Here is a 116,053-nt window from a genome sequence, read left to right as displayed (position 1 = left end):
CAATATCCTCTTAGACACTGCAGTAAAGAACTGACTGAGGCTTAAGTTCATTGTTAGATCCCTCTGAACTGATAGTATGTCCTCCATCATGATTCATCTTCTCCACATTCAGATGTTTGGTCTGCCAGTGGGGTGAGTGTGCTCACATTGCCTCTTCACAGATCCCAGACAAAGACATTACTGGGACCACATCGATAGACTCCACCCTCTGCTTTTAATTTGGAGAGGTTTTTTCCGCCCCCTTCATCAAACTCCAATGTCCTCAACTAAAGATGGCCCTTTTTAATTGAGTTAGGAGTGCCAGTCTTCCTAAAAAGACTATTTATAGAGTCATGTGGCTGAAGAACTGCTTTAAGCACGAGCCAGTGAAAATATTGGCCGTAAGTGGAGGAGCATTCGACTTTGTATAGTAATATATTGAATCTGTGGTGGACTGGCGGCCTGTCCGGGGTGTCTCCCCACCTGGGCTTCAGCATCCCGCGACCCTACTGAGGATAAGCGGCTTTGATAATGGATGGCTATATTGAACCATCAGAAAGCTCTTGAGTTGTCAGAAGTTGTGTTGGCTGTACAGCTGCTTTAGGAGTGAGTGGGTGGAATGTACCCTCAGGTAATGCAACAAAAAAAAAAAGAGAGAGAGAGAGAGAGAGAGAGAGAGAGAGAGAGAGAGAGCGCCTGCTTGTTATGGCTTGCATTGCCCTAAAGAGGTACTGCAGCAAAAACATCATATGCAGACAAAGATGCAAGGACACACATGCACACACACACACACACACACACACACACACCCACGCACACCCCCACACACATGCGATACAAGCTTATCTTCGCATAGGTAATAATCAGCCAAACATTGTCCCTTTCCCTGAGCTTCAGGTGACAGAGAGGTTATTGGTTGAAGCAGGATTACATCCTTTAGAAGGATGATTGCTTGGTACAAACCTGTCATAGGATAAAATGCGTAGGTTTTAAACTGCCTTTGTAACACATTTTAATATCTTTTTTCTTTTTTTTCATGGTTGGCCCTGTCCCTTGAAAGTGTACTGGCCTTGGTCCACCACCAAATCCCTCCGTCACATCATTCTCAATCAGAATGATCCTAAGACAAACTTTGTATCTAAGTGGCCAACAGTGGAAAACCCCAGCTGTGTCCTTCCGAGAGCATAATATATCTCTGCTCTGCTTTTCTCGTATCGTTTATTACAGAGGTGCGACTTTGTGACAAGCCACAGATTTTATCACTGGTTTAAGGCCTGGTCCATTTTCAATGCGTTTTTGGCCTTTTGTCCACACGCAAGCTGCGTTTTAGGTCGCTGGAGACGGACCTTTTGGATACTCCTCCCAAGACGAAGATTTTCAGATAACCTGTTTTCAGTGTTGACGCGCAGAAAGGGAAAACAGTTTTTGGCTTGTTGACCCCCCCCCCCGAGGCTTCTGATTGGCCGACATGGCTTTAGGGTTAGGGTTATGTCGCCCCCTGTTGGTTTGGCATGCTCCTGACAACGCATTCATTGTGTTAAGTAGCATGTTTTTGCGTTTTCATTTGGACGGAGTTTTTTTCGTTCTAATCAGCGCTCGTGTGTGTAATGTCCACAAATACACGGGACGACTTTGCGAACGAATAACTGGGGCTTTATTTCATCACTCTCGTTCTGTCCTTCATACATCCACGCTGTGTGTCCTGCATACACGCTTGTTCTCCCTCCTACTTCCGTACTCGCCCCATAACCCATTGCTCCTCTTAAAGAGGTATTCTCTATTAAAGTCTGAACGTCACAGTGTGAACGGGATTTTTTTTTAAAGAAGGAATACCCGTGTATGTGTGGACAAGGCATCAATGACAACTTTTCTAAACAGACGAATCCAAACGCAAAGAGACATATCCCCGCTCTTAGCCTGTGAATTATAGATATCATCGACTGAAGAGGTCACTTAGATTAGTGATGAAACGAATCTGTCAATAAACAGGGTATCCGCTCTGACGGCCGAGGGGAATAACCGCGTTTCTTGCAACCCGCTCGTCATGTGGCTGGGAGGTTCGCAACCCAGACTAGCCGTATCCGGTCACGGCCAGAGCGTTCACGGGTTAAGGCATTCATTAGGCCACCCTTACCCGAGGGATAGTGGGTGTAGATCGGTATAGTGTTCAGGGACTCGTCGTTCTCCAGCGATCCCTCTGGCCCATCCGGGCGCCTGCAGTCAAGCAATCGAAAGCATTCTCCCTACGTCTCCTTCGCGGCCTGAAGGTAATGCAATCCATGCGTGGCTTCAGCGTGTAAATTAGCGAGAGCAGCCGAGACGAGTTTGAAGGAAGCTGGTGTAACGACTATCTCCTTCCTGTGGAAATGTGAGCCAGGAGAGTTATTATACAAGAGTTCCGGCCATATGCCATTGGGTTAATCGGGTGGGATAAGGGGAAAAACACTAGAAATAAATGTATTAAAAAAAAATAAAGGGGGTATCCACATGAACCGAGTCAACCTTATTTCTTTGAGTTTGTTACCTGGATTATTGAGCGTGCGTAAAGACATATGCAGTTATGTGGTATCTATTATTTTCACACGCATTCTGTTCGACCTGCGGCAGCTGGGAGGGTTCATTTGTTTCAATAGTGTAACATGATTCAAATTGTGGCAATGATATACTGAAGCCTGGGGGAGTTTGGAGCTTTCCTTTAAGCATTTTTGTTCTCTATCGATTAGAATGAGTTTTGGGGTTGTGCGTGGGAGTTGATCGTCATTTGAAACAGTTCGTCTATTTTCCAAATGTAGACCCTATCTGAAATGAGGTATGCGACGCGTATGAATAGCTTTTGTGACCTACAAGAAAACTCATTTGTTTAACAAACCAAGTCAGTACAGTGTGCAGAGCTGAGCAAAAAATCGGGCAGCAGAACAGACCCTTAAGTGAGTCCAGATGCTTTAAAAAATTGAACTCATGTGCTTGGAGAGAGCAAATACATGTCCCCCTTTTCCTTCAATTATCCACTCTTTCGGTCACCTCTGTGCCCCTTCCCTATCTGCACTCAATAGCATCTTGCTGGTTGTACCTGGCTGTCTCGCTGCCCCTGTGAGACGTCTCTGGGAGTCTTTCTCCTCACATCAAAAGGCTTGCGAAGAGCAGAAGCACTCCGCCAGGGCCGAGATATTAAATTTCATGAATATGAAATGGAAAGAGTTAGACATGCAGGCTTGCCGAAAACTCAGTAATCAAGAACAACCCATGGCTCGAACCAGATTCAGACTCGTCATTATTCAGTACTTTTCTTCCTCGGGCTTACATCTTTCTTCAGTGAAATCAAACACACCGTCAAAGCTACACAGGGATTGTTGCTCAAACAACAGCAGTAGCAACAAACACTTCAAAGTTAATCTGAGTCTATATTGCACTTGCTTATATATATATATATATATATATATATATATATATATATATATGCTCTCAAATAACCACTAAATTATACTGTCTGCTGAGAGATTGCATGATTTCACGGTATGGTATTTCTGTATCCATAGGGGAAAAAAAAAACCAAACTGCAGGGCAGTGTGAACCGAGGGTGAGGATGGGTGGGACTGGGCCGGGCTTGATAGGGGCGGGGCTAGACATGCTGGGTGGGAAAGGGTTGAGACTGATGAGGTTGTGAGCACATGGTATGCACCCCGAGCTGCTAACTAAGAGGATGCCCCGGGCTATGGACTTCTTCAAACCGGGCGCTTTCCCCTCCCACTGTCGAACAGTGCTGGAAGGGCAGCAGAAGAGCTTGAGAAATGCATGAGGCAGGTAGAGACAGGAGAAAGATTAGTGGAGAGAGAGAGAGAGAGAGAGAGAGAGAGAGAGAGAGAGAGAGAGAGAGAGAGAGAGAGAGAGAGAGAGAGAGAGAGAGAGAGAGAGAGAGAGAAATTGAATGATATGTGTTCACAGAGGTGGAGAATGAAGGTATGGCGCATAGATTAGGAGGACAGATGGAGAGAGAGAGGGCGTTATCAAGCATGAACACACCCAAAGTAAAAGTTTAGCTGTGCAACCATGTCGGTCTTAGCAAAAGTGGGTTCTCGAGTTTCACAGCTGGTGGATGTTTTTTGAATCCTTAGACAAAGACATGAACTCTCGTCATCTCTAAAATCTGTATTATGTGCAGTACACAACACTTAAAAAGGGGCTCCCCTTTTCATATTGCGATGGCAAACGTTAGCGAGAGTACAAGGCATTTGGCAGCAGCGTATCGCAAAGTCTCACCCTCCATGAAAGGTGTTTTCTCATCAGGAATGCAGTCTGTTCAGTGTCTTGACATGTTGAGCAAGAGGCGGATTTGAGAGGGGTCCAAGGCGTCACATCCTCAGTGAGCTCTGGGGTCAACAGCAAAGACCCCTGGCTTTAGCGACAGAGACCGCTCTGTCAGTGTGTAATAACCTGGTGTTATAACCTGATTTATATCAGTCGTTTGTATTTTTCTCCCATCTTAAATATTGCCAATTATTGAGGAGATACATAATTCGTTTTCAGTTGATGTTAATGTGCATTAGATAATTTACAGTTAATTTTTTTCCCAAAAGGTTTGAAGAATTGTTCAGTATCTTAAAAGGTTTAATAATTCATATTAGAATCGACTCTGTGCATAACTGCAGTCCACTGACTTCCGGTTTCTACTGCAGCGGTCATACCAGTTTCCTGTTTGTTGGCGTGCGCTATTGACAATGGCACATTTTTTGCGATGCCTGCAAGATTTACCATGGATAAATGTCAACGAGATGCACAGAATTGTCGACAAACTTTCCCCTGCACCTACCAGCAAACGGGTGAAAAGTTTCAAGTTGTTACACATCAAGTTACGTCCACAATTCCGTCCGTCCGCTCATCCTCATAATTGTGGACGTAACGTGATATGTAACAACTTGAAACTTTTCACCCGTTTGCTGGTAGGTGCAGGGGAAAGTTTGTCAACAATTCGTTGACATTTATCCATGGTAAATCTTGCAGGTATCGCGAAAAATACGCCATTGTCAATAGCGCACACCAACAAACAGGAAACTGGTATGACCACTGCAGTCGAAACCGGAAGTCAGTGGACTACAGTTATGCACAGAGCCAGGAAGAGTGGCTTCCGGTTGACCTGGGGTAATCGGATGAGAAGGAAATGAGTGGGAGAAGAAGAAATGGCGACCGAAAATGGGGTAGCGCAGCGAGTTAAACACAAGTGAGAATTGTAATTGACTGTATTGTTTATCGTGTAATTTAATTTAAGGTTGGACTGTGAGCTGTTGTTGGGACTGTTTAGTGTGTCGAAGTGCGGTTTTTTTCTGCCGTGAAACTAGACAGCTAGGCTAGTTAAGCTGTCGCCATCTTAAGGAGACGTTGGACAGTTTTTTTTCCCTGCACGGACGAGAGTGGAGACTGCGGTCAGGAGGAGATTCAGTAGTGGTTGCAGATGTTTGCCCAGTGCTGAGGGTGGTCTGCTGTCGTTGAGGATGTGGATCCTGCTCCTCATCGCTGCTGCAGATCGCGTGACGTAAAGGCTGCGTTGTAAACAAGATGCGCGCGCAGAACGTGTGGCAAAACAGGGCCGAGAAACAACGTGCGTACCGATGAAACTCACAGATGAAAGCGTATAAAACTTAAAATTAAACGGAGAAAAGTTAGGAAATGTAAGTCTCAGAGTATGTTGATCTAAGCAAGGAAGACAGAAAGCATTACGAGTCAAAACTTACGCTAAGCACTGGAGAAAAACTTCCCGATCCATTTATACTTGCTGAAGCTCAGCGGACAAGTGATATCATGACGTTGCCAAACATCGGCTGGAGGGATGTGACTGAACACCTCACAGACTCACCAAGTATATTTACAGAAGAATCAACGAAGGCATACAAGTCTTTAGAAGCATACAGTTACTTTGTTGGTGGACATGTCCAAGACTGCTATTACCATCTGTTATCGAAGGAAAATAAGTTTTGCTTCATCAAATCAAAGGTAAGCCCTCGTAGTTTAACCGGTCCTTTTAGGACACGTGTAAGTTTACACAAAGGAGAGAAATGTATCACCAATCGTCCTTAGAATATCTTAGCCAAACAAATTAATTTATATTGGGATAATCATGGTCTTCAATAAGAAACTCTTTTTGTAAGGAACCAAACTCAGACCCCAAAAATTAAGTACAGGGAAACTGAATGCAGAGAAGAAGCTTGAGTTCGGGGAATTTTTTTTTTTTTTTAGAAACTTGGATAAGCGGTTTGGATAATGGATGGATGGATGGATTTTATTTAGTTTAAGAAATCTGGAGCATAGTCTCACCTGTTCTTGTACTTTATTAGTCGGTATTTTTTCAGTATTGCCCCAACAGAGGTATGTTTTTCCTTAAACTTAGCAAAACCTTCATAAAGTGCCATATACTTATAAGGTTATCATTTTAGCCACTCCCAAGCCAAAGTCAAGGTCAGAAGACTACACTTTATGATGCATGGGTGTGTTTAAACAAGGAATATGGATGGGTCCTGAGAGGGAACTGTACCTGTAAACCTGGCCTAGGCTCATCATGTCGCAGCCCTTCTTTTCAAGTTAGAAGCAACTGTTAATTTTAAACTTAATGAGCCAACTGCATGCACCAGTCAGCTTTGCTCTTGGAAAGCCTCAAGAAAGTGTGTTCAGCCAGCACCAATCAGCGACATTAGCTTTTCAAGGCCAAAAAGACATGCACTCCCCAGGTCTGCTAAAGAGATACTGACCCCAAACCGCGTGAGTTATACATGTACTGATTCATCATCTGGTAGGGGTGGGATGATACTTGATCGAATTCCGAATCATTCGACACGGTCTTCACGGTTCAACACGCGCCCCATTTCGTGAGATCGTGTGTTATTAATTGGACGAAGTACTTCATGCTTTGGTGACATTACATAGCCTATTTTGTAGTGTCCTTGGCGAAAATGCAAAAATAAAACACCATAAATACAAATAGTAATTTTAAGTCTACCTGAATCATTGTAACATCACAGGGCCATAGCTAGCCTATTAGACAGGCCACTTCAACAAATTCGTTTGTGGGTGCGGAATCTTCTGACTGTTGGCACAATTGATGGATGCGTGTTTAAGTGTCGCATTAGCTAAATAGATGGTCCGCATAAAGCGAAAAATCACAAACGAAGGTAAAAACCTTAAGCTACAACTTGAGGATGTACCACCATCTTACAGGTCATGTGTTTGGGGGCATTATGGATTTAGTTTTATATTGGATAAAGACGGGGGAAAACAAGTGGATAGAAGGGAGACAGTGTGCAGGCATTGCTCGGCGCTATATAAAATGCAACTTGACTGACTGACTGATTGACATGCGCATCTTACACAGGCAGGAGCACGATGAACATGTTTGCCCATTTACGCCGGCATCATCCTTCGGTATCATTAACGTCAGGCTTATGCAGCAAAAACAAAAACAAAAAAAACAACGCAGCGATTTATTCTTGTTGCTTTGAAACAGCCGTTGCCCACCGATTCAGACAGAGCAAAATCAATCACTAAAGCAATAGGACAGTTCATAGCCAAAGACATGCAGCCACTTGCAATAGTGGAAGAGTCTTGATTTAAACACATGATTAAAATATTGGAGCCCTGCTACACTTTACCATCAAGGTGTCCCATCGCATGCAAAATAATTCCCGACCCCAGGCCTCAATCCCTTATGTAGTGGAAAGTCAGATGCCAAATTTACCAGTGTTCCAGTTGAGACCAGAAGATGGAAGCGGACGCATCAAAATCCTCCGTCGAAATCACCTTCTGCCTCTAGGACAGGAAGTACGCCTAGATCTTGTTCCTGATGCTGACCCTACACCTAGTAGGAGAGTCCTTCGAAAAAGAAGAAAGAAACTCCACAAAAATGAGTCAGAAAACGATAAGGCTTCACAGGAAACACTAGACGAGAAAGCTGAGAAAGAAGAGGAACCAGACTACTGTGATGGAAAAGAATACACAGAAAAGGAACAACATAGAGTGTGGTATGACCTATCTGTCAGAACTCCCAGGAACAGAGTGGATGGAGAGATGTCCAAACCATTTAGCCTGGATCTGGCTATTGTCTGGAATAAAATAACTGGAAGACTGGAGGTGATTGAATCAGATGTGATGCAAGATATTCAGGAATCAGGAAAATTTATTTGGCATTTCATTCCATTCACTTGTGCACGTGAAATGAAACCGAATATCTTTTCTCCCAGCCGACAGCAGTGCAACACAAAGACAAAAACACATTAAAAAACTACAAAAACACATATATCCAACATATTTAAAAAAAATAATTCACTGTCCTAGAGAGTGAATGCCAGGATAACCGTAGGAACTGCTGGTCTGCATGGGCTAGCAGTTAGCTTGGCCTGCCCCGTGTCCTGTCAGACCACCCTAAGTGTTTCCTCCTCGGGCACAACTCCAGCTAACAGCAGACCAGGCTCCTCCAGCTGATCCAACAGCTACTCTCCCAGCCAGACGCCTTCAACACACCTCCCCACACTCCACACGACGACACCAAAAACACAGTCACCGCTAGGCAAGGCCGCCGCCAGACTGCCCTCAGTGTTATCAGAACTGCTGGTCTGCATGGGCTAGCAGTTAGCTTAGTCTGCCCCCCTTCCGCGTCCTGTCAGATTGCCCTCAGTGTTTCCTCATTGTTTCCTCACAGCCGATCCAGTGCCAGTTCTCCCAGCCATCAAACGAAAACACAAACTTAGGTGCAGACATGGACAAAGACACTGCATGGACGGTACTGGGTGAGGCCACCACAAACGTAAGTTTACCACCAACTTCTCATACCGGTACTGGGTGAGGCCGCTGCAAATGTGAATTCGCGCAGCCATCTTCCCACACCTGAAGCGGTGAGGAGGAATATTGTGGAGGAAGCGGAAATGGATAAAGGAGGAAATGAACCAGAGCCTATTGAGACAACAGAGAGAGTGAGTCACCAGAGACAAGTGAGATACAAGAAAAGACTCAAAGAGATGAAACACTGGATGCAGAAAATCACTGCTACAAGAAGACACAGAAACTGGAACTGAGACCAGAAGAACTCAGAGAGTCAGAAGAGCGCCAACCAGATTTACATATGACACGCCAGGGTATCCACGTGTCATAGCAGCTCCCATAGTGAGATACGTATGTCTCTTGCCTTTATAAGTTGATAGGTGCCCCTGTGATCACTTAAACACACTCTACTGTATTTGTTTGCCTATTCCTGATCACTCACGTAATATGTTGTGCCATGTTTGTTTATGTCTTCAAAAGCACTAAGTCATGAGGGCATGTCTTATATTGGTGGGGGGGAGAGTGTAGTAAACTAGTGTAATAACCTGATTTATATCAGTTGTTTATATTTTTCACTCATCTTAAATATTGCCAATTTTTCTCCCCAGTTGTACCGGTCCAATTACCCCACTCTTCCAACCCATCCTGGTTGCTGCTCCACCCCCTCTGCTGATCTGGGGAGGGCTGCAGACTACCACGTGTCTCCTCTGATACATGGGGAGTCACCAGCCGCTTCTTTTCACCTGACAGTGAGGAGTTTCGCCTGGGGGACGTAGCACGTGGGAGGATGTGGATCCTGCTCTTCATTGCTGCTGTAGATTGAGAAAGGTCTGGTGACTGAGTGATTTCTACAGACACGGTAGGAGCTGTTTTTACGCTACACTAGGAGGTACTGATGTTCTGTTTCTTCATGAGCCCCAACATTAAGCCCGACAACAAACTTGCTTAAAGAACGAATTCAAACAAAAAGTGCACTCAGGTGCCCGGGTCTTTCTGTTTTATTTTAGATTTATTTTTCCATACTGGGGTTTCTGCATTTTGAATGTGGACGTTTTATGTTCAATCAATACAAAGTTGAAACTGAGGTACTGTGTTTGTGTTATTTTTGTATCACATGCTGTGCAACTGAAGAGATTAATTCATATATTTTGTCTAACCATCCATTATCCGAACTGCTTATCCTGCTGTCAGGGTCGCGGGGATGCTGGAGCCTATCCCAGCAGTCATTGGCGGCAGGCGGGGAGACATCCTGGACAGGCCAACAGGCCATCACACAGGGCTGACACACACACACACACACACACACACACACACACACACACACACACACACACACACACACACACACACACACATTCATACCTAGGGGCAATTTAGTATGGCCGATTCACCTGACCGACATGTCTTTGGACTGTGGGAGGAAACCGGAGCACCCGGAGGAAACCCACACAGACACGGGAGAACATGTAAACTCCACACAGAGGACAACCCAGGATGACCCCGCAAGGTTGGACTACCCCGGGGCTCGAACCCAGGACCTTCTTGCTGTGAGGCGACTGCGCTAACCACTACGTCACCATGCCGCCCATATATTTTGTACCATAACATTATCAAAATCGGTATTATCGGGAGTGAGAGTCATAGTTTACCCTAGACAGGATTATTTTTACAATGAGATGTCTCTTTCATCATCTTGTAATATATTTGGGTTTAAGGAGGTTTAGTACTTTGTTGGTTGCAGCATAAAGTGTTCCTCTTATCACGAGCCTATGGTGAAAGGGTTACAAGTGCATATCTAGGACATTTCAATTTATTTCATGAATGGCAACAAGATTTAGTTTTGAATTTGCGACTACATCAGTGATGTGGTCTCAAGGAGTTATGCACAGGTGTTAAGATGCATGTTAGAACTGAATGACTTGCTTCATTGTAAGGCAAATGAAAAAGCAATGTTGTGTTCATCATTGTAAATTCCGAGAAAAGCAACACTAATTTGAGTTCTGAACCAAATTATAACACAGATGACAGAGGTCCCTTGGTGCATTGCTTAATAGTAGTTATTAGGATCAGAGGGGGATGCGGGATTCAGGAAGCAGTTGATCCCTCCTTAAATGTGGGTGGCTACTGTCATTGACAGTAAGTATAACCATTATCCTTAATGAAAAGTCTCACCTCTGTTACTGGTATCTATTTCCATTCAGTTCAAGGTGATTCCCAAATAGCTATGTAAGAAGGTACCCCACTAAATATCCACAGTGAAGTACCCATAACTTTCCCATTGCCTTTTGTTTGTCATCCTATGCAAGCCTATATACACGTGGGTGCTCCCTCTATTGTTACAGATTAAGGGGTATTCACATCACATCTACTGCATCAGTAAAAGTCCACATGTATTTAATCTGTTGGGCTACACGGTAGCATAATGGTTAGCACTGTCAGTCCACAACAATAAAGTCCTGGATTTAATTCAAGCCCATCTGAGTTGATTTTGTAAGTTTTCGTTGTGTTTGTGTGGATTTTTTTAAGATGCTCCGTTATTCCTCTCACAGTCCAAAGACATGCATATTTGTTCCACTGGAATCTCTATAGGTGTGCATGGTGTATGATTGATTGTATTTTTCAGCCTTGTGATGGACTGGCATCATGTTCAGGGTGTCTCTCTAACTTCCACCCAAAGCATGCTGTGATAGACTCCACCCCCATGTGACCCTGAACTGGATAAAGCGGTTAACGAGGATGAATCAAATGATTTTTTCCCGCTTCTGGTGTGGGAAGATGGTGGCATGAACTCATGTTCGCAGTGGCCTTACCCAATACCAGTGTGGGTAGATGATGGCGCGAACTTAGGTTTGCGGCGGCCTCACCCAGTACCATTCATGCAGTGTCTTTGTCCACGTCTAAGTTTGTGTCTTCGTTTGATGGCTGGGAGAGCTGGTGCTGGATCAGCTGGGAGAGCTTGGTCTGCTTTGTCCTGTGGGCCTAGGGACCATGGCACTGCCTGGAGCTGCGCCCGAAGAGGAACACTGAGGGCGGCCTGACAGGACGGGGAAGTGGGGCAGGCTAAGCTAACTGCTAGCCCATGCAGCCCGGCAGTTCCGATAACACCAAGAGCAGTCTGGCGGCGGCCTCGCCTAGCGTTGACTGTGTTTTTGTGTCGTTGTGAGGAGTGTGGGGAGGTGTGTCAAGCATGTCTAACTGGGAGAGCTGGCGCTGGATCGGCTGGGAGAGCTTGGTCTGCTGCATCTGGTGGGCCCAAGGACCACGTTCCTTACTGGAGCTGCGGCCGAAGGGGAAACACTGAGGGCGGTGTGACAGGACGCGGGAGCGGGGCAGGCTAAGCTAACTGCTAGCCCATGCAGACTGGCTGTTCTGACAGTCATCCTGGCTGGCGTTCGTTTTCTTGGGACAGTGATTTTTTTTGTTGCTTAGTTTGGATATATATGTGTTCTGAGTTTGGATATATGTGTTCTCGTTATGATATGTGTGTTCTTGTAGTTTTTGGATCTGTGTTTTTGTCTTTGTGTTGCACTGCTGTGGGCTGGGGGAAGTGATATTTCGTTTCATTTCATTTACGCAAGTACATGAAGTGAAATGACAAAGTGTTCCTGATTCCCGATGGATGTAGTGTATATATGTATTGACGATTACAGTCTTTCGATTGACACATTAAGATTGGTTAAAGGACTTTCACATTTGCTCTAGGAGCTGGATAATGTGTTTTAAATGACAGTGCTGAATCTGTGTTGAATTAGCAGTTATCTTCAGCGTACCACTACGATGACTGTTCAGGGGGAAAAAAGAAGAGAATTAAGGCTTGCCTGACGGTAAAATGAAGAATGTACAGCAAAGCCAAATTAAGTTAATTACTAGAACTACAGTGTTGGTTTTATTCGTGTCTCTCCCTTTAAAGTTTTGATAAGTCCTTAGACATGGCGCGGTGGTATTTATTATATCAAGACAACAAAATCATAAAGTGTGATGTTCGATCAAAGAAAGGAGACAATGAATATATTACGTTTCATCTGGCCAAGTAACCAGCTTGTCTCCGTAAAAAGTCGTTCGTTGGTGTACGTTTGTGTTAAGGGCCAAAGTTTGATGGATCATCTTTCATCGAGAAATAAACAGTAAGAGAGAGAAACATTGTGCCAAACGTGTTTTCTCATCCGTCGCACACGGAGCGGTGCTGTAAACGTAGCATCAGTGACTCTGTCATACATTCAAAGTGGCTATTATTAGGGTGAGGATGTCACAGGGTACACGTATTTAGATTTAGCCATCAACGCTATACCAAAAAACAGTTTTGTTAAAACACTTCGCCACTCCCTTCTGTTCTCCGTGGTTGATTTTTTTTCCCTTCTCAAGTTCGAATTGAGGCCATTGTGTTTTCTTTTTTCTCTGCCTCTTTGCACCTCCGCCAAGTATACTCCCTCTGTGGATGTGGCAGGCCTGGGAAATGAAAAGTTTATGTTTAATGTCAGGCAAAGCCTCCAGGAGAGAGAACTGCCTCCTTTTTTTTTCTTCCTTTTTGTATGCAAACGTGGACGGATCTGTTTAAAAAAGAAAAAAAAAAGAGAGAAAAAAGTGATTCATTGGATGGGATGATAAAGTTTAAAGAACGGCGAGTGGTGGCCAGAAAACACAACATTTTTGGCTGGCTTCAACCTGATGAACACGACAAATGGATTTCTGTTATCGTCCTTATTATAAACATGTTTTTGTATGTTACTATGCATTTATTACACACTACAAAGTGGGATGGGATTAGATACAACGCAGATTATATGTTGAGTTTGAATCCACAATATCCCAGCAAGATATATGGTGTTCAGTTTAGTTTATAGCAAGAAGACAGTCTTCTTAGCTTGAGTCTCAGTGATGTGTTTGAACAAATTTTGAGCCGGGAGTTGTGAAACTTTCAATTTGATCTCAAATGTATCTTGAATTCAGACTCCACACCTCAACATTTAATTATTTGTGGCCACAGGAACATCCGGAATACTTCTGATATATTCTAATTTGCCTGTCATTTATCCATCGATGTTATGGCCGACAACTGCAAAATAAACCCCTATAACATGTAAAGCTGCTGAGTGCAGATGTACATTATAAATGGGTAAACGGGATGGAGGGTCGTAGGAGGCCTACTGAGAAGGCCTTAGTGACTTTCCGTATGATGTGGGGCGGAAGAAAGCAGCCAGACATCTTGCCTTCCATTCCAAAGCCCATCTGACTGTAAACCAGTGAAGGACAGACCAGTAATCTAAATATGGGCAACCACCCACAGCCAATCAGAATGTTAGCACCCGTAAGCCCGCCCCCTCCCAATTCACCCCACAATGTCAGCTGTTCCCGATATTGTAGTTAGACGTGTGACGTGGAGACCTCAAAAGCTGCTGTTCCTCTTTTGCCTTCCCTCTCCACCTTGGCTCTGTAGTCAGTGTTGCCTGTTCTCCCCTCCTCCTGTGTATCTTGCCTTGGTATTTCCTCTGAAGAGCTTTGCGACAGGCCCAGCTGAAACACTGACACTAATGTTGATAGGTTACAGAGTAGTGGGGATGTTTGCAGTGTAGCTGACAGCAGGCACAGACAGCTGAGACATCATACACGTACTGCGTGCAGTATTTAAAAGCCCGAATAAACATGTTATTCGCCATGTGCTATTAAACATGCCCATAAAAATTGAGCACTGAAATGGCTATCATTTTCATCTGAGCCCTGATCAGACTCTTATGTTTCGACATTTCCACGGTCACAAGTGAACTAACCTCTGCAGAAAGAGTGGGGAAAATCTGCAGGAGGTAACCTTCAAATGTCTCAGAGAGTGTACAGAGGCACACAGTACCACATTTCTCGAGACAGTTAAGCTCCAAAGTCCAAATTTGCCATCCCTGCTCAAACTTTAAGATGAAGGACCATGGAGAAAGGTTCAAACCGAAGCGAAAAAAAAGGAAAAAAATTATGTGATGATAAAAATTATGTAGAACCTAAAACCTGGTAATGGTTTGAGATTTCATTGTTTCAGCAACACCCCCCCCCAACCCCACCCAGTGTGACGCTAGCTGTGTTTCTCTTGCTCACCAACAGAAGGCGTTTCAACTTCCTCAAATGTTTATGAGGGTTGGATAAAACAATCTAGGGGGAGAGACCAAATAAAGACCTCTCTCTCACTCTTGCTCTCTCTCTCTCTCTCTCTCTCTCTCTCTCTCTCTCTCTCTCTCTCTCTCTCTCTCTCTCTCTCTCTCTCTCTCTCTCTCTCTCTCTCTCTCTCTCTCTCTCTCTCTCTCTCTCTCTCTCTCTCTCTCCCAACTACATGATCATCTTTGGATTGCTCAGCGCTGTCTGCTCTTGAAATAACTCTTGCAACTTGGGGAAGGTGATGCATCTGTATTTTCTATGGTAACTATCTGATGAGACCATATTGATCTAGCTACATCTTATTCATGTTTCTTCACACTCTCATCCTCAAGGACTGTTGCACTGTTCCCGTCCACATGCAAGTTACTGTGGTGGTTGAAACCACCATAGCACAGGCATAACGAGTCAGTGCCGGGCCCCAATGCAAGATGGTCAAAGTGGGCCCCGGTCTGCCCATCACAATCAGACGTAACACAACATCATGTCAGTAATGAATGAAAGAAGTGAAAGCATGCAGGTTTAAAATGACCAGCAACAGTGAAATACACTGCACAGTTGACGCCTAAATGAAATAATTACTTAGAGATCGCTGCGCTATAGAAGAGGAGTCATGATAGCAAGGCCAAGATAGTGATAGAGTAGCTTACTTAACAAAATCCAGTGTCGAAGACATATGTGCAGATATAAATAATTTTGTCAATGTGCGGGTGCGCTGTCACTGATTATGTTTTCATAATAGATGAAAACATAATCAGTGACAGCGCACCTTGATACAGATGAAAACATAATCAGTGACGGCACACCCGCACATTGACAAAATTATGTATGTCTGCACATAGGCCTTATAAATGCAAAAGACAAGCGTGTAGGTTGATTATTAGTCATATAAATAATAAATACATTCTACTTACATCATAGTTGCACTCTCCAGGCTTTTCACTGTGCAAAGTCTTAACACTTTGCTAGCTAGCTAACGCCCCTGTGTGGATTTTGCTACACTGTAGTATGCATGTCCATAATTACGCAAACTTTTCATATTTTTGAACAAACCGTAAACTGTACACTCAGTGCTTGAAATCTTTGATATGATAGTGACGAGATAAGGGGGGGGGATCATGTGTGTGGGCCCTGAACTGTTGTGGGCCCCAATGCAGTGGCATTACCTGCATATATGGTAGTTTCGCCTCTGCACCATAGTCAGTGGGTCAAACCACGCCACATACCCGGTTGTAAGTGTAGAGCCCTCCCAAGTTTGTTAAATTCATGTGTCAGTTTAAAACCATTGAAAATACATACAGAGCCGTTTGTGGTCGTTCAACAAGAATTTATTAACAGGGATTCATGTAAAAATTTGTGGATATGTACTTCTGTAATGTGGTTCAAAGAAGGTTGAATCAGTTCATCAAATGTTTATGAGGAAAATGGAGTGATATTTCGGCACAGTCAAGCCACAAATAAGCCAAAATGCAAGGAGTTGTTGTTGCCAAAGAAATTTCATCAGAGGGTACTTAGATCATTACACAATGACTCTGGACACTTAGGGTTTGAAAAGACCCATGCATTTGTCAGAGATCGGTTTTATTAGCCTCATATGAAGACTGATGTGGAGCAGTACTGTAGGACATGGGCCTAATGTGTAAAGAGGAAAACACCATCGAAGAGAGTTGCAGCATTGTCCCACTTGAGTAACAGTGGACCACTAGACTTGGTGTGCATGGATTTCTTGTCCACTGAGCCTCATTCAAGCAATACCTGCAATGTATTAGTCATTACAGACCATTACGCTAGATATGCCCAAGCATTCCTCACCAAGGATGAAAAGGCCACCACAGTTGCAAAAGTGTTGTGGGAAAAATATTTTGTTCACTACGGACTACCACGGCACATGCACTCCAATCAAAGCAGAGATTTAAAAGCCAGCTGATTCATGACCTGATGGAGATGCTGGGGGTGAAGAAATCTAAAACTACTCTTTAGTATCTCCAGGGGGACCCTCAGCCAGAATGGTGTAATCAGACCCCGCTGGACATGTTGGGAACCCTGGAACCAAAGCAGAAGAATCAGTGGAGTCGACATATTGGACATCTATTGCACGTTTATAATTGCAGCCAAAATGAAGTCACCGGTTATTCGCAATATTATTCAATGGAAGACTAGGCTGCCCATAGACCTGAGATTTGGCATTTCATGTGATGGCTCTTCAACAAAGTCTTACCAGTTATGTGAAAAACACGAGAAAAGAATTGAAAGCAGCCGGGAAAATAAAGTTTTCAAGAATTGAAAACAGCCTACAAACTGGCTGGAGCCACTTCTGAGAATAATAATGATGGAAACAAGTAAAAAGATATGACCAGAAGATCCATTACCAACATCCACGTGATAGAGTGCTAATCCGGAACTTGGGTTACAAGGACAGCATAAATTGGCTGATAGATGGAGCTCTGTGCCTTACGTCATTGAAAGCCAAATACCAAACCTACCTGTTTTCTGATTAAGGCCAGGAGATGGAGGTGGGACAGTCAAGATTCTTCATCACAATCATCTTCTTCCAGTTGGTCATAAGCTGCAATTACTGCCAGAGACTAAAGTTGTCAAAAAGACAGCAAAGGACTTTGAGGGGTGTCTGGGTAGCGTGGTGGTCTATTCCGCTGCCTACCAACAGCTGTTCAAATCCCCGTGTTACCCTCCGGCTTGGTCGGGCGTCCCTACAGACACAATTGGATGTGTCTGCAGGTGGGAAGCTGGATGTGGGTATGTGTCCTGATCGCTGCACTGGCGCCTCCTCTGGTCAGTCAGGGCGCCTGTTTGGGGGGAGGGGGAACTGGGGGGAATAGCTTGATCCTCTCACACGCTCTGTTCCTCTGGTAAAACTCCTCACTGTCAGGTGAAAAGCGGCTGGCGACTCCACATGTATCAGCGGAGGCATGTGGTAGTCTGCAGCCCTCCCCGGATCAGCGGAGATCAGGACAGCTTGGAAGAGTGGGGTAATTGGCCGGATACAATTGGGGAGAAAAAGGGGGAGAAAAATCCAAGAAAAAAAAAAGGACTTTGAGAAAATGAAAAGCTGAAGAGAGACAGGCTATGGGGCATAAGTTGAACGGTGCCACAGAGGGACATGTTGAAGTTGGAGATGTTCAGGGTTTTGGAGAGAATTCTGACAGAGAGGATGAAGAGTGTGGATGGATTTGTTTTTCCTCTCAAGATGAATGAGGTGAAGAGACAAGCGATGTTACACAACTACCGTGCCCAGATTTGGATGTGATTGACACTGACAAAACAGTGAATACGGACAACACTAAAGGTGTGAGCAGCACTCTGAGGACATGAGAGATTGTTCTGAACATTTTAATAACTATGAAGTAGAAAGCCTTTTTGAAGAAACTGCCAGTAGTGTCCACAAAAACTCAAAAAACCTTCTAGAGATTAGAGACTGTAGAAGATCTCAGAGAATTACACCAGCCCCAAAACACTTAACATATGATGAATTTCGTAAGCCCCATTTCCAGTCTGATTTACCAGTTAGATGCTGCTCGACACTGTTTATGTGGATTAGTAAACCCACACATAAAGGAACATGCACTGCACGATAGGGCGGTAATAAGGTTTGTTTGGTCTGGGCATTTATAATTGTTTTATGAATTAGAAATTATATGACCTGTTGAGAAGGTTTCCCATATCAATTTTATGCCTGTGAGCAGTATTGACAATGTGTGAATTTTGGGTTTTATTTCTGTTCATCTCATTTATTGTGTTATGAGGCCATAACCTTTTTTTTGGTGGGGAGAGAGTCTAAGGCCCTCCCAAGTTTATTGAATTCATGTGTGAGTTTAAAAACCATTGAAAATACAAACAAAGCCATGTGTGTTCATTCAAAGTTTATTTAATGGGGATTCGTGTGAATGTGTGGATATGTACTACTGTTACACAGGTTTCTGCCAATCAGAAGGGAGGTGCTGACATTAATGAGATTTTTTTTTTCTTTTGTAAAAGAGATTTCGAGAGCGAACTGCCCAAGATGGAGGAGGGTTAATAGAAAAAAAGTCGAATATCAAAGAAACGTAATATACTAACATTATAGAAAGGTTGGGGACATTGGTTCAATTTCTTATTTTCTCAGCGGGACGGCATGTTCTGCAAGGACTATTTACAAAAGCCCATTAAACTGGGCAATTCGTAGGAAGGCTAGCTGGCTAATGCTACAGGCTAGTTCTCGGCAGGAGCGTGTGTACATTCCCTGAGCCCAATGTTCCCTCAACCCTACTTCATTGAGCTTACCTAAACTTAACCTAACCTACCATAACCTCAACCTCTACCTAACCCTAACCTTAACCCAGCGCTTACCTTAACCTAACCTCAACCAATAGCTAACCTATTTGATGGCTAACCCACAGGGCTGAGGGAACATAGGGCTGACCCCATTCTCGGCGGCCACTTGATCACGCTAAGGTGGACTACTAGTGACCTATCTACGCAACATCCGTGGCTGTTCATTGCTCTAGAGAAGCCGGCATTAGAAGACTTTGCTGGGACTTCAGAAAACTTTGGATACTTTCCTCCGGGTCTCTACAGATGCCGCTAGTCTCCGGTTGTCGTGAGTGGAATATTTTAGATGCCATGCCGCCTGTGAATCTCTATCCTTCGATTTCAATGAGCGCCAACATGTTTACTAAGACTACATTAGTTATCCTTGCCAAGTAAGACATTTATGCTTGTTCCATCTGAAACGTGTGAGCTGTTTATTGCTAAAACATTCCATGTGTGGTGTTATTTTTCAGATGTGAAGAGCAGGTAAGAACAGTCTACATGTGAATTAATGTCCCATTCATTTTCAATTTAAAGTTTACAATAGCATCTGAGTGTAAGTGAATTGATAAGGAAATTGAGGGTGTCATTAATATTTAGTTTAAGTCTGATATCTTAGCCACAGAACCCGGGTAAATTTGTATTGCATAATACGGTTGATTTTGATGTGCATCCCACCAACTCTAAGTTATCCCCTAGACATGTAAACTTATGAGCCAGATCATAGGTGGGAGGGCGACATGAGGATGTAGTCATGTCAGCATGTCATAAAAACTAATTGCCTGAAAGGTTTTTGGCCCGGCTCTCTGTAGGTGTCGGGAATGGGGTCACCCTTCCTAATATGTTTTCTGCAGGCAGGGGGTTGGAGTTTACTGAGAAACGCGATGTCTTTGAAGCCATGTAAAACCTGCCATCACATCCCAGGTACCCTCTACCTTTTACCTGCCGTATGCTACACATTAGCCAGGGGGGAGCAGGTCTTTTTTATGTGCACTGTCACCGGGGGTCCAGATGCTGGTTAGATTTTTGGCTAACCAGCAAATGCCCATGGGCAGCAATCAGCACTTTTTGATCAGGCAGTAAAGATCTTTTTTTTTTTGTTCCAGGGTCTTTAGTATTCCATCCACTTTACCATGTTTTAAACCAGTAAGTGTTCATTCACATGGTGAATGAATGCTTACTGGTTTAGCACATTAAGCACATTCACCAGCACTTTTGGTGAACGTGCTTAATGCACCTGAAATCAGAAAAACGAGAAAAAATACAAATCATGTTAATTGCAAAGCACAAAAAGAATGTAAGGTATACATTAGATAGGACAGTATATACCCAGCTTCAGTCTATTTGGTTATAATATGTAACATTACATCTGACAAAAACGCTTATTTCAATGAAGTTATTTATTTTTTGTTTTGTTTTATTTTTCAACAATGTTTGGGAACATGTTTTGTTCTGACTTTCCCCCACAACAAGCGTGCATAAACATACAATACTAATATGCTGCATTCAGGACATTGTCCACACCGTTTCCGGTGTGGGAAGATGGCGGCGCAAATTCAAGTTTGCAGTGGGCTCACCCAGTACCGGTGTGGGAAGATGGCGGTGCGAATTCACATTAGTGGCAGCTTCACCCAGTACCGTCCGTGCAGTGTCTTTGTCCATGTCTGCATCTAAGTTTTGTCTTCACTTGATGGCTGGGAGAACTGGCACTAGATCAGCTGGGAGAGCTTGGTCTGCTGCATCCTGAGGGCCCGAGGACCACAGCCCTGCCCAGAGCTGCGCCCGAAGAGGAAACACCGAGGGCAGTCTGACAGGAGGCAGAAGTGGGGCAGGCTAGGCTAACTGCTAGCCCATGCAGACTGGCAGTTCTGATAACACCAAGGGCGGTCTGGTGACGGCCTCACTTGACGTTGACTATGGTATTTTTGGTGTCATTGTGTGGAGTGGAGGGAGGTGTGTCGAGGGTGTCTGGCTGGAAGAGCTGGCGCTGGATTGGCTGAGGGAGCCTGGTCTGCTGCGTCCGGTTTGCCCAAGGACCATAGCCCCTACCTGGAGCTGTGCTCGAAAAGGAAACACCGAGGGCGGTGGTCTGACAGGACACGGAAGTGGGGTAGGCTAAGCTAACTGCTAGCCCACACTGACCTGCAGTTCTGACAGTCATCCTGGTTGGCATTCGTTCCCTTGGACAGGGATTTTTTTGTGTAGTTTGGGTATATGTATTAGTTTGGATATATGAGTTAGTTTTGATATGTGTGTTCTTGTAGTTCTTCTAGTTTTTGGATCTGTGTTTTTGTCTTTGTGTTGCACTGTTGTGGTCTGGGGGAAACTATTACGTAAAGTGTTCCTGATTCCTGATGGTTGTCTTATTACTGAAATGATAAAGATTAGTTGCGGGGCAACTGCAATGAAAAGCCCTATTGTGTTTACACATTATTTTCCATGACCACAAAACAATAGGACGTAATCCTATTTATCCTTTCCTGGGACCCTTGAGAACCCCTGCCACCTACTGTACATTTTGCAAGGGCCCCAACCTGGTTCCTGCCCCACTATTAAAACACTGAAGTACCAACAGCTCCTATAAAAGACGCAGGGGATGCCAGCTACACCTTAAACAAAAAGTCCTTGATCTTCTGCATCAGGAAATAATGAAGGCAGTGAAACAACCTCCTTTATTGGCAGACGTGCTACTGCGAGGACCGTGGTGTATGAATCTCAACTTACTCTCATTAACACTCAAGTAAAAGTGTCTTTCTGCCTCAAACAAACAGGAGTCGGTCTTTGATCTGGTGTTATGATGGCAAGGGTGCCAGAATATACTTTTATGATAAAGAACAGCAGATGTCAAGCCCTCAGAGAATTTGGAGAATCAGCTCTTGCGCAGATTTGATAAGCATGTGTAGCATGTTGTACCCCAAACCAATGACTTTGGTTAACACGTTAATTAAAACTATCTACCAATACAAGATTTTTCCCCCCTCATGGCTGTTCTCTCTGAGAGTCATTGCGGCATCTTTCCAAAGTGTTTGTTTTTTTGTTTTTTTTTCATCTGAAACTAAGGGGAGTCGAAAACTGATGAGAATACATTGGATATCGTACCTTTCCAACACCTCTAAGGCAGTTATTGAGTAAGAGACTTTTTTCAGTCAGAGATGATGTTCAGGAACAGTGTTCGCTCAGGTTGCAGTAAGACCATCCAACAACAGCCATCTGGTTTTTTCACTGTTGGAAACTTTTAAGGGCTGAGTCAATAAAGCCATCTCGCTAGGAATGGAAAAGAAATTGGGCAGGAGAAGAGTATTTTTGGATTTCAGGCGTTTAGATTAGGTATTACACTGAGAAAGGATTTCCTTACCTCTGGCAAACCTCATCCAAGGTGAGACAGAACATATTTTACTGTTTTTTGGCACTATACCTTTGTGATCATAGAAAACAACCACTGGAGCTAATATCAGTTGCCTCATTTGTTTCTATGGGTTTCCAGTGTCCAAATGTCAACCAGTTTCACCGAAGAGAACTGCTCCCAAAGTTTACTCATCAGAATGACAAGTGTCTACGGGCCAAATCCTCTCAGAAAAATGAAAAAGCATTGGTATAAAAACCTCAGTATAGTCAAGGGAATTCCCATTGGCGTTTGCTTCCTATTTCATGAATTGGGATTTTACTCCCTAGCATCCTGCAAGCCAGACTGCAGATCCAGTGCTTTAAATATTAAAAGGGGATTCAGGTTTAATGGCCAGGGATTACCACTGCACACATGCGTGATATGAAAGGGATTCAAAACTGTGAACTTCTGTCAGGTTTGAGCACTAGCATAATCTGAAATGCTACTGATAACTAAATCTAGGAACACAAAATGGCTGTGCTTTTAACAAAGGGAGGACTGCACCTCCCAAATTTACGCTGACATCCAACTCCCTGTTAAAACATTGGCCAGATTAGACACAGGCAGAGACAGCCATAGTCAGATTGAGTGCTCTCTCTCTCTCTCTCTCTCTCTCTCTCTCTCTCTCTCTCTCTCTCTCTCTCTCTCTCTCTCTCTCTCTCTCTCTCTCTCTCTCTCTCTCTCTCTCTCTCTCTCTCTCTCTCTCTCTCTCTCTCTCTCTCTCTCTCTCTCTCTCTCTCTCTCTCTCTCTCTCTCTCTCTGTTGCTCCATTTCCCTTTCTGTTTCCCTTGTTTATCTCCCCCACCCCAAGTTTCTCTCGCTCCCGTCTTTTTCTGTCTGCCTGTCTTACCTCTCCTTTTTCTGTCTCTGTCTCCTCTTCACTTTCTCTGTTTCTCTCACTCACTCTCCTTTCCTGCTCCTCTCTCTGTGTTGGTCCCTACCCCCCTTTCTCTCTCTCCCTTTCTTTCACCTGGCAGAAGACCAGTAATAATAGGAGACGGCAAGGAGCTCCAACGCAGCAGTGTGTGTGTGTGTGTGTGCGCGCCCGTGTGAGAGGCCAAGAACCAAACCCAATGGCTTTTTTTCCTCATTCTCTAACCCTCTAATTTCACATTTATTTTAAGACGTTAGTTTTTATTGCGCACACTCTTGGTGCCATGTCAGAAGCATGGGAGTAAGTCGACAATTGCGTTGGGATATTCGCTTGATGCCCTCATTGCTCATCTGCGAATTACTCATCTTACAATAATGGGCTCTGTTACTTTTTTAATTTGGGCTGTTGCAGAGCTGATGTGCCAGGGTAGTGAAAAGGTCATAGTTCCTCATGAGCAGAGCCATGTGTCTGAGAAAATGAATGAGCAAGTTGGACAGCCACATGGAGTGGCTCAACTCGTCAAGAGGCCTTCGAGTGTATGGATCCCTCTCCTACATAATAACTGTAATAGTATTTCAGCAGCCTCTGGACTGTCAGATGGCTCCTAATAAAGTGAAGGAAGACCATCCTGGGAAAGCATGGTGCCAAACTATGGACCATTCTGTCTTTATGAGGTATTTTAATGGCTTTAGTTAACAGGAGAATTACGATTGGGTCGGGGGGGGTGGGGGCATCCCATGTTAAAATTCCACAGGCCACATGGCATGTGGTAAAAAGAACTTAGAGAGAAAAAAATGGGAAACTCTCTCAGGTGGAGATGAGTGCTGATGCTCACCTGGTTCTGGAGCTATCCAGGTGTCCATGCATCATAAGTACATTTACAGGTGCATGGATAATTGGGCAAGAATTACAGTTCTTTGCTTTTTATGACAGTATAGCGCTACGGTGTGCATGGCCAAAGTTTTTACTGTCACTGATGAAAAATTATGAGTAAGCATTTCACAAGTTTTCAGTATCATCAATTTTCTCAATAATTACAACTTTATTTTGACTCGCCTCCATACTAAACCTAGTTACTGATGGTAATATGTCGTCTATTTATGATATACTAGTAGCAAGAGTACATGGACTCATGACTGCGGGTTTAATACATCAAACCGAAAAAGTGCATTGACAAGCCAAGTATTGTTTCTTACTAAAACATATTTGGCAGTTGCAATTATAACACGGGTTACAAGCAATGTGATTTAAAAGCTCATCCTGAATCTGTAGAGCGAACAGGTAGGTGAAGACGCCACATAATTCACAATGCAACACCTGGGACCATGATCTCGCCCACACCCTCAGAGACACCGTACATTTCAGCCCCCAAAAAATATAAATGATAATTATATGGTCACAAAAGTGGAAGGCACAATAAAATGTTCCATTTTGTATCTTAAAAGATAGAAGACCAGAAGTTTTGTGTGATAGCATTTTTCCCCCCGCCAACGTCCCTCCATAGAGTATCTCAATGGAGTATCTCCATGGGAGATACCCGATCCAAGTCGGCCTAAGTTTCAGCCACACTCGTATCTAACGTTAAGAAGCAAAAGCATTTTTGTTCCTTTTATAAGGTAAAATACTGCAGATGCACTCTGGCAGCTAAGGACACTTGCTGATTATCATAAACATGTGTGGTGCAGTTTAGATAAAGTTAGTACAAACACTATCCACAAACAGAGAGTTGCTTAGGAGTTAATGCTGCGACTTCCTCAGACTGCTGTGTCTATAATAAACGATTTCTAAAGGCCCATTTCCATAAGTAAACTAGTCCGAGGTTCGGAAGAAAAACTAGGACTGGGAAGTCAATTAAAAGTGAGTGACGTCAACCAACTCCAGCCATCATCTCCTTACCAATTACGTCCAAGGAGCCCTTCCTTGAACGGGACAATTTGCCTTTTCTGGGAGTAAAGTCACACACACATGCACGCACACACACACATACACACATATGCTATACAGGCTTACCTTTGCGAAATTATGCAAAGGTAATAATCAGCCAAACATTGTCCCTTTGCCTGAAATTCAGGTGACAAACAGGTTATTGTAGGAAGCAGGATTACATCCTTTAGAAGAATGATCGCCCTGATACAAATCTGCCATAGGATAAAATGCGTAGGTTTTAAACTGCCTCTGTAGCATATTTTAATTTTTTTTTTCACGATTGGCCCTGTTCCTTGAAAGTGGACTTGGCTTGGTCCTTAACAAAACCCTTCTGCCGCAACATCTTCCCCAATCTCAGAATGATTCTAAGACCAACTTTGTATTTAATTTGCCAACAGTGGATAATGGTTGAACCCCAACTGTGTCTTTCTGATAATAAAACTGTCCTTCTAGACGACCTGGATGACTGGATGACTTGGGACGAGGATGACCGACATTATTGTCTGTGGTTTGAAGGTTAAACGGCAGTACGCCATGATACTGAGACCGGATCGATATGGCGGAGAACCCAACGATCAGGAAGTGATCTCCCTGGAGAACCAGGTGACCACTTCCCTGCGAGACAAGGGAATTGTGTAAGACAACAACAACATCGACGCATGTCACCCTCTCCCTAGGAAAAACAGTAAGGCTAAACCGGCCATAATAATCAAATCTGCGAACAGAAAACACAAGGTTGGGGTGTCCGGGTAGCATAGCGGTCTATTCCGTTGCTTATGCAACACGGGGATCTCCGGTTCGAATCCCCGTGCTACCGCCGGCTTGGTCGGGCGTCCCAACAGACACAATCGGCCGTGTCTGCGGGTGGGAAGCTGGATGTGGGTATGTGTTCTGGTCACTGCACTAGCGCCTCCTCTGGTTGATCGGGGCGCCTATTCGGGGGACTGGGGGGGAATAGCGTGATCCTCCCACACGCTACGTCCCCCTGGCGAAAAGACGCAGCTGGCGACTCCACATGTATCAGGGGAGGCAGAGGGGTTGGAGCAGCGACCGGGACAGCTCGGAGGAGTGGGGTAATTGGCCAGATACAATTGGGGAGAAAAAGGGAGAAAATATCCCAATAAATAAATAAATTAAATGAAAACTAAAAATGGAAAAGGTACAAGATACATGGACTGCAAACTGTAAAATCCTCATAAAACTAAAAGGATCCCCAGAGGAGGTAAAAGTACTGGTCATCAGAGATGAGAAGGATCTTGAAAAATTTCAGTGAGTAGAGAGTACTTAACAACACAACAGGGTTCAACACACCAATCAATAAAACATGCAAAGTAAAACATTATACACAACCATGACAAGACCAGACCAGACAATAGTATTTCATCTCCGGCTGGAGACATTGAGGACCAGCTAACAGCAAGGATTAGAGAACATGGGGGGGGGGGGAATTAAAGACGTTCAGCTACTCCGAACACAAATCACAGGATATGGAAAATGACAGACCCAGAAAATAATTTCAACAACAACTGTATACTACACTCATGATCAGTTTAACCAGGGGTGGGTAGTAACACGTTACAAGTAACGCACATGAGTAAAAAAAGTAGTTTTTTAAGGAACGAGTACTTCTGTTCTTTTTTAAAAATTGTACTTCTAATCTTTACTCGAGTATATTTTAGAGCCGGTAATCGACTTTTTACTTCACTACAGTTGCATTCATACCTTCGTTACAAGTAATCTGCTCAAAATGAGGGGATTGAGTGTCGGGGAGGGGGACGTGCGCGCGAAGAGCACCTGTAGTACAGAAATAAGTCATGGACATCAACTACTATAATACATCCATGGACCAAGTTGCCAGACAAGCACCACCTGATGATGACGGAGCAACCAGAACAACAGGCAACTTTCAGCGACAATCACTAGACACATCTGGCCACACTTTTCATACCAAAATCTAAAAAAAGCAACAATTACACGAAGTGCTTGCTGTGCCTCCCGAAAAACACAGAGATCTTTGCTTTTAAAAACTCCTCTTCGAACCTCCACAAGCACAACGAAGTAAGTTGCACATATTGTGAAAATGTAGTTAGCTAGATAACATTAGCTATGTTAATTTTTCATGTGTCACGTTAATCTTTGATGTTATGATAATGACATTACATCTTTATGCATGCTCAGTAATCCAGGTGAGGAAATCACAAGAGTTGAATCAGTTCAGCTGGACACAGCGTTTATTGTAAGAAACATTTCATCACTCATCTAAGTGACTTCTTCAGTCTCAGCTAACAGCAGTTTACCCCAACCTTATAAACAGACACAGCACAAACAATTTAAACTTGGACAGTTGCATAGCAATCAAAACCAGTGATCTGCTGTAATAGCCGTGGCCATTAACGTGTGTGATCCTCTGTTAATAGCATGTGTTAATGGCCCGCACACCCTAAGATATTAAAATGAAAAGTAACTTGTGCTTTGAGTAATTGATTAACCTGATACTTTTTTACTTTTACTTGAGTAGTTTTCTCAAATGGTAATTTTCACTATTACTCGAGTCATTTTTTTACGAGAGTAATTAATTGTACTTTCACTTGAGTACAGATTTTCAGTACTCTACCTATCTCTGAGTTTAACATGATGATAACTCACATCATGAAATTTCAATTATCCACATTAACAGCAGAAGCCTATATGCCAACTTCCTAAACATCAAAGAATATCCAAGTCACTTCAAGAAGCCATTCAACATAATAGCTATATCTAAACATGGACTAGCCCTGAGGAAGGTGTTGACTTTGAGTTAGTCAGATACGAATTGTCTTATAAGAACAGGAGGAATAAAAATGGAGGTGGGGTTGCTTTGTATGTAAGCAACAACCTCAATTACAAGGTGGTAGAAGTTATGTCAACGGCTGTTGATGATGTGCTGGAATGTATCATAACTGAAATCTGTATGAAAAAAAGAAAAGGAAAAATGTAATCGTAAATTGTTTAAACGGATCACTGGGATCAAATGTTGAAATATTTAAGGACTGGATAGAAGAAATGTATTCAAAATCAACACAAAAGGATATGTTCATATGTGGGGATTTCAATATAGACCTGTTAAATCCAAATAAGTACAAAAAGACTGAAGAGTTCATTAATACAATTTATAGTTTGGGTTTATATCCTACAATCACTTAGCCTAGTAGAATCACACCACACTGTGCCACCTTAATAGACAATATATTCACAAACGTTATAGAAGGCCACAATAACCCAGCCACTGAGGATGCACAAGTCAGTCCATTCTTAGTGCCAGTCCCAAGCCCGGATAAATGGGGAGAGTTGCGTCAGGAAGGGCATCCGACATAAAATCTTTGCCAAATCAAATATGCGGATCATAAATAAGATTTCCATACCAGATCGGTTGAGGCCCAGGTTACCAACGACCGCCACTGGTACTGTTAACCAGCAGGGTGCCAGTGGAAACTATGCTACTGTCAGAGTGATAAGTATGAAGCTGGAAATAGAAGGTGTATTGATGAATGTTATCAGCGCATATGCCCTGCAAGTTGGGTGTGAGATGGAAGAGAAAGAAGAATTCTGGAGTGAGTTGGATGACGTGGTGGAGAGGGTACCCAAGGAGGAGAGAGTGGTGATTGGAACGGACTTCAATGGACATGTTGGTAAAGGGAACAGAGGTGATGAGGAGGTGATGGGTAGGTATGGTGTCAAGGAGAGAAATGTGGAAGGACAAATGGTGGTGGATTTTGCAAAAAGGATGGAAATGGCTGTGGTGAATACATATTTGAAGAGAGGGAGGAACACAGGGTGACATACAAGAGTGGAGGAAAGTGCACACAGGTGGACTATATCTTATGTAGAAGGCATGATCTAAAAGGGATTGGAGACTGCAAGGTGGTGACAGGGGAGAACGTAGCTAGGCAGCATCGGTGGTGGTCTGTAGGATGACTTTGGAAACCAAGAAGAGGAAGTGAGTGAAGGCAGAGCCGAAGATCAAATGGGGGAAGTTGAAGAAGGAAGACTGTTGTGTGGAGTCCAGGGAGGAGTTAAGACAGGCACTGGGTGGTAGTGAAGAGTTGCCAGATGGCTGGGCAACCACTGCAGAAATAGTGAGGGAGACAGCTAGGAAGGTACTTGATGTGTCATCAGGACAGAGGAAGAAAAACAAGGAGACTTGATGATGGAGTGAGGAAGTACAGCAAATTATACAGAGGAAAAGGTTGGCAAAGAAGAAGTGGGATAGTAAGAGAGATGAAGAAAGTAGACAGGAGCACAAGGAGACACAGCGTATAGCGAAGAGAGAGGTGGCAAAGGTAAAGGAAAAGGTGTATGGTGAGTTGTATGACAGGTTAGACACTAAGGAAGGAGAAAGGACTTGTACTGATTGGCTAAATAGAGGGACCGAGCTGCAAAGGATGTGCAGCAAGTTAGGGCAATCAAGGATAGAGATGGAAATGTGCTGACAAGCGAGGAGAGTGTGCTGAGAAGGTGGAAGGAGTATTTTAGGGGCTGATGAATGAAGAAAATGAGAGCAAGAGAGAAGGTTGGATGATGGGAAATAGTGAATCAGGAAGTGCTGTGGATTAGCAAGGAAGAAGTGAGGGCAGCTATGAAGAGTGGAAAGGCAGTTGGTTCTGATGACATACCTGTGGAGGCATGGAGATGTTTAGTAGAGATGGCAGTGGGTTTTTTAACTAGATTGTTTAACACAATCTTGGAAAGCGAGAGGATACCTGAGGAGTGTAGAAGAAGCATACTGGTACCGATTTTCAACAACAATGGTGATGTGCAGAACTGTAGCAACTACAGAGGTATAAAGTTGATCAGCCACAGCATGAAGATATGGGAAAGAGTAGTGGAAGCTAAGTTAAGAGGAGAGGTGACTATTAGCGAGCAGCAGTATGGTTTCATGCCACAAAAGAGCACTACAGATGTGATGTTTGCTTTGAGAATGTTGATTGAGAAGTATAGGGAAGGCCAAAAGGAGTTACATTGTGTCTTTGTAGATTTAGAGAAAGCATACGACAGGGTGCTGAGAGAGGAGGTGTGGTATTGTATGAGGAAGTCAGACGTTGCAGAGAAGTATGTAGGAGTGGTGCAGGATATGTATGAGGGAAGCGTGACAATGGTGAGGTATGTGGTTGGGATGACAGATGGGTTCAAGATGGAGGTGGGATTACATCAAAGATCGGCTCTGAGCCCTTTTTTGTTTCCAATTGTGATGGACAGGTTGATGGACGAGATCAGACAGGAGTCTCCATGGACTATGACATTTGCGGATGACATTGTGATCTGTAGTGAGAGTAGGGTGCATGTTGAGGAGAGCCTGGAGAGGTGGAGGTATGCACTGGAAAGAAGAGGAATGAAAGTCAGTAGGCGCAAGACGGAATACCTATGCGTGAATGAAAGGGAGGACAGCGGAATGGTGAGGATGCAAGGAGTAGAGGTGACGAAGGCATATACGTTGCAATACTTGAGGTCAACTCTCCAAAGTAACAGGGAGTGCAGAAGAGAGGTGAAGAAGAGAGTGTAGGCAGGGATGAGTGGGTGGAGAAGAGTGTCAGGAGTGATTTGCGATAGAAGGGTACCAGCAAGAGTTAAAGGAAAGGTTTACAAGATGGTTGTGAGACCAGCTATGTTATATGGTTTGGAGACAGTGGCACTGATGAAAAGACAGGAGGCAGAGCTGGAGGTGGCAGAGTTGAAGATGCTAAGATTTTCACTGGGAGTGATGAAGAAGGACAGGATTAGGAACAATTATATTAGATGGACCGCTCAAGTTGGACAGTTTGGAGACGAAGCAAGAGAGGCAAGATTAAGATGGCTTGGACATGTGGAGTAGAGATGCTGGGTATATTGGGAGAAGGATGCTGAATATGGAGCTGCCAGGGAAGATGAAAAGAGGAAAGCTAAAGAGGACGCTTATGGATGTGGTGAGGGAGGACATGCAGGTGGCTGGTGTGACAGAGGAAGATGCAGAAGACAGGAAGAAATGGAAATGGATGATCCGCTGTGGCGACCCCTAACGGGAGCAGCCGAAAGTAGTAGTAGTAGTAGTAATATAGAAGGCCACAATGAGAGCGGGCTTTTAATAAATGACATCAGTGATCATCTACCAGTTTTTACAGTCTATGACTGTGATTTTAGGAAGAACAACGTTCCCAACAACATTAAATATATGTGTAAGAACAGAAGATTCCATGACTGCTTTCAAAAATGAATTTCTAACACATAACTGGAATATAGTATACAAAGAAAAAAACACTGACAAAGTTTATGATTCATTCCTAAACATGTTTTGATCCTTATATGACAAAAATTGCCCAATAGAACAATTCAACTGTAAACAGAAATATAAAGATAGTCCACGGATCACAAAGGGACTACGTAATACTTTTTCATAAAAAAATAGCTCTATGAGGAATTCATAAAGCACAGAAGCATTGAAGCAGAAATAAAATATAACAAATATGAAAACAAGCTTACTAACATTATGAGGATATGCAAGAAGGAATACTACAACAAAGAATTAGAGACCAATAAAAACAACACCAAATGTATATGGAATGTGTTGAATAGTATTATTAGAAACAGATTTAGAAGTCCAATCTGCCGTCAGTACTTTACAGATCATGATAAGACTATAAATAACATGGAAGACGTGGTCAATAATTTCAACAGATTCCTTGTAAATGTGGGCCCAAAACTAGTAGAAAAAAAAATCAATGACACACAAACAATCACAGAAGGGAATGGTAATGATTATGGGGACAGAAATCCAAGCTCAATTTTTTCTTAAAACAGTAGAAGAGAAGAAAATTGTGGACACTGTAAACAAATGCAAGAACAAAAAAACAACAACAAAAAATCTGCTGAGTGGAATGATATTGATATGACAATAGTTAAGAAGGTAATCGAAGGTATTGCAAAACCACTATCCCACATCTATAATATGTCCTTTCAATCTGGTAAAGTTCCAAGCAAAATGAAAATCACAAAAGTAATACCCTTATATAGAACCAGAGATAGACACTAATTTACCAACGACAGACCGATTTCATTACTGTCACAATTCTCCAAAATATTGGAAAAACTATTTGCTGCTAGACTAGACAAATCCATTGAGAAGCACATTCTGCTGACTGGTTTCAATCAAACAGATCAACAGCTCTGGTGCTCATTATATTAATTGAAGAAATAACTAATTGCATAGACCAAAAAAAAAGTTTGCTGTGGGAATATATAGATCTAAAAAAAGCTTTTGACACTATTGATCACAATAGATTAATAGACAAATTGGAAAGGTATGGTATCAGAGGGGTGGTGCAGAATTGCTAAGAAGCTATTTAAGTAACAGGCAGCAATTTGTAAAGATAGGCGAACATAAATCATCATGCATGGATATTACTTGTGGTGTACCCCAGGGGTCGGTTTTAGGCCTAAAACTGTTCATTCTGTACTTAAATGACATATGCAAGATATAAAAAATATTGAAATTTGTTTTATTTGCAGGTGACATGGATATATTTTGTTCCTGTGAGAATTTACAGTAGCTTTTGGAGGTGACCAAAATAGAAATGGAAAATTTTAAATGGTGGTTTGATAAAAACAAATTATCCTTAAATCTGGACAAAACAAAGTTTATGTTGTTTGGAAATTATAAAATAAACACCAAAGTAAAAGTACTGATAGACAATATCCAACTGGAAAGACTTTTGAAATTAAATTCCTAGGTGTGATACTAGACCACAAAACTTGTTGGAAACATTACATAACATATGTGCGAGCAAAGCTGGCAAGGAGCATTGCAGTCATGAGAAAAGCAAGTCACATTCTGGATCATAAATCAATTTACACTCTGTATTGTTCATTTATTTTACTATATCTGATCTACTGTGTGGAGGTATGGGGTAACACCTACAAAACCAACTACAACCTTTATGTATACTACAAAAAAAGAGCCATAAGGATAGCTAATAATGTAGGATATCGTGAACACACCAACAAGCTATTTTTAAAGTCAAGTGCCTTGAAGTTCAGGGATTTAGTAGAATTTCACACAGCACAAAGGTTCAAAGCAAGAAACAATCTCATTTTTATGCATTCATTCATCTTCAGCCACCTCTCCAGGGTAGGGTCGCGGTGGCAGCAAACTAAGTAGGGCACTCCAGACGTCGCTCTCCCCAGCAACACCCTCCAGCTCTTCCTAGGGGAACCCAAGGTGTTCCCGGGCCAGATTGGACATGTAGTCCCTCCAACGAGTTCTGGGTCTACCCCGGGGTCTCCTCCCAGTTGGCTGTGACGGTAAACCTCCAAAGGAAGGCGCCCAGGAGGCATCCTAATCAGATGCCCAAACCACCTCAACTGGCTCCTTTCGACGAGAAGGAGCAGCGGCTATACTCCAAGCTCCCCCCAGATATCCGAGCTGCTCACGCTATCTCAAAGGCTGAGCCCAGACACCCTACGGAGGAAACTCATTTCAACTGCTTGTATCTGCGATCTCACCCTTTCAGTCACTACCCAAAGCTCATGACCATAGGTGAGGGTTGAAACGAAGATTGACTGGTAAATTGAGAGCTTTGCCTTCCCCCTTCACCACAACGGTCCGGTACAGCGTCCGCATTACTGCTGATGCTGCACCAATCCGCCTGTCAATCTCCCACTCCATCCTACCCTCACTCATGAGCAAGACCCCGAGATACTTGAACTCCTTCACTTGAGGCAACAACTCATCCCCAACCCAGAGGGAGCAATCCACCATTTTCCGGTAGAGAACCATGGCCTCAGACTTGGAGGCGCTGACTCTCCCCCCAGTCAACAATCTCCTACCTAGTAATATACAAAAAAATATTCTCAGATAGAGAAGGGGAATATAATTTGAGAGGGAAATTAAACTTCAAGAAATTATCTGTTGGTACAACTTGGAAGAGCATGTGCTCTTCCAAGTTGTACCAATCTGTGGGGTAAAATTGTGAAAGGCTGAGCATGGAAATCAAACAAAGTACAAACATTACGCAGTTCAAGAAGAAGTACAAAGGACTGATTATCAAGAGATATATGGATGAGGAAGAGTTGTGTTAATCAGGAATCAGGAACAATTTATTGTCATGTCTATCATGTACTTGCATATACAAAAGAAACGTAATTTCATTTCACCCAGCCCACAGCAGTGCAACACAAAAGATAAAAACACCCAAAATTTCCAAAAACATACAAAAACAGAGAGAACAAAGGAAACAACACAAACAGTTAACAACGCAGTCCATTCAGTGCAACACAGTCCAAAAATTCCACTGTCAGAGAGCGAAAGCCAGCCAGGATGACTGTTGGAACTGCCACTCTGCATAGGCTAGCAGTTAGCTTAGCCTGCCCCGCTTCAACGTCCTGTCAGTCTTAACTGTTTAAGTTTGATTTATTTCTAAACATTTACTTTTCTTTCTATGACACCGAGTGGATATTTGGGTTGTACGTAGCACTGAGATCTGTTTATTCTTGGTACATGACGTTAGGATGTGTTTTTCTTTTTCTTCTCTTTTTTTCTTTCGTGTTTTTTTTCTCTTATTGTTCACAGCAATTGAGTTTGTATGGTGCAGCACAACCTGCATTGAATTTGAGCTATACAGTACAGTGGGAATTGAGTTGTAATGTATAGCAGCTGAATTAACTTGAGTATAGTGAGAAGGGGTAGGAAAAAATAAGTGTACACTTCCTCCTACTCCTTTTCCAACATGCAACAAATAATCTGATGAATACAGAGATTTGTTTGCTGAGTTTGATGTGTGATTTTGTTGATCACTTCAGATTATTGGCAATGGCTTATCTGTATGTTAGATCCTGCTTATTTACATGTTCGAAATAAATCCTTCATTCATGAGACCATAATATGTCTCTGCTCTGCTTTTCTCAGATTGTTTGTTACAGAGGTGCACCTTTGTAACAAACCACAAACTTTATCACTGGCTTATCACACACACACACACACACACACACACACACACACACACACACACACACACACAAACACACACACACACACACACACACACACACACACACACACACACACCACACACACACACACACACACACACACACACACACACACACACACACACACACACAAAGGCAATGCTGTAGATGGAAAAACCCCAAATGTCTTTATATTGAATGTACTTTGTTAAATAAGGATTATAAATTAGGATTACCCATTTGAAATACAGAGAAACAAGTGTTTCAAACACATGCTACATTTCAAACATATGCTTCTCCTACACCACTGCTTGATCCTCAACACCCCTCCCCCTCCCCCAAACACACACATCGCACACACACACATACACACACAAACCAACATCTGAAAACTGTTAGGCCCTGCATTTCCAGGGTGACACAGGAGGCAAGCATAAATCTCCCTCCTCTCCCTCGCCCTCCACTGCCAGTAGCTGCAGCCAGTGTCAGGCTCACGTGTACCTCAAAGTGTATGAAGTCCCTTTTCCGGGGGACTCCATGATGAAATCCCGAAGGTGTGAATACACAGTGGTCAAAAACAACAACCCCTTCGACAGGAATGCTAGCCGGGATTATAAGAATATTGTTAACGAGGTATTTAAATCACTCTTGATTTGGGCCTCACTCACAGATTTTCAAGACTTGATGTGAAGTTTATAAGTAAGATTTGAGCATTATCGACTCAAAATCTCTGACTCAGTTGACACAGAATTGTCATCAAATAAGACACAATTCATTTTATACAAATGTATCTAGAGACAATGGAGAATTATATTTGGCTGGAACCAGACATCTTGCTCTTTTCAGTATCTTGCCTCATTAGGTTTTGATGTTATCTGTGAATTTGATTTTGCCATCTATGTTTTATTGACCAATGGTGTGTCCCGAGAATGGCTGCTTTCACATTGCCATTGTGCATCCTTGCACAACCTCTATGGATTCAAAATGCTCACCGTGAGAGCGATCAGTTTGATCACAGCAGAGAGGTGCTGTGACATAAAGGTGAAAGCAAAAGATGATCAAGAATGACTGTAAAAGAAAAGAATCAAACGCAATCTGACACAAAAAAGGAAGGCAGGGCAAAAGGAAGTAAAAACTCTTGTCAGCATCTGTGATCAGTGTGTGTTTACTTAGACTGCAAGGCATGGCATTCTCAAATGCTCTCCCTTGATAGAAAGTGGGCCGATAGAGTACACAAATCTAAGCAGCGCTGAACTAAAACACTGCTTACGACTCCTGCTACTGTATGTTGCCGTGAACTACAATGGCTGAGATAATGGCTTTACTCGCATGCATAACCAACAAAGTACACTGAGGATGCAGATACAAGTCAGCAACAGCTTGATTTGTTTTCCAAAAGCTTTCTTTGCAGAGTGAAAACAACAGCAAGGGGAAAGAGAAAGATGGAGACAGAGAGCATTTTTTTTTTACGTGGCAACTTTACTCACATCCTCTACATGAAAATAGAGGAGGTGAAAAGTGAGGGAGGAGGAGGGAGAAGGGGGGGGAGAAGGAGCGAGACGGCAACTGCAGCTATTTAAATGGCCAAAGTCGTATAAACTCCCTCTACTAAACAGTGGGTTCAGAGAACTCATTTTGCCCAAGTTGGATGTTAGGGGAGGGAGAATAGACCGCACTACATTCTTTTGCATTGAGGTCACTTTTTTCTCCTCACCCATTCTGAAGTACTGAAGAAAGCCCTGGGCCTTGACTGCAAGTGCTGTATGTAGCAATCTACTGCCCATGCTCAGAGGATAGAACGCTTCCTTGTTTTTCTTTGTTGACAAAGAGTCAACCAAAAAAAAAAAAACAACCCCTTGGTGGGATGATCACCGTTTCTCCATTGTGAGTCGGTGACAAATCCATATGGAACCACTTTGTTTCAGATTTGGTGAACTACTTGTTGGCGATGATCTTTGACAAAACCTTTACTACAGACTCAATCTACCTTACACTTTTTTTACAAACTTTATTTTCAGAAACAATCAAAATATTTTTACCTGTGAAACTGGGTGAGGGCACAATAGTGAAAAAAAAGTCTATTCAATGGTTAGAGCATGGCAATACACTATATTGATATATCAATATTGTGATATGAGACTAGATATCATATGGGGTTTTGGTTATCATAGTATGGTGATGTAACTTAAATGTTATCATTCCCTGGTCTTAAAGGCTGCAAGATGCAAACTTCTGAACTTATTTTAGCTGGGTAGAACTGAATCATGAATGCCTCTACCTGCTTGGTCATCATATGCACATTACTAATAACCATTTCTCAAAAATGTCTTATGTGTAAATATCTTACAAGGCACCAGTAGTCATCCCCAGAATACCACACGATCGATATCAAGGTATTCAGTCAAAAACGTTGTGAAATTTGATTTCGTCAACATCACCCAGCCTTACCAGTAATGATGGCTTAAGACATTCGGGTGGTCATTGATCATGCAAATATTTAAATGTGTTTTGTTCATCATCACAAGGAAACATTCAAAATGAAATACTGTATCATAATAACATATTATATAGTTTCTTTCTTGCACAGCTAGTTAAGACACATAACCAAACACTCAGATGCTGATTTCCAAACACATAGGATCTGCCTTACCTCAGCACGTTTAGGAGGACCATTCCTGTAGTTTCCTGTTCGGTCCCATGGGGAGGCTATCCGTCTCAGGCTTTCATCCATCACTGCCATGTGCTGATGTAATGTCACGTACTGGGGCTGGGGGTGCCCTGGTGAAACAACATTGGCTGGATGTGATCAGACCCTTTTTACCTTATGGAGGTAGAGAAGTCACCATAACCAGTTCAGGTGATGCGCGACCATGGGGCAGCAATTTTTTTTTCCCGTTACATGGACAGTTGTCACAAGAAACTAACAATCTGGTAAGTTTTCAGACTGTGAATTAAGAAATACAGACTCATGTATGTGAAGATGGACCATACTCTCTTGTGAATATTTTCAAGTTATCTTGTGTTCTGGATGAAATTAGTGCCGCTTACGTAGTGGCGTACAGCATACCTTTCCTTCAGGCCTTATTGGTGGTTGCATCACATATGGAGCACAGATTGGTCAACTAAACAGTGTCGGCTTGAACAAGGAAAGAACCCCAGAGTTGCCCACTTCGGTAACCTGGCCGGAGTGAGATTTTAGCGCTTTCATTCGTTGCTTTCATTCTTCTCTCTACTTAACATTTAGACAGCTAACATAAGCTAGCTGGCTGTTTAGTACAGAGAATTTATTCAAGACGGAGATAGGCGTCGTGCACCAATCATAGAGTACTTTAAGGTGCATCTCAATGGAAACACCAACATAAAAGACCCAGTATTCGAATACTCAGCTGTTTTCTAGAGTCAAAGTCATTCGCCTGGTTTAACCATTACTATACCAGAAAGACTGGCGGTCGCTTGCTCATCTGTTGCTGTCGCAGTGTTATTGGGCTACACTACAAATAAAACTGACTTGACTTGGTGTCATGAGTGTGAAAGCGTGATACTCACGCCAGATGCACGAGCTGGGACTCACTGACACCTGATGTTATGATATGACATGGTTTGCTTTATCTTCTTTGTTAATCTTAACCAGTAGAAAACACCACAGTTTCATGTTGGCTTACTCACGGTGAGGCTTTATTATATTATTTAAACAGTTAAAGATGTTCCACTTATTATTACCAGATACAGGTTGGGTATCCTCAGTGAGGTTTACTGCTTTTATTTTCAATATACTCGGGTCATAAACGGGGATTTGCAGCAAAGGACCATAGAATAAGTAACAGGAAGTTTAGACTTGATGGAAGGCATTTTAGTACACGTGACCTTGCTTTACAACTTCCAGTACGTGGACACGGTGTATGTGAATTGTCAACACGATGCGTGTGTTTAAATAATTCTCAAGAAACATTTACAAATGATGTTTCACCCAGGTCTAATACATAATTTTGTATTCTTTCTACTTTTTTTTTTGTAGGAGATAAATGCCAAGTTATTATAAAGAAAATGGATAACCGCTTATGTTTGTTGTGAAAAACTCCCTGTGTCACGGTTTGGCTGGCTCGGGTAAATTGGCCGTCTTCTCGTTACGCGAACGGTCCAAGAAAGATCCTCAGAAAGACGGGATAGCGGACCTGCCAGGTAGACTGATGGGTTTACCTTCTGCTGTTATGCTGTTGGAAAACGTACTGGGAGAGAAAAGCTTACAAGACGCTGGCTGCCAAGGCTGAGATAACGTGAGAGAGCTTGTTCTTGGCCTGCCTTGAAGAAGCCAGGGACGACACACAAAAGGTCCAAACTTATACCGACGATGTTAAGACATGGCGGAAAAACAACACGCTCATTTTAATTTGTGTGCAGTTGGTGTCAGAGTAAACAGCTGATGCCTACACACAACCAGCATCCAAAAAAGGTATCCCTGGGACTTCAGGCAAAACAGCAGGCAATCTTTGGGGGCGATTTAAAGGGCAACGCTCCCTATAACGTTTCACAAAATGAGACGTGATTTAAAATCTATAAAAGACATAAGAGATTGCTGTGGACCGGTCAGAGTTGCCCCCAAAAAAGCTGCCCTGCATCTGCTTTACTTGTACTAGCGATGTAAAAACCAGGATGCTGTTCATTTTTGTTTTGTGTGGCTGCGGGGAGAGCGTGAGTCACCCTTAAGATGAGCATTTTTTCCTCACGCAGCTCCAGGTTTCTCCGTTTCCATTCTAGTCTCCCTCAAATTGAGGTTTTACTCCTCCCTCCCTCCCCCTCATTCCTCTTCCTGTCTTATTTCTATGCTATACCTCCTGCCTCTCCCTTTACTTCATCAGGGAACTTTTTACTCTCTATTAGGTTCTGTCTCTCTCCCCTCTCTTGCTCTCTCTCTCTCTGTCTTTCTCTCTTAATTCTCAGCTGCAACTGTGATTCTCCCCTCTTGTATGTAAACCTCTGTGTAGGCCGCAGTATTTATGAGCAAAGGGGCTCTTGCAAAGGGGCGGCTGGCAGCTGGGTAACGATATTTCCAGACGAGGCCTCTGAGCTCATTTCCACCCGATCTTTTTTCACATGCTACGCTGTGACACGATCTGACTTCGGTCCTCGAATGTCGAATTTCCTCCCATTTCTGATAAGAGTTACCTTTAGACTGTGAAGTTAGTAGTTTATAGCTGGAGGAACATGAAGAAACGAGATTGGACACTGACACCTTAACATCTCAAACGGTAGGAGGCAATGACGAAGAAAGCAGGGCACAGCACGAGTTGGAAGTATGATGAATAAACTGTCAAAATACAGTGAATGCATTTAGCATGACCACACAAAGAAAACACTGCACGTTGTGTCGAGTGACTACTGACAATAAGTGTCCATTGGATTTTCCTGGCGCAGCATTTTGTTGAGAAGCCTACAAGTGTGCCCTCAGCAGTCTACCTTTTTCCAAACAAGACCATCTCGATGTTTTACAGTCCAAAAGAGAGATGATTTGGGGATATGGGGAAGAAACATAAGGGTACACAGGGAAGATTTGGGAAAGGAACTGAAGTGAAAACTTGAGATAAAAAAGACTGGGAACGTGCAGTGTTGTAAAAGCACAAAGGTTGTCTTTCCCAGATGTTGCTCTGGGCAGCAAACCGCCCCGAGTAGACTGCCAGGTTGACTGGAAATTATGTTCAGAGGGGAACAGGGAGAAACCTGCAGCCTCCTCAGAAGAGATCTGTCTGTTCGAATTACTCTTTGGTGGACAGCAGCTTGTCAGTTCTCTCTGTTACACTGCGACATGACATGGTAGACAAGCTTAAATGCTGCTGCTGCTGTTGTTACCTTTGAGCATGGCTTTATTTCAGGACAGTGTTGAGTTGCCTATTCAGTACAACTCAAGACATACATATCCAGTTTGGATACACATTGCCTCTCGGCAATGTGATTTTTGCTCATTTTTCCAAGCTGTTGTGGCTGAGAAATATGACACCCAAAGGATCTGTGAGGTACTTAGTTAGGGTTTTGTCTTGTGGGCTGTGACACTGTGCTAACACGTAGTCAACATAAATGTGGAGGGATGAGGGGGCTCTTTGAAACGTGTCACTTGGAGCTTATGATTACCATCGCCAATGGTCACATCCATCATGAGTCATTTTACTTCCATATTACCTGATTGCTTACATATTTACGACAGTTTCACGCAATGTGGTCAGCTTTTCAATTCTTACAGGCCATCGAAGGTACTGGGCTTTTAAATTCTCGAAGAAGTGTCTTATAGCTTTGTGTTCATTAAACAAACCAAGTCAACCACCACACATTTGAACACCTTCTTCCTGTAAAAGTTTTCATTTATGCGGTAGGAAAGAAAGTGCAGCACCCCCCGAAAAACATCTCACTATCCAGTAGGCCCTTCTCGCTCTGCCTTTCCCTGTGTTTAGTGGTGTCACGCCTGCCAGCAGTCTTGCACATTATCTGAAGTCAGGGAAGAATCCAGTCATATTTTCCATCCACTCTCTGTGTCTGACTGGATGTCTGCTCCGGTGGGGGAGTGGGAGGATGGGAGAAAGGAGAGAGTGGGGAGAGAGGAAGAGGGAGGGATGGAGAGATGGATCGAGGGGGGGGGGTTGGGTCTCCAGAGCAGGCCAGATGCAGGAACGAGAAAACAGAACCGTACAAAGACAGAGAGAAGGAGCCCGTGCTGAAGTTTGTGTTCTGACCAAGAGCTGAAGGTAGAGGTTTAGCTTTGCATGGCGTCTCTTCGTGGCACACTATTCTGGGTGCAGCCCACATCAAATCTGAAACAAACTGGTTCCATATGGATTTAAGTCGGCAGCCCGGTAGTCTGCCCTCTTTATCAAATCACAGGTTTGCATTTATCATTAAACTATCATTTTAATTTGACAATGGAGGACATGGGTTTTTTAGGGTTTGGGCTCCTCACCATTTTCTCTCACGCCTTGAGGGGGAGGGGGTCGTTCAGAAGTGGGTGGAGTTTATAATAGGCGGAGTTTCTTCAGTGGATTTTTTTTTCTAAAAAAAAAAAAAGCACAGATGCTTCAAATAGGTGTGTCATTTGTTCCTATTTGTCCGTGTATTAATTCCTCATCTAACAAAACTGCATGGAAGCCTGCTGGTAAAACCATTACTGTGCAATTGCTGTCTGTGTTCTGATTTTTAAGTGCATTTAGAATATTAACAGTAGATGACAAGTCAAACTGCTATTTTCTTTTAGCTTCTACATTAAAGAGTTGTGCGTTGTCTGATAGTCACAATACAAGATGAGATAGAAGTGGATTAAACAGTGGCTTACACTTTGCGACCACATCGTACATAGTCTAAATGAGAAACCAGTTAGAATAAGATATTCACATACCCAAGTGGACCAACTAATGTGGCACTTGCACCCAAGGAGCTGAGAATAGCACGTTTAAGGATGAGCACAAAACACTTAAATAAGGCAAATAGTTAAGTTTTTATTGGCTCCAACACTTCCTAAGGTATTTACACTTGGCATAATGGATGCATCCAAAGGAATTCATCTACTGCAAACAACTCTGAATACAGCAGAATTATGTCAACTGCGAACTGACTCTGTGCCATCACATCTATAATTTAACAAGAGGGAACCTGTGCAGGCTCATACAGTAATATTCCGGCATCATGTCTCCTGCAGGAGTAGAAAAGGATCGGATTGAAGGTAAATGTCTGGTGTGCGTCGGCAAGAGTGACACCACGGACCGAACCCCGCCCAGAGAAGAAGGACAAAAGCCAGGCCTTTATGATTTGAAGATTGCAGTTCATAAGGGGTTCGGCTTGCACCGACAGCCAGAGCTGGGCTTGGGGAGCATCCACCCTGTAATTGGAACGTTTACTTGTCATGCTGCATGGAAAAAAGCCCTCTTCTTGGATTTGCACCGTCGCTTTGAACAAACTCTATGAGTCTGGGTCAAAACTGGGGGGGGGGGGGGTTGTTTTCACACAGTGACTGGTGTGGGCCAGCAGACACTGTTGGGAGGAACTGGTTATTTGCCTGTCTGTACACGTGGGGCAGATTCGAGCCGCAACTGTCTCGACACAGAGAATGAGGAGCTCTGCTGGAGGCCTGTGGTTAAAATGAAGACTCATCAGGTGTTGACTCACCTTACACATGCTTCATCAAATGAGCTGCAAAGCTCGAGCAATAATTTAGGTAAATTGACAGCTAGCAGGATTTGTCGATCAATCTGTCATTCTCCCATTCCGCAAACAGATTTTTGATACAGTTGGAAGTATTCATCCTCCGAAAAGGATTACTCGGTTAGCAGGGTGGTATCTGAGTAATCGTTTTGGAGGGTGAATATTTTCAACTGGGAGAATGTCAGATTATCAACAAACCCTGTATGGAATTGGACCCATTCACCCTACTTGAACCCAGCTGCTTCCTACTCAATTAAAAAAAGATGTTGGATATAACAACGGCTTAAACCTGACAAACTGACCATAAGTAGGAGCTAACCAACGCGAATAAAATTCAGTCGGTTTGACAAAATAAAGCAGACAGTGCAACCAGCCTACCGTCAGGCTATCCGCCAAGTCTCGCACATTTTCTTGCCATGTTGTATAATGTATTGCTTCTACGTATGATTTTAATGTATTACTTCTATGTATGATTTCGGAATAAGAAGCTGAGAGATTCCTGAAAGTGTTAGCATGCAGGAAGTCATGAAACTCTAAAGAAAGACGGTGTATTCCTTGAACTCGACAGTGAATACGATGCAGTCGTGAGCACATGTCATCATGAGAATATAACGGAGACATAATGTGACACCGGAGCATCAAACGGGATAACATAATTTTGAGTTTGAATCCATAACTGATTTTTTTCCCCCAAATACTGTGCAATTTTCCCCATCGTACCCCATAATTTGTCAAAGACAGGTGGGAGAACAATAGCCTACTACTTTCAGGGAGCATAAAATACATGTGTAAAACCTGCAATTGGCAGTAACTGACAAACATCATGATGGCATATATCCAAAGTATAACAGTTATTTTTGCTGGCTTTATTACAAACACCACAGCCCATTATTCAGATGGCACTAAGTGAATGAGAAAATGAGAGAGAGAGAGAGAGCTTGCCAGTATGAAACTTGGGGGCAGGTCTAGCATAAACTAAAGTCTTACAAGTAGGAACACGTGGACAGGGCCAGGCAGATGCTACGTGTTGCTGGCTACAGCTCAGAGGCTCGCTGGGGAATGCACATTTTAGGACCTTTTGGTTACCTTTAAAACTGCTTCTGGGCCGCCTCCATAGTCAAATGGTTACAGTGCATACCACATGGTCACAACCGTTGCCTGTTTGATTCCAGGCAGTGACCTTTGTTGCATGTCTGACCCCCCCTTTCCCCATTCCCTGTCTGCCTCCATTATCACTATCTAATAAAGGTATAAAGAATAATGAAAAAAACGACTTCCAAGTCCTGACCCTTCAACATAAAGCCACCCGATAAAACAAAAATCCATCCATCCATTATCCAAGCCGCTTACTCCAATCAGGGTCATGGGATGCTGGAGCCTATCCTGGCAGTCACTGGGCGGCAGGTGGGGAGACATCTTGGACAGGCCACCAGGCCATCACAGGGCTGACACATTCACACCTAGGGACAATTTAGTACGGCCGATTCACCTGACCTACATGTCTTTGGACTGTGGGAGGAAACCGGAGCACCTGGAGGAAACCCACGCAGATACAGGGAGAACATGCAAACTCCACACAGAGGATGACCCGGGATGACCCCCAAGGTTGGACAACCCCGGGATTTGAAACCAGGACCTTCTTGCTGTGAAGCGCCCGCGCTCACCGCTGTGCCACCGTGCCGCCCCCCAACAAAAACGTTACACGATGAACCTGATTCTGATTGTTTTAGACAACTCTAATGTTAATGTGATGTCTTAACAGTAATGAAAACACTACAGATGGTGCAACTGCAACATACTGAATGACCCTGAACTACCAGCAAATTCATTTCCAAAAAGCCTGAGAGGCATGACCCTCCTGTAGGGAAGCCTCACGTCTCTACACCCATACGTACAGATTCCAGCACATTATTGAAATAAAAACTAAGCAGCTCTCTGAGTTGTGAATCTCTTTTGTGTCCCTCAAGATGGTTGACAAAATGCTTTTGAGAAATATGCGGCCCCTCTGACATCAAATGACCAACTTCCATCCATAAATAGCATCCAAATGTGGGGAATGCCTGTTGGCTTTCATTGTAGAAAACAGCCATGGTTATAACTCCTGGGAATCTAAGTAGCAGAATTCTCAAGTTGGAAAATCAATGTAAAATTATGCAGCGTGCCGCTCTGCTAAGACTGTGGATGACAACTTGTTGATACCTCCACTAGAGTTGAATAATTTTACTAGGATTTCCTTTTCCAAGTCATCAAGGCTACGTGGCTCCAGTCCTTCTGTTGTGATGCCAAGACCGCCGTGCACGGCTGGTCTCCACCTCTGTTGCCAAGGAAACGGCAGTTCAAACTGTAATTGGATTTAGACATAGACTTGGAATCTATCAAATTCAGTAGACTGATTGACCTGTGACCAAATTAAATTTCTATGCTAATGAGCCAGAAGTTATTTCAGAACCTGTGAGAGAGAAAAAAACAAACAAAAAAAACCAGTCATCTCAGACAGCAGGGAGGCATTTTCAGATACAGCTGAAACTCCAAACTCTCATTCTGAGTGCTTCCACCCAAACCGCCAGACTGAACTCTGAGGGACACACCACAGAAATATATTATAGATTCCAGCAATTTGAGTCCAAGGCAAACAGCAGAAAATTACCACTTCTATTTAAACCCTGTCCTGTGAGCTTCCACCTTATTCCGCTCATGGAAATCGACTCAGAACCTAGAGGTATTGTCCAAAAGACAAAATAAATAAATAAAAAAATATTTATATGGAGGTAATCATAAAACTGTAACACTGTAACAAGATTATCAATCAATAGATCCATTAACAGATAAGATGATAGATATGTTTATCCATTTATTTATCCATCCATCCATCTCAATTAGTAAGCCAGTTAAGACAGATATTCAGTGTTGACCTTAAGAATATGAGTTTCTCTAGTTAGAAACTGTCACAGTTATTATAAACGACTTTCCAATGTAGCAAAAGAAAAGCAAGGGAGTCAGTGAAATAAGACATCCCTGTTGTCATTTCATGGATTTAAAGCTCTAAGACAGTACAGAGCCAGTGTATTAGGCTGCACCTCATACGACTACTCTACCACCATCAATCAATCTCTCTCTCCCTCTCTCTCTCTCTCTCTCTCTCTCTCTCTCTCTCTCTCTCTCTCTCTCTCTCTCTCTCTCTCTCTCTCTCTCTCACTGTGTCTCTGGCTCTCTGTGTGTCTCTCTCTTTGTGTGTGTGTGTGTATCTCTGTGTCTCTCTGGCTCTGTGTGTGTCTCTCTGGCTCTGTGTGTGTGTGTGTGTGTGTGTGTGTGTGTGTGTGTGTGTGTGTGTGTGTGTGTGTGTGTGTGTGTGTGTGTGTGTGTGTGTGTGTGTCTCTGGCTCTCTCTATCTCTTATCAAAGCGGCGTCTCGGGGCATGGCTGTGCATCTCGAAGCCTAAGTCATTACCTTGCACCCAAGGCTGTCAATTGTAGCATCGTAAATTACTTTAATGAGGCGTTAGTATGTCTTCAATGCAAACATCAGTTTTTCAGCGATTATTGTTGAAGAAATCCGAGGCACTCGGGAAGGTGATAAATCTAAAAAGAGCCTTTAATGTCTCTTGACTATTCAATCATGGTAACAGTTAAAAACAGGCCGAGGTGTTTCAGCCATTAGGACCTTCAGCAGGGGAGACTTGTGCTGGTTTCTTCAGCAATACTCCACTAGTAGGATCCCCAAACTGAAGAGCACCAGAGGGACACCTTTATATAGCCGGGCAGAAACTTTTTTGGCTCAGTTTTTACAACGTTTGCTTCTAAACCACTACTGACGATGTTGAATATGTAACAATGCAGGATTCTCAGTTGCACATTCGATACAAAGAATGTTACAACGTGCTTCTAATGAGCAATTATAAAAGAATTTGAATAAAGACAATAACAGCGAACACAAGAGAGACGTGCTTTCTAGCCATCGTGGCGGGATTTTCACGGGCAGGTGAATGAAAATGTTCCTGTATCAGCAGCAGTACATACGCTGACTCATGACCCCCAGAGGGCCACATAAACCTGCAGCGGATAGCAATGGATGTCACATAAGTGCTCATAAACTCTGACAAATCCAAGCATACAGCAACTCCCTGCAGGGAACGGGGCAGGGGGCGGGGCGGGGAGACACTAGCCAGATTTAAAGCATGTATTGAAATGTATTGGAATAGAGATTGACAGCCTGTGTGTAAATGGCAGGTGTCAAAGCCATCACACATTTTCATTACTCCAGGAACAGATGCTGAGAAATACCTATGTTGTGTCAGCAAAAATCACTAAACACATAGTTTACCTGGAAACTGTTAACCCCCCCACCCCCACCCCCCACAGCTGAAGCACGTGTCGTAAAAAATGACACGTCTATAGCTGAAGCAATGTGCAACAGTTGCACAAGGTGTTGGTTTTGATTGTGACCACAACCCACATCTTATATCGACGTAAAAAGGTTTATCGCTCAGGTCGTTGTCTTTCCCACGGACTTGAACTTGGGAAGATGGGACAGGATTCTTGAGTTTGGTGTGCCTTACAAAGACAAACGGGCAGAGAAAATGGAGGGTCAGACTGGGCCATGCAACGTGTCCACAGTGCAACCAGAGTGCTTTGTGAACCTGCCAGCTTTTCTTCTCTCACTCCCTCCCCCCCTGTCTAACATCATACAGATAGGAGGGCCAAGCCTGGTTCGGAAATGCTGGATTATGCATGTATGTAATAACCTAACTGGCTTTCGACGTAACATCTTTAGTATATGCTTAAATGAACTCACTTTTGTTCGATTTGGGAGGTGATTTGGAATCACTGAAAGGAGGTCAGAACGACCTATACACACCCAAACCCACTTATTCGTACACACGACTGCCACGGAGTACACAGTGTATTTGTATGATTGGTAAGAGAATGCATGAGAGGGGCTCCATGACCGAACGATGTGAGAAAATTAGAAATCTATTTACATTTCATCTAGGCCCTTTACCCCTCAGATGTAAAAAGGGCAGCTGAATGCCATGCGTTCATCAACTTGTATATCAACACCAATAAATCTGACTAAACATCTAACTCAGCGGCCTATCACTATATCCTATAAGTAGAGAGGTGTACGCCCCCCCCCCACAAGATCTAAATCAGTATCTTGTGTCAATATTCTATCATATACACGGTTAAATCTAGATGACACTTTCTTAACATAAATAGATTGGCTCTAATTTCCCTTTCAGCGCTTTATTACATCAAAATGTCGTTTTAACGAAACAAACGAAGAGAATGGCCTGCTAACTTTTTTTTGGGGGGGGGGGTCTACGTACTTTTAAATCAAATCTCCTTTGCGTAAAATGCGCAAACGCCGCGCAGCGAGTTGGCGCTGGAAACGTGACGTTAACTCTCCTTTTTATTCGCAATACGAACACGAAGCAAAACGAGATGTTCCTCACGAGGCGAGCTCGAGCCAAGCGGCGCTCCAAGCGCCTAGCGCGACACGTCTCGAGACCGCTCGTACACGTGCGCGGTAGTGTCACACAAACGAAAGAGTAGATACACACTTAAATGAAGGAGACCAACGCCCCAAAACAATTAAAAAAGAACACAACGCGTTGATTGTTTCCTCAAGTTGAACGCTAGCAAAGCCTATTCCCCATTATTAAAGAACAAATCCATGGCGACCAAACGCGTCCAAATGGAGCAAGAGGCACCGACGTGTAGCTATGCTGACTGATGTCGGCTCCACACATCCACAGGTTTTTTTTCTCTTTTTTTTTTGAGCTCAAACGTGAACTTGTTTGACATGTTTAAAGGAGGAAGAAGAAGGAGGAGGAGACTACCGGAGACTTCAACATGTAAGTCACACTGTCCCAGGACCTCCCCAAAAAACTTTTGGCATATAAAAGCCATGCTTACTCATTTGTTTGGGCAGTAGGGAGTTTCTGCTAGGGTCTGGATAGGAGTTACACAGACCGGACCCTAACTTGTATGAGTGGTGTCTGAGGAAGGAAAAAGAGAAAGGATTCCCCTTGCCTCAAAGAGTCTACATGTCTAATATTTAGACATGTTCAGCTTTGTGGATATTCGGTTAGCGCTGTTGCTCAGCGCAACAGTGCTTTTGGCAAGAGGTCAGGACGGGCAAGAGAGTAAGTATCCATTTAAAAACATTGATTTGATTTGATTTTTTTTCTTTTGGGACAATGGGACTCCTCAAGATCTGGATAGCGCCGCCAGGATGCTGAACAGTTTTCTATTGTGTGTGGACTGGATCCTGCTCTGCGGGAGGCCTGTGTAATGCAATGATGCTGAAAAGTCTTTACGCGCTGACGGTTGGGTAGTTTTGGAGATCTCGAAGTTAATGGGATTTTCTTTTTTCTTTTCAATACGCTGATGTGTGTCGTCTTGCCAGCTCTGCGATGGTCTCTCACTGGCGTGCAAGTACATGTTCAGTGCGTCCTGACGGCGGCAGGATGCAGGGCTCCTCTGATGCGCAATGAGAGGAGACGCGGGGCTCAAATAAGCATCTGAATACACATACAAAGAAACTTGTGAATTATTTGGAAACCGTCAACTCCTCTGTTAGGATTTAAACGAAACATGGCTTTATCTATTGTTTGCAAATCAACTCACCAACTTGACGAAAATGTTCACCTCAACTCTACATAGATAGAGACATAGAGTTGGTTTTTTTATCGTTTCCATTGTCATTACGTTTTGATGTAGTTGTCTCAAAGTTGGCCGAATGAGTGTGGATGAAAAGTAGGTTTTGTTAAGCTCTTTTTTCCATAACATTATGTGCCAAAGTTTTAATAGAATGATCTATATCTTTTTTCCCCCCACGTTTTGCGACTTTGTAGCCGGAATAGTTTGTTAGAGGATAATGGAAAATTGCTGAACTCTGACGTCGACTGCAAAATTGTCTAGACATCAATTAATCGCCATAGGGAGGAGACTGTTATTATGTGGGAGAACGGCGCCTCCCCGTGGCGAGTATTGCAATTGTTAAAAAAGCCTCAAAAAAAAGAAAAAAGAAAAAAGAAGGGACCCACCCAGCCCTGAAATTCAACCCACCCACCCACCCACTTATAACACTCAACATATTTAACTCGTCATTGCCAATTTCCATCAGTAAGGTTCCCAACTAAATATTTTTCCCCCAATACTGCGCAGATGTTTTGCAGAGTTGGATGAGAGAGGCGTTGCTTTGCTTTTACTGAGTAAGCCAGTCCCCATCACGTCAGCACCAAGGCCTGTGGCCTGTATACCATACAGAAGCAAGCCTAGAGCCTATGAGACAGTTTCTGCAGGCAGATACAGTTCCTTTAAAATGGAATAGATGTACTTGAATAAGATAACTATAACATTTCACTTTTCCATTTTGCAACCAATCATCTGCAGTTTTGGCACAAAAACCTCAACTCTTTGGTTAACATAGTTTCCGAATACTGTATGTACGCACAGTCCAAGTGGAAACATAGTGAAATAGCAGGCCTTACAATTTGTTACTTTTTTTTTTTTTACATATAGCGGATCAAGTAAAAATATTGCCCTTTTTTTAAGTATAAAACACATTTCCAAAGGCTCATAGGCAAGTCCTAATTTCTTAAGAGTCTCTCAAATAGGAGAGAAAAAGCGACATAACCGCACTGGAAAGGGATTTCCTGTTTAAATGTGTTTATTAAATGTTGTGGTTTGGGGAATTTCTCATTTCCTGTGGCAGCTGGGTTAACTAGTGGCTAGCCCTGGTTCATCTGACAGGCTTGTTTCATAATTAGTGAAGTGCAAATGTGCAGATATGTCCAAGACTGAAGTAGCTAGGTCTCGCCTATGCATACTTTTTTTGGTTGGGCATTTTGTGGACATGGTAGGAGATGTTCTTCATCGACACACCTTGGTGTACAGCACAAATATTAAAAAAAACTAAAGCCTGTTAACCTATATGGACGTAATGAAATCAAACTCACGGCGCTGTTCTGATCCTCAGGCATATTCGGCAGCTGCACATTGGACGGACAGTCGTACAACGACAAGGATGTATGGAAACCAGAGCCCTGTCAGATCTGCGTGTGTGACAGCGGAACGGTTATGTGCGACGAGGTGATATGCGAGGACACATCTGACTGCGCCGACCCAATCATTCCTGACGGAGAGTGCTGCCCCATCTGCCCCGACGATGGTACTGCACCCTGATGCACCTCGCCATTATTTGTGGTTATTTTAGCATTCTGACGCCACCTAGTGCCGCCCAGTTTATGTGAAGCGCCTCGTCTTGGGCCGTGGGTTTGCTGGCCTAACATTTGGCCTGTAGCCCTATGGCTACCGCTTGCTTGGGGATTCTATCGCTTTGGATTTACCCAGTCCTTTTTTTTTTTAACAAATGCATTCTTTTCAAACAAGGATTATACCTGCTCTCTGGAGATGTCTGAAAATGAATGTGTGCTCTTCCAGCAGACGGTATCTGTAGGATTGTGCCACAGGGTCTAACGGGGCTAAACGGGGCTAACACATTATGTCACATCTGCCCCCAAAACAATGTTTCCATTGCATCTGTGCTATCGTCACTGCGGCTATAACCTGGCGAATGGGTTATAGAGCCGTATAGCTTATCAGTGCTTTTGATTGGCCCGTTGAGTCGACAGTGACCCTGACTCCCATCTTGGCCCTGCAATGGACCTAGCTTTGACGCACATTGATTGGCCTAGCTAACACTGCATAGGCCTACCCTCCCACCTTGAGCCAAGCTAATTCTGTTGCTAGTTTAAACGTGACAAGTGATGCTTTCCACCTCCCGTACATAATGTTCAAAGGGTGCTGACGTTTTCTTCTTCTCCATTGGTTTCTATGTAGGTGTCCCAGGGCCAGAGCCTGCTGAGGTAATTTTGTCTTTTAAACTTTTATAGGGAAAAGGATACCTATGTGAATATGTTGATTTTGGATTCGAACGCTTATTAATCGTCACGTCTTAACCACAAGTATGACAATTCTTTTGAATTTTGAGGAAAAATAGCATGAGCGATCCAAAATGATTTGCACGTGGATGATAGGCCCATAGCTAAGATGTCACAATGTCGGGAAGCAAACCAAACATTAACACTTCAACTTCTTATCCTCCTTGCTAATAGGGACCTAAGGGAGATGATGGCCCCAAGGGAGACCAGGTAGATTCAGTTGTTTTCAAGTGCACTCACATTAAATGAAAAGGCTATTTTTGATGCTTTAATGCAAAACACTGGCTTTCTTGATATTGTGCAGTTTTCAGTAACACGCACTTATGTCCACATAATACTGGATAACAGGGTGTCCTTTATTTCTGATTGTTTGTATTCATATGGTAGATGATAATGTACATTGTCATAGGTTATATTCATAGGCGTTTTGCAAAATGTTCAAGTAAACATGGTTTTGAATTAATATTGTATTTCAAAATGTTTTTCTGAGAGGACTTACATATTTGCTTACAAGGAAACCTACTGTAATGCTTAAAGACACCCTAAATTATATTAAATAAAAAACTGATGATGACGTAAATGGCCCACTGACCTCCAATGTAAATGTCAAAAGGGCAACGGGTCAGTCAAAGGCCAAAGGTCAAATAAAAAAAGAAAAAATCATACATTAATTGATTAATGAAGAACTAATAAACATGTTATTACCTTATGATATATGTATTGTTGAAGTCAATTTTGGAGTAAATATATGTATATGAAATAAAAACTTTAGAACTTCAGAATAACAGAAAAGGGTTGATTACTTGAGCTTTTAAATTAATGGAGAATCATGTGCTTTATACCAGTATTATCAAGTATCATATTTCATTACTAATAATAATTATTACCACTGATAATATGTCACTCTTATTTGCCAGTATGTATAATTTCAAATAAATGACATTGTCTGTCATTGCTGGTTTAAATCATGCGTGATTATTGAAATAGCAAGTGGAAAAGGGCCAACGTCTTCCTGTTTGTATCTACAGGGCCCTCCTGGTTCTCCTGGCAATGATGGAATCCCCGGCCAGCCCGGCCTTCCTGGACCCCCCGGCCCCGCTGGGCCCCCAGGCCTTGGCGGAGTAAGTGTCTCCCCATCACACCATCCAGAGACTATTGCACCCGTCTCATAGTCAAAAATCAGGCCGAGTCTTAAACCGAGTTCTGAAGAAAAAAACAAAACCTGTGACAGGTTTGATAGATTATAATAATGATAATGATAAACTTTACTCATATAACACCTTTGCAGCTTAAAGTGCTTTACATTAGATAGAAGAAGAAACTAAAACAATCATTAAGATGAAAGAATACAATAAAAAGTCAGTTTAAATGTTTAAATCCCCAATATAATGTGGCCCCCTAATTTCCATGAGGTTACATCACTGATCAGTGGGTTACGTTATTGATCAGTGGGTTACATTATTGATCAGTCGTTTACATTACTGATCAGTAGGTTACATTATTGATCTGTGGATTACATTATTGATCACTCATTTACATTACTGATCAGCAGGTTACATTATTGATCTGTGGGTTACATTATTGATCAGTCGTTTACATTACTGATCAGTAGGTTACATTACTGATCAGTAGGTTACATCATTGATCAGTGGGTTACATTACTGATCAGTAGGTTACATCATTGATCAGTGGGTTACATTACTGATCAGTAGGTTAAATTATCGATTAGCCATTCAGCAGACATCTGAGAGAAAAGATGAGCAGGAGCTTGATAGGGAGTCTCCTCTATGTTGGCTTCAGCACTGGGAGTGTGGACAGCTCCCGAGGCCTCAGTCCAAAACAGAGAGAAAAAGACACTAATAAAGAAAAGCTGTTTTAATGAGACTCATCGAACTTTGTGGAGGTGTTGATCCGAGTTTCCAGGTCCCTTGGAACGGTCTAAAATCAGCACTCCTCAGTTCTTCATCAGCATTTTTGAATTAAGACAGAAGCACACCAAAAAACATTTACACCTGTTAATTGTGCTCTCCTCTAAAAAACACCACATCTTTTAAATGTCCCATTGTCTGTGTGATGTTGTGCTGTTGTACTTGCCACACCATAACATATTTTGGAATAGTAGACCGATTGCTGTGTTCATCATCTGTTGATAGTTTTGATTTAAATTTTTTCCCCTCTAAATTCTAATTATTTTTTCTCTTTCCTCTCCTCTCCCATTACAGAACTACTCTCCTCAAATGGGCTACGTTGACCAATCCAAATCCGGCGGTGGTTCAATTATTGGCCCAATGGTACTGATGCCTTTCTGTCCTCACTTTGTACAACCGCCAAGCAGTCTTCATTGCTAAACAAGGACAAAGCTCAGCGTATTGTATTGAGATGGTGTTTGATAGTATCGAAATACTATACGGAATAGTAACTTGCGAGCTGGGCTTGCTTTATGTCTAGAATATTCCAATGTATTTTGGAATATTGGCAGAAATAGTATACAAAACTCTGATATGCAAAAGTTCAGTGTACCTTTAACCCACATGTGTCCAAAACAATGTTTACTTGGATTTTAATCAGATTTTATAGCACCTCTAGTTATCCCTTGGTGTATGTAAGATGGATGAAGAGTGACTAAAGGCTTCTTTTTCCTCTTGGTCAACAGGGTCCTATGGGTCCCCGTGGTCTTCCCGGCCCTCAGGGCTCCCCTGTAAGTATTCCTATTGTAATCTGCTGGGTCATCACTAATGCTTATTGAGATAAAGACGGAGTAGTTACCATTTTCACAATTTATAACTAGACTGGATCTGTTTTGTGTGCAATCCATGTCAAGTGCTGTATACGAGGGTTTCAAGTGAGGTGCATGCCATTTAACCAGGGTCACTTTGAGACTAAACCTACACTGCTTTATTGGCAAGGAAACTGGTCTTAATCTAGGTACATATTTCAAGTAGACATCTAAAATGTTGCTTTCATATGAAAGAGGATAGGTTAATGAAGTGCTCTCTTTGGTGTCCATCAGGGTCCTCAGGGTTTCAATGGCCCCCCAGGTGAGCCTGGTGAGCCCGGAGCTTCTGTAAGTATTTAAAAATGTACATTAGATAAAATCTCCCTCAAAAGAGCTTGTATGTTTTACTCCCTTGCATGATGCTGAGTGTATTGTGTGTGTGTGTGTGTGTGTGTGTGTGTGTGTGTGTGTGTGTGTGTGTGTGTGTGTGTGTGTGTGTGTGTGTGTGTGTGTGTGTGTATGTGCATGTTTGTGTGCCACCCAGTGAAGAAGTATATTAACCTGTTTCTGCACTGTTGCTTTGCTACAACTGAGTCCGAGATTCCAATTTCCCCACAACAGTCTATTGGATCTGTGCAGTTTTTGACATTCATCATTTTGGTCTCCCACTTCCTGTTCTTTCTGTCCCACTTCCTCCCCCCTGTTATGTTGTCTTACTGACCCACTGACACAGATCTACATACACAACTCATTGTCAATGTCAAAAACCTCCTCACTCCTATTTTTACACACACACACACCCGCACACACACACACACGCACGCACACGCGCACATGCACAAATGCATTGACACACACACACACATACACACACACACACACACAGACACAAAACATAGATGCATTGTGCTACAGTCATATCAGTAGGTCACATCCTACTGTGACACACAGAACACTGTCAAACCAGTGTTTTTAAGATAGTTATATTGATTCATTAAATCATGTTATTGATTGTTCATTTTAGGGTCCCATGGGTTCCCGTGGTCCTCCCGGCCCCCATGGAAAGAACGGAGATGATGTGAGTGATTTGCTGATTATTTTGCCCTCATCATTTTCTCTTCAGGCCAATCGATCGCTCCGCTGACAGGAGTACATGAACAGATGAATGCGGCCATCTTTTTCAGTTCAGCCACAGAGAGACAACCGTTACTTAAGCACAGTAATTTGAGCACTTATACCAAGCAGTGTGACAAGAAGATCTTCTTATCGTTCTCTTCTTCTTCTCGACACTAAGCTCACTTTGTCTAGAGTGTCAAGATGGCATAGGCTTTGTGTCTTTGAAAATAAACGTACCTTCTGTTTTGCAACCATCCAATAAGCTGGCATGTGGTTTGCCGGTGATGTTATTTGTCACCTGTAGGGCACATAGTTGTCACATACTAGGGGAAACAAGTAATCCTGGGGGTATTAATTCAGTGGTTGTTTCTGTGTACAGTGATTGAGCTTGCTCATCGTCCCTTGTGTGTGTTACAGGGTGAGCCCGGTAAGGCTGGCCGTCCTGGAGAGCGCGGAGCTGCTGGCCCTCAGGTGAGTGTCCTAGACAGGGGTGAAAGATGAGGAAAAGCTCATCCAAAAATGGAGCTTTTCCCCATTTCCACCAATAGAGCCCAACCCCTTTCTCCTTCTGACACATGCTTGTACAAACACACCTAAACCAAAAAAATGAATTAAAAAAAAACAGATTGAGCACAGATTGGGCCAACGTTTGAATAGATTTCAAGCTAAAAACTAAATGTCACAACAACAAAAAAAGAAAAAAATCATGCGGATGAAGCCGTGTTTCAATCAGATCTGTTCAAGCAAACAAAACCCTGGACCCAGGCCAACATGTCCTACATCATATATCCATACTTAGATATCCAGGAGAAAGATGGACCAGTTAGGATTAAGAAACAGCTGATCATGTGATTAAATTATATTCCCATTCCACTTCTTTATTTGGCTTTTGTGTTTCCATTGCAATCTATTATCAAATAAAGTTTGCCCACATTAAACGTGTATAAGAACATGTATGCGAATTTTTGGAGATTTTATTCGATATTTGCTTTTCATATCAGCCATTTTTATTCAAAATGGCAAAATTTGTATCAAAATGCCTGGATTGAAGTGCGATTACGGCCAGGCTCACCTCGTGAGAGGGTTAGATATAATTTCTGACTCAATTGTGTACCATAAAACTTGCTTCTGATTGAACTTACTGCATGGCAGCAGGGCATCATTCAGCCCTATTAAGCTGTCCTCTCAAAGCATAGAGAGATGCTGAGAAGTTATACAAACAAAATGCAGATTGTGTCTGAAGATGAATAAAATAAGATGTCTCTTGCTTTTTCTCTGCTAGGGTGCACGTGGATTCCCCGGAACTCCTGGACTCCCCGGCATCAAGGGACACAGAGTGAGTCTGGATGGATATGGAATGGAAAAAAATATATATATAAATTTATTTTTTCTTCTGTGATTTAGAAATAAGCCAGATCTATACCAACGATGCTGTATGAATTTGTCCCCAGGGTTTCAGCGGTATGGATGGTTCCAAGGGAGATACTGGACCTGCTGGCCCCAAGGTAAACTAGCCATATTCTGGAGTGACCGATTCACACCCTGGTCACCAATGCAGTAAAAATAGACAACCGCTGTACCGACCATCGCAATGGTATTGCATGCTGGTTGAGATAGTGAAGCTGCACCATCATGCTACAGCACTGTGTACCATGTGACGCCTTAGAGAATCACACTTATTTCTGTATTTGTCAACAGGGAGAGTCCGGTATTTCTGGTGAGAACGGTACCCCTGGTGCCATGGTGAGTAATTCTCTTATTTCTGTCATCTAGGGTAAACACACCTTGTTATAGCATCACAAACTGAGTAGACCATTGAGACTTTGCAAAGTGATGAATCTTTTGTGCTAAAGGTGGCATATGAGTTGCCACCAATTAGCAGAACTCCAAGAAATATATATAAAAATGTATATATATTTTTTCTATATATAAGTGTATATGTCAGATGTAAGACATTAATAATGTCGTATCACTTCATCAAATTGTTTTCTCCTTAATCTTCTATCCCAGGGTGCTCGTGGTCTTCCTGGTGAGAGAGGCCGCCCAGGACCTCCTGGCTCTTCTGTAAGTACTGCTGAGCTCATTTAAAGCCAGACATATCCTAGAAATCAAAACATTATAATGCCTTAAACTCTAAAAAGATAAGAACATTACTCTAGCCTATATTATCTAATCACTCACTATAATTTGAGGAGTATGTTATTAGACATATACATTGATGTGGGTCCATACTAAGTCATACTTAATTCGATATCTTTACCTTCTGCAGGGTGCTCGTGGTAATGATGGCAACAGTGGTGCTAGTGGACCCCCTGTAAGTATTATTTATAGAAACGCCATTTTGTCAACTGGCAATTCATAGACAACTACAGATATGTCAACATCAACTTATTGAACTCACCTGGTAACTTGAACGCATGATCACTCACCTGGTGACATTAGTTGTAAGAGCAAAAGCATGAAAACTTTGTGTTTTTCACTACAAACCAGGAAACGATCCCGTAAATTGGAGAGATTAATTGATGGTTTGAAATATGAAATCGACAATTTCACCAAATTCTTGAATGTCAGTGTACCATATCAGCTAGACCAGGACTGTCTCAGCCAAGACCTTTGTTTAAACCATGTGCCTTGATCTGCTAGGGACCCACTGGCCCTGCTGGTCCCCCTGGATTCCCCGGTGGTGCTGGAGTTAAGGTAAGATCTCCAAGTTGATGAAGCCATTGCCTCATCCAACAAATTGAAAACTGGCGGTGCATCTGGTTTGTTGATGGGCTGTTCAGGTGGCTCTTTAGGGCTAAATTGTTCAGTGCTGTGTTTTTAAGGCCCATTGCAGCCCTCTGCTTTACCTTTGCTCTCATTGTCTAATTCAATTAATTATGATGATGCACAGTTTGACCCCAAAACTATTGGCCATTTCAGAGTGGGTCTACTGTCTAATATTTAACAAGAGTATGCCTTATAACCTGGTAGGACTTGTGAGAGGCCATTCTCATTGTAGCAGTCTTCTTAACAAGTCCACCAACCCCGATCATTTTACACCTGACCTACTAAAGGATGGCATTTCCCACGTCCTCCATCAACATTTGCCATAAGTGGGAAGATTGAATAACTCACCCAAAGTGAGGAAGGGCAATGTTAGTTTACTTTTCCGAACCAGACATTTAAAAAAAAAATCAATAGGGAATCATAGGTCAGACATTTCAATACCCTGAACAAATTGGCAGTTTCACACTACCGTCAATAGGATTTTACAAGAACCTACCAAAGGTCAATATTAGCTGAGCATTTCCCATCTACCTGTAGTAGCTAAACTCGCTGGCCACGAGCGGCTCCTCGATTGAGGTTTTTCTTTGCTAACAATTAGCTAACCAACATGGTGACCACCAGATGGCACTATGTGCCCCCCCCTTACTCCCACCTACTCTGGCATAGCCACACACACACACACACACACACACACACACACACACACACACACACACACACACACACACACACACACACACACACACACCACGGTGCTGAAGCCCTACAACTGTTATGATGCCCTGTTACTTTTGGCTGTTACAGTTCCACTTATCTTCAACACCTGCCTCATACAAAGCAGCAGCAAGGAAAAGAAGGACAGGGGCACCCGTTCATGTGACAGCAGCCAGAAATTGAATCAGTAATAAACAGTGGAATTTGCTACTGCCTCTGAACAAAACTTTTAAAAATTTGAATAGAAAAATGTTCAGTATAGATTAATCAATGGTATACGCGTGCCATATTTCTGTTTTTATTCCACTTTGCATTGGTCAAGGAAACGGAATTTGAACCAGACGATATCAAAATCCTGGTGCAAGCTTTTATGCATTTAAACATTGCCTTTTCTACATTGCAACACCCAAATTGTCCGAATAAACCCTTTTTATGGTAAAAGATGTTTTGCGAAAGAGTACACTGCTTCTGTATTGGATATCCACATGTAAATAAGTTTGGTTTTTATGTGCACAGCGGGCAGCTGAGATGGATGAAGGATTTTTGTTCTCTTACATTTTACTGACCAGCAGATACAAACAAACAAACAACACACACACACACACACACACACACACACACACACACACACACACACACACACACACACACACACACATTGATCAAAGATATAATATCAAGTGTAGTTTTTTTAAAAAAAATTTTATCTATTTATTTTCAAAAAATGAAAATTTGAAAATAAATCTCTGAACCTATGACTTAAATTAAGCAATTTGCGTCCCATCACAGGGAGAGACTGGTCCTCAGGGTGGCCGTGGACATGAGGGACCCCAGGGAGCTCGTGGTGAGCCCGGTAACCCCGGACCTGCTGGAGCTGCCGGCGTCGCTGTGAGTATATGCTGGACCTGTCTGTGGGGGCCCCCGACGCCTTGTTTTTTAACTTTGTCTCTCATCTCCTTGGCTCTGCACTTGTACTTTAAAGGTCCCATAGAACGCCATTTAGAGTACCGCAGACTTCCGCGATTTGACAAATATCTGAATTAGACAGAGCTGCCAGGTGGGATTTTGTGAGGGGAGGGACTTTGATTTGACCCAACAGTCAACAATGGGCGGCTATTTCTGGAGGGATGTGGATATTGATACGCTGCTGGGATCATTCATCTTCTCTCGGTCTCGTTCCCATTCATCTGACATTTTGTTAGTTTACGACCGCAAGTGCAGGATGACATGACAAAAAAAAAAATTGTCATATTTGTCAGGAAGAAAAAACTATCACTCTTCTAAACACAAAAATACAGCAGCTTTGTTTGTGTGTGTGTGTGAATTTCTACGAGCACGGATAAAAAGGCAACAAGCATGAAAATACATTTTTCATTTTGTGGGCTCTTTAAATAAATTTAAGCATCCAAACTGCAGGAATGAAAGCAAACCCATAGATACCTATACATGCATGAAACACACATTAGTATATAGGCAACAGCCTCATTAGGTTTATTGGCTTTGTATCTGTATTTACATTCCCTTATGTAATTAATCCCTGTTCTTCCCTCTCCTCTGGTCACTATGAATATTTTTATTCCTGGTGTTCATTCGTTTTTTTTTTCTGTTGTGTCCATAGAACATGCCTTTACTTGTTCATAAAATGATTTTAGCTGCCTACATTGAAATGAGTCAAGAAGCAACAGAGGGAAAATTACCCTCTGCTTTTCCTCACAACAGGGTGCCCCCGGAGCTGATGGTTCTGCTGGTGCCAAGGGTGCCACTGTAAGTAACATGTTTGTACCAATGGTTTGACTCTCACTAAAATCTTCTCACCTGGATGCATTAAGTGATGTGTGCCCCCACTACTTTCATTCATAGGGCGCACCTGGTATTGCTGGTGCCCCTGGCTTCCCCGGATCTCGCGGTCCTGCTGGAGCCCAGGGAGGCGCCGGTGCCCCCGGCCCCAAGGGTAACAATGTGAGTTAATAACTGATATGTATGCAATTCGTGCAAAGCTTCCGACACGCCTTGTCATCGAGCATATGAGCCGCAATGTTTCCCCAGCATCATAAGCAGTATATGTGTGAATTTTTGTTTGCCTGTTTTTCTGTTCGCAGGGTGAGACTGGTGCCCCCGGTCCTAAGGGAGAGCCCGGTACCAAGGGAGAGCCTGTAAGTTTTAAAATGCAACGACCCACCCCAATGCACCTTCCCAAAGTGTCATTTATTGGAAAATCCGACAATATCTCAATATGTTCTCTCTAAGTGGCATTGGTATGAAGGGACTCTCTTTGCTTTCTTTATTCTCCAGGGTCCCGTTGGAATTCAGGGACTTCCCGGCTCAGCTGGAGAGGAGGGAAAGAGAGGCGGTCGTGGTGAGCCCGGTGGTGCCGGTGCCCGTGGACCCCCTGGAGAGCGTGTATGTTACCTTCTCATTCTCACCTAAGTCACACACATAGGCAAAGATGGGTGTTAGGTTTAGACGACCAAGGCCCATATGGACTACTGACTATTTATTTATCTTAAGCAGCAATAGGTTGCAAACAGACATGAAGTTTGTCTGGGGGGGGGGGGCTGCACATACACATTTAAAGTGGCCCTCAAGCTGAAAGGTCTGTGATCCTTTTTCAGCATCTCTAAAGTTAAAGAGAGGCAGCTCACACTTCTGAAATGTGAAAGCAAAAAAAAAAAAGACATTAAAATCAATTTCTGAAAGCTGCTCTATGTATTGTATACTGAATTCCCAGGGGGATTAGGTCTGGTAGTCTGGTATTGTCCATCCCCATCCATGATGTGTTGCCGGTGTGTTTTTTGTTTTTGCCATTAGGGTGCCCCTGGTGCTCGTGGTTTCCCTGGTTCTGATGGAGCTGCTGGTGGCAAGGTGAGTTGGTGCATTTGCCTATTTATTTCAGGATTAAATCTATCCTACTTTTGTCTGACTTCAGAAAATCTCAAGATCACTTTAGAAGGCCTATTAGATATCCAATTCAAATGAGCCATACACTTAAATACACCAGAATAACGTGACAGCCGTCTGCAATCCCACTTGAGCTGTTTAATACTTCAAAAAATGCTTTCAAAATCATTTGTTATGTCCAATTTATCAATGGCTTTTTCAGTTAAATGCCTTCGAAGACACTCAGTATAATGTTATCACTGCCAGTGATATCTGATTTCCCCTCCATCTGCATGACAGGGAGCCCCTGGTGAGCGTGGTACCCCCGGCCCAATGGGACTTCAGGGAGCCACTGGTGAGGCTGGCCGCCCTGGTGAGCCTGGAATGCCCGGATCCAAGGTACATTTTGCCACCCTTTTAAATTTGTCCATTGCCTCTCTATTAGGGCAACACCTTTATGTACATGCATTATCAAATAAATCTCTGTCATGCTGCGAGAACAACTGGGCACTGACACGTTTAGTATTCTTTAATAGATTTTCATCTGTTGTTGGTCTGTGTGCAGTGTCCACAGAATCCATCTTACTTTTTCATGAATGAAAATGAAGGAGCTTCAAAGTTTTTTAAGAGTGTGCTTTTCTCTCCCTAGGGTGTGACTGGTAGCCCTGGAAGCGCTGGCCCTGACGGCAAAGTTGGACCCGCTGTAAGTAGCGACTCACTGATAGTAACCTGACAGTGCTGACTTGTTTTTTTTATTTAACTGAAAGGATATGATAATATCCCAGTATTAACGGTGTTCTTACAAAACGTGAGAATGATGTTTGTTTTGATGTTGAATGTTTCCCCAAAATGCAAGAGCGCACTTAAAAGCCTTCCTCTGTCTTCTGATATTCCTTAGGGTGCCCCTGGACAAGATGGCCGTTCTGGACCTCCCGGCTCTACTGGAGCCAGAGGACAGCCCGGAGTTATGGGATTCCCAGGACCCAAGGGAGTCGCTGTGAGTCACCGTAACACTTTGTCCTCTATGTTTTATTCATTCCAAATGAAAATATAGACCTTTCAAAGGCTTTGCACCTGCTATCATTCCATACATCCCAGTTTTGTTGATCTCAGATAAGTTGCTTAAAGATCATTTTAGGTGTCACACAAAAAAGCCGCAGAATAAAAGATGCCTGCAGATTCCGCCTAGCTTTGTGTTGCAGTTTAGTTTCGCAGTCACAAAGGCAAAATAGCAGTAACCAATGTAACAGCCTGCTTTTGCAAGATAAAAGTGACGACTTTTCTGTTTTAGGGTGATTCTGGCAAGCCTGGTGAGAGAGGTCCCTCTGGTGCTACTGGCGCTGTTGTAAGCCTTATTACATTTTCTTACCACTGTGGTAATCCCAAAATTAATATCCACAAAAAAGAAAAGGATGAAGCCAGTTGTGAATTGGACTTGGCCTGTAACATGACATTTTCTTTGTAGGGCGCCCCTGGAAAAGATGGCGACATTGGTGCTCCTGGCCCTAGTGGCCCTGCTGTATGTACCATTCCTTCATTATTTCTGCATCACTAGTCCATGCTGATATTTCCACCCACATTTAAAACCAGACAAGGTTCAAGTGCAATGTAGTATGTCCCTTGTTTCCTTATCAAGGTAAATTGGTAGTTGTTGAATGCACTACATGACAGGGAGACGTGACAGAAAAAAGACAAAATCTAGTATTCATTAGAGTTATTCTCATCATTTTGTTTGCTCTTTCATTTGCAGGGACCTGCCGGAGAGAAGGGAGAGCAGGGACCTGCTGGTCCTTCTGGATTCCAGGTAGGTTGTTAATTAAAGTACTTCAGCATCCTAAGAAACATCTTTCCTGTTTGATACTGTATCTCATAATTGTCATAATTCAACTTATGAAACACATTTCTTCTATTTTACTTGTGAAGGGTCTTCCAGGCCCCCAAGGTGCTACTGGTGAGACTGGCAAGCCTGGTGAGCAGGTAAGCGTCCTACTACACTGAATAATTGTTCTTTCATACCCAAACTTCTTACTTCCCGAATCACACATAAAGTTCATTCTCTTGTTGATATTCTCTGTAATAAGCACAAATATCCAATCTGTCTAAATGTTCAGTTGCTTCCTCTGATATTTACTTCATGCTTGACATCCTAGAGTGAAAACATGTCAAATAAAACAGCACATACAAACTCACATATCTTTGATAAATGAGATTTTTCATTGATTTCTTTGACTCTGAACCTGAAAAAAAAGATTTGGTGTGCATGTCTTTAGGATAGCTATCGGTCCATAAATCAGACATTAGGCTAACCTTCTATCTTCCTCTGCACAGGGTGCTCCTGGTGAGGTTGGCCCCAGCGGCCCAAGTGGATCAAGAGTAAGTATCTACAGCATGCCATAAATTCAGATGTTGTTATAGGCTTTCTTTGGGCATCCATTACAGACATTGTCCCTAACATCCTTTGGCTAATGGTTGTGGCTGTTGCCTCCTCTCTCTCCTCCAGGGTGATAGAGGTTTCCCTGGTGAGCGTGGTGCTACCGGCATTACTGGCCCAAGTGGACCTCGTGGTTCTCCTGGTCCTGCTGGTAACGATGGTCCTAAGGTAAACTATCAACCTCTCCCATATTGACATATTCTATCATCGCTGACATAATCAGATAAGGTTTGAATTTGTATCCCTTAGGATTCAATGTTGGTTGTAACTTTCACCCTCTATGTTGTGAACATTTTGTGCCCTTCCATTTCAGATGGTTAGCTTACACAGTTACGTATCCCGCAGATGGTCAAATCCATTATTTGAATTTCAAGCATTGCAGATAATCAACACTGCTTCATTATTAACTTGAAAGAAGCCAACCTGAAAACCCCACTCCCACAACAACATAAACAGAAAACGTGTTTTGCAGAACAGAGCTGTAGCCAGTCTACTAAAAGAGTTGGATCTGTTGAAAGTCAACTTTTTTTTAAAATTCCAAACACAGCATATATTATGCAAGCCTGACTCTGACCTATTATGGCTACAAATACTTTATAGTATACCAAAATGTATAATTTAGTGAACAGATCTACAAATAATCTTAAAACATTATACACTAAAGTAACTGTTGTCTCACTGAATACACCTAAGTTGGATTTTTTTTAGACCTTTTGTTTTTTTGGGAAGATTTAATGACACCCCCCTTTGGCAATATCCATGCACAGCCAACACAGATTGGCCCATCTGCCGAGTTGCTAGCGTTGACTTGGAGTCATTCGGTTACATTAGATATGTACTTGGAGACTTTGGGAACATGAGTCTAACAATAATTTCAAGTGATAAAAATATCATAGAGAGGTAAAGGATACAGTGGAAGACATGAATGGAGAGTAATGCTAATATCTCACTTTGCCCCCTGCTTATTTGTGTGCAGGGAGAGCCCGGTGCTGCTGGTGTCCCTGGTGCTCAGGGTCTTGGAGGAATGCAGGGAATGCCTGGTGAGCGTGGTGCCTCCGGTCTGCCTGGTGTTAAGGGAGAGAGAGTGAGTATCTCACCTGTCCTTTCGGTCCCCTCAGTGAGAGCGGAGATACTTAAGTGAACCCAATGTGGGTACCGGCTTGAGTTTGAATCAAGAGACTCAGAATCAGGATGGTTCAAAACAGCATAGCCCACTTTTCACTGTTCACTGTGACAAAAACAAAAATGTGACAATGTGTGTCACCATGATATTTTCAGGTGAACATTATTCAAAGCCACATGTTTCACACACACCAACGACACCTACACCATCAAAATAACCTACATTTACATTCCTGCTGTAAATTATGGCTGATTTGAATTAGTGCTAGCTAATTTCGTAGTAGCTAATTTGCCCTAGTTTAAATTGTGTGACCTGCTCTTTCTTCCCAGGGTGATGGCGGTCCCAAGGGTCTTGATGGTGGCCCTGGGAAAGACGGTCTGCGTGGTATGACTGGTGCTATTGGACCCCCTGGACCTCCTGGTGGTCAGGGTGAGAAGGTGAGATCAACAGTAGCTTTATTTAAACCTATTTATCGCTTGTTTTAAACCTATTTAAACATGTCTCCATGAAACCTTTTCATGATCTCCCTCAATAAGGTATTATATTCTCCTTTTAATATTTTCACATTAATCCTTGTTGTTTTTATTTACATACACTGTGCAAATAAATAGAAACATACATTTGTTCTTGAGCTAGATTTCATCAACAGGACTGAGACCTCATTTATAAAAAAGGCTTTTAGACTTAATCCTTCAATCAGATATCTTATCATTGTGGAACATATGATTAAAACGGAAAAATTATGTCATTAGAAGAGATAAGACAGTAGAAATAATACATCACACATTTTTAACATTAGATGGTGTTTAGCTGTTTGCACACAAATTTGGATGTAAGAGATATGAAAAATACTTGCGATTCAACAAGGCCGTGATCACGGAAGCAGCCATTCGTGCAGCTGACAAATTAGTCAGACTTAGCCATTTGTTAGCTAATATTGCCTCTCTCTCCTTTACTCTTTCTTTGTTTCTAGGGCGAGGGAGGTGCTGTTGGACCTTCTGGACCCACTGGTCTTCGTGGTTCCCCTGTAAGTACTCCACAGAGCACTTTAAAGCTAAAATACATTATACTTAATAATATGGCACGGAACAACTTACGGTACTAGAAAACACAGCTTAGGTAGGTTGACTTAGGTAGGCTGAATTAAGTATGTTGACTTAGTACTTGATAATTCTAGTACATGGCTTAGGTAGGTTGACTTAGACAGGTTCATGGATTTACAGCTATGTACTTATGGTACATACTGGCACATTTAGACACAGTAACAACTTGATAATGACCCAGAATGATTAGCCGTGATTTTATTTGAACAGATGAATTCAACATTAGAAGTCAGTGTTAAAAAGAGCAACGTATTATTTGAAAATGATGAGTGGCAGTGTTCATAATTTGTGACATTTCTTCTTCAACACAGGGTGAGCGCGGAGAGTCTGGACCTCCCGGACCCGCTGGATTCGCTGGACCCCCTGTAAGCACCTTGTGAATTAGTTTTACTTCTCGTACATTCAACACTGTTTTCCATATTATTGTGTATATTTAAAATGCCAATAACAAAGACAAAAACCTCAGCTGAAAGCTCTGTTTTACACAAGAGGGCATAATTTCATCAGTTGTTCCCCCCTTAACCTCCCTGGTATCATCCCATCACAGGGCGCTGATGGTCAGCCTGGTGGCAAGGGAGAGAGCGGTGACTCCGGACCCAAGGGAGATGCTGGTCCTCCTGGCCCCACTGGACCTTTTGGCTCTGCTGGTCCCCAGGTAGATGGAAATATTGTTTGCTAGAATGAAAATCTTTTCATCACACTGGTGGATGATTTTTCTTTTGTCATAGGGTTTGTCACATAATTAGAGAGTCATTCTAAAAAGGTTATTTTGTGAAATGCCTAACCAAGAAATTATTGTTTCTGTCAACAGGGACCTTCTGGTGCTCCTGGACCTAAAGGTGCTCGTGGTGGTGCTGGATCTCCTGTAAGAATCCCATCAATCTTCCTCAATTTAAAATGTTCACTTTAGATACCATTGGAAAAGATGATACAGGTCTTGAAAGTAATAATGCTGTATTTTCTATTTCATAATGGTATGGATTTTAATATGTGTTGTTGTCATTTTGTTCGTGTGTGTGTGTGTGTGTGTGTGTGTGTGTGTGTGTGTATGTGTGTGTGTGTGTGTGTGTGTGTGTAGGGTGCTACTGGTTTCCCTGGACCCGCTGGCAGAGTTGGACCCCCTGGCCCTGCTGTAAGTGCCTAAATAACCAGTTCCTCTTTCTGCACCATCTTTAAGTTCACTTAAAAATAACGAGCACTGAAGGAGTAGGATAAAACAGCCTTCGTTCTTGTGATCTATCCATAACCAATACATGTGGGTATCGTAGGCCTTCATCACAGTGTGATTCAACAACACTCAGTCTTGACTTCTCTGGCTGTTTGCAGGGAGCTGCTGGCCCCCCCGGAGCCCTTGGACCTGCTGGCAAAGAAGGACAGAAGGGATCTCGTGGTGAGACTGGTCCTGCTGGTCGCTCTGGTGAGGCTGGTGCTGCTGGACCCCCAGGACCTGCTGGAGAGAAGGGATCTACTGGATCTGACGGACCAGTTGTAAGTGACCCCTTAAATTCCACAAGAGACGTCTCAGATCTCAGTTCAAGCAAAGATGATAGTTTTCATTTCCTCATTACATTTCATCATCAGTTCAAACAAAGATGATAGTTTTCATTACCTCATTACATTTCATCATCAGTTCAAGCAAAGACGATAGTTTTTATTACTCCAGCACTGATCTTTGAACTGGTTGCAATGATTTTAAAGCATCTTTTTTTAGAGGATTTTGATTACCTGTAATACTCTCATCTGAACTAGATATTGGCTCCCCAGCAACCTTAGATAGGTCTGCAAAACAGTAACCAAATGGGGTATGTCCGTCTTTGCAGGGTGCCGCTGGTATCTCTGGACCCCAGGGTATTGCTGGACAGCGTGGTATTGTAGGTCTGCCCGGACAGCGTGGAGAGCGTGGTTTCCCTGGACTTCCCGGACCCGGTGTAAGTACTCCCAATACTATGACAGACACCAGCTGGCTGAACCCAACAATGTTTAAAATCAGAATTAGGAAATTGCCCTTGCGACACACAAGTAAATAGATTTGAAAAGTGGTTCACAAACAGATGACAACTTGCAGAATTACAGTCTATATCAGCATATATGGTACATGATCAGTAGCACTCACGATGGAGTACAAAGACGCAATAAATGCTAAAACAAGATGAGATAAAACCTGCTAAATAGTGTTACTGTGTGGAGCAGAAGACAGACACCATCATTCGTCTGGTCAAAGTTTTGAATTCCCTTAGAAAAAAAGGGGTTTACTTTAGAGCACTTTCAGTACACCTCTTTTAAACTGAAAATATGCAAGGGTACTTTTATTTTACTTTTGTTGTACTTGCAAAAGTTTAAGTTGAGAATAGTATATTTAAATCTTACTTGTATGTTTAGAAATACAGTATACAGGCTTCTTTTTTTTTTGGTCACCTCTGAGTACACTTTCAAGTATACTTCTGTAAACTGAAAAGTTTACTTATAAGTACATTTTTAAGAAGGCTTTTAGGTAGACTTGCCCACATAGTCAACTTGTAAGCACATTTTTAGTGCCCCAAAGTGAGTGTACTTTTTTAGACTTAAGTATACTTTAAAAATTTACTTTAGGTACACCATTTTTTGTAGGGCTTCTTAAATAAAGGTTTTAATTTTTATGACAGGATGGAGTAGTACCACGTGAATACTACAGAGTAAATTTAGCTTCCATAAATATTGGAAAGCTTTTAACAGCAAAAATACACATGCTGATGTCACATGGTGCTCCAGGTAGCTCAACTAGCGTTAACCCCCCCCCCCCAAAAAAAACCCTCCTCTCTGCAGTAAATGGGAAATAGACCACCCAAATGATGAAAGCTTTTTGATTTTGTGATTTCAAAGATAATTTCAAACTATGGAAGGCTATGTTTTGACAATGAAATGAATATAATGGTGAATACAAGTACACAAGAAAGAAGACCTTTGATGAAAAAAGGGAATACTATTCATTGTAGTTTTATACACTGGTGCTCAAGGTGATTCCTTTCCTTTACCCTCTGGTGCTTTTAAGAGCTTCCATTTTCATTCAGACCAGTCAACCTGCCCTTTGTCTTTGCTCAGGGTGAGCCTGGTAAGCAAGGATCCTCTGGAGCTGTTGGTGAGCGTGGACCCCCTGGACCCATGGGACCCCCTGGACTGTCTGGTGCTACTGGAGAGGCTGGTCGTGAGGTAAGAGGTGTCAGCGTGCCATTTACTGACTCAGAGTCAGCATCACTTTAACCGAGGCGTCTCCATTTTCCAGAGACAGTCCCTGGATTGGGTGCCTTGTCCCTGGCTGGCACTTTCACTGGAAATGTACCGGAATTGCCCACTAGAACTTTTTATGAACTATTATAACAGTTCTCCTTATTTGTTCTCATTAATGGGGATTTTAAAAATTAGGTGAAAGCCACTGTAGTCATGACTCACATTCGTGTCTCAGCTTTTGCATGCGTTCACTAACATTACAATCTCACAATGTCACTGCAGCCAAGGTTAGCAATGGCCTTTTCAGCAAATACTGATACACATGGTATGAGGACAACATATCCTCACATACGGTGCAAAGCAGTAGTGCTAAACACACATTAATCTGTCGGGTGGTACGCCATACATACAGATATTGAGGTTCCTTTGATGAGATGTGTATAATTGTCACTTCGAAATTATAAGCCTCTTTGCCCATGTTTGTATGCCTCACCAGACTCACTGTTTACTTTACAGGGATCTGCTGGTCATGATGGTGCCCCTGGTCGCGATGGACCTTCTGGCCCCAAGGTAAGCCTCACCCCGTAGACTTCTCTTCATTATTATGAAGTCCTGATGAATCTCTCATCATTATTAACACCCCTCCCCACCTCCATCAAATCTGACTCTCAGCTAAGCATCAGTAAAAGTGTCAGTTTGAGTGGTACTAACAATGCACTGACACTTTCACTGTGTGTGTTTCAATTGTTTCATGAATAATGTTCCCTCTTTGGTTGCTCTTGCAGGGAGACCGTGGTGAGACTGGTGTTGCTGGAGCCCCCGGAGCCCCTGGTGCTCCTGGTGTCCCCGGAACCGTTGGCCCCTCTGGCAAGACTGGTGACCGTGGAGAGACTGTAAGAATCCAACGCTAAGACTTGCCTGTCTTGTACCAGTTCAAAAATATCAGTTTTCTGGTAGCTATCACTAAAAATTATAGTTTATTGATCTTCATAAAAATGAAGCTTACCCCAAAATACAAATTCTTTGTTCCCTAATACATTAAGAAAACCGAACAAAACATTTTCAGCATCAGCACCAGACATCGTTGTGATCTACACATGAAGAGTTACCGTACTTCCCTCGCTTTCTTTCCCTTTTAGGGTCCTGCTGGCGTTGCTGGCCCTGCCGGTCCTGCTGGCATGCGTGGTCCTTCTGTAAGTTTTATTTGCTATATCAAATATGATCTAACAAACGCACAACACCAAGACTTTTTGCATGGATACTCTACACTTACCCCACATGCAGCAGCAGTCTTTAAGTCAACATGACAGGTGTTTGCGTGAACCTATATGTGTTGAACTGTTGTTGTCCATCAGGGCCCTGCTGGCGCTCGTGGAGACAAGGGAGAGGCCGGAGAGGCTGGAGAGAGAGGCCACAAGGGACACAGAGGATTCACTGGCATGCAGGGTCTGCCCGGACCCGCTGTAAGTAATCATTACACTCCTGCGGAAATTGGGAAATGTTCTCATCTCCATAAATTGACAATGTGCAAACTGAACGTTCACACCTAAAGTTCATCAACATTTGGCGGGTGGTTACTTCCCACCCTGCAGGATCAGAGAAATTGGTCTCAAATATTTAATTAAATACTACCAAACAGATTTATTCCAGCACAGTTAACATTTTGGCCAAACGGTATTCATCGAGACCTTCATCATAGGTTCTGTGCAGTCGAAACGTGAACCGTGCTGCAATACAATTGTTTTGGTGCATTGAATATAATGTGTAAGTCCTATTTCTCTGATTCTTCAGCTCTGCACCTGAAGAGTTTTTTTTTTTTTTTGCCATGCATGGGGCACTATTTCAGTTCGTGCACCCATATCTACTAAACAAACACAGATTAAGGAGAATTATCTTTGATTGGCTAGTGGTTTTAGATATGGATGATTTTTTACCATATTATTCACAGTACACACTAACGTATATCATGTGGAGCAGGCTTCCTCAAAGCTAGTTGGTGATATAATTTACAATGTTCTTTTTAAATATTATTTGGTTCTAGGGACCCCCTGGAGAGAGTGGACCTGCTGGTACCAATGGACCTGCTGGACCCAGAGTAAGCATTAATATTACTCTTTGTCAGGCTGTCAATACTTGTTATAGGAACAGTGGTTTCTCTAGCAACATGGTGTGATCAGAGGAATCTACTTTTATTTTCTGCTTGTTTGTCTAAACAATTTCACTTTGGTTTAGGAACAAATTAGATTAAGTCAGTCCTTCAGTATTTGAAAGAGCATGTAAGACTAGAGGAAGTGGCAATGCCATACATTAAAGCCAATAAAGACAGTTATGAATACGTTGTTCTTATTCTCACTGACACACTTGCTATATTTTCACATAAACACAGTACAACATTTACAGACAGTAATTCAAATGCCCAGCTGAGCTGATTTTTTCATCTTTCAAATGATCATGTGGATTTTGCTCTGTAGGGACCTTCTGGAACAAATGGTGTCCCTGGTAAAGATGGCATGAATGGTATGCCTGGACCAATTGGACCTCCTGGACCCCGTGGACGCAACGGAGACATGGGACCTGCTGTAAGTTTGACTTGGATTTTGTTTTTTTTCACATACATACTCGCATACCTGTACTTGCACACGTGCACACTCTCTGAAAAAACAACCATAGTATTTAAATCACCAATCAGGGTGCTCCTGGACTTCCCGGACCTCCTGGCCCACCCGGACCTGCTGGCACTGTAGTCGATTTCGGACACTTTACTCAGGAGAAGGCCCCAGATCCCTTCCGCGGTGGCCACTACCGCGCTGACGACCCCAACATGGTGCGTGATCGTGACAATGAGGTGGACACTACCCTGAAGACCCTGACCCAGAAGATTGAGAACATCCGCAGCCCCGACGGTAGCCAGAAGAACCCTGCCCGCATGTGCCGTGACCTGAGGATGTGCCATCCTGAGTGGAAGAGCGGTGAGTTTAATGGAAAGCCTTTCAATGAATTGGGGGAGGCCCCTTTGATTGAAATCAGGCCCTGAACTCAGTGTACCAGCAGAAAAATTGGTCAATATTTGCATTCCAAATCCTCTAGATATATTTAGAGAAAAACTTCAGAAAAGCACATCAGATGTGTTACAATCCATGTACTCTTTCTGAGCACATGGTTCATGTATCCCAAATGTGTCTGCACGAGGTTTCTCGCCACCGTTTTCCTGTCACTTGTTTTCCTTTTTGCATTTCTGCTCTTCACTTCCCTTTTCAAGTGATTTATTTACTTCAGCTTCAAATTTTAACTTTGTGCCCCTCCATATGTACAGGTATGTACTGGGTTGACCCCAACCAGGGCTCTGCTCTGGATGCCATCAAGGTGCACTGCAACATGGAGACTGGCGAGACTTGCGTCCACCCCAGCGAGTCCAGCATCCCCATGAAGAACTGGTACCTCAGCAAGAACATCAAAGAGAAGAAGCACGTCTGGTTCAGCGAGTCCATGACCGGTGGATCCCAGGTGAGAAACCCATCCTGAGGCACGAAATATTGCTTTAACCCAAATCATTTGTTGATGGGCCAGAAATGGTTACATCTGAGTTGCCACATTGGCGTTTAGCATGACAACTGGGCTAAAACCAATGTCTCTCTTTCCTCCCCCGTCCACCGAGCAGTTCCAGTATGGCGCCGATGGAGCTGACTCCGAGGATGTCAGCATCCAGATGACCTTCATGCGCCTGATGTCCAACCAGGCCTCTCAGAACATCACATACCACTGCAAGAACAGCATTGCCTACATGGACTCTGCCACTGGCAACCTGAAGAAAGCCCTGCTGCTCCAGGGCTCCAACGACATTGAGATCAGAGCTGAGGGCAACAGCCGCTTCACATACAGCGTCAGCGAGGATGGCTGCACGGTGAGCACCTCTCTTCCTCACTGACTCCCAATCTCTGCCACAACCTTTTTTATTTGATAAAATGGTTGGATTAAATGTGTATCAAATGTGTCAATGTGTTGTGTTAAAGCACTCAGCCTCACCTTCAAAAATGCTAGCTGAAACTTTTGGCCCCTAGTTTCATCACACCCACCCAAGATTGTAGCTTTATGATACGAAGATGTGTTTAAAAAGTTTCAAAGTCAGAGAGAAAAGGCTGCGTTTGCTGAATTAGCCCATGACGACTGTTTTCTGAACTTTGCTCCTTCTTTTTTCTTATTCCATAGTCACACACTGGCACATGGGGCAAGACAGTCATTGACTACAAGACATCAAAAACATCCCGCCTGCCCATCATTGACATTGCTCCTATGGATGTTGGTGCACCTGATCAGGAATTCGGCGTCGAAGTTGGCCCAGTTTGCTTCTTGTAAAAATGAAAGGAATATGGACATGAAATTGTTGTTTTTTTTTCTAGCAGTCATCTCTAAATCTTTTTTCTATGCATTCAAAACTCATTCGGCTGCCGTTGGTCCACTCGCTTAAAACTACTCCACTGAAGACAGTTGTTTGTGTTTTTCCACTCATGAGAAACATTTTTTGGGACTGCTACTTCACCCGAAACCAAGAACAAGGACACTTTAAAAGAATCTTTTGTTTCCACTGGCAACAAGAAAATAATATATACTTGTGTAAAATTTCCCCCAGGAGTTTAAAAAAAATCCACACACGGTGAACCACTGCAGAAGGACATTGAGAACAACAAATGAAATGTACCATTTTCTGGTGTTAAATAAATTGTAAAAAGTGTGATGTGTCCTCTTGTTCTAAATTCTTGAAAAAACACCCAAAAATGTGGCTCATATATGTGACCCAATAACAGGACGAAGACAACGAAACTCACATTCATTTGAATTCCTTTATGGCTACCTCATACAAGAAGTCACCCCAATTTTTCTTAAACAGGAGGGTATATTTTACACAACAAGTCTATTGGGGGGCGGGGAATCGACAATGATCAAAGGTGCTATTATCAACTCAATGAGGTCCAGAGTTGATAGGAAAATTATCACTATTATATTGTAATTATTGCCACTAATGCCTGCAGAACCTTTGGTGCTAAGTAAATTGACTAATTGTCTTGTTGTCTATGCAGTGCAATTGCTTTCTTCTTAAGTGCTGGTTCAATGACAGAGGTCCTTTGAAAGCTATTACTGCGGACGTAATGCATGCAATCATGTCTTTGTAGATATGGGGGAAAGAAAATCAAGTAATTCTGGTTAAAAAAAAGTCATTTCCTTGCCTTGTGTTCAGCGTTGATTCTTATGTCTGTTTGACCCTGTGGATAATTCCTCTTCACTAAAACAGCACACATCTCCCACCACTTTGTCTATGTTGTTTGTTGAGTTCTTTTTTTTCGCGAAAGGTTTCTTAAAAAAAAAGAGAGAAAGAAAAGAGTAAAAAAGTAAAACGGAAGCAGACCCACTTTCATGGTATAAAGGAGAGATTCTGTACTTATTTTGTACATGTATAATAAATCGAGATGTTTTTAATTATTGTGGATGCTGAAATAAAGCATATGAAGTGGTCTACTCAATGGCTGAGTTTTCGCTGTCCTGTTTGCAACTGTTGTGAAACTGGGATTGGGGTTTTTTTTAGGGTTGGAATAGACATCATAAATACATTGCATTAAAAAAAAAAACAATGGCAATTTGCCAAAAAAAGAGCTGTGTACTTTTCTACCTCTAGTGTTAATGCAGTTTAAGAAAGGCTTTAAAATTCAATTGTTCCACAACCGTTGCACTGAACTGATGAGCAGCAGTGAAAACAAATCCAATGTCTGACAGCCCAGCCTTGCCTTCATTTCACAGCAGCATTTTAGAGGGCTACCATCACAAATATCTCTATGAATCTTTTTTTAGTGAGAACTTGTTAAAGGATAAAATGGGGGGAGTTCACAAGCTAACATCGGACTTCAATTTGCCATGTAGCTGACGAAGTTGTAAACGTAAATTACCTGCATGTGATTCATCTTAATTTCAAATCCCTAAAAGCTCTACGATATCTCTAATATTAAAAAGACATTTGCAGTAAAAACGTTATTTAATTCCCTATTAGTAAGCGGCGGGGAGGTGTGTGCCGCTAAGATGCTACTGCTACCTACAGCGTTCTAGTTTCTGCGCTTCTCAGTGCCCCCTCGTGGACATTCCTATGAACAGCAGTCATAGAAACAACACTCAAAGTCTTTTTCATGCACCTGCCACTGTACTACGCTCACCAGTTGGCGGAGGTTAACAATTTTCCCAATTCACAGACTCGGATGTAAATACACACTTGAGAGAAACGGTAAATAGGAGATTATTTCAGATGCTTCATGAACCTCTGATGTGTCCAGAAAGCACTCATCCTGCAGGCTCAGGATGGCTGACTTAAAAAGATTGTTAGAGACCACAAAATCAAAAAACAAAACAAACAAACAAACAAAACAAAACCTAAGAGTTAAAAGAGGCTGGTTCAAAAACAACTTCCTCAAAGGTTAGAAACCCTAAACACATACTGGGAAATGGTGTCTGTCTGGGTAAAAAGAGCAGGAGCCCCCCCCCCCCCCCGTATGTTATTCGTATGAAATTCTGGACCATCCTTTTAGTACAAAGTTTTTGTTTTTGTTTTTTTTTAGAAACGAAAAGCTCTCTTAATTGCCTGACATAAACTCAACCCTACATTTCAAACTCACTGAATAGAACTTTTAACCCAGTCCACCAGGGTCTAGCAACAAAAACCATGTCATCCTGGGTCGTCCTCTGTGTGGAGTTTGCATGTTCCCGCCGTGTCTGTGTGGGTTTCCTCCGGGTGCTCCAGTTTCCTCCCACAGTCCAAAGACATGTAGGTCAGGTGACTCGGCCATGCTAAAATTGTCCCTAGGTGTGAATGTGTGTGTGTCAGCCCTGTGATAGACTGGCAGCCTGTCCAGGGTGTCTCCCTTCCTGCCGCCCAATGACTGTTAAATGGGTTTAATGACTGTTACCGGGTGTTAAATGACCGTTAAAGGTTTTTTTTTAGGGAGTTGTTCCTTATCCAATGCGAGGGTCTAAGGACAGGATGTTGTGTTGCTGTAAAGCCCCTTGAGGCTTTACAGCAACAGCCGTGACCGGGTCGACTGGCAGCAGGGGCCTCTCAGCAACAGGGCAACCAGGCCTCTCGATGCAGCAGAGCGAAGTGGTGGGGCGGGGGTGTAGGGCTTGACCATGGCCTGGAGATAGGAAGGAGCTGTTCCTTTCACTGCCCTGTAGGCTAGCACCAGAGTCTTAAACTGGATGCGAGCAGCTACTGGGAGCCAGTGTAGGGACATGAGAAGGGGAGTTGTGTGGGAGAACTTAGGGCGGTTGAACACCAGACGAGCTGCAGCTTTCTGAACAAGCTCCAGAGGTCTGATGGCCGACGCCGGGGCGCCAGCAAGGAGGGAGTTGCCGTAGTCCAGCTGGGAGATGACCAGAGCCTGGATGAGCACCTGTGCCATCTCGTCGGTGAGGAATGGGCGAATCCTCCTGATGTTATAGAGGAGAAATCTGCAGGAGCGAGCAACCGATGCAACGTTTGCAGCAAACGACAGTTGGTCATCCAGGATCACACCCAGATTACTCGCAGTCCGAGTTGGCGTCACCACGGTGTTGTCAATGGTGATGGCCAGGTCTCGGTGCAGGCAACCTTTCCCCGGGAAGAACATCAGCTCTGTCTTGTCCAGATTGAGCTTCAGGTGGTGTGTCGCCATCCACTCCGAGATGTCAGTCAAGCACGCAGCAATGCGTGTCTCTACTTGTGTGTCAGAGGGAGATTTGAGGCAGAGGCCGATTTGTAATTTGTGATATTGGGCTATACAAATAAAATTGGCTTGGCTGGCTTGGCTAGATGGATGTGAATGCCCGGATGAGGGAAGCATTTTAAATGTGTGTGTGTGTGTGTGTGTGTGTGTGTGTGTGTGTGTGTGTGTGTGTGTGTGTGTGTGTGTGTGTGTGTGTGTGTGTGTGTGTGTGTGTGTGTGTGTGTGTGTGTGTGTGTGTGTGTGCAACTGTGTTGAGGTTTTATTTTCCTCTGTTTACATGCATTTTCCTGCATGGTTTGACAATTCAGTTTGGCTATACCAACAGCAGGAGATGAATACAAATAATTCAATACAGCAGGTCTGAACTGAAAGTGTAGTAGGTTCCACAAAATGCATCAAATGCATTGTAGGAGACGTGAATACAGAAGGGCTAGATCTGAGTTACCCCATATGGTCAAGGTAGATATGGGGTGTTTCCATACATACCCCACCCCTGAAGGAATTACCCCTTGCTGTTTTGTGTGAAATGTCCTGTATGTAATCCTGCATGAATCATGACTCTGATGTCCAGTCATGGGAATATCAACGATGAATCAAAGCAAGCAAGAATAATGAAATCCAACCGAAAGGTGAGTTTGTGTGGGGGGGGGTTACTTACTTTGTTTTTCCAAAACCATTCAGTAAGCAAGCTGATATCTACTGGTTGCATGGTACCTATATGGAAGTGAGAACAGGGAATTTCTAACCGAAGGCAATTTCCTAAATTGGTGGCTGCAGACCAAGTGCAGCACTGATTATGTTTGGGCTTATTTCACAATATAATTATAGACAGTGGAGTAAATGGACATGTTTGCTAGGGCAGCATGCCTCAGGAAGTAGAGCGGATCATCTAGCAATTGGTAGGTCACTGGTTCGATCTCCAGCTCCTCCAGAGAGCATGTCAAAATGTCCTTGGGCAAGACACTGAACCCCTAACTGCTCCTGATGAGCAGGTTGGCACCTTGCATGGCAGCCTCCCCCATCAGTGTACGAATGTGCGTGTGAATGGGTGAATGTGAGGCATACATTGTAAAGCACTCTGAGTGGTCGGTGGACTTGAAAAGTGCTATATAAATGCAGTCCATTTACAGTACCGGGGTTTGTTTAAAAAGAAAAGAAAAAGAAAGAAAAGCCACTTTATTTTGTCATTGTACAGGTTACAATGAAATGTGTTCTCTGCATTTATCTCATCCTCTTGTATAGGAGCAGTGGGCAGCTGCAGTGCCCGGGTACCAACTCCAGTTCTTCTTTCCATTGCCTTGCTCAGGGGCACAAACAGGAGTATTAACCCTAACATGCATGTGTTTTTGATGGTGGGAGGAAACTGGAGCACCCGGAGGAAACCCACACAGACACGAGAAGAACATGCAAACTCCACACAGAAAGGACCCGGAACAGTTTGGGTTTGAACCTAGAGCCTTCTTGCTGTGAGGCAACAGTGCTAACCACTGGGCCACCGTGCTGCCCAAAAACACATTACACCAGATAAAATTTTGGAAACAAGTTCATTATCAGTCTTATTTATTGTATCTCCATCAACATCAAACATCATCTGTACCATTTGTTTGGTTTAGACCACATCTGTCCTCGACCACAAACTGTGGAGGTGACCAGTCCTGTGTCATGTCCATGCTCCTGCCAACATGCTGCGGAGATGGTAAATAGTGAACCATCACTGAACCCATCAACTTAAAAGCATGACGGGAGTTGAAGCATTTGTCTTGTGTTGGTCTTAGTGAATCCCCGATCCTACTTCTTCTGTCTTCTGCGACAGCCCCATCATGAAGTGTCCCGTATGAGAAGTGCCCTCTGCTCCCTCGGTGCATAGTAAATACATGCTAACCAAGGCCTGTGTGGCACCATGGGCTAAGCTAGCATTTTAGACCTCAGACTCTGATCTTATAAAAATGAAACAAAAAAAAAAGAAAAAAAGAAATTTCATAGACTTCAATGGCAGGTAGCAACAGTTCTACAAAACAGACACGGTTAATGTATTTTAATGGAAATTGATGGAAAGAAAGGAAAACACCCAATTTCCCACGGCAAACTCAAAATCAAGGACTGTAAAAATGAAATTCACAACACTCAACTATTTCTTCTTCTTCTTTGGTTTTACTTCCTGTGAAAATATATGAAATGATAAGCCTGTGTTCTCTGATACAGTTATCTAAGTTGACACTGTTATCATTGGATGCAGGTCTGGAGGGGATGTGAAGAGGACCTCTGTCTGGGTTTACCTGGGTAGTGTGTCCGAGTAGGGCTCACTATGAAAATAACACAAAGAAGAAGGCAGGTTACGTGTGAGTGGTTGAATGTCCATCCATCCATTATCCAAACCACTTATCCTGCTCAGGGTCATGGGATGCTGGAGCCTGTCCCAGCAGTCATTGGGCGGCAGGCGGGGAGACACCCTGGACCGGCCGCCAGTCCATCACAGGGCCGACACACACACCACACACACACACACACACACACACACACACACACACACACACACACACACACACACACACACACACACACACACACACACAGACTTTCACAAAATTTAGTACGGCCGATTCACCTGACCTACATGTCTTTGGACTGTGGGAGGAAACTGGAGCACCTGGAGGAAACCCACACAGACACGGGAGAACATGCAAACTCCGCACAGAGGAAAACCTGGGTTGTCCTGTCTGTGAGTTGTCTATCTACCCCAAATTGTCCGACTCTTTACAACCCGGGGGGGTGGGGGTGGGTGTCTTGTTTCCCTGAGCATAGCTTCTGTCTGCAATTCTTAGTGATATGTCCCGCAGTCTGGGTTGGACTACCCCAGGGCTCAAACCCAGGACATTCTTGCTGTGAGGCGACCATGCCTCACAGCAAGAAGGTCTGTGCCACCCCGGTTGAATGTCTCTCTATGCCAAATCACATCAGGTTCACAGCGGCTGAGAAAGCATGAGCCACAAGATGGTGACACACTGCAAACATTTCACCTAATTAATATATTCTTAAGGGGCTTAAGCCTCCTTTTTTTTTTTTTTTACTTCATATCATAGCAACATGCATTTATTTTCAGCCATAGCTGAAAAGGCTATTGCAGAAGAAGAGGATCTATATTCACAAGAGGTAACGTAAAATCGCTATTCTTATATGTTTGCCATAAAACAGTCTCTATATTTTCCAGGAGGTTCGGTGCCAGGTGGCAGATAAAATGCATGGCGACAACAGCACTTCTAGGGAACTGACCCGAACAGCGATTGTGTCACTCTTCCACAGTCCATGGGACCAAAGTGGACTTAAAACACAGAAAGTTCCTTGGTGCTGCTTTAAATAGCCAGTAGCAGTAGTGAGCATATCACTGTGCTTAGATAGTCTTCTTCTACCACTACTATTGACAATAACAGCGAGCGAAGAGGAAAGTGTAGAGTGGTGAAGTGTACAGCTGGGTTAAACGTAAGGACACACATGATGGGGACTTACTGATGGGCCATGATAAGAGGGATGGTGGGACTGGTACCCTCCAGGGGTGATACCCTCTCCCCAGTACGGAAGTTGAACATCGGCAGTGTGGAAAGGGGGGGAGGAGGAACGTCGCGACTCCCAGCCATCATCCTCAGCTCGTCACTGGTTCCATGAATGGTGTGGTGGTGGTACATCTGGATTCTGCAACAAAACAAAACAAAAAAGCAAAGACCATTATGTGACAATGCCATTTTTGGGAGACAGGAAATTATAAATGTGCTCATGTGCTTACTCTGTCGTTTTCTTATTCCTCTTCTCCCTACAAATAAAGATGTAAACGTGTTAATAGATCACAGAGAGAAGTAATCACAGTTAGGCTTGATCCATTATAACCATTAAATGTGTTGAAATAGTAAATCAATTCTGAATTCTCTAGCGAGGAGATTTGAGTGTATACGTACACTCCCTCCCGTCGGCAGTACATGATGTAGGACAGCAGGAGACACAGGATGATAGCCAGAATCAGCGGCACGATCACTGTGATGATGTAGTCTAGGAAAAAGTCTCTTTCGGGAGAGAACTCAGGTGGGTTGAAGTCCCCGCCACTCTCCAGGATCCCTGAGCCCATTATAAGAGCAGGAGTAGGCTTCGGCTTAGACACATTGAACTGTGTGTGGCAAGAATGAAGGAGGAGACGTGGTTTTTCTCTGTTTATATGAAGTCAACTTGGGCGTCAACAATATGACGGGCTCTTTTACCTCCAGTTTCACACTGTCATGTACACGTGTTACTTGTTTTACGTAGTATGTATGTCTGTCCTTCAAGCTTCAAGTGATTTTTGCCTAATTGCTGCGTAAAGCTCCAGTCCATTGAAAATCATGTTTTCCAATCTCATTGCATTTTTGAACAGAGGGTTTGCTGATTTAAAGTTGCCAAAAATGTTAGAACTGCTGCTGTTGTGAAAATATGACTGAAGCCCCCTGAAGAACCATCCTCCTGGTTGTCAACATAATCAAACCATTTCAAAAAACCAATCTGCTTCTGGTAATAAATTACATAATCTAATACCCTGACTTGATTGGACAGTGAAGGAATTATCATCTTCAGTCTGTCCAATGCTCTATTTTCAAATAGTTGGCTAGCAACAGCATGCAAGTTAGCTAGCTAGCAGCTCGCTCGCTCGCTATCAATAAAGAATCTGAGCTAGGGCCACGCCCCCTCAATCTCCTTGGAATGGGCTGTGCTCAGAGAGATGGTGTTTAAACAATTGTTATAATTATAAATAATAATAAAATAATTGTGAACCAAATGATAATGAAGCTAAAAAAACGAAATTCTTAACATTGATATTATATGCTAAAACTTGAAATCATTGGGCTGGCTCTTTAATGTTGTCCTGTCATATACATATAGTTCACATGTCATTTGCTGATCGATTATGTCATTTTTGTCAATGTTTTGCTTTGATTTGCATACCTATACTGTATTTCAATAATTGCATTTTTTACCTTTATTCGTATTTAACTTTTAGAGAGCCTGTGCAACATCTGACCAGGGTCTAGAGATGAAAACTAGCCTTCTGGCTAACTCCGCCACATTTACAGTAATGTTTTTTTTATGTGCAGTGTCCCTATCAACTACACCAAGTAGATAAAACAGAAAATAAGTAAATAAAATAAATGAAACACTTGAAGTTGCATCCTGCCTGAACTCACCAGCTCAGTCTTGCACCAGGTGATACAGTTGCTGGGAATGTTACAGAAGTTGCAGCCACCAGGGGCTTTTACTCTGGTCCTTGACGTGCACTGCCTCTGGTGCTCAGGGGTAAGCACCTTCTGCAAACACTCAGAGAAATACTGCTTGGACCCCACTTTGAAATACACTCTGAAACATATCAAAATAGCATCAGCCAATTGCTGCTGCTTAGGCTAGCATGATCTCCTCTGATTGATATCAAAGCATGCAAAAGCAACATTTGATATTTTGACACTGTCTGAATTCTAGTCCAAGTTAAATAAAGAAAAGATTGACAAAAAAATCCTGTAATTTAACAATAATGGTGACAAATATCAGATTACACGAATAACTGTGAAGCTACAGTGGCATTGATGCATGGGGCCATAATGCTCTGTGGAGGACGTCTGACGTATCATGGGGAGGAGGCTTGGCCCTTCAAAATATACGACACTGTTCGCTGTAACATTTACATAATCATGTTTTGCTTATTTTGCTTTGACTTACACTACCGTTCAAAAGTTTGGGATCACCCAAACAATTTCGTGTTTTCCATGAAAAGTCACACTTATTCACCACCATATGTTGTGAAATGAATAGAAAATAGAGTCAAGACATTGACAAGGTTAGAAATAATGATTTGTATTTGAAATAAGATTTTTTTTACATCAAACTTTGCTTTCGTCAAAGAATCCTCCATTTGCAGCAATTACAGCATTGCAGACCTTTGGCATTGCTAAGAAATTGAAGATTTCCTACACCGGTGTGTACTACTCCCTTCAGAGGACAGCACAAACAGGCTCTAACCAGAGTAGAAAAAGAAGTGGGAGGCCGCGTTGCACAACTGAGCAAGAAGATAAGTACATTAGAGTCTCTAGTTTGAGAAACAGACGCCTCACAGGTCCCCAACTGGCATCTTCATTAAATAGTACCTGTTAGAGCCTGTTTGTGCTGTCCTCTGAAGGGAGTAGTACACACCGGTGTAGGAAATCTTCAATTTCTTAGCAATTTCTCGCATGGAATAGCCTTCATTTCTAAGAACAAGAATAGACTGTCGAGTTTCAGATGAAAGTTCTCTTTTTCTGGCCATTTTGAGCGTTTAATTGACCCCACAAATGTGATGCTCCAGAAACTCAATCTGCTCAAAGAAGTGCCCATCCAACCAATCCAACTTGTGGGAGCTGCTTCTGGAAGCGTGGGGTGCAATTTCTCCAGATTACCTCAACCAATTAACAGCTAGAATGCCAAAGGTCTGCAATGCTGTAATTGCTGCAAATGGAGGATTCTTTGACGAAAGCAAAGTTTGATGTAAAAAAAAATCTTATTTCAAATACAAATCATTATTTCTAACCTTGTCAATGTCTTGACTCTATTTTCTATTCATTTCACAACATATGGTGGTGAATAAGTGTGACTTTTCATGGAAAACACGAAATTGTTTGGGTGATCCCAAACTTTTGAACGGTAGTGTATATGATAACTGTATATCGTACATTGTTTTGCTATAACGTTTGTAATCTCAAAGTGTGCCATGTTGAGTCGTTGTTTCAAATCTCTCAATGCTCATCTGTAGTGCCCACTCAGCATTTACTATTGCATGACTATCTCTGTTGGAAGATGGATCCCTCCTCTGATATTCTTCCTGAGACTTCCTCTCGGGATTTTTTTTTTCTTTCCCTGACATGGTTTTACTCTTGCAGAGTTTTTCCTCACCAGAGCCAAAGGTCTAATGATAGGGGGTGCCATACATTCTCATGTGATTGTACAGCACTAAGGGACTAAATTGTGAATTAGGGCTATGCAAATAAAACGACTTGACTTGACTAGTGGAGGATTCACCACACCACTCAAAACAGTGCAGTTACCCTTCAAAGTGTCCAGCAATAGGGAGGGGAACTCTGCCGCCGCGGTCCAGGGCATTAGTGACGTTGACAACTTCCAAAGCCTCAGACCCCCACAGCCTCTGCAGGTCCTGCTTTATCTCTTCCTGAACAGCAGAGGGCAGCACCTTCTCAATCTCCCTTAGTTGAATGAAGAACTCCGCTTGATATGGCAGTGGATTTTTGTCCAAGACTGTACGGACGTCACACAGCAGTGATATTAGTGTGGTTTGCGACTGTTTATTCATGTGTCATTTCAACAGCCTCCTGCCACGTTGCCCCCGTGTATCAGTAGAACCACTGCACCATTTATAACGCCTCTGAGCCCGTACCTACCTATAGCGATGGTGAGTATCTGCTTGGCTGTTACGTAGCTCCGTTTGTTGATGGCGAAAATCTGTAAAAGGCAAATTAAGAGGGATGGGTCGTCTTCCATCGCGATTGTTCTGAATAAATCGGACGTGTAAAAACTCGACAGCCTTCCGATTAGGTTTACGGCTGTGCACGTGTTTACCTCAATTATGTTGTTGCCTGGGGCTGCTGGTGTGCCATAGAGAAAGCCATTATCGTAGGGATGCCTCTGGGTAAAACGGAGCCACTCCGGGAGGTCTGGGAAGTTCTGCAGGTTGCACTTAAACACTATAGGGTCGTCGTAAAAGTTCCCTGCTCGGCAAAATACAAAGACAGTAAATTGTATGCATTAGGTCAATTACGTCTACATCTAATGGATGTACTCAGATCATGGCAATGTGTGAATTAAGGAGGTTGTTACCGTAGAGTTTTGACAGAGGCTCAATGTAAATTTGGAAAGTCTCTCTCATCAGCTCATGGGTGAAAAGCTTTCCAACAGGAATTGAAACTTTGACTTCGGCCCCCAACAAACTGACTGCGCAAACTGTGTGAAGCACAGAGATTCAGCTGAACGTTTGAAAATACATACACACACACACACACACACACACACACACACACACACACACACACACACACACACACACACACATACATACATACATACATACATACATACATACATACATATATATACATCAATGAAACGGAAAACTTAACCTTGACTTTAAATGCCACTAAGTGCAAAACAGCACTGATGACTGACGGCCTGTCTCCAGTCGTTTGACATTTGACTTCAAAAAAGAATGAACTGCAAACAATGCATTTTCAACAGAATCAGGAGCAAGGCTTATCGGTGTTATCATGTAACATGGAAGGAAGTGAAATGAATCCAGTAATACACTTGCCTGCTAAGAGGAAGACCCGGCTCCATTTGCCCGCCATCTTGTTTTGGCTTCTGATTGACAGAGCCAAGCGGACAGGGCTTGGTGGTCCATAGCAAACACCTCAGAGTTATTTTTTCCCCACTCACCTAATAATGTCCCCCCGCGCGCGCGCGCGCGAGTGTGTGCGCGCGAGTGTGTGTGTGTGTGCGCGCATCTCTCCATGCCTACAAGTTCTATCAGTCGTTTTTAGACGATAAGCTAAAGAGAAAAAAACAGTAAATGCAAAATATGAGAGAAAATTACGGCTATGGATGAAATTAAAATGCAATCAGTTTTCTCCATTTTTTCTGACTTTATACACACACACACACACACATTATAGCTCAAAGTTGTTAAATGGCAGAACAAGCCTGTTTCGTGCTCAGTGCACTCATCAGCGTGCACTGAGCACGAAACAGGCTTGAGCTATAAAACAACTTTGAGCTATAAAATATATCTACTCCTGAATTGTTGAGCTCTTTTTCTACATCGAAGGTTTCATTACAACATCCTGTGGACACACACACACACACACACACACACATATATATAATACACAGGAATAATTTATTTTAAGACTTGATTGGATATTTCTATTCCTTGTATAACGTTATCAACATGACATGAGCAAAGATCTGTTTTGTTGTGTTTAGGCTCACACTAGTCAAATGACTCAAGCTTCCCACTCCTCAAGTCGAAGTTTATAACGACTCTGAAGATATATGATGTGTAAAGGCCCTGTATCAGTGTTGTAAACCCACGTGAAAATCTGGTCTCTTTTTTATGTCGAGCTGTCTCTCGCCTTATTTGTGAGAGAGCACATGTTACAAAACAAATATTCATTTGGTCGGCTGATAACGGCCCGGAGTGAAGCATGAAAGAGAGGAAAAATAACAGCAACACAAACAAAACCAACCACCTTCCCCTCATCGCAGGGGGTAGAAACGTGTCACACAATGACAATATGAAATGTAACTGCAAAATGCAGGAAACGACAATGTGGCTCACAAATAACGGATGCATTATTGGCCAAAGCGCTTTGACGTGACTTGATTCTCCTGGGTCCTAATGCTCGAAGAAACTATGCTAATAAACTGTCCACAGCGGCCCACGCTACCTACATTAAACTGAAGCTTGTGCTGTAGTTGTTTAAGCGGAGAATAGCCGTAGATAGGCTATTGATAATTAACGTTAAAGCAATGACTGGCACTACCTATAAAACTCAAAGGAAATAAATGTCTCTGCACACGCGCATGTACGCATGCGTGTTTGTGCAAAAGTTTAAGTTCCGGCCATCGAACAAATGCTGGGTAATTTTATAGTTGTTGATATTCCGTGTTGGTTTCTGACAGTACTTATGTTCTGATCACAACCGTGTTCATGTTGATTCGTGTCTTACTATGTTTTATGTCGATCTTCGGGGGGATGAACCGGACTAGCGCTAGGACCCGGCGGCGCCTCTCTCTCCCATGCAGCAGACTGCCTTTACGCGAGCAGGACCAGAAATCTGCAGTTCACAGAATGAAGAGATCAAAATGATGCTGCCTGTAAAAAGGGATTAAACGTAAGCAATCTGTCGTCAGTGGTAAATCCGTGGCTCGTTACTTGCTGTTCTAGTTCACTGCACTAATGGTTTTTTCTTTGGTAACCAGAACAAACCTATCTCTCTCTCTCTCTCTTTTTTTTCTTTTTTTTTTGAAGGTTAGGTTTGCATTGTAACCGCAAGCGAGCTAATGACAGCTGCATCGTGCTCACTTTCTCCGTTGCATTGGAACCGAATTGCATTGGATGCACGGCGGCCTGACGCGATCTGTTGTTTTGCGTCCCTCCATCTGCCCCTTCTTTTTATCTGGACGCCACCTCGCTCGCGGATCGACTGTCGGCGGGCGACGCCGATTTGCACGGAAAACAAAAAGGGGAGAAAGGGAGACATGTCGTTGCTGAGCATCCGCTGACCGACCATGATGAAGACCGAATCTACATCCAAGAGCGCCGGCTCCGGCTCGACCCTCAGGAGCCCGTCGCCGCACAGAAGCGCCTACGAGGCGGGGATGCAGGCCCTGAAGCCCGTCAAAGACAGTGCCGCCAACGGGGACTTGCAGGAGGGCCCGCGGGGCCGCCGGTACGGCTCCAACGTGCACCGTATCAAGAACATGTTCCAGCAGATGCAAAGCACACCCCCGACCGATGCGGAGGGGGAGGATGGTAACGCCAACAGCGCCGACAAATCGGTGCGTCTGTCCCTGCCCAGAGCTGGCAGTCTGAACGAGAACGTGGACCACAGCGCACTCCTCAAATTAGGGTCCACGGTGTCTGAGCGGGTGAACAAGTTTGACCCCAAAGCGGAAAACGGGCACCAGCGGGCCTCCTCGCCCAGCTACTCCAAACTGCAGGAGACCCGCAGGATTTTTGAGCAGCACCAGGAAAAACAGCATCAGGAGAAACTGGCCACCACCAGGGTTTTGCTGAAGACGGACAAGGCCTCAGGCTTCCAGGATGGCAGGTTGGATGTTGTGGCCCGCTTCAATGGCAGCACAGAGTCCCTGGACAGTCTGGACACCAGCGAGGCTGTATCGCCAACGGTCAGCCAGCTGAGTGCTGTCTTCGAAAGAGCCGCCGAGCTGCGCAACAACCTCCACCGCCTCTCCTCCACTCCGCCGCTCCCATCCCGGGGCATCAGCACCAAAGTTGGGGTGTTGAACTCCAAAATCATCACCAAGAGGGTGAGGAGCTTTCCGACAGGCAGCCTGGAGGAAGACATTCGTGGCCAGAGGGACCAAGACGGGCCTCTCCGGGGCCCCAGGGGCAAGGGGACTCCTCTTTCTGAAGTCCTGAACGGCAGCCAAAATGGGGAGCAGGGCGCCTCAACAACTGAACTCTCCAGCGCTGTGCTGGAAGCAAAAGGGCAGAGGGGAAAAACTGTTTCGGATGCCGGTGTAGAGGCCAAAGCCGAGGTGAATCCCGAAAAGTGTTTTGGCGACAAGGGACCCAGCGGCACACAAGTGCAAGGTGACAACCATGTCTTTCTTGAGAATAGGGGCGCCACTGCTGAGAAGGAGCACACAAGCTCTCCAAAAGGTACTGGCAATGAAATGGGCTGGCAGGAAGGCGAGATGCTGGCCAAGAGAGAAACAGAGGAGGAAGAGAGGACTCGAACAGAAGAGCAGTCGGGGCGAGAGTCTGTGGATATCAGTACCTACAGTGCAGTGGGCGAAGACTTTGAAGGAAGCCAGGTGGATGAAGAGGAGGATGAGGAGGAGGATGACCGCTATGAGCCTGAGTCCAGCTGCATAGAGGTATCTGGGCTACCTGTGGAGGAGGACCCACCCCCCTCTCGGAAGATTCGCTTCAGCACTGAGCCCATCAAGGTGAGATTATTTGTCTCAGGGAAAACAGACTTTGCATTATAATTTCCAATACACTGACAGATAACACTGACAGTTTTGCTTTAATGGCATGCGAATGTGCTCCTCCATTGCTTTAATTAAAGAGTGTTTGATTAAGTAGGTCAGATTCAGATATGCATAGGTTTTTTTTCTCTTTCTCTCTTGCATCCTCTGTGTTTTTGCATGTGTGTGTCTATGGTGCAGTGAGAACAAGGGATTTACGTTCATGATGTGTAAGCACCATGATATGGTCATAAGCAGTTTTCATCTCACTCACGCCATGCTTCTGCCAGTTTCACAATGTTGCTGACTCCATTTTGATTTTACCTTGTATCAGCACTGGTCTCTGCACACCACCCATGTCCATGCTCTAGAGTAGCTGGGTGTTAACGGAAGGGCCTTTATTTTCACTGTACAGTTCATGTGGCCCTGTAAGAGCTGTTGTATAGACACTAACCTGAAATGCATTGGGAGCTGCCTCTTTGTAAATAGTGGTGAGGGGACGAACAAAGAGGCCTGGTTAATTAGCCTTGTTTTTTGTATTGTGACAAGTGGATACTCTGCCTAGGCCAATTAAAGGCCAGCAGACAGCTTGTGGTGCACGGGGTGATGCGCTTGGCCTAATGAGGAATGAGAATGTGTGTGTGTGTGTGTTTATGAGACAGAGCGGGAGAGAGAGGTGAGGGAGAAGAAGGGGGAATGATCGTGTTATTCGCTGATGGACCAGTTCGGATGGGGGAAGATGAGAAGTGAAGAGGAGATGGAGGTGGAATTGATTCAAAGTGTGTCTCGGTGTCTGGAGTGTGTGTGTGTGTGTGTGTGGGGGGGGGGTTCCAGAGAGGAGCATCATATCCTCTGCACTGCCTCAAGGTCTTGGGCTTTGAGAATCTCTGCCAACTAAAGTGGGCCCGGACTCTTTACATCACATACATTCCCTCATCCAGCAAGCCATTTCAGTGACTAAGGGCTCCCTGGCCCGTATCATAACCATTCAAGTTGAAATTTACTCTTGCTCCCTCTCTACATCTCTGCACGCAAGAAATATGCACGCTGGCCAGCCAACCATATTTCCCAAAACTGACATGCTTTGAGGAAAATTATTTTAGCCATGCTGAAGAACCCACGGCTTATGTTCGGTGCACGTTCAAAATGGAAAAAAGAGAACACATTTTTGGCAACAGGGTCTCCTCCGCCAGATCAAAGGTGGGCGTTAGGAGTGAGCCATATGCGTGGTGTGGCGAAAAAGTGACAACTCATAATCCTCGATGCAGTATTTGGTTGTGACCCCTACCACAATGTGTCCTACAGTAGCTGTCACCAGAGAATAACCTCACACCCGAGGCCTTCGCACTGTATCAGTGTATCCTTTGTTATGGAGATTGATGCGGGCATACATAGCAGTAAAGGGGGCGCTAGGTCAGATGGGAGGGCTTTCATTATATTGCTCTAATGTCACGCCTCTGTACAACTGCCATTTCACAAGTCACACAGTGTCACTTGCTCTCGCTTCCAAACAGGAAGTGCCGAGCAGGCTGGCCATTTTTAGTGCATATTTTCCCCTCTGTGTAACAACTCGGCTCTTGGCCACAGTTGGGGCTTGTTGTTGTGGTGGTGGTGTTGATTCAGAGAATCCGTGGCAAACGTATCTCCCTTTGCACCCCATGAGCACCGAAGCCCCCACCCTACCATGTCTCTCAAACTGGCACAAATGGCTTTGCTGCTGCTCAGGCAAGAGTTCACACTGCCTGCTTTGTTCCCTCCTTCTAACACCCTCTTTCTTTCACTCCCACTTTTTTTTTCTTCGTCCTCCTCTCCTCTCTCTTTGTCGCTGGTCTCCCACTGTTAAGAAATAGCAGCATTGTGGCTGTCACAGACCTGCCGCTCCTCGCCTGCTGTAGTTGAACACAGGAAGCTACTTTTAATGTCTTATTTATCTGGTAGGACTGTTTATATTGGCTTTACTGCACTTGACTGTGTCTCGCCTCGTCTCCTACTTCATCATGCTTTTTAATTGTTCGCCTTTTCGTTGCGTATCAAAACCACTAAGATAAGTACCAGAGTTGGGCCATGGACCCACCAAACTAGAAATGTTCTTTTTTCTTCTTCTTCTTCTGTAACTTAGAAAATCATGTGCCGTATTCGCCACCTGACCTCTTCCTCTTATTTTCTCTTGCTCTCTCTCTTGCTCTGTCTCGCCCTCTCACTCTCTCTCTCTCGCTGGCTTCTGCTGCCTACGCAACTCTTAAAACACAACAGTGCAGCCAGCTTAGGCACGGACCCCATATAATTTGTTTGCACCATATCATTACAACAAATAAAAGCCGTTCCGATTTTATAGTAAAAAAATGAGCCTATTGAATATTGACAAACAGTGCATCCTGCAGAGGAAGGATTTACATTCCTAAAGGATATTGCTGCAAAATGCAAATTAAGAGACTTACAACTGTGTAACGTTTGGTTGGCTGTGTTTACAGTGGTCAATCAATCGATTGGTTGATCGACAGAAAATTACAACGCACTGGTTGCAGTCTAATGAAAGCTGAGATTTGCTTGCCTTACTCTGATTTTTATCATTGTGAAATGAATACTTGAGGGGTTTTCTTTTGGTTGTTGGCCAGACTACTACTACTACTCTGGAAATTTAAGATGGCAGTCATCAGTGTTTCTGACTTTTAACAGAGTAAATGATTCATCGAAAAAATAATTGATAGAGCAGTCGATTATGAAAATAACTGTTAATTGTGTCCATAGTGTACAACTCAGGTCAGCCAATGAGGCGCTGCACGGGCAGGGGTAATGCATCACCGCATGTCAAGGTATCCCGAAACTGTCAATTAATTTAACTCGCAGGGCCAGCCATATTTCATACATTATCCACAGGGAGGGTGTGTGGAGAGACCAGACAGATTATCAGCAAGGTCACTCTGCCCCACTTCTCAGTCCTGCAGCGGTGGTGGGTAGAAGTATTTGTGTGATGTTCCCGCTCGCTCAGGTTACTGCGACAAACCAGGTTACATAATGACTCACTTATAATGTCTGAGCGATGAGTGGTTTTCTCAATTGTCTGTCTAATCTGTCATCATCTTGTCAGACTAAATTAAATGCGAGACACTACTTCCTCTCGTCTGGTGGTGGTTTTGTGAGGTTGCAAAGACGTGGCGTACTAATGTCGTCTGACGTCCTCCTTACTTCCTCAAGCGTCTTTAGTTTCTGTCTCCCTTTCGTACAGTAACTTGCATTATTTGTACATACCGCCATACATGTTATTCATATATACCTTCATATTTCTATATGCTCTGTTATTCATACATATCCCATCCTTCCACACTGCATTATTCAGCTCTGCGAACGACTTTTTTCTCATCCTGCTGTGCCTGTCCCCAGTGTCGGCACTAAGCTTAAGTGACTCCTGTCCAGGTCTGGCCTGCCAAAATTGACATGCCCTGGCTTCGTGCAAGTGCTGGCTATGACGAAGCCACCCTAGCCATTTTATTGGCTAGAGAGAGCAATCCAGGGCCACATCCCAATTTTATGTCTAAGTGCTGCATGGTGCACATCTGGGATCTGGATTAACCCCCAATTTTTGGAGGATTTGGAAGCAATTACCTGCCACTTCTGGCCCGGACCTTTTTAGCACGCATGGTGTTGGTTGGTCAAGCTTTTAGCGGGGCTGTTTGTGAAGGGGCAAACCTGTGATGATTAGGACTACTTTCACTCTCTGAATGTTCAACCAGCTGATGGTATTTAATCAAGCGTCACACAAAGACTAACACGAATACCCTATATGTCAGAATAGTAGGCTAATTGAAGCAGATATCGAGGACGACGAGCCACTCAGACAGCAGAGCCAGCCATTTCAGAGATCTCGCAAGAAGGATGATAATTTGGTTAATTAGTTAAACATTAAAGAGGAAGTTGTAAAAAAAAGGAAGTAGTCAAACCGGAACATATTTGCATGTTAAAACAAAAACAACAGAAAAACAAACACAAAAGCCCTATGAGCAAAAATGACCTCATGAGCAGAATAGATCATAGAAATGACGGGAAGCTGGTTGCCATGCGGAGAGACAGTGTGGAAACCCACTATATCCGTTGTGAAAAACCCAGCGGCTCCACCTCCACACTTTCTATTGACGCTTTCTAAAATTAGAGCTGTATTTTTTTTGGGAGAATCAAGAAGGAGAGGTAGAGGGCAGCTGACAGGCTGGTGTTTAGGATGGGAGGAGGGTTAGTGAAACGCTGTAACAACCAGCTAGTTACCACACTGCCCCAAGGGTACCAACTCCCTCCCAGCCAGAGACCATTATGGTGCAAACTCACTGTAGGAGGGCAGAGGCCTTGGGACCAACCCTGTCATTTAGCCATCCTTCAGGCACGACAACTGCATTGTACAGACAGTGCCTGTCACTTACGGGCTGCTTTTAATTCCTTTTACAATCCCAAGCGAGTGCTCTTTTTAGACACGACCACAAACTGTTAGCTGGTTAACTACTGTAGCTCGCTGTCCGTAGAGCTTTTGTAGGACATCCCAGGCGGCTGGTAGTGGAGCAAGGGAGGGAGGGAGGGAGTTTCCTGGCCATCTGTTAGCTACTGTGACCTACTATCTACCACAACTGGAGCAGAGTCCTCCCCCAGCCCTGCCCAGCCCCCTGCCTTAATCCCGATGTTTGTCTTGTAAAGGGGGAAAGGCGCACGGCTCTCATTGACTACCCGGTCACCTCGCTCGCTCTGGGAGTCCATCTCTTTTTGCAAAGGCATACAGTGCAAAGCAGAGAGGGGTTGGAGTGGGGTTGGGGGAGGGTCATCACACAGGATCCTATTAGACTGTCTGCCCTGCGTGGGATCATCCCACATAGGCAAAGGGAGAATCTTCCTTGGGAAGCGAAAGTGCCCCATGGTGTGTGGCAATGAGTGCGTGACTGAAGTCTACGCTGCGGCTGCCGGTTTTAAACTCGCCCCCGGGCAGCAGGTCACGACACACATCCGAATTGTGGAGGTTTTTCGAGTGCCACGTTAACCGAACCCCGTTTGATCCTCCAAAGTAGCGTGGGTGTAAAAGGAGGGCACCAGGAGTCACCAGCTGTGGCCTCTTGATCTTTAAACACAAGGAGCGAAGTGGTGCCACGTGAGTGGAGCGCGGCGGAAAGACTAGCTCGCGGCGCTGTGTTGTTGTTTCATCCCCTGTTACTTAGTAGCCATCGGAGGCACACAGTGTATTTTGTGTGCCTTTAATCCACATTCTGATAATCCATCTAAATACAAAGGTAACCTAAATCAGAAACCATTAGGCCTCAGTGCCAAACCCACAGCATTGGTCATCTGCAGCAGGCCTGGGGTCAGCTCCTGTTTAGGCCACTTTCCTCAATTCATAATGTTAAGCGCAGCTGCAGTTCAAATCATAATACCAGCACTCAGTCTCAACAAAACCCTAATAGTTTGCGAAAGAACCTTTCTCGTGGCGTAAGATGTCTAATTTTTCCACTATATTCATTCACTCTAGTCTCGGTTTGGACTCAGCCGGGAGCCAAAATCTTATCTTTGTGCCACAATATTTTGGAGTTGATGTAAAGTCCCGACTCCGATAGCAATATGACAGATGTGTCATCATGCGTGTGAAAGTACAGTGGAGGCTTGGCTGAAGGCCATAACATTTGGAATCCCTTTATTCTACATAGGCAAAGCGAGCTTAAATGTAGCAGCAGACGCTTATACAGTGTTCAATGATGCATGAAAATACAATGATACGGTATAAATCTCTCAGGGGAGGGGTTGGTTGAATTGCAAAGGCACTGTCAAAACTGACAAGCACTTCACTGTGGGGTTGCTAGGGCGATGGGGGCCATGTGACTGGATGGGAGCTTTAAAACATCGGGATGCTACTGCGTAACATGGCCGGACAAAAAGACATACAGAGACTAAAAAGAAAAGGGATACAAGGAAAAAGCAAAGTCCAAACAAAGAGTTATTTACAGAACGCTGAAGTGTTGCAGCAGCGGGTGCAAAGGATCATGGGTAAAAAACTTTAGCAATGAAAGAAATCACAGAATGTGCGTAAAAAAAAAAAGAGAAAAAAAAGAAGAAGGTCCAGCGATGGATTGGAGTGTGGCTGTGGCTAGTGGTGTGTGCAAGGTGGTGCATGCATAATCACCTTGGAAGACCAGGATTGAGGCTTTTAAGATTCAGCCAACTCAATGTTTGTCGCTGTGTGTGTGTGTGCGTGCGCGTTGTGTGTGTTTGTTGTGTGTGAGGCCCGAGAATAGCAGCTGCAAAAGCCCTCCATTAGCATGCTGGAGGTGGTTATGCAAACTGTCATGCTGTCAGACTCAAGCAAATGTGGGAAGCTCAGCCCTGAGTTCGGGCCTCTGGCTTCACGAGAGCAACTTCAGCAGTTGGGATTGATTTTCCCACTGTGTTTGAGTTACATTACCACCGTAAAATGATACACCAAGAGGGGCTCTGAGGAAATGCTGTGGCTATCTTGTTTGAAATGGGTTTAAAATGTAAATTGCATTAAGTCTGTATTCGTAGTGGTGGTCAGTTATTTCCTTACCATCATCCATTTTTCCAGTTAGCCTATCTCACCAGCTGTCATCTCTATGACCCCTGATTGACTGGTGCTATGCAACATTCAGCTCTGTAAATCGCAAGAATTTTGATTAAACCTCTTTTCCTTAGTACACATCGCGTTATCCTGGGATTTGTTCCAGTGATGATCACTCTTTACTCTGGAATTCATTAAATCTTTCAATATGTACATTTTATCCACCTTGACGTGGTTTATTGTGCAATTCTGAAAACTGAGCAGTGCTGCACAGTCTTCAACAGTGGAGCGCCATGAAACAAGTGGAATTAACTTGCAAAAAACAACAAAACACTTGACAAAAGTGTATTTAAAATGTTTGCTATAACTGCATATATATTCCAAAAGACACCATTCAGTCCATTTTGCATTGCAAAGGATCACAGTGCCCCAGTTCAGAAGGAAATTCAAACAGCTGTATTGAATATAAATATAACACATAAAACTGAAATAATTTTTGCATCACTTCCAATAGTCTGAAGTTTCAACAATTAACATTTCAATCAAACAGCGCTGTAGTTTCCTGTAATTCCTGTCGTGGTTTAATCTGTCTGTTCTTCCCTGCAGGTGTTTGCCACCTATCCTAATGAAGACTATGACAGGCGTAATGAAGATGTGGATCCCATGGCAGCATCTGCTGAGTATGAGTTGGAGAAAAGGGTGGAGAGGCTGGACCTGTTCCCCGTGGAGCTGGAGAAAGGTACCAACCCCCCAACCTAACTTCCAACCAGTCTTCAATTCCCACTTTCTACCAACTTGAACTATGTAGTCTTCTTACCAGTTCTAGCCTATACCCATCAAGTATCTAGCACTCCAAAGCTGTATTCATACGGTGTGGCTCTAATTATGTTTGTATTTCATAATTGGCATTCATTTTGAGCCCTTAGGGGAACCAGATGGGTGACAACAGTAAATTCCAAATAGGTTATAGGAAGTCACAGAAAAGTTAGTATAGTGCATATTGTTGTTAATTACATAGTGGTGACTAGAGTTGTTAATACTCCAGTGGGGACTCAGTCTTGAATCTGCATTTTGAAAGTCTCAGTTTCATCTCAGAATTCACAGCATAATGACTCAAACTTGATTTGGTGTCAAATGTCGCAGACTTGTGATAATTTTTCAAGACTGGTCAAGTACGTGACTTAAATTTCTTTTTTTTTTTTCAAATGAACATCAAGCCCGTGGAGATCAATTAAGTGCAGTCTAGTCTTATGTGTCTCTTTTTATTGTTATTTTTAATTTATGTCTTTGAAATGTTAAAAAGAATTGAAATCTGAAATATTCCTTCCTTTACAGAGGAAAACAAACAAAAAAAAGCCTAAAGCCGGTTATAGTGTAGTGAAACTGGTACAGTTACATAGTGTTTAATTGGACTTACTTCACTGCACTGGTGTCAGTCTTCACTTAAGTTTTGGCCCAATTATTTATTTATTTATTTTTATGCAAATTGCTATATTGGGCTATACAAATAAAATTGACTTGACTTGAATTGGACTCGACACCTTAACATCTTCAGTTTGGGACTTGACTTAGACTTGCTCCTCAAAAGACTTGGTCTGGACTCGGTCTGGACTCGATTTGGACTCGGTCTGGATTTGGTCTGGACTTGGTCTGAATTTGGTCTGGACTTGATCTGGACTTGGTCTGGACTCAGTCTCCCCTTAAAAGGTCTTTGGTTGCCCTCTCCACTGCTGGCATGATTTCTACAAGGCAAAAAAAGAAAGAAAGAAAGAAAGTGAGTGAAAGAGTGCAAGCTTTCCTTCTCTCACATCATTCCTCTAACATGACGGTGCATCAATATATTTATAGAAAGCTATATATAAAATTGTGTACAGGGCATATTAAACAGCATGCCATATGTGACCATTACCTCTATATTTAGTGAAGATTAGATTAAACTTTAATGATTCCCGTGGGGAAACTGGGTCACTGCAGCAGGGAATTAACACACAGACAAATAATGATACAAGTGGAATTGACTGAAAATAACAGAATCCTACAAATTACAAAAACAAACAAGTCTATTGAAGCTAATATCCCAGATATTAAACTAAATATGAAACCTAGATTTACATGTTGTGGCAGATCTGCATGTGGTATTCATCTTTAGCCATTCGCAGCATCCTGTGTACCGATGAGAAGACGGATATTCAGAAATGTCTCCAGGTGTACACGATTTAGGTGTTTTGTGCATGTCCGTATATACGGTGTTATTACATACATGGTATCACAATGCATGTGCATTGTACTGATACTATGAGTGGTCTTAGAAACAAGAAGTTAAAATGGGATGTGATTTGATTTAGTATTCATAATTAATTTTACCCAATTGGCATTATTTACAAGAAAAAATGCACATTTAACTGAGTTGCAACCAAGAATCTCAGTGTTCACCGTTGTAGAGTCCTCAGAGCATTTCATTGTCTCAGTGAACCTGCATTCTTAACTGGGCACCTTTTCTAAAATACAGTAATTAAAACAACACTCTGTAAAATGAGATACCTGCAGAAAGATTACACCGTCTTTTAGAAAGACTACAACAAATTCTAGGGCACAAAGCGACACCGACAGGACATTTCTTGATGAAGCACCAAGAAATGTCCAGTGTTTTATTCTTTCTTTTATCCTCAAATCGAATGTATATTATGTTGGGATATAACTCGTGTCATTTAGTCAGCCTCTGGCCTGTCATCTGTCTTACATTTAACTTTGGTGGCTGTGTGGTGCCGCCCTTAAAAACTGCCCCCATTGCTTAAAGGTAATGCAGAAATAACCAAAGAGTAAGTCATAATGTTAGGGTTAATACTCCTGTCCGTGCCCCTGAGCAAGGCAGTGGAAAGAAGAACTGGAGTTGGTCCCTGGGCGCTGCAGCTGCTCACTGCTGCTATACAATAGGACGGGTTAAACGCAGAAGACATTCATTGTAAGAATACAATTCGTTGTAAGAATACAGTGTCAAATAAAGTGGCTTTCGTCATAATTTAGTTTAATTCTTCCACATTTTAAAACAGCGTGGCACATACACATATAGTTACAATCTTCTGAATTAATACTTTGCCCATAACAGTTTTTCATATAAGGAGTATTTGCATTTTAGCGATCACCTAGTACGTTCCCCCACGGTCACCTCCGTGGGTTCCCCTCTATAAATTATGCCGCCCGCCTTAATTGCGGGCTTTTTGTGTTATACATGCGAGAGGGGCTGAAGAGCACGTGTTACTTTTGACCGGAAGATTTTGATTTTTGTTATTTCAACTTTGTCAGAATAAACGGAGATTGCCTCCAAAATATCCTGGTCTGGGCTTCAAACACAACCAAGAGACACCACAACCAAGAGACGCCACCGTTACATTTGGTTACCAAGTGTAACCGGTGGCGTCTCGCATGCATTGTGTTTGAAGAATTGGCCCAGACCAGGATATCTTTGGAGGCAATCGCCGTTTATTCTGACAAAGTTAAAATAACAAAAATTAAAATGTATGTCGTACCCAGGACATTTTAGGCGATGTCCTAGGTACGAGGTTAAACTGCAACCGTTGGGTTGTCGGCGACTAAACCGGCACCCCCACTTCAACCCTTGGGTTGTTGTGAGGAGGGGGTGTGGACGCCCAGCAGGACTAAAAACCAAACCTGTCAAAGGGCGGAGGAGTTCCTCTGTGAATCAACAGCCATCCATACCTGGAGAGGAGATAGGGACCACCAGGTACTCCCCCTACCAAAACACAATGATGACTCAACCTGTTGAGGCATCAGCTGTGCTCCTACGACCTCAAAAAAGGTTACGGAACTGATAATGATGATGATGATCACCTATAAATTTCATTCAAACATAGATCGAGTTCAAATCAAAACACATTGCAAACTCCGTAGCAGCCCACTCAGTTGCATTTTTGGCTTACAGGGTCAGGATGGAATATAGAAAAATAATGGACAGAATTATGTTTTCGTTATCTTTATCGGATTATGTTGAAAGTCTGTATTTTGATTTGTGCCCATCCAATTCCCTTGCAGATGGAGACGGCTTGGGCATCAGTATCATCGGGATGGGGGCGGGGGCGGACATGGGCCTGGAGAAGCTGGGCATATTTGTTAAAACAGTCACGGATGGAGGAGCCGCGCACAGGGACGGCAGGTATGTACTGACGAGGGCTGCCACATCTGAAACTTTAGCAATGCTCGGGTTGACTCATGCCAGATTTTCTTAGTTCGGTATTCACTCATCATGTAAAAAGAAAGTGTTGATGAGGATTACTCTCTCCCGAGGCCGGTAACTGCACTTTACTTTACGCATTGGGAATCAGTTGAACGGCAAATTAATTGGGGAGAAAAAAAAAACCTGCAACCAGGTAAACTGTAGACGTGCCATGATTATCCGAGACATAACCATGCGTGTTTCATGGGTAACGTTAGCAATAAGTAGTACACATTCATATGCAATTACTTATATTTGCAACAGATTTTGACTAGCCTGGTGTAAACCTGCAGAAGATTTTAATGTTTTTTTCAGGGCTGGGCATAGGCAGGTACTGTCCAATTTGATATTACAACTCTATTTTTCTAGTGCTTCAGTATATCACGATATTTCAGAAATCACAATACTACAAATATTGTGATCTGATATTACAAGTGATTCGATATAAGTTACATTTTAAGTCTCTGTCCCCTCTTATCTACAGCAAATGTGCAATAATCCTACGATAATCCAAAGAAAATGTACAGCAAAATTGCATGTATTTTAAGCTCAGCGTGTTATAAAAGCTTAAAAAATTGACATGTTTGCTTCCCTGAGTAAACTGTCAAACCTTCAGAGGTGTGGAAGTTGAACCCCTTTACAGCATCTGATCACTGTGCTTCAACATTGTGATTCGGGGAAACACTGAGATATTAAATTCGTCATGGCTCAGCGTCCCAGTCCCCACCTCATCCTGTATGTTACTGTCACCTGGAGGAAGTAGATACTGCACCTTGCCACTATCTCATTTCCATGTCTGATCAACGCAAGCTGTTCTTGTGACCCAGTATTGCGATGATGACTAAATACCACACCTAATGTATTAAATCCTGTAGTTAACCTCCATTTTTTTTAATTTCTGTCCTAGGATCCAGGTGAATGATTTAATCGTGGAGGTGGATGGGACCAGTCTGGTTGGGGTCACCCAGAGTTTTGCTGCCTCCGTGCTCAGAAACACTTCAGGAACTGTGAAGTAAGAGACAATACTGAAATTAAATTTTAATGACCGCATTGCCATCACACAGACTCTTCCCTTATCGGACATTGAACGCCGTCACAATCTGAAATGACCACTTGATTTTACATCCCATTTCCCAGAGTAGTTGGGAAAGCCACAAGTCTTCGCTTTGACCGTGTCAGCTGTTTTGTTTTCTTTAATACTCCTCTGTAGCTTGAGGAAATGTTCAGCTTCCGCTTGTAATACACCCACATTCATTTTTTCTTTCGACAATTTTACCACATCCTGCCCCTTTGAGATAACCACGGGCTGTAGATTTACATCTCGAGTCAGAAAGGATCATGATTACACCCTTGGAGACCGAAAACCTCTTCTCGGAGACATACTGGAAAAAAAAATAAATAAAGGCCAGAGATTCCACAATGGAGCCACAGACAACATGATTATCAGCAACAGACGTAGACGGCATCAAAAATATCATTGTGAAATGCCAGGGGGCTATTTCCAGCCAGGCTCTGTTGAGTTTTGGTGGGGTTGACTCTTCCATACGTGCTCCTTTGTCATCCGCGCTCATTCATAATTCAGAGTGTAGTGGTCAGCGTTATGGGGTAATTGTTGGTGTTGTGTGACTTGTTGAAGATCAGAGCCCTTCGGAGATAACTCATGCATTATGGATCCAATGCAGAGATTGGGAAGGACACTGGAGCTCAAGCCTGCTAAAGAAAATGTCAGCCAGACAAATAGATGGAGAGAGGCAGTGTGTTTGTGAAAATTTAATCACCCATTAGTGCCTGGGAAATTGAAAGGCACTTGCTCCGGGCTCAATAACCGATGTTGCCATGGTGGTTTTATTTAGATCAAGATTTGTGAGCCTCAGTTTGGAAACGTATAGCTTACACAGTGTGCAATGAGCCAAAGGAGTTGGGCTGAACAAATATATTGTTTCACAATCGACGTTCACAAAATCCACATGTGCAGCTGTGCCATTGAAAAGGATGCAATTTAAGGCAAACTGGGCCCGCCAGTCATTTAGGTTAGAATGCTTAGGCTTGATGAAAAATTAAATGTAGCAAGATCTGCTGTTTTATGACTATGCTTAAAGAAAATATTCTAGGGCAGCTAACAAATAATATAATTTCATATGATTGAATGACTTCTCGGTCAAGTGCCCCCCTCTGAACTCACCCTGAATATCGCTGGAGTAACAAATTCACTGCAGGTAGAGTTTTGAAAGTTACAAGCTGCACTTATCTGCTGACATCGTGTAATTCCTTTTTATTCTTTAAAGTCGTAATACGTATCACGAAAAAAAAAACCCCAAAAAAAACGAAAATCTCGCATTGCTAATTCCTTTCAATGTCACTTAGTCTGAAGAAAGAATGCCCGAGCTGAGAGCTTTTGATTTTAATCATAGCAGATGCCAGTCCTGGCTTCTTCTTTTTTTTTTTCAAGCTGCAAACAGGAAGCTATTTTTCAGTCACCAGAAAGCTGGCACTGCATATGCATACATTCTACCATGACAACGTTACAAAGACTGTGTGTGTGTGTGTGTGTGTGTGTGTGTGTGTGTGTGTGTGTGTGTGTGTGTGTGTGTGTGTGTGTGTGTGTGTGTGTGTGTGTGTGTGTGTGTGTGTGTGTGTGTGTGTGTGTGTGTGTGTGTAAGTTTCTCAGTAGTCGACCAAAACAGGAAAAGCAGTCATCACCGAACTACATAGTGTTGCCAGCTTGCAGATGTAACACTTAATCTTAATACACAAGTACCGGTAGCTACTCGAAACATGTTGTTGAGATCTGTCACCGTGCCAAGGTTGTTGTTTCGATCCCCTCTGAGCCGGATTGCTGGGATGCCTTATGTACAGGTTCGTCATTGGTCGGGAGAAGCCGGGAGAGCAGAGCGAGGTGGCCCAGCTGATCCAGCAGACCCTGGAGCAGGAACGCTGGCAGAGAGAGATGATGGAGCAGCGCTACAACCAGTACATGGATGAACAAGAGGTTAGCATCTCTAACGTTTTGGGCCTACTACCAGATACCAGATAAAAATAGGACCACCGCCGTTGCCTACCAACATGGGGATCGCTGGATCAAATCCCCGTATTACCTCCAGTTTGGTCAGGCATCTCTACAGACACAACTGGCCATGTCTGCGGGTGGGAAGCCAGATGTAGGTGTGTGTCCTGGTCGTTGCACTAACGCCTCCTCTGGTCGGTTTGGGCACCTGTTGGGGGGGGGGGGGGGCTGGGGGGAATAGCGTGATTCTCCCACGCGCTACGTCCCCCTGGCGAAACTCCTCACTGTCAGGTGAAATGAAGTGGCTGGCAAATCCACATCTATCGGAGGAGACATGTGGTAGTCTGCAGCTCTCCCGGGATCGGTAGAGGGGGTGGACAGCCCAGAAGAGTAGGGTAATTGGCCGGATACAATTGAGGAAGAAAAAAAAAAGGGGGGGGGGGAGTCCAAAAAAAAAAATAGGACCACCAGTCTAAAATCTGGCGCCTGATGCAGACAGAAATCTCAGAGAAGGAATCTGGGTTTCATAACAGGACATTTCCTTGTGTTGTGAGCGCACGAGGTAAAGATGGGGGTGGAAAGGGACCCAAAAAGTACCCCACCGAACACTGTAGTAAGTGTCAGGTGTCAGGATAAATAAAATGTTTAAGACCAGTGAGTTTTTAAGAAGGGAAATATATTGCAAACACATGGCATGACGTCTGCACAGCCTTGTATAGTTCACTTGCAATGTACGGCACCAACTTCAGGGATTATTTAGGGGATTTATAGTAATTAAACAAAAAGAAATGAGTATGTAGTCATGGTAATTCAAAGTATTTTGGATAAAAGCTGCATGTTCACAGTTGGTCATGATAAACAGTCCTTCATAACAGCCATAGCTGATCACTACAAAGCTTCAGAGACATTGAAACCCTTCGATCTTTTCGTTCATCAGTTCCCTAAAGTGGAAATCAATCATTTTGTTGTTGTTGTCATGTGTCATGTCTGCACGCCTTTATTAGGAAAAGTAGTGTACCAGTGAAGACAGAAGTGACCTTTGGTGGAGGCATGTCGCGATTGCTGGCAGAACTACGGTGTTGTAATCCAGCATCCTGTGCCAGCGTAATCGAATGGCAAGCTTACTTCTTAAAATGAGGACAAAAGAGGATGAATCAGATTCTGTGTCCTAGCGCACCCTTTGTAATATTAATCTCTGGTCTGTCGTATTACTCTACACTTCTCCCCTCAGTTTTGGTTTTGCAATCTGTGAGGCCAGGAACTATTTTAGGGTTCATTATGTTCCTGAAAAGGAAGTTATCCCTATGAAGAACCACCCACTGCAAAGGCCCTGATGGGTGGTTCTTGAAAAGCGTTAACGTGCCATTAAAAACTATATTCATTGAGTTTTGCACCACCTAGTGTCCATGAGATGTCATGTCAAAACCAAAGATACAGTTCTTAGGTCACTTTAATAATTCCCATAAACCATCTGATTTCTGACCATTCTCACTTGCTCCTATTGCCTATATTCACTTGTGTTTGTTCCTAACACTAGAACTTATTAGCTGAACAAAAATGCAAATTTACCTTTCTCAAATCCACATCCTCCTGTTTCTGTAGGCTGGTGAATATGGCACAGATGAGGAGGAGGATGAAGATGAGGAGGTCAGTCCATCCTATCCCAGTGCTATTGAAGTCTTTGACCTGGCAGAGAATGAGGACATGTCGCCCCTGGAGACGGACCCCGAGAAACTGGCCCATAAGTATAAAGAGGTGAGCGGAGACATCCTTAATTAGAAGATGGCCTGTCTAATCAAGTTGTCTGTACTTAATGTATCTAATACCCAGCTCTGTGTCTAACACTGTGATGCTTCCCTCTGCCTAAGCTCCAAATAAAGCACGCCGTGACCCAGGCTGAGATCCAACAGCTAAAACGAAAGGTTAGTTACTCCACCCTGATAAGGTATTTATTTTGGTACGGTTGGTTTGTTTGTCTGCCAGACAACTTCATGGGGGAAATGCTACAGCAGATGACACAAACGTTTCAGGAAACATCCCAAAATGACCTGATTACATTTCGGGGTAATTGAGATCCTGGTCAAGTTTTAAAAAAAAAAAAAAGTCACAACTATAAATTTAACAAAAATGAGTTAGGTGGGGATTGAGGTGTGTGTCTTTGTATTTTAAACGATCTGTGTTTTTTTGTTTTTGTTTTTGTTTTTTTACAACCTGGATCTTATTATTCTAGTGTGTGCCATCTGGAATATCAGTAATGATTTTACTCATTAGCGTCTTGGTGTCTTTGTGGAGATTTTAGACACAGGAGAGCCACTAGACACAGCTTTTAAAGGTTTTCTTGTAGGGAGTTTCTCCTTAACTGATGTGAGGGTTTATGGACAGGATGTTGTGTTGTTGTAAAGCCCCTTGAGGCAAATTTGTAACTTGTGATTTTGGGCTATACAAATAAAATTGACTTGACTTGACTTTTACATTGGCCCACAAGAGTGGGGCAACTGAACATAAACCCCAAACCGTCGTTTCAAAATCAAGAACAACACAAAAACCATAGTGCCTCAGTCAGACTGTGTATATGACCACCCATTATCCATGACTTCTCAATTGTGCTGCCCAGGTAGTTAGTCAGTGGGCACTACGATGGTTCATTCCTCAGAGAGGAACCAGGAAGTAGCTCAGCAATGTGATGCATCATTGTAATGGACATTTTAGGTAATAACTTTTACTGTCATTTTCACTTCCATATATGTAGTTTAGATAAATGGCTTGTTGAATAATGTTTGGTGCTCTTGTTCCAATGCCCCCAAAAGACACCAGTGTAAAACTGTCTAGTGACGCCCCCGTCTCTAAAATCGCCACAATGAAGCCAGTGAGTGAAATATCATATAAGCAATATAGACAATGGCAACAATTATGGAAAGGAGAATTATCTTTTAATGCTTTGACTTGCAGACATGCGAAGTGGTCTGATGTGGCTTTACAGTGTGTTTAGCTCTCTCTGTGTTCTACCGAAATTGACGCCTCAATTGCTTCTGTTCAGCTGCACCATGCAGAGCAGGAGAAGCAGCGCTGGCGTATGGATAAGGCCCAGCTGGAGCAGACCCTACAGGAGAACAAGGAGCGCATGGAGAAGCTGGAGGGCTACTGGATGGAGGCGCAGAGTCTGTGCCAGGCTGTGGATGAGCACCTGAAAGAGACACAGGCCCAGTATCAAGCCCTGGAGCGAAAGTACAGCAAAGCAAAGCGCCTGATTAAGGAATACCAGCAGAAGTAAGAAGCCTTGATGAGTACAATACAGAAGTTATAGGGTTTATTGTGCATTACATTTGGGATAAACAAACTGAGGCAATGACCCGCTTCTTTTTGCAGAGAGATTGAGTACCTGAAGAAGGAGACCCAGCGGTGTGCACAAGAGGGGGCCGAGGCCTCCCTTCTCAAAGAAGAGTCTGGGCAACTCCAGGAGCAGGTAATGAAGGTGACCTGCAGGAACACGATTAGTTAGGAAGCACTTGTAGCTTCGGCCCTAGTTATGAGAGTTTGATGTTAAAGGAAGGTTGTTCTGTAGATCAAGCCAGGAGAGGAAATCAAATTATTGTTTATCGCTTTACATATGCTATTTTCATATGCTGCATGGCTGGTCAGCTGCGGGGGGTATCAGCTAAGGGCTCGCTGTGTCCTGCTCGGATGTCATTTTAAAACTGATAGCAAGAACAATTCAAGTTCATAAGCCTGATATTTATTTTTTTAAAAGGAATCATAAATTACAGTTTCACTCTCTTCAAGAAATAGCCCAACTGAAAAAGATTGTTGGTGCCATTATCAGAGTTGATCAAATGTGACGTAAGAAATGCGGTTGGGTTAAAAACTTACGCCAGTGTTATTTATAACCTCAACCTTGTGAAACTCAAAATGCAAATAAGCTCTTGTGCACACAATATCAGGTACTTGAGCAACCCTATATACATTCTAATTAAAAACACACAAAGAGTGTGTGGTATTTCTCGGTCAGTGACCACTAGGTCCACTTTTGAATGCAGAGCAAATTTTATAAAGGGCATAGTGGATATTATTGGGTTTGATGATCAGGAATCAGGAACACTTTATTTGTCATTTCACTTCATGCACTTGCGTCCATGAAATGAAACGAAATGCCGTTTCCCCCAGCCCACAGCAGTACAACACAAAGACAAAAACATCCAAAAACTACAAGAACACGCATACCCAAACTAACACATATACCCAAACTAAACAAAAAAAAATCACCATGCAAGGGAACAAACGCCAGCCAGGATGACTGTCAGAACTGATGTCACTCTGTTGAATCACATGTCTGATGAGTACTGATGGGCTTTGATATGACTATTACATTACCTATTACTCATTTCCAGAGTTCACTGGAAATAGTTTGTTACACTTTTTGGTAACACTTTATTTTAGGGGATCGAAAATTACCTTGTAATTTCCTAGTAATAAGGTGGTAGTTAATACAGGTAATTTTACAGCTAACCCTAACCCAAATTACAAGGTAATTTCAACCTTATTTCTAAAAGAATTACGTGATAATTACCACCTTATTACTAGGAAATTACTAGGTAATTCCCGACCCCCTAAAATAAAGTGTAACCCGCTTTTTTTTAATGTTACACAGCAGAAATTGGGGATTGCAAACTCCCATACCCTCAAAAATGGTTATATCTCAGTGCCCTTGTCTGATATACCTGTCTGAGGGATCAGGGTGTTGTGTTTTCTCGCCAAGGGCCGATAGCTAGAACACTTAGAATTTGGAGAAAGTGGGCATCCGGGTAGTGTGGCGGTCTATTCTGTTGCTTACCAACACGGGGATCGCCGGTTCAAATCCCTGTATTACCTCCGGCTTGGTTGGGTGTCCCTACAGACACAATTGGCCGTGTCTGCGGGTGGGAAGCCGGATGTGGGTATGTGTCCTGGTCGCTGCACTAGCGCCTCCTCTGGTCGGTCAGGGCGCCTGTTCGGGGGAGGAGGGGAACTGGAGGGAATGGTGTGATCCTCCCACATGCTACGTCCCCCTGGCGAAACTCCTGTCAGATGAAAAGAAGCAGCTGGCGACTCCACATGTATCGGAGGAGGCATATGGTAGTCTGCAGCCCTCCCTGGATCGGCAGAGAGGGTGGAACAGTGACTGGGACGGCTTGGAAGAGTGGGGTAATTGGCCGGGTACAATTGAGGAGAAAAAAATCATCCCCCCAAAAAAAAATTTTTTGTGAAGAAAGTACTAACTTCAACTTTGTTCTACATTTACTCTAGAAAACTCGGTGTATGTATGGGGTCTGATGGAGGTTTAAGATCCCTGTCTCAAATTTGGGGGTGTTGATCAGTAACATTTTGGGGACCCTTTGAATTGTTACTCAAATAAAAATAAAAAAGATGAAATTTTTCCTTGTCTTATAGGTGGCCGACCTGGAATGCAGGGTTGAGGAGCTGAAGTCAGAGCCGTTATAAAGGCCTTCATCCTTCACGTGTCTCTGGAAGCAGACCTCCTCTAAACTAAAGGAAGAGATGGTGTTGTTGTACTCGCAGTGAGCCGCAGGGTATTTCTTGTCTCAAAGTTAAGCTTGGTTTCTGGTCGCATACCGTATATGTATCCTCAGGCTTTATACTTCTGCATACAGTCTCTTATCTTAACCCATTTTAACCCTGTTTTTTCCGTTAACACTCCATTTCTGGGAAAGTGAATCGGTTTTTTCCTCGTGACCAATACAGACAAGATCTTCCGTTGAGTTCCAAGCTTTGCTCTTTTATTTCCAGAGTTCAGTATTTAATTCCTTGATTTGTGTTTTTATTTTTTATTTTTATTTTTTGTGAACTAGAGACCAAGGCTACCGCTTTTAATTGCCAAAACGTTCCCTTTTTTTTCTGCCTCGTTTTTGTGAACACTTTTTTCTGAGTTTGTACAGATGTGATACTGTATGTGGTTTTATTAAGCAAAGTTTGGTTTGTATATATTTTTATTAATATGTGTATAACATTTAACATAATATATACTAATGAGATTTGAGGATCAGTGTATAATTTATGTGATGAAGACGTTTGAAGTGGAGGGAGGTTGCACTGAGGAAGCAATCGGCGTTGCCGTGCTTCACCGGGACGGGAGGAAGAGAAGAGTCCAAGGTGTCTTTTGAATTGTACAAACAGTAACCCAACCTTTGTAGGGGTCTCGTCAAGTTATTTTCAGAACCACCTGCTGCCTACCTTTCAGAGCTGTGGATTTTTCTTTTTCTTTTTTTTTTTACACAAAGACTCTCCTGCTCATTTAGTGAGCAGAAAATCCTCCACTTTCAATCCCTCTGTTAACTCGTTTTCAAAAAAGGACCAGAGGAGCAAGACTCCACAACTGCTGTGCAACAAATGAAAATGAATCTAACCCCCTCCCCCCTCCTCGAAATGGATGTTGTCAAGGATTTGTGTATCTGGTATTAGTTAGAATTACGGATGTAAGAAACACAACTGGACTTGTGTGGTGAGGAAAAAGCCTGTACCAGCAGCCAGGTAATAGATCTGATATTCTAGTGTCTTTAACCAGCAGCTGCACTTGACACCGCTGTGTGTAGCACACGGAAAACACTGCCAGGTTTACACCTGTTTTAATTCACACACAGTTTGAAGTGAACCCGAGTCTATTTGTGTCAACTCTCATACCAGTATGTTTATATAGTCCAGATAAGACTGAAATATTTTAATTATGCTTAATGTTTATAATATAGCAAAGGTGGAAACATGAGCTAACAGAACAAAAACTGACACTAGCAATGCAAACTCTAAAAACAAAGAAACTTCATCTTCTAAGATGATCTGGTTGAGTAGCATAACAATGTTACAATTATGAATTGAAAAAAAATTGGCATGAGTATTTTCATAATAAGGCTTGTACAGGGCACATGCTTTGCATTGTATGTTTTGTGGAATAAATGGTCAACAGTGATAAGGTTTGCCATTTTTATTACAAAGTTTCTTTACAATGAGGAAAAAAGTAATTTGCAATAACTAAAGTCTTGCATTATTACATGCATTTTTTTAAAATTTTTCATTCTGTAGGAAAACCCAGTTTTTTCAGTGCAGTAAACAATGTAGATTTATTATAACACCTGTATGTCTTATGAGAAGGTGGTTAAAAGAAACATGGAAAGGCTTGATTGCCAGGTGTCAGTTAGTGAAAAAAAAACAACAAAAAACAAAACTTCCATTTATCGCATCTGTATTGAGAAACTTGCCACTTTGCTAAAATTTTAATGGGGTAATCATTTAAGCCTTGAAAACCAATATATCTCCTTACTGAAAACGCTCATGGTACATTAACATATTTCTTCATGCATTTTGTCAAAATTTTGAACAGGTGCGAAGTCATATGTTTCTAAACAACTTTTTGCAGTTGACAACATACATCCTGAACATCTATAAAATTCTCCGCTTGAGAGCAGGAAGTCCTTCAGTCCTGTAACATTTTTTTTACAGTTGTGTACTTTCAGAGACTTGGAAGTGCATTCATAGTGCTGGCCCCAAGCCCGGATAAATGGGGAGGGTTGCGTCAGGAAGGGCATCTGGCATAAAAAGTTTGCCAAATCAACTGCCAATCATAAATCAGATTTCCATACCGAGGCCCGGGTTACCAATGACCGCCACCGGTACTGTTGGCCAGCAGGGGGCCGGTGGAAACTATGCTACTGTTGGGAGAAGGGGAAGGCATGTCCAGGGGCAGTGGGAGAGGAGGAAGGATAGGAGTGTGGAGGTGAGAGTCAGAACTTTGAATGTTGGTACTATGACTGGTAAAGGGAGAGAGCTGGCTGATATGATGAAGAGAAGGAAGGTAGATATACTGTGTGTGCAAGAGACCAGGTAGAAGTGGAGTAAGGCCAGGAGCATCGGAGGTGGGTTTAAACTCTTCTGCCATGGTGTGGATGGGAGGAGAAATACCATACGGGTAATTCTGAAGGAAGAGTATGTCAAGAGTATGTTGGAGGTGAAGAGTGCGTCGGACAGAGTGATGAATATGAAGCTGGAAATCGAAGGGGTGATGATGAATGTTATCAGCACCGATGCCCTGCAAGTTGAGTGAGATGGATGAGAAAAAATAATTCTGGAGTGAGTTGGGTGAAGTGGAGGGGAGTTTACCCAAGGAGGAGAAAAGTGGTGATTGGAACGGACTTCAATGGGCATGTTGGTGAAGGGAACAAAGGTGATGGGCAGGTGTGGTGTCGAGAAGAAGAATCTGGAAGGACAGGTGGTGGTGGATTTTGTGAAAAGGATGGAAATGGCTGTGCTGAATACATATTTCAAGAAGAGGGAGGAACACAGGGTGATGTACAAGAGTGGAGGAAAGTGCACACAGGTGGACTATATCTTATGTAGGAGGCGTGATCTGAAAGGGATTGGAGATGGCAAGGTGATGACAGGGGAGAACATAGCCACGCAGCATCGGATGGTGGTGCGAAGGATGACTTTGGAGACCAAGAAGAGGAAGAGAGTGAAGGCAAAGCCAAGGATAAAATGGTGAAAGTTGAAGAAGGAAAACTGTTGTCTGGAGTTTAGGGAGGAGTTAAGACAGACACTTGGTGGTAGTGAAGAGTTGCTGGGTGGCTTGGCAACCACTGCAGAAATAGTGAGGAAGACAGCTAGGAAGGTACTTGGTGTGTCATCTGGACAGAGGAAGGAAGACAAGGAGACTTGGTGGCAGAATGAGGAAGTACAGCAAAGTATACAGAGGAAGAGGTTGGCAAGGAGGAAGTGGGATAGTCAATAGAAATAAAGTTGACAGGACTACAAGGAGACGTGGTTAGATACTAAGGAAAGAGAAAAGGACTTGTACCGATTGGCGGGGACCATGGGACACGACAGAGGGACCGAGCTGGGAAGGATGTGTAGCAGGTTAAGGCAATCAAGGATAGAGATGGAAATGTGCTGAAAAGTGAGAGTGAGTTGAGAATGGGGAAGGAGTACTTTGAGGGGCTGATGAATAAAAAATCTTTTTTTTAAATGAGCGAGAAGGTTGGATGTGGGGCTAGTGAATCAGGAAGTGTGGTGGATTGGCAAGGAGGAAGTGAGGGCAGCTATGAAGAGTACAAAGGTGGTTGGTCCAGATGACATACCTGTGGAGGCATGGTGGTGTTTAGGAATGATGGCAGTCGTGTTTTTAACTAGATTGTTTAACACAATCTTGGAAAGTGAGAGGATGCCTGAGGAGTGGAGAAGGAGCATACTGGTACCAATTTTCAAGAATAAGGGTGTTGTGCAGAGCTGTAGCAACTACAGAGGTATAAAGTTGATCAGCCACAGCATGAACATATGGGAAAGAGTAGTCGAGGCTAAGTTAAGAGGAGAGGTGACGATTAGCAAGCAGTAGTATGGTTTCATACCACGAAAGAGCACCACAGATGCGATGTTTGCTTTGAGAATGTTGATTGAGAAGGCCAGAAGGAGTTACATTGTGCCTTTGTAGATTTAGAGAAAGCATATGACGGGGTGCTGAGGTGGTGTGGTATTGTATGAGTAAGTCAGACGTGGCAGAGAAGTATGTAAAAGTGGTGCAGGATATGTATGAGGTCAGTGTGAAAGTGGTGAGGTGTGCGGTTTGAACAACAGATGGGTTCAAGGTGGAGGTGGGATTACATCAAGGATGGGCTCTGACCCCCCCCCCAATCCCCCCCCCTTTTCTCTCTCCAATTATATCTGGCCAATTACCCCGCTCGTTTTGAGCCATCCCGGTCGCTGCTCCACCCCCTCTTTGCCGATCCAGGGGGTGCCCCGACCGACCAGAGGAGGTGCTAGTGCAGCGACCAGGACAAATACCCACATCCGACTTCCCACCCGCAGACACAGCCAATTGTGTCTGTAGGGACCCCCGACCAAGCCGGAGGTAACACAGGGATTCGACCAGGCGATCCCATGTTAGTAGGTAACGGAATAAACCACTATGCTACCCGGACGCCATCTGAGCCCTTTCTTGTTTGCAATGGCGATGGACAGGTTGACGGATGAGATCAGGCAGCAGTCTCCGTGGACGATGATGTTCACGGATGACATTGCGATCTGTAGCAAGAGTAGGGTGCAGGTTGAGGAAAGCCTGGAGGAGAAACTGGAGGTTCATACATATGCATGAACGAGAGGGAGGACAGCAGAATGGTGAGGGTGCTAGGAGTAGAGGTGACGAAGACGTATGAGTTTAACTCTAGAACAACCGGGATTTCACTCCTACCTAAAATGACTATGGGCAGTCAACATGACCGCCGTTTTTAAACTCCATATTCTGTCAAGATAAATACCCAATTGAGATATTAATGCACTGCATATGTTAGTATGTCTGTTAGGAAATGACTGACACCAAAATTAACATTTCAATGAATATATTACTATTTTTAAACAATTTAAACTTCAGAGACAGGGTCGAACTTGAATGGCAAAATTGGAAAAAGTGAAAATATTACCCGAAAAACACATATTGCTAATCCAACAAACGTAACTAGGCCAAAAAACATGAAATGTAAAAAAAGAACTGAAAATAAATATTGAAACAGCCCTAAACAATGACTGGAACTTGAAAACTACTAGAACAAGTTTTTAGGACAGAGCAATGTACTCCGCGAAGGAAATTATGTGACCAACACACATCATAAATAGTGACATGACGCGCAAATTACAAGCGGACACTTCGACCGCTCATGGTCGTTTTAGGTAGATCTTATAACTTTTTTTTTGCAATTGATCTGAAACTAATTTTAATGCAAATATTTGCAATTTTAGGTGCATTCAGAGAGCGGCAGGTCTGTATCTTTTATTTTTTCACAAAGTTATTAAACTTTTAAAATCCAACATGGTATTAATGACCGTCTTGGTTGTTCTAGTGTTAACTACCTGGGGTCAACTGTTCAAAGTAACGGGGAGTGCAGAAGAGAGGTGAAGAAAAGAGTGCAGGCAGGGTGGAGTGGGTGGAGAAGAGTGTCAGGAGTGATTTACGACAGAAGGGTACCAGCAAGAGTTAAAGGGAAGGTTTACAAGATGGTAGTGAGACCAGCTATGTTGTATGGTTTGGAGACAGTGACACTGACTAAAAAGACAGGAGGCAGAGCTGGAGGTGGCAGAGTTGAAGATGCTAAGATTTTCATTGGGAGTGACAAAGAAGGACAGGATTAGGAATGAGCATATTAGAGGGCCAGCACAGGTTGGACAGTTTGGAGACAAAGCAAGAGAGGCAAGATTGAGATGGCTTGGACATGTGTGGAGGAGAGATGCTGGGTATATTGGGAGAAGAATGCTGAATATGAAGCTGCCAGGGAAAAGAGGAAGGCCAGAGAGGAGGTTTATGGATGTGGTAAGAGAGGACATGCAGGTGGCAGGTGTGACAGAGGAAGGTGCAGAGGACAGGAAGAGATGGAAATGGATGACTTGCTGTGGTGACCCCTAACGGGAGCAGCCAAAAGTAGTAGTAGTGTACTTTCAGAGATTTAGAAAGGAAAACATTATTTGTGGATGTGCATAAGTCATTCTAATTTGTTAGAAAGCATGGTTTGCAACTTCTTTAAAAAAATGTTAAAAAAAATCAGATGAGTGCTATTGTATGGTATTGTCTCCCATTCGGCTTGAAAGATTGTCCCAGTGGACTGTGTCTGAAGTCCAGTGAGAACATTCAAAGTAGTAAGTTTCTCAATACTGAAGCTTTCAGTGACCTTCTCGTCTGTACAATTCTAAATGTCTGCCAACATTACAATGGGTTCTAGGGAACATATCCCTTAAGTACAAAACAACAGAGAAAAGTCTATGTAGAGAACATTCAAGGAATTTAAGCAGCCTCTGAGAGGTGCATGATCATGAGGAGTAGAATTTGACTGGGTGCCATTTGGTAGATACAGGCAACAACTTGGGCCCTCCAGTTTTCAAACAACCTAAAATTGTGATCTAGTTATGAGTGCATTTTCAGATGGTGTCTCCTGAGATGATAGTTTCTTGAAAAGCTCTTTCCACACTGGGTGCATTTGAACATTTTCTGCCCCAAGTGTAGCATCTGGTGAGCTTTGAGACTATGCGGGCGGCTGAAGCTCTTAAAGCAATCTGGGCAGCTGTGCGGTCTCACTCCTGTGTGCTTTCTCTCATGTCGCTTCAGGTCTCCTGACTGTCGAAAGCTCTCCCCACAGTGGGTACACAGGTATGGCTTCTCCCCGGTATGGGTTCTAATGTGCACGTTTAGTTGGCCAGTGTACG

At 43.2% G+C, this 116,053-nt stretch overlaps 4 protein-coding genes and 1 long non-coding RNA gene across 7 annotated transcripts in view; 3 read left to right on the top strand and 2 right to left on the bottom strand.

The window, feature by feature from the left end:
• Nucleotides 1–49,496: 49,496 nt before the first annotated feature.
• On the top strand, nt 49,497–76,069 carry col1a1b (collagen, type I, alpha 1b). The gene is made up of 51 exons (XM_056296852.1): nt 49,497–49,698; nt 51,537–51,728; nt 52,400–52,425; nt 52,675–52,710; nt 53,529–53,621; nt 54,723–54,791; nt 55,154–55,198; nt 55,511–55,564; nt 56,241–56,294; nt 56,750–56,803; nt 57,615–57,668; nt 57,784–57,837; nt 58,031–58,075; nt 58,343–58,396; nt 58,602–58,646; nt 58,976–59,029; nt 60,605–60,703; nt 61,535–61,579; nt 61,676–61,774; nt 61,915–61,968; nt 62,108–62,215; nt 62,624–62,677; nt 62,993–63,091; nt 63,342–63,395; nt 63,591–63,689; nt 63,984–64,037; nt 64,158–64,211; nt 64,443–64,496; nt 64,616–64,669; nt 65,021–65,065; nt 65,193–65,291; nt 66,100–66,207; nt 66,576–66,683; nt 67,220–67,273; nt 67,661–67,714; nt 67,897–68,004; nt 68,161–68,214; nt 68,428–68,481; nt 68,676–68,837; nt 69,170–69,277; nt 70,428–70,535; nt 71,070–71,123; nt 71,339–71,446; nt 71,693–71,746; nt 71,909–72,016; nt 72,595–72,648; nt 73,025–73,132; nt 73,243–73,522; nt 73,867–74,057; nt 74,212–74,454; nt 74,760–76,069. The coding sequence occupies exons 1-51, from the start codon at nt 49,617–49,619 to the stop codon at nt 74,904–74,906; spliced, it is 4,347 nt and encodes a 1,448-aa protein (XP_056152827.1). The 5' UTR covers nt 49,497–49,616; the 3' UTR covers nt 74,907–76,069.
• A 3,400-nt stretch (nt 76,070–79,469) lies between these two features.
• sgca (sarcoglycan, alpha) lies at nt 79,470–86,788 on the bottom strand. 2 transcript variants are annotated; one of them, XM_056297477.1, is made up of 12 exons: nt 86,652–86,788; nt 86,165–86,287; nt 85,907–86,055; nt 85,729–85,789; nt 85,378–85,585; nt 83,494–83,662; nt 82,240–82,445; nt 82,071–82,097; nt 81,797–81,979; nt 80,569–80,595; nt 80,422–80,450; nt 79,470–80,229 (listed from the first exon to the last, which is right to left on the bottom strand). In XM_056297477.1, exons 1-11 carry the CDS (start codon nt 86,686–86,688, stop codon nt 80,444–80,446), a joined length of 1,197 nt encoding a protein of 398 aa, XP_056153452.1. In that variant the 5' UTR covers nt 86,689–86,788; the 3' UTR covers nt 79,470–80,229; nt 80,422–80,443. The 2 variants fall into 2 exon arrangements, with proteins under 2 accessions (XP_056153452.1, XP_056153451.1); XM_056297476.1 differs by having other exon boundaries at nt 79,470–80,450.
• LOC130127753 (uncharacterized) lies at nt 85,675–88,477 on the top strand. The gene is made up of 3 exons (XR_008811849.1): nt 85,675–85,739; nt 88,109–88,233; nt 88,376–88,477. It is a non-coding gene; the product is annotated as an uncharacterized LOC130127753 (long non-coding RNA).
• A 122-nt stretch (nt 88,478–88,599) lies between these two features.
• Nucleotides 88,600–110,780, top strand: ppp1r9bb (protein phosphatase 1, regulatory subunit 9Bb). The gene is made up of 10 exons (XM_056297066.1): nt 88,600–90,037; nt 97,203–97,335; nt 100,647–100,767; nt 101,735–101,839; nt 103,684–103,816; nt 105,434–105,586; nt 105,700–105,753; nt 106,869–107,098; nt 107,198–107,294; nt 109,256–110,780. The coding sequence occupies exons 1-10, from the start codon at nt 88,631–88,633 to the stop codon at nt 109,304–109,306; spliced, it is 2,484 nt and encodes an 827-aa protein (XP_056153041.1). The 5' UTR covers nt 88,600–88,630; the 3' UTR covers nt 109,307–110,780.
• A 4,547-nt stretch (nt 110,781–115,327) lies between these two features.
• prdm9 (PR domain containing 9) overlaps nt 115,328–116,053 on the bottom strand; it is an 8,258-nt gene continuing 7,532 nt past the window's right edge. For both annotated transcript variants that reach the window (XM_056297064.1, XM_056297065.1), the window contains one exon: nt 115,328–116,053. This exon is cut by the window's right edge and continues 1,842 nt beyond it. In XM_056297064.1, coding sequence (XP_056153039.1) covers nt 115,755–116,053 — 299 coding nt within the window. In that variant the 3' untranslated portion in view covers nt 115,328–115,754.

This window comes from Lampris incognitus, chromosome 17 (assembly GCF_029633865.1).
Source record: "Lampris incognitus isolate fLamInc1 chromosome 17, fLamInc1.hap2, whole genome shotgun sequence".
Taxonomy (NCBI): domain Eukaryota; kingdom Metazoa; phylum Chordata; class Actinopteri; order Lampriformes; family Lampridae; genus Lampris; species Lampris incognitus.
Note: the sequence above shows the minus strand (reverse complement) of the source record. Positions and strands in the feature narration are given on the sequence as shown.

Bases quoted from the DNA above. Each gene is read 5' to 3' on its own strand.
- sgca (XM_056297476.1), bottom strand. From the start codon at position 86,688: ATGGCGGGCAAATGGAGCCGGGTCTTCCTCTTAGCAG. The intron at 85,790-85,906 runs GTAAACACGTGC...TGCCTTTTACAG, and splicing joins CAGGCAACAACATAATTGAG to ATTTTCGCCATCAACAAACG. The intron at 83,663-85,377 runs GTAACTGCACTG...GATATGTTTCAG, and splicing joins ATTGCTGGACACTTTGAAGG to AGTGTATTTCAAAGTGGGGT.
- col1a1b (XM_056296852.1), top strand. From the start codon at position 49,617: ATGTTCAGCTTTGTGGATATTCGGTTAGCGCTGTTGCTCAGCGCAACA. The intron at 57,838-58,030 runs GTAAACTAGCCA...ATTTGTCAACAG, and splicing joins CTGGACCTGCTGGCCCCAAG to GGAGAGTCCGGTATTTCTGG. The intron at 62,216-62,623 runs GTATGTTACCTT...TTTTGCCATTAG, and splicing joins GTGGACCCCCTGGAGAGCGT to GGTGCCCCTGGTGCTCGTGG.
- ppp1r9bb (XM_056297066.1), top strand. From the start codon at position 88,631: ATGATGAAGACCGAATCTACATCCAAGAGCGCCGGCTCCGGCTCGACC. The intron at 101,840-103,683 runs GTAAGAGACAAT...CCTTATGTACAG, and splicing joins AACACTTCAGGAACTGTGAA to GTTCGTCATTGGTCGGGAGA. The intron at 107,099-107,197 runs GTAAGAAGCCTT...TTCTTTTTGCAG, and splicing joins ATTAAGGAATACCAGCAGAA to AGAGATTGAGTACCTGAAGA.